The 144179-nt window shown below is 39.6% G+C and overlaps 4 protein-coding genes across 4 annotated transcripts in view; 2 read left to right on the top strand and 2 right to left on the bottom strand.

The window, feature by feature from the left end:
• Window positions 1-779: 779 nt before the first annotated feature.
• Window positions 780-8335, top strand: LOC135472762 (tRNA-uridine aminocarboxypropyltransferase 2-like). Its single transcript, XM_064752427.1, has 6 exons — window positions 780-917; window positions 1402-1492; window positions 2431-2525; window positions 3119-3311; window positions 3731-3859; window positions 7027-8335. Exons 1-6 carry the CDS (start codon window positions 841-843, stop codon window positions 7198-7200), a joined length of 759 nt encoding a protein of 252 aa, XP_064608497.1. The 5' UTR covers window positions 780-840; the 3' UTR covers window positions 7201-8335.
• A 3598-nt stretch (window positions 8336-11933) lies between these two features.
• On the top strand, window positions 11934-17016 carry LOC135472921 (allatostatin-A receptor-like). Its single transcript, XM_064752653.1, has 2 exons — window positions 11934-12359; window positions 14884-17016. The coding sequence occupies exon 2, from the start codon at window positions 14907-14909 to the stop codon at window positions 15915-15917; it is 1011 nt and encodes a 336-aa protein (XP_064608723.1). The 5' UTR covers window positions 11934-12359; window positions 14884-14906; the 3' UTR covers window positions 15918-17016.
• A 21296-nt stretch (window positions 17017-38312) lies between these two features.
• Window positions 38313-132347, bottom strand: LOC135473575 (mucin-2-like). Its single transcript, XM_064753432.1, has 6 exons — window positions 132225-132347; window positions 59581-59750; window positions 48662-48776; window positions 47450-47607; window positions 39964-46755; window positions 38313-38325 (listed from the first exon to the last, which is right to left on the bottom strand). Exons 1-6 carry the CDS (start codon window positions 132345-132347, stop codon window positions 38313-38315), a joined length of 7371 nt encoding a protein of 2456 aa, XP_064609502.1.
• Window positions 132348-138720: 6373 nt separating this feature from the next.
• Window positions 138721-144179, bottom strand: part of LOC135472919 (sodium/potassium/calcium exchanger 2-like) — a 35858-nt gene continuing 30399 nt past the window's right edge. Inside the window, exon 8 of the mRNA XM_064752651.1 lies at window positions 138721-143204. Within this exon, the coding sequence (XP_064608721.1) occupies window positions 142958-143204 (247 nt within the window). The 3' untranslated portion in view covers window positions 138721-142957. The remainder of the gene's footprint in view (window positions 143205-144179) is intronic.

Here is a 144179-nt window from a genome sequence, read left to right as displayed (position 1 = left end):
TTGATTTGTCGCGTGTCTACTGGTAATCCGGTGCCATATATTTCAGTACTTCGGCACACAGGATGTATAGGTGTCCATCTGGAGTAAAATAAAGTTTTCGCTAAAACTTTAAATTTTAAGTCATTAACTTTTATTATATAAGACTCTAGGTTTAACCCACAAAACTCTCACCACTGTCAGCCAATCATAATGGATCTTGTATAAACGCGATGTTTATGTAAGATGCTAACTAAAGTGAATCTGCTTTTAGTTTATTTCAAATCTCAGTATTTTAAGGTTTTATATCGCTGGAAATATCCCAGACAGCTGGCAAAATGTGTTGTTTATTCCCAAACTTTTCGATTTCATTCTTAAACGAGCGATTTGACCTTCTTCATTAAATAAAAAACACAATGGGCCCACAGGTATGAATTAATAATATATCCCAACAAAAGCAACCTAAATTTACACGTGCTATTGATAGTTCTTTTCATATCATTCTTTAAGTTGAATCAGGACTTCACAATCGCTAATCCAGACCATTTCATCACTACTACAATATTATTTCACAGTTATTCATAGTTTCGAGCACTCGGGTTGCTGGCAAGAAGCTGGAGGTGATAAATAACATGTACCTGATCTTTTAGGTGTTTATTGAAACCGGCATAGTTATGTCCCCTTTTCCGTTCATTATTTTAAAGGTCCCGTTCATGACTGGCCTTGCCACACATTTGGCGGCCGTTAACAGTTCGCTTTATTCGTTTAGAATTATCTTCTCTTGTAATGGCTTCGAGTGATGAACCACACCGTGAGCGTTATGAAAAGTCAACCAAACAAGAAAACTATGATGAAGAGGAACCCATGGCTGATTTTTTATCAGAGCTAGCTAATGTAGAGGCTACCCCTAGAGCTAAGAGGCCGTTTTGTAAACGTTGTAGGTGAGCATACAGTGAGGTCACAAGAACTCTCATAGAGTACTCTACCAACAACAACAAGGGGAATAAACTCTGCTGTACCGATATAACATGCATGCATTCATTATGTGTGCATAATGTCGCCTTGCTTGGGAACGTATTATAATCCGTACAGTCAATATAGCTGTTTTGTCGAGCTCATTTTGTAACAAGACAGGGTTGGTTTCCGGGTAATACCATATATTTTTTTATACTACATTGATTTTTGATTTCATGATGGACAAATAACACCCAGCTGGCATTTTTAATTTCATTGCCCAAAATATCAAGTCTACCCATGTTATGCTTACGTAAGTAGCCAGCAAACAGTATTCAAGAATAATAAAGCACTTCTTATCAAAAGATTTAAGATATCCATCATGATACTGTTCAGCAGACGTTTAAAATGGTATTTGATTTACATAACATTCAAGATTGAATTTAGCACTGAGGCTGGTGTATGTTTCAGTCGTCCCCTGACGGTGTGCTGGTGTCCATATCTTCCTCATGAGCCAATAGATGTGACAACGACTGTGTGGATTCTTCAGCACCCATTGGAGGTGCGTGTAGATTTTCATTATGCTACCACAATTCACAGTTCTAATTATACCACAGGCACTGTGGTTCTGTGTTACCTGTAAATAAAGTCATGGTGTTACATTCATTCCTTGATCTTTATAAACCTGTTCAAGAATTTTGTGCTTCATACATGGGAAACACTTCAACCTCTGACTGAAAACTACTGCTGGAACAGCAAGAAGTATATACTAGTTAGTGTTCAGTTACCGGTCAAGCATGGGATGTGATCAGAAGAACCCTTGAACTAGTTTAGCCAGTAAAACCGCATATTTGTATGTATAGAAATTGACATGTTTGTTGTTGATTTATGTTGACACAACAATGACAAGTTTGGGACATTATTAATAAAGAATAGGTAACATTATCATTTGTTATTGTCTTGTTGTCTTACATTATTGTCATTACATTAAAATTCCAAAGAATAATCCTGAGAGGGGAGTCTAAAAATTTACCTATCCAAGGCTAGGAGTCTAGACTAAACCAAGGCGTCTTGTGTATGTCGATTGATTGTAAGTCAGGCATCTTGCTGTCACCTGAATCTCAAGAGGTGTTTTAGTGCACTGTTGTCTCTTATTGGTTGTCCTGTGTTTCTATTGGTTGTCCTTTGTTTCCATTGGTTGTCCCATGTTTTTGTGTGTGTTGTCTTATGTTTCCATTGGTTGTCCTATGTTTCTGTGGGTGTCCTGTGTTTCCATTAGTTGTCCTATGTTTCTATGGGTGTCCTTTGTTTCTATTGCTTATCCTATGTTTCTGTTGGTTGTCCTGTGTTCCTATTGGTTGTCCTATGTTTCCATTGGTTATTATGACCTAATTGTGAATATATATGTTGTGTTCATGTTGATTTCATCATATGCAATTTTGGGTGGTATGCATCTTATGCTGCTAAATGTTGGTATTTCATTTTGTGTTTGTTTTACAGGAGAGTCGAGTTCTGCGTACTGCCCCAATACTCTACCACAGTCTGAAGCCAGGCCAGTGTAAAATCTTCAGGGGAAAGAGGTTTACCAAAGAAAGGTATAGTGCTGGTGAGTGGGTTCAAATGTGAACAGGTTCACCAGCTAATTGTTCTGTATTTACTTATTATTAAACAATAACTTACGTAAGACACAGAGCTATACAAGTAAACTTTTAGGCCCTATGCATCTGAAACTTATGTATTCTTTAGTGGGAATATAATTAGGAGTTAGCTTTTAAGCCAGGTGGGGGGCCAGCGCACTAGCGCAGTGTAATGATCCAGGAGCCTCTCACCACTTCCTCTCCGGTTGTACGTCGGAAGGTCTGCCAGTAACCTGCAGATGGTTGTGGGTTTCCTGCGGGCTATGCCCGGTTTCCTCCCATCATAGTACTGGCTGCCGTTGTATAAGTGAAAAATTCTTGAGTACAGCATAAAACACCAATCAAATAAATAAATAAATAAATAAATAAACAGGTGAAAGTTTCTTGAAATTCAGAAGACTAGAAAATGATTTCACCCATTGTGATATGATTTACTCTTACGAGCATCCTTTTTAAATTGCATATTTAAGTTAACAAATATGCGTTGTGAGTGTGACATGAATTACAAATCATATAAATAAATAAATATTGGACAATATATATGATTACAGACACTCTGAGGTATGGAGAACTCTGCACGACCCAGAAACGCTGCTTCTCTACCCAGGGCCAGATGCCTCTGACCTGAATTCTGTCCCTTCCCCTACACTCTCCTCCCCTCACAATCTGGTTATTTTAGATGGTACCTGGTCCCAGGCTAAAGGTCTGTACCATCAAAACCCATCCTTGTGGAACCTCAAGAAGGTAAAGCTGCTGTGGTCATTTTATTGTTTTATAGGCTTTTATTCACAGGTGAAAGAAAAGCTGCAGGATAAACTGAAGCATCTTGTATGATTTGTCTGTGCTGCTTACAGTGTATTTCTTCATGCTGTTGTAGTACTTTTCAGCTTACTATGATGGTATATTAATTTGTGTGAAAGATCTGTGTTAGCCGTCTTTAGTGCAGTGGTTGTGATCAAAATGAGAATTATTGGATGTGAAAAATCATTTAAAAATGAAATTGATTATGATGATGAATTATGGCACGTACAGTTGCCTGTGTATTTTTATTATATTTTGGTTTAGCCCTGGTACATGAAGTAAGCTGGAAAGGCTATTTGTGTACATTTCCCTTTTGTAGTTTTGAATCTAACTCTTCATTATCATTTTTCTTCCTGTTGTAGGTTCAAATCCGTCAGAGTGGTTGTAGCAAATATGTGATACGTTCTCAACCCACTGATGCATGTCTGTCTACCCTGGAGACTGCCGCCATTGCTCTCTCTGTCCTGGAAGACAAACCATGCATACAAGAGGTCAGATAGATGTTGTCGTTTAATCCATTACTGTTACATTACTGTTTATTTCCCTCCCACCATAATCAATATCATGTGAATGCAGCCGTCATGTAAGTGAAATATTGTTGAGAAATGTTGTCGCCTGTTACCATTCTGCATGCCCTGTGTTACCATTCTGCATACCCGGTGTTACCATTCTGGATGTCACCTGTTACCATTCTGCATGCCCTATGTTACCATTCTGCATGCCCATGGTACCATTCTGTATTCCCTGTTACCATTATGCATGCCCAACTTTACCATTGTGCATACCCAATGTTACCATTCTGCGTGCCCTATTTTTACCATTTTGCATTCCCTGTGTTACCTTTCTGGATGTCACCTGTTACCATTCTGCATGCCCTATGTTACCATTGTGCGTGCCCCCTGGTACCATTCTGTTTTCCCTGTACCATGCTGCATACCCTATGTTACCATTGTCCATACCCTTTGTTACCATTCTGTATACTCAGCTACCATTCTACATGCCCTATCTTAAAATTCTGCATGCCCTATGTTACCATTCTGTATACCCCCTGTTATCATTCTGCATGTCCCCTGTTACCATTTTTCATGTTGTCAGAGGTTCATAGAAGTCGTCTGGACGAGCAGGTATTCGTTCCATTGATGGAATAAAAAACTCAATAACTGGTTATATTTATTCAATTTGAACATATCCAAATCTTTGCGAAGCAGTTCGAGTTATTTCCCTTTAATGGAAATCTCCTAAATGACCCTAAATGTTGATCAGATTAAAGAAGGCAATTTTGAAAGTTGAGGGATGTATAAAATCAGACATGACACACAAGTAAGCTTCTTTGGTCTATAAGCCAAATTGGTCCTCACTAATAATTTGACCTACTTGGGCTTCTGATCGTTATGTTTTGGACATTATAGTAAACAGGTTTTCTTCGCTGATGTCAGGTGGAGCTAATATCCTTAGCTCCTTTTAAGGCTAGCATACAGTTTACATCCAGGTTTTGTTTTTCGGAGTTATAGTTCGATAAATGGCTTATAGCAGCAAAATTCAAACCTTCTTTGCTAGATATGAACATTTACCAGTGACATCAATTCGCTATGAAAGCATACATGTTTTTTGTTCAGAGACTGAACCATGGAGATTGTATGCCAGACAGGACTTCAGGCCATTGAGATCCAGCTGTATTCATTGTGGAAAAAGTGACAATTCATTGATTCAGTAGCAGTGTATTTTATCTCTCTAAATATGTAATGTCTCTATTTAAAGATCATTGTAGTTAATACTCCATGGGGTGATTCACTCTTTGTGCATCTTCTAATTTTCTCATTACAGGTGACAGATTTTCATGGTTAATTTCATGTGATTAGTACCCTGTCATTAAGTCAAATCAGACTTTGTTAAGAACTGCTTTTATTGATTGAAATCTTTGTTTATTTTGACAAGGATGATATTTGAAGAGAATTTAAATAGTGCTCAGAACACTCATCTGGATGCGAAATTCAAATTAGGTTCTGATATATATTTTAGGTGTTGCATGATTTTTGATTTTCTCAAATGTTTTTTTTTCTCTTCAAATCACTTTTGACATGTCTTATTACAGACTGAGAGTGACAACCACATATTCCAAAAGCCATTAATGCATGACCATTCTGTCTTGATTCATGATTGTGTAATATTTTTTAAAATTGATCTCAACACCAGTTGTTCATTTTGTGAGTTTCAGTCAGTCTAGTGTAGTTCTTTACACTTTGCTGGACTGGTATCCTGATATACAATAACTGCTATGTGTGCTGATTATCAGTTTGCAGTATCAGGTAGGGAGGCCAGCTTGAGTTCATATAGAGACTTTATTCAATGAAGGATAGTAAAGTACAGAAGTATTCAATTTCGATATCGCACAAGGTTGGTTGAAACAGAAGAAAACTCAATTTCAGTTGAAAGGAAAACTCAGTTTAACCCAAAAATGACTTCGATGAACCCATATATCCCCTGTTACCATTCTGCATGCCCTATGTTACCATTCTCTATGCCCTGTGCAGGGTGTTCAAAAAGGGCAAGTAACAGGCTGCAGACAGCTGTCTATTGTCGTCCTTGTAGCTGCCTACTTTGAATATTCTTACTATTTAAATCAATAGTAATTGTGGCATAATTACTTTCAATTCAGACGCCTACTTTTGAACTCTGACCTTCTTCTGCAATTCTAAATGAAAACCCAGCCAATGTTACCATTCTGTGTGTCCCTTGTTACTATTCTGCCTGCCCTATGTTACCATTCTGTATGCTCTATGTTACCATAATGTATGCCCCCTGTTACCATTCTGTATGCCCTATGTTACTATTCTGCATGCCCTATTTTACCATTCTGCATGCCCTATGTTACCATAATGTATGCCCCCTGTTACCATTCTGCATGCCCTATGTTACCATTCTATATGCCTCCTGTTACCATTCTGTATGTCCCCTGTTGCCATTCTATATGCCCCCTGTTATCGTTTGCACCTCCCTGGTTATCATTTGGCAATCCTCTTGTTCACCATTGTACATGTTATAGGTGTTCCCTGTTACCATCCTGCATCTTCTCTGTCACCATTCTGTACGTTCCAGGTTGCCATTCTGCATCTCCCCTGTTGCCATTCTGCATCTCCCCTGTTTCCACTCTGCATCTCCCCTGTTTCCACTCTGCATCTCCCCTGTCAACATTCTGGTTGCCCCATGCCACCATTCTGCATGCTCTGTGGTACCATTCAGCATGTTCCCTGGTACCATTTGGCATGTTCCCACTCACCAGTGTAAATGTTCCCTGTTTACCATTCTGCATGTTCCCTGTTACCATTCAGCAGGTTCCCTGTTACCATTCTATATCTCCCTTGTCAGCATTCTGGGTGTCCCTTGTCACCACTCTAAATGTTCCCTATTTGCCATTCTGTATGTTCCGTGGTACCATTTGGCATGTTCCCTGTCAACATTCTGGGTGTCCCATGTCACCACTCTAAATGTTCCCTGTTTACCATTCTGCATGTTCCGTGTCACCATTCTGCCTTCCCAAAATTTTCCGTATTACAATTTCCATTCCTCTTGTCCCTTCTTGCCATTCTCATTTTGTCTGTCCTTCTTCCCTGTTCTTACAGTGTGGTCATGAGGTTTACCATATCTGCTTACTTTCCAGGTGTTAACACGGCCTCTGGTTGCCCTGTGTGAGTTCCAGCTCCAGCATGGTGCTGTACCCCATCAGAGTAAGGCTTTCCAAATCCAGGCAGGAACTTACACCAAAGCTTTGTCTAAGAGTGTGAGGAAGAGAATGGCTAAACAACAACAACAACAGCAGCGCAAAGAGCTCTGACAAACGCTCAACTTAGCAACTGTTTAACCTGTAGTGGCTTTTCCAAAGCATGCCTCTATGCACGCCTTTTGTGAAGACACAGATTATTTTTGCTTTTGCTACTTCTGTGCTGGTGGTGAAAATGTGATAAGATCCTCAGAATCTACGAGTCTTTGATATAACCTTTCATACTTTGATATGTTGTCCTATGTTTGATAAATTACCATATTTATACTCATATTTTTATATCATTCAGCAAGATCTGTGTTGAAAACATTGGTGCGTTGTTTTCAAAAATGTTTTGGAATTCCTTATCTTGTGATAGAAAAATGTCCCAAACATTTATAGACAAGTTGTGGTATTGAAGAGAAGATAACCATAGGCTACAGGTGGATTATAGTTTTGTTGAAATTAACATTAAAAACATTAATTTAACAAAATGTCAAAGAAAGTAACAGATTCAGCGAGTAATTGATTTAATTGTTTATTTGATTATTTTTTTATTTTTTTTATCCCCCCTTGCCTATTCACTTTATTGAGCAGTGAAGTTGATACAGCATCTATCTGGTCTCTTGGTGTATCTGTAGGTTCGGTTATTTTTTGGGAGGACTCAATTAGTGTCAAACTTTGTGTACACAACACACAGCTTAGAAAGGAAATATTGTAGTCTGTTAATACAAAACTTAATGACAGATTTCATGCCCTTTTCGTAAAGGTTCACTTTTGCTCCAGTTGAATTACCCAGTCATCAGATTTAAGGTATATTAAACATAAGATCTAAAGAGAAAAATATTGTAAATTCCATAGATTTGGTTAGTGGAGGAAACAAGGCAGAGTGTAGGTAGAGAAAACTGACACCATTAGCCAGGTACCGAGAGGAAAGTTAAACAACAACAATGGACAATATTTTAGGAACTATGGGTGATAATTACTGGAAAATATAGTATATTTTGTCGCCATTAAGCGTTGCTTTGTATTAAATTCCATGTCATTTTGACATTATTTTCACCTCTGCGCGAGTAAAGTCTGCTGGTGCGTTTAAAGCGAGAAGAGCGCGGGTGCTCGTGTTTTCGATAAAGACAGAACTATAGTTATTATCAATGTCTTATAACAACAGCTGAATTCCCGAGACAGAAATAAAATTGCGTTCAAGTTCTCTGTGGCAAAAAAAAAAAAAAAAAAATGCTCTATCAACCTCACCCAAGTGGCAGTCCTGATTAGCCTGCAATAAAGAATTTTCATCAGTAGTAAAATTCAATTATTTACCTGATATAAATATATATAAATAATTTGGTTTTTATATGCAAAGCTTACTTCACACCTATCCTACCACATGAGGAACTCTTACCTTGACATATGATACTTCTTTCTGCTTCCAAGATTCCAACGCTTCCTGGCCTCTGTTGTATGCTCTATCAACCTCACCCAAGTCCCAGTCCTGATTAACCTGCAATAAAGAATTTTCATCAGTAGTAAAATTCAATTATTTACCTGATATAAATATATATAAATAATTTGGTTTTTATATGCAAAGCTTACTTCACACATACACGACAGATGAGTTTACAACGGTGAAAGAAAGCTGATGGTGGAAAAATGTGGACAGGTCCCGGTTTCCGACCAAATACCTTCCACAAACTCTCAATTTGAAAACATTTGAACTCTTCCAACTTAACACAGTTTACTTCACATACTATGTTACAGACAAACTTAACCTATGGGAGAGGATGATCGGTGGGCTGTCCTGAATTACACATTATTTATTTTATTTAAAACAGCAAAAATGAGAAACGCACAGTGAAAAGAAAAGAAAACCGGCATGCCCCTTTTATGGCTCTGTAGTTACCTGCTTTTTGGGAACCTTTGACATCTCAGCTGCCACGGATTATGTGTGTAGACCTGTACACACATAATCCGTACACACATGTCGTTTTAGGTTACTTCAAACAAATGCATCTATCTAGTTCTGATTCATATTTGCTTCAATGTCTTTCATCATGTTCAAATAACCATGTTTTAATTTGTTTTGAAAGTGTTCTCTAGGCGCTATGCATTTATCTGTTTAATATACAAGTTCTTATACGTTTTCAAACAAGTGAAGTAAAAAGACAGTACATTCAGTTGTTTGTGTTGATGTGTGTTTTAAGAATGTGATACAAATGTGTCAGCCAATCAGGTTTCCCGTGGAATTCTGTTCAAATATCTGGCAAGAATATATGTATACAGTACAGCTGGACAAAGAAACCTGGGAAACTGCTGTCTGAATGAATGAGTGATTGAATGCTTGGGGTTTAACGTCGTACTTAACAGTTTGTCAGTCCTATGATGAGGAGTCATTAGGTGTGTGTACATAGACTGTGTCTTCATGTGATAGAGTCCATGCTGCCAAAGTGCTGCCGCCACTGAAGTATCATGCCGAAGACACCAGACATGGCACCCCACCCAGTCACATTATACTAAAACAGTATTATTCATATAAGTTTATCAGTTACTTAGGTTAGAGGTTTACGCCCTATACCCCGGCTTCCTCCATCCATAAAACTGACCACCGACGTTAAATTCTGCCAGAGAGGCAGAGCTATAAACATTGCGTCGGCGTGACAGCCCCGAGGGGATGCATGGCACTGTCATACTTGGTGTTAGCGGCATTATCATTGTTCCAGTGATCATGTCATTTACGTCAGTGTGACAGCCAAGGCAGAGGAGGTGCGTGACATCACAGACCCAAGGTTTCACGGGCATTATCATTGTTCCAGTGATAATGTTTATTACGTCAGTGTGACAGCCAAAGCAGAGGAGGTGCATGACGTCACTGATCCATGGTGTCACTGGCATTATCATTGTTCCAGTGAGGCAGCGCTATAAACATTGCGTCGGCGTGATAGCACAGAGGGGATGCATGACACTGTCATACGTGGTGTCATTTACATTATCATTGTTCCAGTGGTTCAGCTCTTGAACCATAGCGTCGATATGACATACAAGATGTTATCCGAGACACCGTTATGCATGGCCTTTAGAATGTGATAGTTGCCTGAAATTTTTTCTACTTATAGTCCTAATTGAGGAGTTGCTCTCAATGTTGTTAAAAACGGGTATCCTGGAATCTGGGCAGTGTTCAATCCCCCTGGGGTGGGGCCTATACAAAACTATCACACTTGTAGAACGCCTATACACAATAATAAACGAACATTCAATCACGTGCAAGATTCGCAAGCCATGTGTTAGTATTACTAAAATAAACTGACATTACACTGAAATGCGGATATGTAACCACATGCGAGAGATTTTACTTAAGTGTTTGGTTACGCGATACAAGTGTTGATTGTTAACCCGTGGTTTATATTATTAACATCCTGCTTCCCGCATTGCTGATATATGTGGTACGCTATGAGGGCAATCGTCAAGATGATCTGGCCTCAGAAATTGATCTTCTGATTGGCTGGCTTGGGCCCAGGCTGCCTGGCTCTCGCCCAATGTTGCCCATACAACATGTAATATACCGATGTGTTCATCAACTGAAAAATTCAGACACCATTTCTGAGCAGTGCGTGTATGACCGATGCCGATGATAGAAATGTTGGACTCTTGTCGCCAATCCTCTTATCATTGTGAAATATTCCAATCATAAATGTTTTGCCTTAAACACTGATTGCTGAAACTCGAAACTGGCAATATTCAGTCGCCTAATTCATTGAAACTGTTCCAATAAATGATAACGCATAGGTCCATCATTCTCACTGATGTTTTCTCGAGACAGCTAAGGCGGGTGGCTTGGTCACGTAAGAATCGTGGCGAAGATTGATGGATTTATTTGTTTATAGCCGTTAGGGCCATATTTTGGTCAGTTTTATGGGTGGAGGAAACCGGAGTGCCCAGGGTAAACCATCAACCTGTGGACATTTCTTGACCTGGTGGAATTCAAGTGGTCTTCAACGAAGGTAATGATGTGCAAACCTGCACATGATGGCCATCGACCCCTTCTTGTAACTACAGTACAACAATATTGGACAAGTGGGGCATCAGAATATTGGGGACGTGTCGTATCGAGAAAATTAATTGGTGAATCATAGAGATGTCTACTCTTTGACAAGGACAACTAATTTGACTATCATAGTGGTGTCGATGAAGACAATTAATTGGTGGATCAAAGCGATGTCTAGTCGTTGAAGAAGACATTTAATTGATGAATCATCGCAACGTTTACTGGTTGACGAAGGCAATTAAGTAGTGAACCATAGCGATGTCTACTCGTTGATGAAAAGAGTCTCACGGGACACATTTCATCAATCTGTAAACGACAAGCTAGAAATAGAACAATTCATGCCATACAACAGTGCTGCTGTGAAATATACCACGTGCTCGTAAAGTAAACTTTTAACACCCGGAATTATGTTTTTTATTTTATTTTTGTTGGACGGTAATTAGAGCGATTTCTCGCGTGCCGATGACATGCGTGCCGATGACATTTTGAGTAATACTGCACTCACATCTCCGGCATATGTTCTTACTTAGTGACACACTCTGCTAGAATGGTTGGTTACGTGTACTTTTGGGTGAATGACTACGCCTTTGTAAGGCCTGCTGGAATGAATAAAGTGCTTAAATCTAGAAAAAATAACAACATATCTGAATGTGGCACGCCCACTGGCTACAGGAGAGATGAGGATAGAATTTCCTTCCTAGCCACCCAGTTCAGTGTTTTCTTGTCACCATACGGTAGACCAGGCAAGAAGTGGGGGCTAATATAGCGACGACAGAGGGACAAATCAGTGGTTGGCTTTCAGCTCGACTGAGGGCAGGGGAAAAATTGGTCTAAGTGTCACCCGCGGGCACAGAGTGATGTAAACACAGCTCCACCTGCCAGCGAGTTTTAGGGGTAAGCCCATGGGTTCAGACGGCAGTAAAGATACATACAACACATCGTTGGGAAATGGGACGGATCTCTAGCCGAGCTCTGTTAATTTATCTGGACAACCAGCACGCCTGGGAAAGTCGTCAATTAACCATTACGTGCCCGTAAATTCCCTTCAAATAGTCACGGGCAAATTTTATACGCCCTTCCAAGGGCTCGATGAACCACAAGGTTCACGGCAGTGAAGCGTACCGCCACTATATAGGTCTACTGACGTCGACATCAGAAGCATCGCCTTGAGTTGGAGGGTGAAAGAGGCCTTCATGTAAGTATGGTAATATACTGTAAAGGGCATATTCTTTCATGTCCGGACCATATTAATCACCGTGTGGTCACTACAGTTTGATTAGCATGGGTTGAACCGACATTTGATACTAGTGACGTATTTACTGATGCTGTATTGCTGGCGTTTGGAGTATAACAGTCACTTCTTTGTTTTTATTGAACGGAAAATGAAACTTGGTATGAAATCAGATAGGAAGGAATTTTGTTGCCCTTTAAAAGTTATGTTCACATTTCCATGTGATGCCTTGATATATTGTTTGATTTTCACCGCCTTTTGGCTGAATAAAGCTGATCTAGTTGAGAGGGGTATGCGGAAACAATGTTGGCATTAGTATAAGCCAATGTCTGAGGTCAATGCCAAGGCTTTTGGCGTCATTTTTGACCACCGGTATAGTGGTTTGGCTTCAGATGTGCATGTTGCATTTAACCTCTCTTGTGTCTCTGGGTGAAGAAGGTTCCAGTAAATTTAAAGCGCTTTCCTTCGTTCTTTTAATGTTTTCGATTTTTAATGTAATATATGCTGCCAATGATAATAAATAAATTACTGCACTGAAGTAAAAATCTTCTACAACTGATGAAAAGTGTTAAAGAGCAATGGACGCAAGAACATATGACTGATGGTTGTTAGTGTTCTGCTGACGGACGGATTGGTCCCTTTGCATGGTTTTAATGTTATTGTATGTTTAATGTGATGACAACACAGTGCTTTGAGTAAATCTAACCAGTGGCGCCTATTAAAATGCAATTAATACCTCTGCAATTTTTGTTGCAGGCCCCATGGTGCTAGGGGCGGTGAAATTTGCTACTATTTAAGCATTTACATGACCACTTAGAATAAAACCCTGTCTGAGATAAACTGACAAAGAGGCCGTATTTCACTGGTTACGTGTGACAATTTGCCAGCTATCACACTGTCTTCGCTGTTGTGGTTTAACTCTCTATGCTGTTCATCTTTCAGTAAATCGTAATAAATACTGCATTCCTAAAAAAAAATAAAAAAAAAACCAAAAAAAAAACCAAAAAACAAAAAACAAAAAACAAAAATACAACAAAAACGACGCTTTAGGCAATATGCCACGCACAGCTTGATGGTCTTCGTGAAATGATTCGCCCACCAAAACGAAACGTCCTACAAAGCATGTACTCAAGTCGACATATAAGGCACTTATACTCAGTGCAGTACGTGCTATTTTACACCTCTATAAGTGAGCATGCTTCTTCTGATAGTTTTTTGCATCAAATAGTCGCCAACATACAGATAGACGATGCCAAAAGTTCACTCACCACCACTCCTTTATGGCATGGGGAAGCTCAGACTCTAAGGGCGAGTTTACTGTAGGCCAGTGGAGAAAGATAGGACAGCGATTACTCACTGCATGCTGGTTGTATTAAAAGATCTCAGTATGTTCTACGAGTCCCGATTAAGAGATGAATTAATTCTCTGTCAGTGTCAGAATTCGTGCTTCACTGAGGGTGCAAGTTCTGCCTAATCTGGCATAACGGTATTCATTACGTGTGTCTGACCCGTGTGTCTCTTCGGTTGTAAGTCACCCCTGCCGAAATTACATTCGAATGTGAATGACAAGACACCTACTGTTTCTCTCACCATATTAGTGTTTTGATAGCTCAGCTGACTGGTGTAGAATATCCACAGCAATCCTTAAGGAAAAGTCTTATCTCTCCTATACAGTCTCTAGACAGAAATCTCTTACTGTAGCTCATTTAAACGAGACGGAACTAAACGCTATTTTCCGCGGAATAAAATCCTTAAGTAGAAGTAAGCTTCAGTGAAAAGACTATTGGCAGCTATATCCGAAACGGCCTTTATTTATTTTTTTATTTATAGATTTTTTGACAGGATAAAACACAATTATATACTTGACTTCTATGGTTGGCTTTCAGGATCAGCAAAGTGAAAATGATCTTCTTGTACGTTGTGATGTCAATGGCGCATATTTTGGTCCATAAAGGCATTAGATTTCACATGATACATTTGACTGAACAATCTAGCACAAAAAAGAGAACAAGGAAACCAATAAAAAATATAATAACCCCTCCTCCACTCCCACCAAAAAAAATCCAACAACGACAAATACAAAAAACCACGAAATATAAGTAAAGGTACTGTTGGATATAGTTTTCAGCACATTGATACTGCAGATTCAACAATACATTTGCATATGGTCGTATTTGAGTATGTGGAAGGAGTTTAGAACTTGGACAGCTGCTTATCTTGTGTGACACTACGTACACTTCCAACATTAGATCTTTCAATGTTAAAAATTATGTGGTTTCCTTCATGATGCCAATGTTTAGTTTATGATTCGCCTATTGGCTTATTACATCCAGAGGAAACAGAAGCAAACACTGAAAATGGCAAGATCAGAAACCCATATCGCTTATTATGGAAGGCAAAATAGAAATATGTTGTCCATAGCAATATGCTTTGACATTTCTGCTCTCTAATGTTTATTGTGAACTTCCTTTCATTTATATCCCCACAGGCCGACTATAGACCTTTGCCACCATGATTCCCAACTATACGGACTGGGTTGACTACAGCAATGGTTTGGAGACTGGAGAGGTGAACATTAAGCCGGACGTGTCCAGGGAAATTCAGCTGATCATTGCTGTTATCACGACTAGTCTGGGCAGCCTATGTAACGGTCTGGTACTCGCGCTGTTGTTGTGTCGGCGAGACACCAGAACTCTGCCTTTCCTCGCTGTGACCTTGCTCTCTCTCTGTGACTTTGTCAGGAATGGCAGTGCCATATTGCTAATCGTTGGAGAAGCTCTCCAGCAGTGGATATTTGGTGACGCGGTCTGTAAGGTGACGCGTTATCTTCATTTCTGCAGCACCATAACGAGCAGCTGGCATTTAGCGTTGGCCATTCTGGTCAGGTATCTTGCCACCTTCAAGAACACCTCGTGTTTGACCAATCTGCGCTTTGACCGGATGGTTCTCTTTAGCTTGCTGACGTGGCTGCTGGTTATCATCGCATCCATACCCGTCGTCATCACATACTCCGCCTGGGAAGTTCCGTATAGTTCTCCAAAAGTGGTCGTTTGCATTTTTCAGCCAGATCCGGAAAAAAGCAGAGCACTGATCATCAGCGATGCCATCGTCAGGTTTCTCTTGCCGTTCTGCGCTCTCTTCCTGATCACTATGGCGTCTCTGTGCAAAAGCTGCGGTCCGAATCCCTCAGGAGTCTGCTGTACGAAAACCGTGATCATATCCACTCCAATCGTCTTTGCCTGCCTACAGCTGCCTCTTCAGGCCTGTTCCATCTATATGACTCGTACAATGGCCGTGGATCAGAAAACCCTGTTACTCCACCAACTGGCCGACTCATTGTCTTATACCAGCACTGTGTTTGATCCCATCCTACAAGCATTCACAACGCCGGAGTTTCGGTCCGTGTTTGCTGGCTGGTGGTGTTGCGCTAAGCGATACGATGCCAGCAAAGCAGAGAAACGCGCCAGAAGAAGACAAAACAAGCGAGAAGAGACGGAGACCCGGAATCCTACTGATTCTTAGAAATCCCAAAAGTCTTGTCAACACAAAAGACTTAACAATGTTTCTTTGAATTAAAACCACAAGCCTGTTTTCATCACAAGGCATTCATTACGTCGAACTGTTCCTCTAATCAAACGCCATTGGCTTAACAACGATTCTTGGAATTAAAACCACAAGCCTGTTTTCATCACAAGGCAGTCATCACTTCGTAAAAGAACAGTTCTCCTGATCAAACGCCACTGACTTAACAACAATTCTTGGAATTAAATCCAAAAGCCTGTTGTTATGACAAGGCATTCATCCTGTCAACATTTCTTCTAATCAAATGCCACTCACTTAACAAAGGTTCTTGGAATTTGTACAACGAAAAAGCTCTTATTCAACGACATTCAACACATCGCAAAAGAACAGTTCTTCCAATCTGCAACTTTTGAATTTGGGCTTGTTAATTCTTGCCACAACATTCAGATCGATGGCTATGATCTCACACTGATTTTTGTTGTAATTTATCGTGAATGTTGAATTATTGACATGACAATGTTAGCAATTCATGTGACCAATGTACAGCACGAGTTATATATCGATGGTACAGCCAGAACGAGGATTTTATGTCATTTAAATCTGGCTCAGTTCACTAAAGCCTTCGTCTCGCTGCAGATAATTGACCCTCGACCAATGAGCTCGCAGACACTAGTCCAGCTATCACTAGTCCTGCAGGTCTGTTCGGACTTTATCCCGGTACCTGATGGAGGGAATTAGTTTACTCTGGACAATTTAAATTCTTTGGCCCTCAAACAACACCACCGTCGTACACAAAAGTAGAACAACTGAGCATGCTTTAAACAGCAATCAAATGATCTAGCTCTGATGCTTAAAGAGTTGGCTCGTAGAGATTATTAGGCCCTTGATCAAAGAGCCTTGTGTTCGAATCCTGCTGTTTCGGCTACGGCTAAAGGTCAAGATGTTTGTCAGGTTCCAGGTGGTTTACTCCGGACACTCCAGCTTCCTTCACACATATACCTGACAGCTGTGATATAAGTGAGAAATACTTGACGATGGCTTTAAGCACCAGTTAAATCAATCCATCAATAAAATAAATAAATACGATTAAATTCTAGAATATATGCATATGTATGTACGTATGTATGTTTGGACTTAAACGTCCTACTTAACAGTTTTTCAGTCATATGACGACGACGAGGCCTCAGGTGTTTGTACATATATTGTGTCTTCCTGTGACAGGACGAGTCCAAAGTGCTGCCGTCAATGAAGTATTATGCCAAAAACACCAGACTTGACACCCCATCAGAATTTCTCTGGCTCATTTATTGACGCCTGGTAAACCTGCCATGTTTCCTTGCTCTAACATCAGTGCTGAACACAAAGCGAGGCAGCAGCAAATGCCACTTTCAAGCCTTTGGTATGACTCGACTCGGGTTTGATCTTGGGTCTCCGATCTTCCTGTCAGCAAGGTTGACGTTTGCTATAGGCTTCGTAATCACCCTTGCTTTACTGTATATATTTCTACAGCATTTTCAACCAATCATTGATCGTCTCTTGTAAACGTGTGTTTCCTTGTTTCGAAGCAGATACATGTACGTTCGGATCCGATTTATTCCTTCACACAACATTATACAACAGCAATAAGCAGTGTTATGGACTGTGATCGATGTGCATTTATTAAAATAACCCCAGTGGAGAATTTTCTGGTCTAAGCAAGGTGGTGCATGGACACAACCGATCGCTTATGAGGTCAGATAGCACATACGACTGATCTGGAAAAACAAACGGTGGATTCGAGAATAGCCCCAGGTTGGGAAAAGAGTGGAAAAGTTGGAGGTTAAAGGCTTTATTTCTTGAATTTCGCAGACATTAGGTGATGTCGGCAGAAAGTCGTTTCATACCTTTTATGCAGCAGGCTGGTATATGGCATACATAGGGTTTACGGACTGCTTACGAGCGCCTGTCGGTGTTGTTGTTTCGCCAATAATTTCATATCAAGCATATTTTGCCTCAAAATGACCTAACCCCCGATAACCTTTAACACGACGATGTGCAGGGAGATATTTTTTGCACTACGTCTAACGTGAAATAATTTTATTCCCTACACCGCACACTTCTCACTGCAGCCCCATCTCATGTTGTTTTCAACTCCTGTCAGGTTTAATAACTACGGTGGAATCTGATTAACCTATGAGTTATGCATATTTATGAAGGACAATTCAGGGCTTTGAAAAGTTGATATGGCCCACTCATTCAAGGTACATAATGTTGGTCATCGCTAGAATCATGAAATGAAGGTGGGAGTCTCCCGACTTCGAGGCGGGCGCTCTAACCACTAGGCCACCGAAGCGGTGCTTACATTTTTGACAAGACAACATCACCAACCCTGGTGCCTATACACGTATTATAGGATCAAAATGAACTTATCATTATGATATTTAACATGTGTAAATGCGGAAACGACTGAATGTAAGACCAGTGTTTGATTGTTGGTAACCGGCTCTTTATGTGGGGAAATCTACATGCATCATAAGCATCACTACTCCTGTCTCGAATACGGATTGTTGTTGTCAGGAAAATAAACTGCTTACTTTATCGGCCATATTTGTCCACTGTTTCCTTTTTATGCTGAAGTAATTGCATGGTGACATGTATTCATTTGTCTTTAAGTACATCCCCTGTGTCTAGTGATCGATACAAATACTGCACAAGCTGCAGAAGAAAGTTTAATAACCGCTTTTTAGCGTACGATTATGTTACTTTGGCTTTAGTAAATATTCAGAAGGTAACAAATGAACACTCTAAGGCAATTCCTCCGGCTGAATCTAGAAATGAACGAAAAGCCGAAACGAAAGAAAAAATGAAACTTTTATCCATTGATAATTTTTTTTGTACTTCTGATTAAAAACTTAAGAAATAACTACATTATTTTGTCACATTGTTCAAAGCCTGTGTGCTCTATCTTCACACACTAACTCAGTTTATTGCTTCTTATATTCCTTCTTGTTGGTGCCTTCTAATGGCACTTTTTCATAAGTAGAGATTAGGGAAGACAATTTTTAAATATAAAAGCCCTTATCTCGAGCCCTTCTATGGAAGGCCATGACTTAATACGTTTTGCACGGAGTTTCAGATGTCAGTACTGCATTTATTTTCCTGAATGATGTGCAAAGAAAGTGGAGTATTATGGAGAAATCTGGATTTTTATCCCGCCATCATAGCTGTTACAGGCCCTGTTCGTGATCCATTCACTTGCCAAGCTGTCGTGATGAGAACCAGATGGGTCTGGTATTGATGTAAGACTATGTTTACAGCATTACGGACACAGCGGCGTAGACGACCCAGACTGGCTTATCAAACGTCATTCTATAGAACTGTTTATACCCAACTAATATGATATCAGTACCTCGTATTACTTCACAGCGACCCAGTAGTATATCAAAGAGTTAAATGTGTCCAATTTATTTACACTGGGCCCATATCATTTTAAGGTTTATTGGTCGTTAAAGGAGAAGCAAATTTAGTTTCACTAACAGACTTGAATGTAATTTGTTACCACAAAGTCAAGAAGCAGAAGGTACACTAGTTGGCTAATTAGTCTGTCGCAGCCGAGTGGCCCGTGACTAATTCGGTTACAGGTTCGAATCAAGCTCTCGCTCATTCAGCTGCGGCCTAAACTCAGGAGGTTTGTCACATACTTGTCCGCTGCACGATAGTTTATATTCAGCTTTGAATATTGCATTAATCTCAGTCAAATAAATAAAATAAAGTCACAAACAAACTACGTAATACACTATTTGATTTTTATGTACCTATGTATACTATGAACTTTTTCTTTATCTACACCTTGCATCTTGATAACTAAACTGATCCTCACTACTCAACAACACATTCTGGCCCGAGCCACTACGTGACTGAAATACTGTATATCGCAAAACACAGACGAAAAGAAAGGATGAAGTGATATAGCTCAAAGGTACCCGCGTAATACCAACAGGAGAAAGGACGATTAATGCTGAATTTCACAGCCTATTACCCCCGATAGAAAGGACAACATGTTAGCCCACCACCCATGGAACTTGAGGTCAGCGTATGACAGTTCTTCAGAATGCAGCGGGAGATCAATGTCACCGTCTGTCGTATTGAAATTTGAAGTTACCGTGTCACAGTCCATCGTAATGTAACATGGGGTCACCATGTCATAGGCTGCCGTAATGGAACATGAGGTCACCGTGTCACAGACCGCCGTAATGGAACGTGAGGCCACCGTGTCACAGACCATCGTACTGGAACGTAAGGTCACCGTTTGACAGACCACCGTAATGGAACGTGAGGTCATCGTGTCAAAGGCCGCCGTATGGAGCGTGAGGTTACCGTGTGACAGACCGTCGTAATGGAACATGACGTCACCGTGTCACAGATCGCCGAAATGGAACGTGAGGTCACAGTGTAACAGACCGCCATAATGGAACGTAAGGTCAACGTGCCACAATCTGAGGTAATGTATATTGAGGTCATCTGAGGTAATGCATATTGAGGTCACTGAATTAATCTCAAATAGAACTTGAGATCATCACGACAATTTGTACAATTTGTACTACTGGTGCATGGGCTTATGGGCCTGAACATTCCAGCACGTAAAAATAATCAAATCATTTATGTCTGCACACTACACACAGGAAATAGCCGACTGGCTGGGAATGCAGATTAGAAATTGGCTGTATCTAATTGGCCATAAAGGCTGTACACTAACTTATCTACATGTAGCTAGTCTACACTGGGCTGTTTTTTGCTTTTAAATTGGGTGATTACTTCCAAAGCATACTTGTAGATTTATGGTAGAACCATTTTAACAACAAACAACTAGTCATTTTTTCACTTTGTGCACAGGGGAATTTATTAAATGGTCCATGTGACGTTGTCGTAGACAGGTCTGACCTAATAGCCACGCTAACCGTATAATATTTTTTTATTTTTTAATGCACAAGAATTTTCACAAATACGATGGCAGGTAGTTTTACGGGTGGAAGAAACCTAGGAGCTCGAATTAAACCCCCGACCTCTTTTCCGCTTGTGGCGTACACCAATGTACTCCATATTGGTCGAAGACAAGTGGTTCTTAATTTATATTAAACGGCCTTACGAGCTTTCTTGATCGCTTATTGTCACCAAGACCCCAACAGCAGTGTCACAAGCATTCCTAAAGAAGTATAGGCTGATACGTGAGGTCGTCTTGGTGGTTGTCTGATGAGGCTGACTTGCTACATGAGCGACGGAATCAGTGATACTATATGGACAACATGACGAGCTGGGGTTTACTTCACTCGTTATAACATCATCAGCTTGCCACGACATGACTGAAGATTTGCTAATACAGCGTTAGACTCCATTCATTCATTCATTCATAACATCGATGACTGATTGAGGGACGACGTTTTGCTACTCTGTCTTTTTCATTACATATCATCTCATAAACTGACTTATAGAGAACAGATACCAAAAGTATTAAATTAAAAAAATTGACGACCAAATTCCTTGCGTTCTGCTATTAGCTCACAAGAAGTTCATGAATAATTGGTTCAGTAAAGTAAAAGACAGCACCTGACTAATGTTTATATCTACTGACGAACTCCCATTCAAAGTATCTTAAACCGGCATTAAATATTTATTTTGGATTTTCTTCAACTTCTAAAAGTTTAGTGAAACTTCGTCTTGTCACAGCTTCAGCGCGTCTCAATTATCGAGAGCAAGGTGACGTCACGTTTACTCCAGCTCTCTGAGGTCGAAGGTATTTCCCGTATAACAGTCTAAGTAATAGCCTATGGATGTAAAGTTGTAGATTTCACCGATGAAGAACCAAGTGATAAATAGCTTTATCGGAAATTGGACAGACTGGGAGGATATTTCTTCCACTGCTTGAACTCTTCATAGAGAAGGCCTACTACATCATTTATACACTTTACGAGTAGCCTGCAGATGCATAGCCGGGCAATTCCTGGTTCAGGTCGTGGCCGCCGGAGGGGTTGCGTAGGTACCAGTAATTCTGACTCCTGTTAAATGTTTACAAACTTGCAATAGGATTGTTGTGCAATTGGATTCATGCTCAATTCTGGTACAAATGGAAATAAATGTAAGCACAAATGAGGATGATCTAGGTATTCGACCGTCGCTATATTTTATTCTTCAGTTTTGTAGTGGTAGATTCTAAGATGAGAACAGTGCTGACCTAATCATCGCGGACGTCAGAGAAAGCACCTCGACTTAAAGGGGCGTTTCAATAATTTTGCTGTATTTAATAAAAGAAAACAAAAAACATCCCTTGTATGCTAGAAAGACAAAGGGCAAAATTTAAATTCGTCATTTTCAACCTTATTTTGGTCATAGGTGGAAACCAATGTCGACGTATTGTTCCTGCTGCTTGTCTTGAACGTCATTTGGATGACACCGTATAACACCCCAAGCACCTAAAGTATCCTGCTATCCAGCCGTCTGTAGTACTTAACATACATTGATATGAGTTGCCAGTGAATCTTCGTTATCAAATTTTAACGTCTTATTCCAGACACAAAGGAGCCACCGTCATAAATGTGACATTTTCTTGAGTATGGTGTATCTGTTTTTTTCTTTTTAAATTTTCAGCCTAGCACCAGGAATGCCCTGTTGAAAGAAACGTTTTAGTGAAGTAACGTCAATAATCACGCTGAAAATCCACAGACTATTTAAGTAAACTGGTAGTGTGAGCAAACTTCTTCATCTCCATTTGTGTGACGACCTACTTCCACGTATGTATGTATGAAGGCATCAAGACTGTTTAATGCATACCAGATCATAAATGTTTTACTCCAAGAAGTGAGGAAAGGTCACCATATGTTAAACATATACTTAATGAGAACGCCTATTTGTTTGAGTATTTTTTTCCACGTCAACCCTTTAACAGCCTGTTAACAAGTGCAAGTCATTTATTATGAGTGAATTCAAACCTTGAACACGAAAACATTCTTGGGCATATGGTGATAAGCAAGGATCACATAAATAAATAAATAATTTTATTTATTATGAACGTATATTTAGATGTGATTTGGGCTACTGCTTTATTAGAGCGATAACTGTAAAAGCTGTTTATCTATATTTATTGATTTACTTTTTGATCGTGCATGAAAAGCAATGCCAGGTAACTGACAAATCATCTCACTCAGAGCCGCAGCCTAAATGGTAAAAGCTGGATTCGAACTCGCGACTTCACTGGTGAGAGGTGAGACCGCTGCCTGGAAAGACACACTTGAGGCAAGTGAGGTAGCGAGTTCACTTCTGTGTTTATACAAGTAAGTACAGATTTTAAACAGCCAGGGCATGTTTCCTGAACAATATATTTACTCAGAGATCGTTGCTTAACTGAAATAGGGTCGGTTATTACTAACGCTATTATATATCTTATATTCCTGAATTACAAAATGAATAACGTATGGATATAAACTAAAATTTACAACAGACATAATCGCTACTGTATCTTAGATTGAAACTCCTGCATTTGTGTTAAGTTCTGAAAATCAACAAATGGGGTCAACAGTAAACTTTTAGTCAGAAAATAATTGAACCTATCTTCTGTGAAGGATGTTCGAGTCGTTTACGTTTAATTATTTGTTAATTTATTTGATCAGGGTGTAAGGCCGACATTATGAATTTTTAACTTAATCATATATGATGGCAGTAAAGTTTATAAGTGGAAGAATGCGAGGAAATCACCTCCATTGGCCAGGAACCTGACAAAAGTTGCAGTCGAACCACCGTGAGTGAAATCGAACAAGATTTTTGGCCGGGTATAATGGGCATGCCTTTGGCAAAAAGAAAAGGTCGCTCAAGTGGACCACTTTAGCCATTGAGGACGGATACATTCTGCGAGAGTTGTTCCCCTTACATTGACCGACATCGATTGCCCGCTTAAAGGTGAAGAAAACATAAAAATGACAATGTGCAAATTGAAAGAGTGCAAAAAGTTATTTCTAAATGTGGCCTTCAGTATTTGTTTCCGATTTTTCCTTAAGGAGAAAAAGACATTTCAAAAAATTTTTGTATGGTGGGTATTTGGGACCACTTTTTCGTATTTATAGTCTTTGTTTAATAATGTTATAAATGAGGATGTAACATAGGTTTAATAAATATTTTTGCACTAGAATTTGTTCTTTTCAGCTTACAGATGTATTTAACCTCAGTTTGGATCACATTTATACTTTTGATATGTTCATAAATATTATTATAATGTAGGTTAAATGGGTTAAATTTAATTTAGGTTCGATATAAGCAACAAATTTATATTCCAATAAATTCATTGGACTAGTATCACATCCTTATTTAGAACATTATTATGCCACAACGATAAATACCAAAAGTTGGTCCCAAATACCCACCATACAAAAATATTTCCAAATACCCATTTTTCTTGAAAAAAAAAATCCAAAAAACTACTAAAGATCATATTTGCAAATAAGTTTTGACGTTCTTTTATCTGATTTTGGCATCACTTTTATGTTTTCTTCTCCTTTAATTGACGTATTCCTCACGGAAATGTGGCTGCGGGTATGAAATAAAAACTAATGTGTTCTTTGTGAGGAAAATTTTAATATGAATAGTATATTGAGAATGCTCCGAAGGTCAAAAAGACTTTGAGTTCAGAGGTCAAATAGCTCAGCCAGTCAATGAGATGATCCCGTGCAAAATAGCCGGGTCACATGTTGATGTGTTTTTATCTGCTGTGAATGTGTGTACACGTCTCCGACCAGAACAATTCCCTACATAACTGGCCGTGTTGGGTACAGCATGAAAATCAACACCAGGTGTGACTGCGTGAAGGGTTGAAATCCGCATCTGAGAAAATATTGCGGCTATCATCATAACTACTGCCAACAGACTTCCGGCCATCATTCAATAAATTTTGTTTACAAAACAACAGGCAAACCCTCCGTTGCCATGGTGGCTTTCATTTTTATTCTCACGTGATTGGGAGTTTCTCCAAACGTCAGTATTTCGAAATGATAGTTTAGCAGCGTTTGACGGTTTGAATAAAAAATGCTTGACATTTTTAGCTTCGACAAGAAGATAAAGATGGAACAAAACTTGGTGACCTGTTGCTTGGTTGTGGTAATAGAGGCATTTTGCTTTGAGCCGAGACAATTTGTGTATGTCTTGTATTGGGAGTATCTCACGTTTGTAAACTGCCGCCACCTATATAGCCGGTATAACTTTTACGAAACAGTCGCAACATTCAATTTGCGTGACAGCCAGACATAACAACATACTGTTAAGACATGCGTCACAAAGAAGGTAATACATGCTTTCTGCATTAGCGTTGCGAAAGGTTTTTTAACGTGCAAAACGACAAACACAATTGTTGTCTGGCCAAATAATGCTAAACTATAAGAAGGTCAAATTTCATTGATCATTGATCAAAGATCATTTCATTGGTAATACAATGTACCATTCTACTTACCGTGATAATGTAATAGGAGACCCTACATGTAACAAACTAGTATACGTATATATCATCTTTTCTGTAGCATAAAGGCGTTTTCCCAGTCACGTTTTGCTAATTGTTTGATTGTTAACCATCTGTATATAAATATGAATGACGTTTAATATAACTTAGACCCACTAACGCATGGTAGTGACACCACGTGCTGGAATCAAACTGCCGCTGCATGACTTAATCCGTGCCTGCTTACCCTCATTCATCCGTCGATGAACCAAACTGCTTTCATACATGAGAATTTGTGTCGATTACGGCGTGAAACATCAATTTATTAAATGAACAATGAGTATATGCATCCTTGCTTCTTCTTTAAACATGTGGGTGTGCCGTTCATTACAATGTTAATTATATTCTTCTGGCTTCTCTGATCTTACCATGTACATTATAATTTACAGATGTACTTGTCATTACAATTATAATATTGAGGTTTATCTTTTTTGCGTACAAGTATATCTTTTGCAGATATTCCAGATCTTATAACATATAATCTACCCACTGACTATCAGCTGATTTATCAGGTCATTTTTTGTGAGATGGTGATGTACCATGTATACGTTCCTTATAATCAGATCGCAGATTCATTGCCAGCGTCCATGGTTGTCAATGCTTTTTTTCATGTAAATTCACCAGTCCTGACAACCTGCAAATCACGACAACAATTGCTGACAATATGCAGACAAAGTCAATATTTCCTATTCTTCTTGCAGATGGAAGTCAACATTTTTGTTTCAAGATGTTTATACACTAAATTCATGTCACTGCATCATGACGTTTTGACATTCCACAGTATCTTCAGACAAAACTTTAACAACGTTTAAATATCTTCAGGACCACTTTATATTTGTTCGATTCTAAAGGCTTCTGAACTATCTGGATAGGCAACAAGGCATTAATTGACTTATGAGGAAGGAAATAAAAAGCGGACGAGATAAAAGCCTTTCTAAATCTAACCCTAGCGTGAGGTAATATTTGATGGCACTCATATCTACCCTTATTTTACAGGGAAACACACATGCGCACAGGGCGGCGGCACAGTGAGAAGATATTCATGTGATGTAGAGCAATGCTCAGACAACTGCGTGATTAAATGACAACAAGGTCGCTCTCAGAGATTCGTTGACAAGTGGTTAGCATTGATTCGTTCAAATCCACTGTACCTCTGATAAAGGAAACGCCAAATTTTGCAATTTTTCAGATAGTTCTTCAGGAAACATGATTTATTTACTTATTTGTTTCATTTTTGTTTAGTACGATATACTCAGGAATATTCCACTTATACAATGCAGACGATGGTTTCCATGTGGTATATGTGAAAAGGGGCCTACGTGGCCTAGTGTTTAGCGTGCTAGAGGAGCACAATGACCCAGGAGCCCATGCAGGCTTCCTCTGCAGTCATACGTGAGAGGGTCTGTCAGCGACTTGCAGACCGTTGTGTTGGATCCTTTCGGGCTCTGTTCGGTTTTCTCCCACCATAATGCCAGCGGCACAAAACACCAATCAAATAAATAAATAAATAAATAAATAAATAAGTAAATATAAGTGAAACATTCTTGAATATGGCGTTAACAACAATAAAAAATATATAACTGTCAACAAGATATCGCCTCAACCTCAAAGTTGGCTGTTCGTTAAATAGAAAACTGACAGCAACATGCTGGGGTCAACAGACCTAAAGCCAAAAGACACAATAACGTTGGAGAATAGGTACGTGAAAATGTTGCACAGATCTCGAAGTACTTTAGTTTATGTGTTATACTTTAACACTGACGTGTGGATCCGTGTGGGTAAATTGCGTGCGTCATCATTTCATGTGCATGAAAAAAGCACCCCCCCCCCCGACACTGTTGTAGTGTTTGTTTTCTAGTTTCTCCATGCACGCACTCAAAAATGTCTAAACTCTAAACACGATTTCTGAACCGAAGTGTTTACATTCCAAGAGGTTTCTGTTTTCAAAAAGGCAAGATATATTCGGGTTTCATAAAGATCTTGTTGCTTTGATACTTCACAAGTATTATGCATTCTCACCAACGAGGTCAACAGTTCGAATCTTAATTAATTGCTTCCTGTCCAAACATATCAGTGCAAACTATGAAGACTCAGTAAGTACGTGGATTGTGAAAGATCAGTCTGCAGATTTCGGAAATATTCTTGAATACGGCTTAAAACACCAGTCAAATAGACAGATAAATAAATAAACAAATGGCGTTCATACCGAAGGTGGATGTTTTTCAAAGTGTAAGCTATTAATATATTATCAAGAATATCTCACTTATACGACGTTGACTAGTATTATGGTGGAAGGAACCTGGACAGAGACCGGGGAAAACCCACGACCATTCACAGTTTGTTGACATGCCTTCCCACGTACTAGTTATATTAACCCAAGACACTGCACAATTCAGTGGAGCAGTTTACCCTGTAAAGAAGACTTGAAAGACGAACGTTTTCTCTTCCGGAGCTTTGGTTGACAATAAGCGATCGATGATGCTCGTGTGGCGGTGTGGTCATGTGCACGTGTGCGTGGTCTAACTTTTATCGAAGATCACGTCAAATCTGGTGTGTTTGTAGGTGACATGCAGGAAAGATCGATTGTACTGCCAAAGGTGAAGGAAACGACTGACTGCATTGCAGAACATTCCTGACCTTTCCCCCTATGATACATGTCATATTGATGGAAGGCAGGTGTTCTAGTGAACTTCATGTAAGAAGGTGTGAGAGATCACCGTCGACCACTTTTTGTCAACCAAGTGTCATGAGAACAATGGACGAACGAAAATCTTGAAAATTGGGAATGGTACCGCCACTACACCCGGTCGTGGGTGTCTCTTGAGCCCTAGGCATTGAAAGACAAGCACTTTACCGCTCAGCCATGCGCGAATCGCTACGGGAATATATAAGTGACACGTCGGTAATGAATCAAGGCAGACTGGGCTTGTGATGTGGTGATTTACATGAACAGGCAGAATAAAACATTAACGGAAGTTAACTGACGAGAGGCCGTATCTCACAGGTTACGTGTGATCATTTGCCAATTATCACACCGTCGTCGCTGCTCTGGTTTTACTCTCTGTGCCTAAGTCTTTTATACTGACCTAATATTATTAACCGTGATAGCGTCATAAGAGACAGATACGGCTGGATACGCCACTGGACATGAAAGAGAGATTGTAATGTCTCTCCAGCATTTTAGATCATATCCAGGATCATTTGACTTACACAATGGCGACCTGTATTTTCAGATGAGACATTCGGGAAAATACCACAGGGAAAGCACAGCACGTCATAACAAACCAACTGATAAATGGATTCGAACGTTCCACACAACTAGACAAGGATGGTCTACTGCTTCACACGTCAGATATTACCGCCAGAGGATTTTTAATCATCATATGACAGAGAGAGAGAGAGAGAGAGAGAGAGAGAGAGACAGAGAGAGAGAAGTTAGTTTCTAATTGACGTAGTATAGCCCTTATGTACCTTACAAGTAACCAATAAAGTAGGGCATCGGGAATGTCGGGCATAATATAAAGTCTTGCCGAAGTACTGTCAATATTTATGACGTCCTCCACGGCCAGTGGTTTTCATGTCTTCTCTGTTTGCTGCTCCTATAGGTTAGAAAGACTATATACGGACTGGAAGACCTGTCACCTGTGTGGCAGGAGATTGCCGGATGCTTTCACCAGCATGGGACGCGTTCACTTCTCGGTTGTTTCACAACACCACATTCCACGTCATTAAGCAAGTATTTATCGAGGCTGGTTTGAATTTATAAAGCCAGATATTGTTATGCAAGTGGGCTGAGCAGTAGAAGTGCTAATATTTCCCAGTATCTGTTGATTTTTCCCTCTCTTGTTGTGGTTTATATAGCTTGCGGCATGCCCATTTGCAGGCGTATACTGCAGGCCACGACAGGATGATCCTGAATGAGAATTCCATTAAAATTTCTTTCTCCAAAATGGGTTGTAAAGTAAATACCTTTAATGAATATCTTTTTGGACATAAAACACCTAAACGTGTGAAGATGGGTAGAGAAAGACAAATTCGAGTGTTTTGACACTATGACTAGTCATTTACAACGGCCAGTTATTATAAATTATACGATGGCGATATTAAGCTGTGCATGAGCTGCAAGGGATATTTAACTACTGGTAATATAATCTATATTAACCCAATGTCATAATTACATATAGGTTAATACATCTTAGACCCAGACGGAGAAGGGATTTAATTTGACATCTAATTTTATGACAAAGTCGAATGAACTTTGAAATTCATAGAACAGAAAAGATAAACTCTCTGTTCATAGAATACAGGCCTGTACATACATAGGCCTCTACTTAACTAACCATACTGACTTATAAAAAACGCCTCTTAAAAAAATTCCAGGAATGTTTTCAGACTTTCAGTCTGAGCGTGACTTTTAAACTGCATTTAATCTGTGCTGCAAAACACAGTGCAACTATGCAATGACTGGTTTTACTTCCAGAGCGCCTTCCAAACTTTCTGTTTCCGTTTCTCTAAAAAAAAAAATGCTGATAATAATACTTCCGTATTGCGAGTTCGTGCTGCCTAGCGTATTGGTAAATGGAAAAGTTAGTTTTATCTGAGCCGATTAATCTGTTTGAAAAGAAGATAATTGTCATTGTCTCATGTCCTTGTCAACAAATTGATATCATGCGGTTGCCACTTCAGCAGGTCGTGTGTGTCTCAAGACGCTTTGTTTGCAGAGCTGTCTATGTGCCATCTCCTAGCGGGTCGGAAGTCATCGGAGAGGACAGAAGTAATGGTATTTGTGGACTCGACCCCGGCCCATCTCCCGTCAAGCCGACTGCAGACGGGGACAAGTCAGTGCGGTCAACCGAGCCATCGAACCTCATCTACACATATCAGTATATGGTAAGTCAAATAAACTCACGGTCGAATTTCAGTCTCGCAAACCAACAGCTGTATACAATTGTATATTTGCACCAGGCACTGTGTTTAGTATGGCGCACTGCCCAATCGTCAGAAATGTATAATAATCAATATTATATTTGATGAGAGGGACACCTAGAACGTTTCCTGTCAGACAACGATTAGCAGTTACACTCAACTCGCAAATGCAAACCGTTCCATGTAACGGCAAAAGCACTTGAACAATTTGAACGTTTGGCATGCCCATATGCTGCTGTATATTTCACAGCACGGGAACGTTGCCTTGCAGAAAAAAAATAAAAGGTTTGCACTGAACGAAGATGGGTGCTGTTTTGATTTAAGCACAACTAATGCAAGCAATTTTATCTGTGCAAACAGAAGCAGCAGTTTGTGAATTCTGATTTAATTACGTAATAACAAGAGAATACTTGCATGATATAGTCTAGTGCACTGAAGCTGCAATGGATGAAAAAGGTGGGAGCAGGTGGGTTGGTAGTGAATGGCCTATGGGACTGACTGCAGATGAATCGGTTGAACGCCACTCACATATATATGCATATCTGATTTGAAAATGTATTACATGTAGGCTTACATCCTTTCACTATTATTCTGAACCTTAGCAATTTTGTACGTCTGTAATTTTATCTCTTCGAGTAAACTGACGGTAAAACACAAAATATTAAGGCACCGGTGGAGACGACGGAAGAATAGTGTTACAGGCTAAAGCTTACCAAGCACTTGCACAGACAGCTATTTTCTTGATTGTACGAAGTTGAATCTGTCTTGATTTGATGCCAAGGTACAGCTATTTCCTTTTCTCACATATGCAACGCCTGTCGTTATTTATATGTTATTAGCCTTAATGATTATCCGTTTTCTTATAGATGAATATTTTTATCTATTGTTGATAATTACAGGCGTCAAATCCCATCAGTTATCGATAATTTCAGGTGTCAAATCCCATCGTTTTTCAATAATTATAGTTGTGAAATTCCATCGTTTGTCAGAATTCCCAAGCGTCAAATTTCAATTCTTCATTTTTCATAATGACGCAAAAATAGTCGGAGACCTATTCTTGGCCAAATCAATGGCATTTTTACAGTTTTCTCATGTCAGGGAAGGCTATAATTTTAAGTTAGGCATTATAGAGACATTTTTTGGCATCAAAAATAAAAACGTGTGAAATATTTGATTTAAACTTTGTTGTCTATCAAGAATCAAGGGGAATTCAAAACGCCAAGGCAATTTCTTGTTTGGAGGTGTGAGGAGGTGGATTTCATTCGACGGCATCACGATTTGCAGTATTTGCTGACTTGCCTGCCAAGGGCCATACCGTATAACCATGAGGACTCCACCCCAGCGAAAGCTCAGTCCAGTCTCTAACTTGTGAGGTCACGCATGTTAGGATAGCTCACAAGACTGTTTTCTATCAAAACACATCTGCAGGGCTATGAATGTAATTATGTAGTATTTAACAGCTTCGATGCAAAACATCACATTTCTGTGTCGAAATTTGACGTCATTCTTGAATAGATTTCTTTTGTATTTCATTTTAAATTCTCTTCAGCTTTTCTAATGCAGTATAACAGATGCAGTTGAAAGTGTGTATCAATCAAATACATTTTAAATTTTAGTCAACGTTGCAGGGGTCAAAATGTTTGGTCATTCACTCATTTTTAAGAGCTCAAATAAAAAAAAATGACTTCAAATTGAGCCCACAAGGAAAATCACAAATCTCATCACAAAGATGAGATTATACAATGTAAATATTCAAAGTTTTAGACACTTATTTTTTGTATTCAACAATAATATGAATGGAATCTAACACATTTTACAACTTAAAAAAGACATTACATGACCAGAGCTTTTGTTAATGTGATTTCTTTGAATAGCTGGAAATATCAAACATTTTGACCCCGGCCTTTAAAATGCACGGTATTAGTGAAAAGCTTAAACTGCAAAGGTGATGTTACAGGCACGACCTCGCCCTCCCCGAATAAAACTGCACTTATACAAAGGTCATGTTACATGCACGTTACATGCACGACCTCACCCTTCCCAAATAAAAAAGTATAAAGAAGGACAAAAGATATACGTAAGAAAAAATAAGCCGTTTATTTATCAGTGGCGACTTACATTATGGTAATGTTCAACTATTTATATAATATAAACATAGTTCCGTACGCCCAGTAGCGACTGAAGAAAAATTTACACAGTTTTTCATGCACATGGTTCTACAATGGTTATCTTCCTTGATCAGCGTTTTGCCTTCAGCTACCAAATAGAAACATTCAATAGATGTGGAGTGAGATGGCCTGTGGAACACTCAATAGGCCCGTTACGTTTCCTTAGTTTGGTTAAACATTGGCAAGATTTAAATCAGGTCTGTTCTGCTAACCGGAACTTGTACTTAAGAAAACTCGTACATTGTCAGTGTTTTCTGATCATCGTCACAGACGTTCTGGCCGCATTTGCTTACGAGAATAGCACACAGTTGTGCAGGTAACCCTAAATAACCAGTGCTTTAGATTGTTGCAACTTACCTTTAACTAGTAAATATTACTTGCCACAGCTGGTAAACGCGTTACTTTGACAGTGTACGAGTCAATGGGCCGACATTTGCACATCACTATACATAATTGTTATAGAAAGACTTCGCCAGGCACTTAATATATAAATAGCAAGAGTTCAAACCCATTCTAAGTATACAACATATTTACAACGAGAGAAATCGAGTTAGTTTGAGCCTTATACATCTTGATTTCCAACAGATACTACCGTGCTTGTAGACAGAAAATATCTGATTTCAAACAGTAATTATAACACCACTCAATATTATTCACACAAGTGTCGGTCATTTCGCTTGCATAAACTCTGCATACATTCTGAAAGCCCCCAAAAGGTTTGTATATGGTCACATATACACAGACAAGGACAATAGCAATTGCCGTCCCATTGGCGACCACCCTTCGGAAGGACAGTTACATAAGTTAGCTAAGTACCGTCAATGTTAGAGCGATGTCAAACCAGCAGAAAAATGTCAGTCGAGTACAAAACGTGCGCTATGTATGGTTGTAAGAGTGACTTACAAGCCGTTGCCAGACTGGGAACATTTGCAGGAGACATTTCGATGAAGACCACACGGTGACATTACCTCGCCATTTTTGTGTTTCGCACTTTAAATCCCCAATTACAAACGTTTTACGTCCAAAAAATCGATCTCTTATCCCAAACTTTCACCTTTTTCTTGTATACTATTTTGAAATTCACACGTTTGTTGTCCACATCATCACTAAAATACATCTTGGATTGTTTACCCTGTTGCCCTTTTACCCATTCACACCGACCTCACACCCATCTATCCCCGTCATACTTTACCCATGTCCCCAGACTTGTGTCTAGCGTACGTTATCTAAGACTGGTCACCCCTCAAACCCGAGACCCCAGGGGCCTGTTTTCAGTTGACTCGTTCTTAACTTTCAAACCAAGTCCTTCAGGCAAGTATTGCCCTAAACAATCACACTTACATCATTGAACCTAAGAACCATTCCACTGAATTCCATCGCGCCTTTGCTCTTCTATTCGCTAATCCAATTTATTTAAAATGTTTAATTGCAGAATTAAATTAAAGGACAATTTGTAGTGCAAATGCCACTGAGTCCTCAATGTACGATCACAAGTGCCATTTGAATCCATAGTTTTTATGCATAATCGTTACATCTCTCTCTTTCTGGCGATATTTCCTTACACCCCTTATATCTGGGCTAATCCTAATACAGTCTGCATGACAGATTGGAGTATGCTGAATCGACAAGATATTTAACTATTTACATAAATATGACCAATGGTGATGCTCCTCCACCGTCAGTGCGGGCCTGTGTCAGTGATCTCCGCATAGAGACGCTGATGAGGAACTCTCCGTCATTTCCGGTTGCTCCGAGGACGCCTGCTCGGAAGCCGGGCTCCGCCTTAGTTGTGGTCTTGAACGCGAACGGCGGAGGAATATTCTGAAAGTATATCAAAAAAAAAAAAAAAAAAAAGAAAAAAAAAACAATATTATAGATGCAATCAGTGAATGATAAGATTGTGAAAGCTGAAGACAAAGCAATTTATTAACAACTGCAGTTTATCAATTGACATGTTATATGCTTGGAACTTAAACTGGAATAACAAAACATGTACTATCTTAAAACAAGTATATAATTTAACTATCTTAAAACAAGTATATAATTTCATGTCGAATATACCCGTCATTAATTCGTGAAGAAAATTTTTCCCATTAATGAGCACAGTTTCATATACCGCGGGCCTGTTTCCTGCGGAAATGTGTTGGGAATTATCTCCCTTCCGTTTACTTAATATGACTAGTACACATATTGATTGTTTGAGCTTGAATTCAGCTTTCTCCACAGCTTTCTACAGGGACTGGCCGTTACGACGTAACGTTCTGGTAGGCACTTATCAGCCTCTAGGTGCATGTACTTTAGACGTTACTTAAATTTAATCAGTATTCTCTAAATATAATACCAATTCTTATTTTTATTTACTTGATTGGTGTTTCACGCCGTAATCAAGAATATTTCACTTATACGACGGCGGCCAGCATTATACTAAGAGGGAACCGGGATTTTCTTATGTGCAGTCCGCATATTTAATAACTGAATATACATGGATCGTTAAGTTTAATTCTTACGTATACAACATTTCACAGCTGAACTGAACACCTATATTGTCGTCGCCACAGTAAAGCATAAATACAAACTCAACGCCGAAATTTCAACAGGACTTCAAATTATTTATCGTTTTATTTTTCTTGTCTCCTAGTTGTCAGGTAGTGGAAGATGTATCGTTTTATTTGTATTGTCTCCTAGTTGTCAGGTAGTACACGATGTATCGTTTTATTTTTATTGTCTTCTCGTTGTCAGGTAGTACACCATGTATCGTTTTATTTTTCTTGTCTCCTAGTTGTCAGGTAGTACACCATGTATCGTTTTATTTTTCTTGTCACGTCGTTGTCAGGTAGTACACCATGTATCGTTTTATTTTTCTCGTCTCGTCGTTGTCAGGTAGTACACGATGTATCGTTTTATTTTTCTTGTCTCCTCGTTATCAGGTTTCGTAATAATCAAATATCAAACCTTACAACTTCTGTATTGCTTGAAATTAATGATTTTGCTTATAGCCAGGTGTTCAGTTTGGCTCATGTCTGAGATCAATGATGAACGTACAAGATTACAATAATTCGCATAAGCTAAAATACTGCACCGAACAAAGCTGGGAAAGTCCGCTCAGCCACCAGCTATGTTAGACAAATTCTTGGCTCTGCGCCATTTTAGTTTTAGCAAACAGAAGGCATGACGAGGGAACATGGCGGTCGGTATAGCCAGTGCATTATCGACCTGTCCATCGTCTGGGAGCGTGATCTTTCCTAACCAAAAACGCACCTCTCTATTCCCACAACGTACAAATTCTAAATAGCTATAAAATCTTTGAAAAAGTCTGAAAAATGGCTTAAATTTAACAGGCTTTTTAGTTGATGGTTTTTGAATTTCTGCCTAAAAGAACGGAATTTGGTCACCCCGTAAAGCATGTCAGTTGGAGTCAAAAATTATCACATTGAGTGTTTTTTCTAAAAGGTTAATCGTTGTGTTCTGTGGTTATTACACTATTGTACCCAACTAATAACAATTCTGCGCTATGGCGGGTTTACATATCACATTTCAGTTAAATGTGTTTACAGCGGCAGGTAAGCCTTTGTTTAAAAGAGTTCATCATAGCATAGAAACAAAGGTAAACAAAGAGTGTAGGTTATGGGTTCGGGTGCATGCTAACATGATTAGGGGCATACAAACCAGCCCTACAGGGTCAGAAGGACAGTGTGTTAACCAGACGGCAAAGCAATCCATTATTTGGCCCATTTTTATGGAAATACGGATTTGATAGTGATTTCTTCCAACCATTGTAGTTTATCTTTCATTCAGGTCACACAAATATAACACTTGTATGGGAGTGGAAAGATTTCTTGATGGGGTGGGGTGGAATCCAGCAGAGCCGTGGTATACCTTTGCACACCGTGAAGATGAGCTACACAGGGCGGATTCGAACTCTCTTTCACTGGTACACTTGATGTATTTATTTATTTGGTTGGTGTTTTACGGCATACTCAAGAATATTTCTTTTATACGGCCAGTATTATGGTGGGAGGAAACTGGGCAGAGCCAGGGGGAAAACAACGACCATGCGCAGGCTACTTGCAGACCTTCCCACCATAGTGGATGTGAGCGCATGCTTTCATGCCACTTCGGTAGAGAGGGTTCTTCCAGCTACTAACTTGTCCAGTTTGATGTAACAGAATGACCTGTCGTACTAAAGTGTAAGCCATAATCTTATTTTGCACACCAGACTACTGGTACCAGGTAATCGTAATCAGTGACGTGCCAGTACATTCTCACTGAACTGTCGACTTTGCCGTTTTATGGTGACATTCCTGTGGCCTAAAATATCGTTGACATGCATACAGCATGTAAATAATGGTGATGTACACGTCACATATTAGTAACACAGATGTAGTATATTATAACATACATGTATAGAACATTGGTGACATACATATAGCATATTGGTGACATACATGTAGCATACTGGTGACATACATGTAGCATACTAGTGACATACATGCAGCATACAGGTTACATATATGTGGATCGTACATGCTTTTAACATGTATGTAGCTCGTTGTTGACATACAAGTAGCACATTAATGACATATATATAGCACACTGGTGACATACATGTAGTATTTTTATGACATACATGAAGCACTCTGGTGACATACATGTAACATATTGGTGACGTACATGTAGCAAACTGGTGACATGCATGTAGCACACTGGTGACATACAAGTAGCAAACTGGTGAAATACATGTAGCTCACTGGTGACATACATGTAGCATATAGGTGACATGCATGTGTTATACTGGTGACATACATGCAGCACACTAGTGACATACATGTAGCATATTGGTGACATACATGTAACACACCAGTGATACACATGCAGCACACTGGTGACATACATGTAGCACACTGGTGACACACATGTAACATACCGGTGACATACATGTAGCAAACTGGTGACACACATGTAACACACTGGTGACATGCATGTAGCACACTAGTGACATACATATAGCACACTAGTGACATACATGTAGCACATTGGTGGCATGCATGTAGCACACTTGTGACATGTATGTAGCACACTGGTGACATACATGTAACACACTGGTGACATACATGTAACACACTGGTGACATACATGTAACATATTTATCAGAATATCATATAGGCGACATGCATGTATATGTTGCATATTGGTGACAGCATATATATGGCTCATATGTAGTTTACTGATTAGATACCACGTCGGTGACACAGCATATATATGGCTCACATGTAGCATACTGATTAGCTACCACGTCGGTGACCACAGCATATATATGGCGCACATGTAGCATACTGGCTAGATACCAAGTGGGTGACACAGCATATATATGGCGCACATGTAGCATACTGGCTAGATACCACGTGGGTGACACAGCATATATATGGCTCACATGTAGCATACTGATTAGCTACCACGTGGGTGACACAGCATATATATGGCGCACATGTAGCATATTGACTAGATACCACGTCGGTGACGAAACATGTTTTTGACATAGCATATTGGTGATATGACATATATGGTGACATACATATAGCATATTGATGACAAAGTATATATGTAACATATATGTACAAAAAGGGAAAATGATAAAATTTTAAACTTCTGGAATAATGAACAAAACACTATAATGAAGTTTAAAGTATGGCTTATGAAATGTCCATCGAGGAACTTTTAAAATTTACATTAAATAATATTTACCGTATTAGTCTGGATAATGAGCCAATCGAATATAAGTGAAGCAAAGCGCTAACCACCCTGTCTACAATCAGCGCTCACAAAACATGAGTCAGACAGTAATATCTGTATCTATTGATTGTCCAAAAGTGTTAACAGCTGGAAGGTTGAAAACAAACACCACGGAGTGGACTTTAGCTATCGAATCATGTCATTCCTACGACTCAAGAAGACTCATAAGCCAACGCATCTTCGAAATTGTTATTAACACAACTGTTTTACGATTTACTTTGGCAGGACCCTCTCTGACCTTGTGGCCTAATGGCTGCTGGCGTAACTCCATTAGTACTTGTCCTGTCAATGAGGTCGCAGGTTCAAGCCCAACACCTGCTTGTTCGATCGGGATGGCAGCAGATGTGTTACGTAAATATATATGATTTTCCACTACCCAGTTTCCCCCCAACAATAAGCTTGTCCAACGTGGTCAATATGGTCAATCAAATAAATAAATAACTTGCTAAAATACATATGAAGAGTCAAAAGTCTAAAGATTTGATTAGGTTGGAATGTTGGAATAAGTGAAAGATTGATAGACTCAGTAGGCATGGTATGTAATGACTGTGCAAAGTTTGATTGACATCATTTTGACTTTGTGGGAGGGTCATTGTTTTCGTCCTCCTATAAATGTAAGAGTGGTTCATGTCTGACGGACTGCATTCATGATGTGATTCCTTTATGCTCGTGAAACATCTTGACCATTTCTATTAGTATAATGTATGTTAGTACTTTAATTCAAACATGTGTGCAATAAAATGAAAAGTGTTATGGTTTCATTGCTCTACACATATATACTTTTGAATTTTCTCCATGGCGTGACAAGAATTCCGATCACTACGTCCTGAGAGCGTATATGGCCATTATTCAGTTTTCAGTGCATTCTTCATTTCAGTTTCACACATTGTTCTTTCTACAACAACACTTCATGGTAGAGAATGTTTCAAAAATATTGTCACTACAGAATTGCTTTCTGTGATTTAAAACAAATTAACAGTGATATAATACGTATTAAGGGATCAAAGTTTCCTTGATAATATTTTTCACATTTTAATGACTATACTTGGTATATGTAGGTATATTTGATTCCAGAGAAATAGTGGGTAATGTGATCAAACCACAAGCTTCTGACATTGAATGACATGCTTATGCCAAAACGAGATTTAAAAGTATAGGTAGTGTTCTAGAAAACTTATTTCCGTAACTCTTAGGTATTTTGCTTCTCACGTAGTATGTAGGCAAATGGCCAATGATAATCCCTCATTACGAGACTGGTGAAGTGAGAGTTGATAACGTGTTAAAACAAGAAAAATCACGAACATACTTTGATTTATTTATTTATTTATTTGATTGGTGTTTTATGCCCTACTCAAGAACATTTCACTTATACGACGGCGGACAGCCGTGGGAGAAAAACGCAGGTTGCTGCAGACCTTCCAATGTACGGCAGGAGAGCAAACGTGCTTTGCAAATGGTAACATTTAACCAATACATCAATACATCTACAAGGCGACATGCAAGCTTCAGAAGCATCAGTCGTTTAGGAGAAAACCAAAATAGTTACTTTTGATCAAGAATGATTTTGATCAAAACAGATCGACACAAAAGCCATTCAAGCACATAAAATCAATATCTGAAAGGAATGTTACTTATGATAAGAGTTACGTACCTTTGTTGTTTGCATAACACAGATGTCAAGATGGCTGCCGTCAGGAACACCGCTCCAATGAATGATCCTAGAATGGCAGGCCAGTATTTTTCTACCACAGTTTTAAAATCTAGAGACTTAGTCCTCTTATTGTGATCTGCATTTTGATACACAGGCGAGGCCGGAGACACTGGCTTCGACGAACTAATGGTTTTTCTACCTACAGCACGCGGGGTTGTCCGCACAGGTATTTTCACACTGACTAATGTTATTAAGTCCGGCAAAATCTCCCGCCATTTTGGCGTCGGAGGTGGCGTTGGCGGGTCCGTCGGCTTGGCCGTTGTTGTTGTTGGCCAACCACCCGCTGCAACTGCACTAATCTTTATGGGCGGTCGTTTTTTCTTCACAGGGTTAGCATTTAAAACAAAGTCTGGTTTTCCTCCATTTCTGACACTGCTCGTTGTGCCATTATGTAAACTAATTAAATCTGGCAGTGTCACTTTTATTGAGTTTGGGTCCCTGGTAGAATATGGCGTCCTTAAAGTCGATAACAAACCGGCATTAGAAATAGAGCTGTTCTTCTCTGGAATTATTTCTTTTCTGGTGATATTCAAAGTACCATTGCTGCTCTTCCCAAACGATGATGATGAAGTCGTGGAAGACATTGTAGAAAGGGAAGAAGGTTTTACAGTGGGATCATCAGTAAGAGGTGCTTCTGTTGAATCCATTTTTACAACTGAACTGTTTAATACAGGAGACAAAGTTGAGCTTGGTTTAGGAGAAGTGGATGACGTTTGTAACACAGTTGAAGCTTTGGTTGATGAAGTTTCTGAGACAATTGTAATTGGGGTAGAAGACGTGTGCAAAGCAGTTGCAATGTGGCTTAAGGAAGCTTGCAACACAGTTGTAGTTGGTGTGGAAGTGGATGGCAAAGGCGATGTTTCAAAATTGGATGAGGTCTCTGATACCCTTGTTATGGAAGTAAGGGAAGTTCCGGATGCTGTTACGATAGGAATTGATGCAGTAGAAGATGAAATCTTGGTAGATGACACCAGATCTCTATCCTTCATTGTTGTAGATTTCGCTTTTGGCAGAGTCTTTGAGGGTGTTATTAAAGTCGTTAATAATATCGTGCCATCAGCCAACTCCCCAATAGAGGGCTCTGAGTCGGTTATCAGCTTTGTGCTATTTGGCACTTCTGTCATGAATGGTAAGTCTGTGGGAATACTTTCGTCTTGTCCAATTCTGTTAGCTGCTGATGTTGCTTTGCTGGAGATTTCAACACTAGGCTGATCTTCGTTGGTAGGAGACACTCGCCTTATGTCTTTCGTCGTTTTTTCCACAGAGATATCTTTCCCAACTTTTGATTCGGACACTGTGGTCGTTCCAGTTACTTTGGATGTTTTAAAGTAGGTTGTACCTGATGTAGCCAGCAGGTCGAGGAGTTCACCCTTCCACTTGACTTCGTCTTTCAAGTTTTCTGTTATAAAAGCCAGCGGACTCGTTATGATCGATGTGTAATCTGGTGTTGGCTGTGTTGTGGTAAACCATTTCCTGCTCGGTTCTTGGCTATTCAGCATATCCTCAATCGAGGAATCTTTTTCAGCAGGCTTAGTATTACTAGCCACAGCTGGATATATTTGGGTGTCTAAACCTTCCCCTTCCTCGGTGCTAAAATCTCTGTACGTCCTTTTTGACGTTGGAAACAGTGAAGTTTCAAAGTAGTCATCCTCTTCCTTGGGTTCTAAAGTTGACTTTGTTTCGTAATCATCCTCATTCACCGGATCTAACTTCAAATCATCAAATATATTTTCTGTGGTTGGGATTTTCGTGGTTGTAGTCCTGATTTGTGTGTTTGGTGAACGAGAGTGGGCCTCCTTTGTGGTCCTATATAAGCTATCCTGTACTTTAGTCGTTTCAGGGGTGGTGCCAGTTGCAATAGGCGAGGTCCATATTGTGGACAAAGCGAATTCTTCTTCCATTGGATATTGTGAAGTAGGGATTGTAGTTGGTGAACTCTCTGGCGAGACGGGTTTGAACCGTTTCCATGTGTTTCGAGTCCATGGCGGTGATGTAGTGCGAATCTTTCGAGTTGTTGAGGGGAATTCAGTTGTATGAAATCTTGTGCGTGGTACATTGGCTTTACTAGTTGTCTTGGTCGGTGTTCGTCGAACCACAGTTGATGTAAACTGCGATTGGCGTATAGTAGATGTTGTGGATATTCTTTCCGTGGTAGGAACTGATTTCACTTGGACTTGACCTCTTTGTCGCGTCCTAGTGTTTTCTTTCCAAGGTGGGAATGTAGTTATGGGGTTCAGTTCAACGTCTCCCTGTGTAGATACTTCGGTGACAATGGCTCGTCCTTTAGTTGTTGGCATAGAAGTTGAGTTAGTTTTACTTCTGGTGACGATCTTCTGGGTTGTTTTCTTGTCCTTATTATTTCTAAATGACGGGATTGTTGTTGTCTGGATGCTGTGTGTCGGGGCTCCAGATGACGCTATCGAGTGTTGTGGGACATTAGTTTCTGTGGTATCTGAGGTTTCCATCCGCGTCGGTTGAAATCGTCTCCAGGTGTTCTGCGTCCATGGGGCCAAGGTGATCTCTTTAGAAGAATCAGCATCAGGAGCAAACTGTTTCCACCAATTCTCGATTGCGCCGAGGCTATCATCGTCGATCAGATTGAGAGAGGTGTATTTAGTTGTTGTTGCGGCAATAGTATCGACAGTGTCGCTCTCCTTAGTCACTAATGAGCTTTCAGTTGACATTGGGAATCCTTTTTTTGACATCGTGCCTGTAGCTGTTGTTGTTGGCCTGCGTGACTTCTCACTACTCTTAGGCATTACATTTATCCTTTTAATATTCCTCCACCTCGGTGTTTTGAATTTTGGAAATCTGGACGATCCGTACATTTCTGTTTTTGTAGGAATGTTTATCTTGGGGTTTAACAAGGGAGTGTTCCACCACCATGAGGTTACAGTCTCTACATTTGGGACGGATTCACTTGCATTCCACCCGGTTGAACTGGATTTGTCAAACCTAGTTGATGAAACCTCATTTTTTGAATCCACTGATACTTTTGAATCCGACTCTGTAGCAGTATCAACTCTTTTGATATCCTCTTTCGTGGCATAAGTTGATTTGAATCGTCTCTTGGGAAATATGGAGGTTTTTACTTGTGCGGTGGAAGTTCTTGGAAAATTATGGCTTATTTCAGTTCGTATTGTGTTAACTTTTTTACCAGTTTGCAAGGGCCTGTCATTATCCAGCATGGACGGTCTTGGCCAGGTTTTAGGCATGAGAGTGGTTGTCACCCCATGCTTGTCGGATATAGATTTTGCGGTTGATGTTGTCCGAGTCGTCGGTCTGGTCCATGGAGCTGTTCGCTGTGTATGTGTCCCGCGGGTGTAGTGCCCATTGCTAATGCTCCTCTTCGTCGTTAATTGTGATGATACTGTTCGAGTTAACGACGGGTTTGTTGATCTGGAAGTCGTCGTTTGAGGGTACATTGATGTGCCCATTGCATGCTTCCAGTAGTACTTTTTGTCTTCAGAAGATGGTGACGTTCGTGTTATTTCAGAAATAGAGTCATGCTTTGATACTGTAGGTCTTGTAAACATTCTTCGAGATCCTTTACTGTAATATGGAGATTTGACTGTAGTTTTTCTGCTAATTTGTCCCTTGGTAAACTTCGGAAAGAGAGTATGTCTTGTACTGCTAGTAGCGGTCTCTGAGGTGAAAACACGCGTTGTTTCTCGTGAACCCACTGTTTCGGGTAAACTCATCGATGGCAAAGGTGTTACTGTTGTCTCCTTGTTTGCCACATCGTGTCCTGTAAACAAAGGAGTTGGTGAATCAGGCCATGGCTCATTTGTTGGACTTGCGGAAACTTTTCTGTCTGCATCAGACTTCTTTGGCGTCAACTGAGGAGATGGGGCTCTGGTTGGTACATGCGGAAATGTGGGTCTTTTACGACGAGTTCCTGTACGCAGCCACGGATGGGTCGGCTTAACTTCTGAATCCAATGGAGATTTATCCGTGCGTCTGTTTTTATGATATGGTCCTGTGGCTGTAATATGTGAAGGCGAAACCCCAGTTCCATCCGTTGTCGTTCGTTTCGGAATAAACCTCTCTCTGAACTTTGGAACATTCTTGCGATTACTTCCTGGTATTATTTCTTTAGTAGCGGGTCTAGTGTTGCCTTGTATTTCCGTGAGCCAGGCGTCATCCTTAGAGTTTGTAGATGAAGGCTGAGTTGATATTTCTTCGGTGGCTATTGCTTGTGTTTGTTTAATAGTTTTCATGATGTCGTACAAATGATCGGTGTCCTTGGCACGGTACCAGGGCTTGAGATTCTTTGACTTTTGTCCAGTTGAAAACCGACTGGGACGCGTTGTTGTACCTTGAAAGAAATGTCCTGGTCTTTGTCCATTTTTCTTGGGACTAGCCATAGAAGCGCTTTCCTCGACGTTTTGTAGCGGATACACTCGCTTTGTGGTTTTTCTGAACCAGCCTATACTGTTTCTTCTGTCTGGCAGATCACGTGTCTCTCCTTTTAAGCCTGGCTTCCTGGTTGTAGCACTGCTGAAAATTCCATCGTGACCATTGGTCGTACGCTGTTTTAATTTTTTGTCCGTGTCTTTGGATGTAACGAACATGTGCAGGTCACGTTCGGTAAAGAACTGTTCATCATCTACTGTTGATCTGGAATCACCTTCACTGCTGACATAATTAAACGTATGAAAAGAATCGGACATATCGTTTGTGTCGTGCAGTGTCACACGAGTGTCCTTGCCGATGTTGGTGAACTCATTTGAAGATGCGAACCGAGTAGTCGTTGTCACAGTAGTGCTCTCTGGATTTGAAAACTGACGTTTGGTTGTAGCCTGGAACCTGGTAGAATCTTTAGCGTGCTGGTTAGTATTGCGCGTGACATCACCTAGTGTGTGTGTCCGTGTGGTTTTCATTTTTGAAGGCTCAGCTGTGTCCTCCCCTTGGGAAAGCTGATCTGTACTATGAACTCGACTATTAGACAAGGTAACGTCATGTACGTGCGTAGATACCTCCGATTGTGACAGTGAGGCGACTGTGGTTGCAGGTTGTATTATTGGTGCTGATGTTTTGAACACACGTCTATCATCCTCTCTGGGCCTGGGTGTTAGACGTTTAGTTCCTGATGTGACATGGAAATGTTTCCCTTTGGGGCTCGGCCGAGTGAAAGGGTTTCGCCTACTTCCACCTAACGATCCAGTGTGCTCCTTTGACTTCCTCCCATTTGCAGTGTCCACCGGTTTTTTTGATGGAACATGGAGGTTTTCACGCCTCTCCGCCGATTTATTGTTCAGTTTAGGAAATGCTTCTTGTGGGGGTTCCGTTATTGGTCTGGGTTCATCATGGCGAGATTTGGTGGTTGGTATTCGTCTCATAGCTGACACAGACTGGAAACCATTCCTTGACGACAGGTCATAATAGCTGTGACTAATGAAGTCTGGGCTACTGCTGGCTGCTGTAGTCATTGCAAGATTTTGTTCCTGTTCAGATTTTGAAAACGGACTGTCCTCTGTTTCGAAGGGAGGGGAGGCGTCTTCGTTTGTGCCATTTTCGGATGAATTTCTGTAACCTTTATGCTTGTCTTTCAGATGTGGTCTAAGACCTGGAATCTGGTGGTAGCCATGCCAATGCGACAAGTTCTTGCTGTTCTCGTTCTTTGGAACATCTGGTGAGGGTTGGCTGACATTTCCTCCCCAGGACTGTTCACTCTTCGATAGGCGACCATGCTGTCGAGGTTTTGGACGAGAGTTTTTCTTTCTGCCAGGCAATCTTGGTCTACCACGAGGTGGGTATTTTTTGCGCTTTGGAGGTTGTCTGATTTCTGGATTTCGGGAAAAGGATGGCATATGATCTCGAGGTACATCAAGATCTGGGGTAATATCTCGCGCTGCTCCGTTGAATCCTGGAAGAGGAGGGTGGCCGTTAAACGGATTTTTATTTTTTCGACCGCGATATGGACCCTTCGTAGTAGATGGCTTGGTCCAAGGTGATGAACCAGTTGTTGATGGTAAATTGCTATTAATAGTCGTTAGATTCAGAGGAACTGGTGTAGAAATTGTGGGAGACGATAATGGTGTGGTAGGAAAATAGTCTTGGGTTAATATAGGATCTTGCGTAATAACAGCTGTGCTCGTCTTTCTGGGCATAGTTCTAGTAGCCTTAACAGCAGCCTTACTTGGGATTTTCGTTGACCCACTCTTCGTTGCAGAACGAGTCGCCTCTGTAGACAAATGATGTGGAGAATTCATCTGTATTACTTTTGTCCGCTGATACTTTGTTGATGATTTATCAAATGGGTGCCTTGTTATCTCCCGAGTTGCCTTTGTCGATGCCGATACTAATGTTACTGGCGTTGTTGGCGTAGTTTCTGACGTTTTGGTATTCAGTGACTCTGGCGAGTTTGTCATCGTTTTAAACCTCGTGACACCGGTGACTGTTGGCCGAACCTCTGGCACGCCTGTAATAGGACGGCCGGTCACAGCTGCGGACGTGGTTCTTTTCCACCCCCATATTCCGTTGGTAGGCGCAGTTCGGGTAGGCATGGTCTTATTGGTCATGATTTTCACCTCCTCTCCTGTCGTTGTGCTTTCGGTATTTTTTGTGGACATGGACTTGGGAGGGTCTTCACCGGATGCAGCAGCAGCACTGGTAATGGGGTCCTTAGAGTGGAATTCCTGGTTGTCTATCCGATCAAGAAATTGCCTCACATCGTCCCGTATACAGTTCGACAACCCGGCACAGCTCACTGCCCAGTCAAACGTTAGTCTAAAACGAAATAAAAATAAAAAAGAAAAGGAAATTAATTTCTGTTACAAACGAAAATGTCAACGATGGACGTCCACACTATTCATTGCATTTCTTCAAACGTATTATGTACATTTGTTCTGTCGGGCTAAGAGACACAAATCGGATACATAATTTTCAAAATCTTCACAATCACGTCGAACCTTCAAATGAAACATGACGGCTTGACATATGACGTCAGATTCAGATCTTGCTAGTTCCACCACAGCATTATGTGATATGCGGACATGGCTACGTTCAGTTTGTTTGCTGACAATGTTCAGTTTTCATCAGTTATGAATGAGTTATCTACAATCAGATACGTAAAATGTAATTAATAGTGTAGAAGACCTAGAGCGGTAAAATAAATAAATATATTGAAATAAAACCTTTACCTTCCACTCTCCTGTATGGGCCTCATTAAGCTACGTGTACTCTAGTTGGTGAGTTGAGGGCAAGAACTTGAGGGCATGTTGATATTACTCTGATTAATTGAATTACCTTGTTTAGCTTTACAATAGTCTAGGATCCTTTTATTTTAAGTGAGCTTAGCGAATAATTTTCTAAGTTAAATAACCATGGGAAAAACTCAGATAGGACTATAGTCTTATGCGAGATAGAATTGTCTTAAGAGATGGTTAGGGATATTGGATTTATAACTTGCTGAAGTTAGTACCTGGTTTTGTAATTCCTCCGACTGCCAATGACGGCCATGTGGCGGAACTTAGTGGAGATGGACTCCTGGCGTAGCCGTGTATCAAACCAGTCCACCAGCAGCGTCGTGTCGTCATGATCATCATAGTCATAAAAATATGCGCTTAATTCTACCTGGCCCTGAAAAGAAGGCAAAAGAACAATGGGTAAAGATTGTAAACAAAATTCATTAGCTGCGCAGTGTATTTGTGTTCACGTAATAACTCTTACCCACCCAAGGTTAGCCGTAGAATTCCTTGACGGTGCTATACTAACTAAGCCCTACCACAGCCTCGTGCAAGCCATATTTCACAACCCCATCATTTGGAAACGTGTTTGCTTTCTCATATTTGTAAGCTTAGCTAAACAGGAGAAGATTACGGTAATCCTTATTAAGTGAAAAACAAACTCTGGGCTCTTGACAAAAATGCCAATGTCAACACGAAAACAATGATACTACAAAAGATCTGGAAGTAAATGTCAACAAAGAATTTCTTAAAATTATCTTGGCTGACTAGAACCCGCCAAAATGGAGATTTTGTAGACTACAGGGTAAACCTGAACTGAATACATATCTCCATATATGTGAATTTTGCCGAACACGCAAGGTAAGCCGAAATGATACATAGCAATCGCGTCGGCAGATCAAAGGATTGTCAAAGAGATGTCAAAAAGCTTGATCTGAGGCCCACGTTCACGTGGCTTTGACGTATATAACTGATGGGCACACAAACGACTGGCCGTATATCATTACAATAGTCCTTCAATCGATTCATGGCCAAGCACGATTCGTGAATACAACAAAGAGACCTGAATCTGATCAGATCTTTCGCAGTATTGCTCAACATTATTAGAGAAGGTGCCAAGGCCTCGATGTATGAGCTATATGAACTATGCTGGTGGGGCACAGGCAAAACGCCCGTGCCATGATGATCGTGCAAGGTTGGAAACACGTGATCTTTTGGCCAATCACCTGTTTAAAATTGTTTTGCATGTTCTCATTGTGAACCGTGAACATGGCCATCATCGCTTCCCCAGGACCCTGTGTTTATAGCATTTAGCACAACAGTCAGAACTGAGCAGAATGAGGTGTCCAAACATTGCCGGGGTCGGGCTTCGTGGGAGGAAGAAGGCCGCCCTTGTGAGACTCAGCTGCTGTTTTTAATTACCCTGTGAAAAGAGAAAGGTCACTCACCGGCCAAGTGTCGAAAGGAATACTGAGCTCGGTAGCCCAAGGACAGTCGTCAAAAATTATGTTGTTTTTGTTGTACATTAAAGGGCGATGGAATAAAAACACATGGTCGTTCGCCCTGAAAAAACAAATGAAAAGAATTGTCACGTTTGTGCCTCGTCAAAGAGAACATTTGGAGCTCCAGCTCCAACCCGAAACAACAACTACATTATCACCAGTCCCCTGGGAGCGCAAATCTTTGTGTTGTGTTGTAGTTTAACAAACATAAGGCATGGTTTAGATTCCCACATTCTACACCACAGCGGTTATTCTCTGAAAACACGGAAAAACCATACACTGGAAAATTTTAAAAAATTTTAAAATGATAACACAGATAAATTATTTAACAACAGAATTATTGATTGAAAACTCACGACGCTAAACCAACATGATGTCGGCCATACCTGTTCGCACTTCATAAGATAGTTCGAACAGGCCAAGGAGTCGGCGTACTACATGATATTGACTTTATGAGACTCTGTGTTATATCATGACTTCATAGTATCAACTTTAGATTACTACATAATATAAAATTTAGGAATAATACTTAATATTTGCTTAAAGTTTCACTCCAAGATATTGAGCTAGGAAGTCACTACATATTATTAACTACAGCGGTGATCGTGATTTCAGTATCATGTCAGACTACATATTATTGACTTCAGAAGTGACCACATAATAGGAATTTACTACATGATATCTGGTATTATAAAACAATGAAGTAGATAAAAATAATACACGATATTAACTTCAGAATGGGTAAAATGATACCTAGGGGGAGGGAGGGTGTGAACTGAACCTTGCCTGTCAATATCTCTTTATGATTTGAATGAATAAATGATAATGGCTTTACGATACTTTGGCAATATTTAAGCCGTATCGTGACCTTAATAAAAACAGTTGTTACGAGAAGTGGATGTGCAGCAAGGGCAAGGACGTATATGCATATTCTACTTTAAATTTTCATCTCGTAACGTTGGTATTTCAAAAACGTGTCAGCTAACGTAAGTTAACAAACGGAGGCTGATAAAAACAGCCACAAAAGGTGACGAAGTATATATATGTATGTTAATTATTTGTGTTTTTTTCAAGGTTTTTTCATTGTGGATTGTATATGGAGGTCGCAGATCAATAATTCCACCTGCTTCATCCAAAGCTAAATGCTACAAAATATGAAATCACCTTATGAACTTGTCTGATGTTATGTTTGTTCATTCCGGAATTGTTGAAAATAAACAAACATTTGGGTGTTGCAAAAACCAGTAAATCAAAAGTGTCAGAAATTATTGATTTTTACATATGAAATGTTTTGAGATCGCCAATCCTTACAACACACAGAGCATTTCCCACATTCTTTACACTTTAACAGAGCTGTAAGATAATCATGGCGACACTTTCATGCCTGTTACATGATGTGTGGATTCTAGTGTTGACCAAAATCCTACGCTGAGCTATGTATCCTTTTAGCATTTTGTTAAGGCTTTACGTTTTCCAATAGTTTAGTCGGACAACTGTTAGTGGGGAACATACACACGTAACTAATGTAACTATTGTAATACAGATAATAATATATAGCTGTAGAACTGACAAAACAAAGCTACCGAGAAGAACGCCTTGCCGATCGTTGCACTAATCAGAATGGAGGACAATAGAGGATCTCTCGCCCCCTCATTGCCTCGTTAACTCGCTGCTTAGATGTCTGGCTACTTTGTCCGCTGTAACGAGGTAGCCATGCACGGTATGGTAGCGTGGCCGCGATATGATTGCAGCTAATTTGAGTTAAGAGTTCATATTTTTTTATGTCTCGATTTGTATAAAATATCTTAGGCTTAACTGTGGTCCATTTTCTGTTTTCTGACGTGTGCTTGGGTCACAACAAAATCAACCTCTAATACAGTACACCACCTTAGCTGTACTCACCAGCCCAACCACTGACACACAGTCCACTGTTCTACTCACCAGCTTAAAGACTGACACAGGCCTATTGTTGTACTCAACAGCCTAACCACTGACACACAACCTTATGGTCTACTCAACAGCCTAACCACTGATACAGCCTGTTGTTGGTACTTTACATCCTAACCACTAATACAGCCTATTGCTCTACTCAACAGCCTAACGACTGACACAGCCTAATGCTCTACTCTACAGCTTTACCACTGGCACAGCCTATTGTTCTACTTACACACTTACGCATAGCCTATTATGTAGAACGGCACCTCTGCTCAACTTAACAGACTAACCACTGACACACAGCCTCTACTGACTACCAGTTTACTGTGTAACATGGTACAGTAGTCCTTGTGGAGGAGGGGGTATATAAAGCCACTTCATCGGAAATTGTCAATGTGTACGATGTTATAAGAATTCGGAATTTTAAGAAGTTGATGACCTGAGAGGAAATAGAGCAGGAGGTGCCCTTCCACTGAATGCCGGACAACATATATTTTTATGTGATTTCGCAGCTGTTCAGGACTTGCTTTTGTTGTATCGTTTTACTGAAGCCTTACACTCGATCAGGCTGTCCTGATGAACCATCCGTGGCACTTCAAGGCATCGTGACAGTTGTGATCCTATTACTGGAACTAGGCCATCGGGTATGGGGTGAGTAATACCGTGGTCAGCCATGCAGTTAACCCAACCACTCTAACCCTATGGTCCACTGAGCAATACAATGAATCAGGAAACCTGACGTTTTTGTCTTCTTCACTGAGTATACTTTCCGAACAAGCACCTCAAGTTGTAAGTTTGTCCTGGACTGTGCCTAAGGCGTTTATTATTTCTACATTTAATCTAAGCTGTCCAACATTTATATGTTCAATTCACGGATCGATCTATTCTATATCAACGCCCAAGCCAGAACAACAAAGCAATGTATTGGGCTTTTTGAAAAAAATTCAACCGAAGGCATTGCTTTTCTTCAATTTTACTTAAACAATAGCGCTATTTCACACAAATATATTCCATGATTGTGTTGGTTTAATTGATTGTCAACGAATTCACTGGAGGAGTATGCCACGCGGCCTGACAAGATGTTCCAGTCCCCGCCGCTATGCTACCTCTTGGGGAACCGTCAGGAATTGACAACCGCATGGCGTATCTGTCGTTACATCAAAGACCAGGATTGTCTGTTTTCCGGACAGGAGCATATTATCCATACTCATGTAGCTGCAAAGGTTGCATAATTTTGCCTTGAGAATGTTCTCTGAGTTGCCTGAAGAATTAGCGGGTGGAGATCAATACTGGCTGTCGGAGTCGTCGGCGACAAACAGCCTCAGGAAGCAAGCCCCTAACACGTGGTGTACCCCGAGGTCTTGAGTCAATTCGGACCCGAACTCTAATGGTTTCAGATACTGTTTATCCTCCGCTAATCCCAACCCTAATATCATAACTGTTGACCCAGCCACACATCGGGTTATACCAGCAGGGGATAGGCTCCAGCAGACACCAACCACTTGTTGGAATTCCGCTTCCGTTCGCGGTGACAACACAAGAAATACCGCTACCATCTTCCTTGACCGAACTGGACAGCCTGGTAGCCATTGAAAATAAACATGCTGTTATCACATCTGCAAACTCTACCCAGCAGTTAAGCAAAACTATTGTCTTGAATGCTTATTGGATACAGTCAACACTGCCAGTTGTTGCTACCTCCGGTCAAACTGGTGTGAAGATTTGGACGGATCGATAACTGAATTTGTTTTACAGATGATGTTTTTACGTCCTTTTTTTCTCTGTCCTAAAGATTCCTCCCAAATCTACTAAAGCCTTTGCTCCCGCTCGAGATCTCTTCACAGCATACGGCGTTACTTTAATCGTATAGCGGAGACCCATCGAACTCTAACCCACATTCGTCAACTGTTTTAATTTGCATTTGGCGGAATGATTAATTTGCTTGTACATATCCAATCGTGATTAAAAAGAGACTTTTCCTCCATCGCTTGTTTCTCCTACATTACGGGAAGTTGATTCATGTACACTGCAAACTTGTTAACTATGCAAACAGTAAGATATGTTTTATACCTGAAAGTAATATTCTATATGGACAACAGTTTGTGACTGGCCAGTCATAGGACGTAAACTCGGTGATCTAAGTCTCTTATATAACATAAGTTTACTTTTCTGAACTGAATGCGAACTTAGTCTTCGGTGTTGATTTTCACCTAAACGACAGTAGGATATGTAAAATATAACATCCCAACAAATCTGGGACAGTAAGTGACAAATTTAAAGATATTCAACCGTGATACTACAAGACTGAATGTTCTTGGGAACAGATGTTCATATTTGGATGCATTGTGACGTTCTAAAGTACTTGACGTTGGGCAAAGTCAATCATTTTGAAACAACGCCTAGTAATAACGACATAATTATCAATACTGAAGCTGAAGACAGCTGGGTTTTCAGAGAAACATATAGTTAAAAGAAAAGGCAACAAAAAATATAGCATGAGTTGTTTAGAGTTATGGATGAAAACAGACCTAAATGTTTATAGACATTTCTTCTGACTGCTTGGTAACTCTGTCAATCAGCTTCGAATAAGGAATTCTTACAAGGCCATGGGATCAACCAGAAACACGATGTCACGTCATTCATTCCCCACTTACATGTGGTGAAAAAACAAAAGAGGTTTCGGGTGAAATTTGCTGAAACATCTGCGTGCTCAGGTTACAGAAAAAACTCGCGTCTATTTGGAGAAAACTGCATGCGCTTTCGATTTCTCAATGAGTATGATTCGTCTAACTTTGACCTGTGATATTACGGTTGTGTAACATCACAAAAATAAAAATTATATTTTTTAAAACTTCTTGTGGAATGCTTTATTGATGCATCTATACATTCGGTCTAGTGTTGCATTTAATTTAAGAATTCCCAGTTGTCGTTATACAAGGATAAAGATGTGGCTTTATTGAAGTAGTTGTCCTGTGATAACTGTATTTTAGAAGTGCATGTCTTATTTGGAAAAGAAGTGATCGTTCCTTATATCATCAAATGAATTCAGAACTACTTTCAACATTAACACACTAAACCACGGAATATCACGTGACTAGTTCAATAATAATTGCAATATTGGGAAGATATACTACATATACTGTTTCCTTACAACAAAATCAACATTGCTCGGGTCAATTCTTTCAGCACAAGTTTCGCCAGTGTCAAACGGAAACTGAATGCATTCGCCATACACGCTTCCGCCGATGATGACGTCACTTTAGGAAAGGACAACACAAGTTAACGACAAATATTTAGCTTAGAAATATTTTCTGAAGATTTGTTCCGAATTGCACAACAATTACCAACATTACTATTTTCAAAGAAAGATATAATCTGCAGTAGTGCGATTTATGAATCATATGTCTTTGATATTGTATTCCTGATTGATATCATAACTGGGGAAAGAACCAAAGCAAAATTGGCAGTATATTAGTAAACAACGAGAGAGAGAAAAAAAAAGTAAAATTGGAAGTATAGTTTTAAACCAAAGGTAGCAATATAGTAGCAAAGGTGATACTGTGGCAGTAAACCAAAGCGAAGGTGACTATGTAGGAGTAAACATAAGCAATGGCAGAAGTATGATAGTAAACCAAAGCAAAATTTGCATTATATCTGTAAACCAAAAGAAACCTAGCAGTATAGTTGAATACCAAAGCAAAGGTCGACAATTTAGCGGTTAACTAAAAGAAAAGTTGCATTGTATCGAAGCAAAAATTACAGTGTAGCTCTGAACCAAAGCAAAGTTTACAGCGTAGTTCTGAACCAAAGCAAAGTTTACAGTGTAGTTTAAACAGATATAAAATTGAAGTAGTGGATGGATGCATAGTGATAGTATAGTATATGGAACTTTGTAGCACAACGAAAACTATAATTTTACTAACTAAGCGATGAAAAGCTTCAGAATTTAATCTCACAAAATAACTATTAATCTAAAAGTCTAGACTAAAAGTCAACCTGAGGTGAATTCAACAGAGTAAAAGAATGTCACTTCATGGCAAGCAGGGAGGTTTATCAATAATCTCCATGATGCTTTACTTTAAAGGAAAAATGAAACATTTTAGCAAGGTAAATTTGTTCCCAAGGGCAGCGTCACGCCAGAGTGTAAACACAATGCAGAAAAAATAACTAATCTAGGAGCTTAAATTTAGTTATCCTTTGGAAATCGAGGTGTATTTTGCTCACGTATTATCTACACAAATTTGACTTGACCTTCTGTGTAAAATAATGCTGCATTCATCTTTACTAAGGATGACAGCTCCAGCAAGCTTTGAAACTGGTCGATACGAAGGAATATATGAGTGAATGAGTCAATAACTAGTATATTTTTTAAATCAACGTTGGATACTACACAACACTTAATTTATTTATTTATTTATTTATCTAAATTGATTGATGTCTAACTCCCCACATTAGTATTTTTCATTTAGATCACGTCTGTACGGTTTAAAGATGGAGGACATGACAGTTAAGGTTGTAACTGCTATAAACAACCCGCGTGTGGAGAAAACATTCCAAATGAATGCTCTAAAGGTAAACATTTTTCGAGTAGGTGCAATTTGACCATAAATAATACTTACACGTCCTCGTATCGTATTTGGGTATTCATGATTGGATACCACACCTGGTGTTTGAGTATTTATGATTGGATTCCTCGCTTGGTATTTGAATATTTACGATTGGATACCTCACCTGGTGTTTGGGTATTTATGATTGGATACCTCGATTGGTGTTTGGGTATTCATGATTGGATTCCTCGCTTGGTATTTGTGTATTTTTGATTGGATATCTCGCCTGGTATTTGGGTATTTATGATAGGATTCCTTGCTTGGTATTTGGGTATTTATGATTGGATTTCTCGCCTGGTATTTGGGTATTCATGATTGGATTCCTCGCTTGGTATTTGAATATTTACGATTGGATACCTCGCCTGGCATTTGAGTATTTATGATTGGATTCCTCGCTTGGTGTTTGGGTATTCATGATTGGATTCCTCGCTTGGTATTTGAGTATATTTATGATTGGATTTCTCGCTTGGTGTTTGGGTATTCATGATTGGATTCCTCGCTTGGTATTTGAGTATTTATGATTGGATACCTCGCTTGGTGTTTGGGTATTTATGATTGGATTTCTCGCTTGGTGTTTGGGTATTCATGATTGGATTCCTCGCTTGGTATTTGAGTATATATGATTGGATACCTTGCCTTGTGTTTGTGTATTTTTGATTGGATACATCGTCTGGTATTTGTGTATTTTTGATTGGATACCTCGCTTGGTATTTGGGTATTTATGATTGGATTCCTCGCCTGGTATTTGAGTATTTATGATTGGATACCTCGCCTGGTGTTTGGGTATTTATGATTGGATACCTTGCCTTGTGTTTGTGTATTTTTGATTGGATACATCGTCTGGTATTTGTGTATTTTTGATTGGATATCTCGCCTGGTATTTGGGTATTTATGATAGGATTCCTTGCTTGGTATTTGGGTATTTATGATTGGATTTCTCGCCTGGTATTTATGTTTAGATACCGCGCCTGGTATTACAGTATTTATGATTGGATAACTCACCTGGATCGCTACAGCCCAAAATGTATAAAATAAGAGACGAAAATTTTTTTTTGTCAATGCATACATTTATCTTGTGGATCTGCCGGGGGAAAATTGGTATGGGAAAGACATGTCTTTGATGCTTTTCATTCCTTAAAATGCAACCCAAAACCATATGCCAAAGTACTTCAGGAAAAAATCATAAAACGTTCAGCCAAATGCCTCACAATTTATAACAGCAGCATTCGTCACGATGAGTAAGTCAGCCGAACAAGACTACCCCTACGGTGTGAAGGTGTCCTCTGGAACGAGATTTAGACAAGAAGTCACACGGAATTATCGATGACGAACACCGTGTGGTCTCGTCACACTGAACAGAACCATTGGCAGATCCGGCACAAGCGGTGCGTATTCAACCCATTGTCGAATGAGTCAGTTGTCGTTCGGTTTAATCCACCAATCAGCGGCAGTGTGTCAACAGGAGTTCCCAGCGTCTGACATTCATTAGGTCACTGTGATACAGCTAAGCGTCTTCTTCTCAAATACATGTGTCAAAACGAATACATTGAACATCAATTAGCTTCTCACGACCAGATTGTTTACGCACTGCCTTACAAGACCTGACAAGGATCGATTTGGTGAGGTGGTGACAAACTGGCCCAGCAGCAGGCATATGACGGGCCAAACCTTAAATTAAATACCTAAACTTGTCATCTGATAAGTGAGAGCTATTTGTTCAAACACAAAACACATCCTGTGTTAACACAGATACTGTCAATTCATTGCACACCGTTGATACAATCAAGTGAACATGTCACTGCACGCGGAAGTGTCTTTCGCATCAGTTCGTCAACAGGTCATTCTAAGACTCGTTGTATTTGGAAACTAGGCGGGTTGTACAATCTAGGGCAGTAGGGAATCGTGACTGGCTTCAGAGCCTTCAAGGTCGCCCCAGCGCCCAACCTGCATACCATTTCCACAGGAAGCCCCTCCGAAATGCCCACCGGTGTCAGCTAAGGTAAAGGGGTCGGTTGCTGTGAGTGGCACGTAAAGCACATTGTGTGAGGCTGGCAAAGTTTGCTCTCCTATCGGTGATTCGTGGAAAGGTGAGGATACCAACAAGGAGAGGACTGTGTAGCATGTCCAGACATAACTACAGTCGCAGCTAAATAGTCCTGTTGCACATGTACCCGTAACTATATATTGGTTTCCTGAAAACATTACCGACCTCTTCTATCATATTGGGCTTCGGGTCAACACCCACGTCTTTACACCACAACACGTCATATATACCCAGGGGAACTTCACAAGTCAACAAGGAGCATTCATTTCTGTTACAACCAGTCAGTATATATTGGTAACACGCGATAAGGGCAATATTTTCAAACTGTAATCAAGGATCTATGTACCTAGCTAATACTCTAATCGGCAAACACACTAGTTATACACATTTGCAGGCCTGGAAATGACCCTGCAGACACTGCTCAAGCAGAAGCTGGCCTTCCAGACAGGTTAAGCCACGGTCTTTCAGGTGCAAGTGACTAACAGACTTTTGTTATCTACAAGTGGGTCACAACAAGCGACGGTACGTCATCTTACGTGAAGCCACGAGACACAGGTACATTAATATTGGTTGTGAATATCAAACTATACACTGGCTAAGTTACTTTGGTTAAGTAACTATAAGCGGTCAAAGCCTTCGTGTGCACTAATATCGCGTGCAAACCTGCAGGTCACATTCTTGAATGTTCGTCAGTATCTTGCCACAGTTCGATAACTTTCCCCAGGCAATGTGGTTGCCTCCACTCGTAATACTGGATGCCAGTGTATAAATGAAAAATTCTTGAGTATGGCATTAAATAACAATCAAGTGAAAATATGAATTATGACTTTTTCTGACAAACCTGTTTCAGAGTATGAGAGCACTAGTACGGTACACCAGGTGTCCCACCCGATGTCCACATATCACAGTATCGACGCCTGGAGTACTCACAACTTTTAACCCTGTCATGTATTGTGCACTGTTAATAACTAATAACTAATGTTCATGGCCACTGACGAAAGGATTGTGACTTTATCATCGCACACAAGAACTGTGGAACGGAGGAATGAGAAGAAAACTATTGTATTACAGAACGCTAATGAGAAGTGTATATGAACATTTGAATTGGGTCTCGAGTCCAAATGCACGATGACACTGTTGTTACGGTTAAGTATTACCCTTACAAGTTCACTATGTATTCTGTATAAGCCTTTGATGAAGTGTAGCTTAACCTAGATGAAGCTGGCTTACGTTAGAGAGGCCAAAGCAAACACAAACATGTATTACGTAAGCTTTCGGGAGTACATGTAAAGGCAATGATTGGCACATGACGTAAGCACCCTAGAGGAACAGTTCTCCTTTGCGTGCCAAATATCTCATGCGCAAAAAAGCAAATGACACGTAATTAACAAAAACATTCACCCCTTGTCTAATCTTCTATAACATTTTTACACGGCTTAAAAAATTGGGAAAATTCAGAATTTTCTGAAAGGCTCTGATTTGTAGCCATATGAACACATTTACGAATTAATAACTCATGTGACAAATATTAAGGTACATACATTACATGAATAGGTGAAAAGATAGAAGCGTCTTGTGGAGAGTCACTGATAGGATATCTCTCTGCATAACGGGATTGCCCCAGTAGCTTTACTCAACACACAGGAGTTTATAAGATTTTCATCACTCAAAGGGTTAGACGTCTCTATGAATACTGCTCATGTCCAACATACATATATTAAAGAAAACATTCTAAAAATGTTCTATAAGCGTCTAAGTGGACATTTGTTAGTGAAGGGTCAACCGAAAAAAAACCTAGTATCAGTTTATATTTTGGACACCACTGAGAGAGTAATGGAATGATGTGATACTGTTCACTACACACAAAAGTAAATGGTATCGTCGTAGAGCTATTAAGACTGTTAGTTTCTTCAGAGTTAAATCGTGGGTGTATTGTGCTAATCTTGTGAGTGAAAGTCATTGGTGGTGGAAACACTGGGTGTCGGTCGTGTGCTTATTATTACCTGTGACTGGAAAAAAGATTTACTACCGCTTGCAAACACGTCTGCGTGTTTAGATGGACGCTAAATGAAAATCATTCCAGCTGGTAATCTACAATCACCAATGGCTTGTAATGTGTTACCAGTTTTAACTCAAAGGGTCCAAAAATCGCATGGAAATCAACTTGTTGACATAAGTCCAAAACCGCTTTTGTGCAATACGCCGTCATTTCTTCATTGTCCCATTTTGATGACAACTTACATGACAACATTCACCGCGAATGATGGAACGGAACCTACCTGCTGAGACCAGATATGACGACTCTCATGACGTAATCACATTTCTGCATACACCCCCATCCCCTGGCCTGCCAGTTATCACAGCATCCTCCGTCATAGGTCAGCCCATAGTCGTTATCAAACGACACAAGGCGGATCGTTAACTCGCCACGCCCTTCTAATCCCTGGAACTGAAAACAAGAATGCATTGATGACACGGTTAACACTACACTAAAGATGTGATTGTTTGATTCTGACATTCTAACCTTGTAAAAAAGAAAAGCCCGGTAATGACTCTTCGAACTTTGTTACCTGTAGGGCCTATAGACAACAGTCGAATAAATGGAAATCCGATTGTAATGACTGGAGATATACAATGAAGCCATCAGTGGTTACTCTTACTAAGTAACTGTGAATTTTTAATTTAATTCTTTATTTATTTAACGATAGCAAAATATAGCAAAAATTAAATATAGATAGGTGTGTTTTGGTAGATACCATTTGCAAAAAGGGAATCCCAGAAGAAAGCCCAAAAATAACAAACTAATAAATTTATTAACGACTGGAGAGGAAGCCAGCATGAGATGGACTTGAACTAACAGCGACCGCATTGGTGAGAGGCTTCTGGGTCATTACGCTGCGCTAGCGCGCTAACCAACTGAGCAAACTAATAAATTACGTGTTTCTTTATGTTGTTGTTATTGACTCCAATAGTACAGTCCTTGCCCTGGGTTTAAAGTTCTCCAGCAATACAGAGCAAGAAAACATTAGGAAATGGCACATGAGTTTCACAAGACATTCAAAGCGCATGCGCACCTGTAAATAACGTGCATTTGAGGGATTCCCACGATGTTCCAGGTTTGTTATCTCTGCCCTATGCTCTCAGGCAGCCATTGTTTAACTTTCAGTTTGATATTAAGTTTTCCCATTTGAAGGGCACATACTGGCATGCACATGAATTCCAATATATATCACGCACTGAATAAACATAAGTCGTCGTTTGTTTAAAAAAAATCAATCCATATCAATTTTCCAGATACTCCCTGGGTTCCCATCCACTGGAGTGTAAATGCCATTCATTTTTAGTTGCTCGCTGTAACTTCGTGGACATGACCTAACCGTTTTCATTGTCTAACCTCTTTTTTCTGACAAAGTACGAGTTCTCACTGTGTGAAACAAACACTAATGTATACTGTTTTACAAAAGATTACTGTGCTCGCATGAAAACTTCAACATACCAAAGTGAAAGTACTTTCACGTAAATCTATATAATGTGAACCTTTTGTCAATGGGATTGATTTATGACAAACTTTCCTCTTGGAGACATTTTCCGCTGTAAATGTTCAGTTCATAAAGCAGTCACTAGGAAGTCAAACAGTGTCGTATTGGCTTGCTTTGTGAACGATTCAAAGCAAATAAATAAAAAAGGATTTCATCAAAGCGAAATATGAAATAACTGATATGACTGTCATTTTTGTCTGCGGCGAATTTGGAAACACGTGATGTGAAGACAGTTAACTGTGAGGTATGCAAGTTAAAGCTCTAATGCACTTTCACCAAATGTAAAGAGAGGCCAAAAAGCTAACACATGATGATGTAACCCCACAGAGTCAACATATAGGAGTGCGAACTGTGCCAGAAGGCTTGCTGGAGTCAGGTCTGGGGCACATGCTTGTGTTGCGCGAATCACACAGTGTTACAGCTTTGGCCACTTCCACGTGTGTTACTGGGCAGAACACCCCCAAAAGGCAACTAGTTTTGTTAAACTTGACACATGGAATCAGGCTAACCTCTCGAAAAACCGCAACAATGTTTCTTTGACGCCGTTGACCATCCTCACCAGCACGGCCTACCTAGATAAATGTGACCGCCGTTACGTGCGTTTAAGGCTTTATACATTTGTCTAAACTGGAAGTAAAACAATGTATAGCTAAAAGAAGCATTTGACACGCTGGAACCGTTCCGGGTAAAGGTTCTGAGTTAAATTGCACAAGTAATATTTAATGGATAAAATAATTCAGAGTGCAAGAGTTCAGCCAATATGAAATAATTTATGCCATCCGTTATTTTTTTCGAGATTATTTCGAGAGGATCTTTTTCCAGAAAAAAGAGCATGTCCTTTGACAAAAAAACTGCGGATAAATACAAAAATCCTTGATATTAGTCCGTATTTGTGAAGGTCAAAAGGTCTTTTTTTAGGGAATGCGGCGAAAGGGTGACAAGAGGGAAATAAATCACCAATTGTGATACTTCAGGTGTTAGATTAATATCTGCGGCCTGTCTTCCAGTTCAGGAATGTTTCCTGAAGCTGTCGGACAGGTCAAGGCGGGAACTGCAAACAGTCCGGCGAGAATCTGGACAAAGCTGTGGTTGTTGTTAGACGCAATGGGATGTAACTCTCGGAAGTATCTTAGCTGGGAGCAAGGAATGCGTCAACAGGCGATCTCTTACGGAGAAACACTGCCTAAAGCCTCTCTACGATTGCAGAGATTATCGGAGATTTCACTTCTCAGTAGCTAAAGAACAGCTCATCTCATTTAATCACCCTGATTTGACACCCTCTCTGGTGGGAAGTCAAGGTTTTGTTTGAGCGACACTCAACAGCAAGTTCAAAGAGAAACCACAAATGTATCACCGTCATACTGTGAATCGTTATGATGAAGTCGGTTGCAGTCTGGGCCTAACACACGATAGTTTCTCATGGCATGTTACTTTTCTCACTGACGAATTATCTGAATTTTGTTTTCTCATATGCATCCCTTAACATCTAATATACATAATTAAAGGCACACAGCACAGAGAGTAAAACCAGAACAGCGAGGGCAATGTGAGAGGTCACAAATGGTCACATAACCTGTGAAATACAGCCTCTTGTCAGTTTACATCAGTGTTTTATTCTAATTGTTCATGTAAATAGAACTATGTCTTATGTAGAATTACATAAAAAAGATATTGCACTGATGTTAATTGCAATTACTGGACGGCACATGCCTAGAATTACTCAAAATGCTATGGTCTAGCAGAGATAAAATAAATTTTGTGTTAGCAGATGACCAGTGCCACCTCTACCTCTGTCTCATCAAAAGATTGTAGAATTATAGTCATTGTAAAATTAATAGGCTTGAGCACTGGACGTATTATGAGTCTTAACACAGCCACTGATTTGGTGCACATGTACTGTTAAAAAACGATGGAACAGAGATGCTATATTCACAAGACATGAAACATCTCTTATTAACCCTTCGTGAGATTTCATTTAGTCGAAAGAGTAACCTACTACAGCTATCTGAAATTAAAATATAACTTTCATATAATTACATATGCCTTATTAGATGATGTTAGCTTTCGTTTGGGAACACGGAGATTCAAAGAGTGATCGCTTTGTTTGAGGAGCCAATATTTTATACTATTTACAATAAAAGACAAATGATTTATTTGACATTCCTCAGAATCAGGTTATGATGTTTAAAGTTTTAGAAGATAATCATGTTCCGAAGCCACAGGCATTCACGTGTATTTGTTATTAAGACAAACCGGAGACCCGCATGTTTGACAGATGTATAAGTATATACATCTCAATGTTCAGCGTGGCACTATGTCCCAGATACAACGGTAGAGGTAGGAACATATGCCTTCTGAATGAACTAATATTGTGACCTGCACAGACGACAGTGTACTTAACATTCATAACGTGACCTTGGTGAATCAGTAGAAAAAATAATCATTTTGAAGAATGCGAAAGTTGAAATTGTAAACATTGATGTCTTCAAAAAAAAAACGCAAGATTATGCGTAGAATAAAGGCATCAGTCAAGGCTGAAATATAGAAAGTCAATTTCTGTATACTCAGAATGGATACTTTAGTCGGTGTTACAGCCATTCCTCCGCGAAAGAAAAAAAAAAAAAAGCAAAAACAAAAAAAAAACAGTTGCTGGGTTTGGCTGATGAGTGCTATAAGCTATGTGAATTGGAACCGACGGTGTACTGGAAAAGATGGTGACCGCGGTGTTAGTCAGAAGTCACATATCTGACTCGACTGTCAAAATATCAAGACGCTGTGAAATATGGCAGTTTGCAAACTGTATCGACCTTCGGCGGAGAATAAGAACAGCCATGTTGACTCTTACAGTTCGCAGACTCGGGAGGCTGGGGACTGGTCTTAGCGGCCAATCAACACCCAACGGTTATTGCCCTCGTGCCTCGGGGCGGTTAAACTTTTAATCTACAACTATGACTCAGTAGCTCCCAGCACTTAGTAGCCTCGTTCTCACAAAACAAAACTCTCTGTCAACAATGCATCTGAACTTTTTGACCACTTGGCCGTTCGTCTATAACATCGAGATAATGCTAAGACAACAAGTCTTAGCAGTGGAAGAGATTTTACACACAAAACCGCACGTTTATGAATACTGTCTTGGAATTTGTCGGTTAGGGGATGTGGGTGTGTCCATCCGAAGTTGTCAGGGTGGGTGGAAACTTTATACACGAACGACGTTCACAACAACCAAACAGAAAGTATAAAAAAATAAGAAATTTGGAAGTCGCTAGAGCAGGAAATTGGTGATGGAATCGATCAAACATGGCCGTCACTGCTCCGCCCTTCCTATCCTTGACCTGTCAATCATCCTTACGTCGTTCTTACATACCAAATCTATTGTTAATGGCAGGTGTAAACATTTTTATTTGCAATTACGGAGAAAATGTAAGCTTAATGGTTTATATATTAAATCCGTTTGCTTACCGGTACACCTTAAAAATTCTTTTCTATACGTATAGATATACGTTTCACCAATAAGAATGGGTGTATTTATTTGACTGGTGTTTAACGCCGCTCTTAAGAATGGGTGTAGATGGAAACAGTACTGTAAACAAAAGACAAAGACTATATGTATATGTAATATAAACAGAAACATTCACATGCATTCTAACATTATATAAATTAATACTAAGTTGTAAAGCCTCGTTAATAAAGAGGACTCCTGTGACCTATAAAGTTTAGCGTGCAAGCGCGTCATGGGCTTCCCACCGGCTCCGCCCGGTTTGCTCCCACCATAATGCTGGCCATCGTCGTATAAGTGAAACATTCTTGAGTAGGACGTAAAACACCATTCAAATAAATAAATCATAAACACAATGAGACCAAGTCTATCTATATAGTCGAACTCAAAATTATCTTCTTGGAAAAAGGCGTCTGTCGACGTGGATCATGACAAATAGATTAATGAACGTGGATGTCCCAATCCAGTCCACACTGGTTGTATATTTAGACCGTTAGTTAGTCAATGGCAAAATCACACAATCAAACCATGTTTATACCAGTTTTTGAACATGCGGTAATATTGTAAAGTTGATTTAATGTCATCACCCGCCTCCTCAACACCACACATTATTATATGAGTGATGTCCAGACGTGTGTTACTCGCTGTAAATTTGGTCAGGATTTGTTTTTGGAGTTTTCTCCTACCAGTTAACAATTTAACATGACATTCTCTCTCTAGTAATAAATTTGTATGAGATTAAGTTGAATATCTGGACATTAATTTCCATGTGTTGTGGATTTTGTCATTTCATGACGAATCTTAGCTCCCTTTTAGCTGGGCTCTGTTTGCATCTATGTGCATTTGTGCAGGAGTAGTCGGCGGTTAGAAAATCAGACAAAACAACATCTGTTATTTTATTGGGCTCTGTATTTGACGTATTCCCGTTATGGTGGCCTGGATGACTGGGATGCGCCGGGCAGGACGTCGGCGCGGTCTCTACAACTCGACGTCGTGACAGTCGTCAGGGAAAACCAGAGTTCAAAAGCACCAGAAATCAGCCCATCAAAGTCCATGTGTTTACAGTGGTTGTTTACAAGGTTTTATTGCATTGTCAATTCTCCTGACATTCGTGGCTGATACCCGAACCAATTCACAAGAGACGGACGAGCCACTTTGTTAATCGTTTACCTAACCCTTTTGGCAAAACTCTCGCTGGATGCTTTCCTATGCTTGTTATGTTGCGACATAGTTTGAAATCAGTGAGGGCAATCTATGGAATCCCGTTTGATTTTAGTGTGGGTCTGTTAGAGGGGATTTAGTGACACACTGACCCTTGTCCAGGTAAATCAACTCCGGGAGCCGGACTAACAGAACCCGACTCAATTAACTCAGCCAACTCTATATTCTGAGGTAAATTGCCAGGAAGCATGTCCCAGCACGTGTTGATTTAACAACCGCCTTCATAGGCAAAGTTAAACTGCGTCTTCAAATAATGTCCATGTAAATGGGTCGCTGGTTAAGTCAGGGAGAGGGAATGTGCTTTTACTCTTACATTACCGGACAACATACTCTGTAATCAGCTATCCTCTAAAACACAACATAAACACAGGCTGGAAGAGGGGACGGTTGGGGGCTTCTATGTTACAATGCATAACCGAAGGTAACCACTGCGTGGTTTTAAGGATTCAAGGTTTTGGTGGCAACTTTATCGACATGTTTCAAAAGAATTTTCTTAAAATGTACCAGACGGTGGCAACAGTATCAACATGTTTGAGAAAATACATTCTTAAAACTGTACCAGGCGGTGACAACTGCGTTGACATGTTTGAAAAGAATACATTCTTAGAACTGTACCAGGCGGTGACAACTATTTCGACATGTTTCAAAAAATACATTCTTAAAACTGTACCAGGAGGTGGCAACTGTATCAACATGTCTCAAAAATGCAATTTTAAAAGGATACCAGGCGGTGGTAACTGTATCAACATGTCACAAAAATGCAATTTTAAAAGGATACCAGACGATGGTAACTGTGTCGTGTTTCCTCCAGGGCTAAAAAACCCCTTACACAAACTATATCATACATACAAAGTTTTAGTCCGAATTTGATGATAACACAGAAATACTCAAGGGGTTTCCAAGACCGAAGGCCACTCAATATGTCTGACAGAAATAACAAGGCAGCTTTAGCAATGTAGACAATCAGATTAAATTCATTTTCGTGTAATGCGTCTGTTCGACCTTTACGGACAGGGGTAAAAACGGTGCTGTCAAACACTACCAGATCTTCCCAGTCAGCTTGTACGCACTGACAACGGTCCGTCTGCCAATATTGTCGCCAAACCCTAGGAGGACGGACAAACAGCCGTAAATAAAGGCCTGCTTCTATGACAAGACAAGAGATGAAAACCGCTTATCTTTATCTTGGGGCCAGAGCGGAAGTCAGCGGAACTGCAAACTGCTGATGATGTAAGGTTGTATTGATTATTAGGAACGTGGTTGGGCGAGCACTGTTCTGAGGCCCGATGAAAGAATCATTCAGTTACCATGATGAGTGGATGTTTAGTATAGGAGTCAGCTTGGGATGAGATGCCACCGAGTTCATCTCTTTACATGGGCAACAGGGTATTGAAAATGAACTGTCCCCGGGATGGGGAACGGAGTTTCAGAGGAGGGATGTATAAACAGTTAGCCTGGGCATACGCCAGGGAAAAAAGCCTGTATGTTTGATTATCACCTTTGCTTGCCTCCCCCAATGATGTCCTCAGCTTTCGAAGTTTGTCGTGATGTTGATAACGGAAGCTGACCAAGGATCATACTGTCACACGGAGTGAGGCAGGTATTGACTGACGTCTTAGAGATGACCAGTTCTCCGACCAATGGTCAATATCATCTCATGATCCGCCAATAAAATCTGAATTCCTGAGGCGCGTGATCATGATTTTCTCTTCACTGCAGGGTGTGAGAAACGAGTTATCAAAGTTCGGCTCAACTCCGGAAGAATTTGACTGGGCAACACCGGACTTGAGTAGTACGGGGCCATCTCAGGTAACACCACACCTGAAGTGTCCACGCGGGAAATCCTTAATGGTGTTAACAGAAGCGCTCCAACACGTGCAAAAATTTGGGGCAGAAGTCAGTCACAACACAGTTAAAAGTATCCACTCCGGAAAAACTCACCCATTGACTGGACACTTTAGGGGATTTGGGAACTCGTAATCCACATTGACAGGGATAGTTCCAAGATAAACTCTATATTTACGTGCCGGGTGAAGAAAAAAAAAACAAAAAAAAAAAAAACAAAAAAAAAACAAAACAAAAAACAACAACAACGAGCAAGATGTGATGGAAGGTGATGAGGTTTAATTTTTTAAACACTATGCAACTCTGCGTGATCAAATTGTTAGGTCGACTCCATCAAGGCATAGGTAAAGGTTATCAGTGCGGTCTCTGAATCGTCTATATCATCAATAATATTTGCAATATCCTTTGGATAAACATTTCCATGTAGACTACAAAGATGCTTATCTATCCTCTGGCCGCCATCACTGCTTGTGGGGCCATCACTGCTTGTGGGGTGATAACAAGCGATACATTTAGTTGGTGCGGCCGTTTGTGCAGTGCAACGTTTGTTGAAAAGCACATGTCTTCCACTAATATGGTGTGCATATCTGTACCGTACGTTATATGTGCGAAAATTCGTCAGCAAAAGTTCGTCGGGCATTCCGGTTTCTTCCATCCACACTATTCAACGCCATCACATAAGCGCAAAATTCTTGACTACGGCTAAAGCAACACTAATTATATAAATATAAAATATCACTGACTTTTTGTATCTAATTCTGCTTCAGCCTCGGTGTTTGTGTACTTCTGAGTTCCAACAATTTAAGCATACACATGAACAGAATAAAACGGGTTACGTATAACCATTTGCCAGCTATCCCACTGTCACCACTACTCTGGTTTGCTCTTCATGCACCGGACTTTTATATGGTATAAGTTTTGGTTAATCAGGACGATTTTATACAATCTAGCACATCTGACAAAGGTGTGCCATTGGTGTTCATACAGGCAGTCATCTTCCACCATGTAGCTTGATTGTTGTGTAGGAAGGTGGTTGGATAAAACGTGTCAAGTACGAATATATTACTATTTCAGTTGCTGTGTTTCCAGACTTTCACAATTATCAATAATTTGTTCTCTAACTAATATTAGAACACTTATATGTCTCACAGAGAAACCAGATCGTTACATTTAAAAATACCGATTTTACTATGATGGCTAAAATGACTTACTATGATGTCTAAAGTGTCAGCACCGCTTTTTGCAGACAGTTATCTTTAAACATGTTGCATATTTAAGAACGTTATTGTTCTGTAAATGTGAAATGACTTCTTGGTTTCAGAGCACTGTTATAACGTAAGTTTAATCGCACGCTTAAAAATACACACTCTTTAAAACAATATCAAAAAGGCTGTACCATTCTGATTGGGGGAAAACATTGAACGACATCTTTTTGTATGTTACTGAACACTTCTTTGCTCTGTTGTTCTACTTTTGTCTGATTTGATCTTTTTCTGTTTAGCGCGTTGGCGATAATCTCCCACAGTACAACACTACAAGGCGAAAGGATAAGATTAGGTGCATTACTTGTTGGTAATCCAACACTCGCATGCGCCTGGGCAGTCTTGCTATTTTCCCTCCCTGATTTATATTTACTCTGCAGCCACGTGGTCGTCGATGAACTGCAGAATGAAAAAACATCCCCTCTCGGCAAGTAAACTTAACAGCATCGAGCAATTAGTAGCAACCTTGAAATATCAAATGGCGGCCATCTTGACTACGCCTGGACTTTCCACGAACTACATTGTTTTGTCGGAACTCAGTTCACGAGTCTTTGAAACACATCGATCGGGTTATCACGTGTACTTGTGGTATCCTCACAGACAAATCACCAAATACATATTGTATCTGTCAACAAAATACAGCTTTTGGCACATATATAAGCCACTGTCATTAGGTAAAACGCAGCATGCTTGCTTTGGTAAAATTTATTTCTTTATTTTGATTGGTGTTTTACGCCGTACTCAAGAGTATTTCACTTATACGACGGCGGTCAGCATGGTGGGTGAAAACTGGGCAGAGCCGGGGGGAAAAACACAACCATCCGCAGGTCTCTGAAAGACCTTCCCACGCTTGGGTAAAATAGTATATAATAATAATGGCAATGGCCTAAAGTGAATGAATGTCATTTCTTTGAGAAAGCCAATCACTGATCTGTATTAACCAAATTTGACGAGGACAGGGTGGGAATATATTTTATGTTTTTCTTCGTGGATGCTGACAATGAGGTTTGGAGACAGTGTCCATGAGATGATACCGCTATAGTCTTTTTGTTTTAGCGAGTTGCCTATATTCAGCTGTCTGTAAAATCAGTCGTACTCGCTGCCAAAATTGTCTTTCCTTAGTGACACGCAACAACACAAGATCTACACATTGATATGTTGTCACCCGAGGCAATGACTTCTTGGTGTCGAAACCAGGCTTATGGAGTTTAAGATTATAAATTAGAAAAAAATGTTCCAACTTCATTTTCTTTGCAAGAATATGTACTTCCAACATATCCATGTGTAAAGCTTGTGTTGTTACGTGTCACCGACTAAAGTGAATTTTGGTTGCGAATATGACTGATTTTATAGACAGCCGAATATGTAGTTTACAAACAGGCTTCCCCCTTTAAAATATATTTTTTAAATTTTTTGTTTACGATATCGAATAACTAAGCTTAACAGCTTCAGGGTCATTTTCTTTGATCATTTTATTGGAGTTTATATGATATATTTAAGGCGTACAGCATAGCGAGTAAAACAAGAGCAGAAACAGCAGTGTAAGAGCTGACAAATAGTCCCACAATATCGGTGAAATACATCCTCTTGTCAATTTACCTCAGTCATGGTTTTATTCTAACTGTTTGTATAAATGCATAAGTCGTACCAATTTGCACGCCCCCTAGCACCATGGCTAAAGCCATGTTAATTGCAATTTATTAAGCGTCACTGGCCTAGAATTAATGAAAGTGCTATGTTTTCATCACATTCCACCAAGATTCTAGGAGAAGGAAGTTAATCTCTCCAGTCCAGTAGTTTGGATGTTATAGATATATGCTAATGGGTAGCTCTTTGGTGTCCATCGATCAGACCTTTAATTCACATTTTAGTAGTTATAAAAATTCCAAATCACCTTAAATATTTTTTCGCTAATTTTAGCTAGGATTGTTGAGGTTAAAAATATGTATAAAGCATAAATATAAAGTTTCTGGATATTTTAGATAATTCAAAATAATTTTATTGAAAGTAAATAAATTCTCCTAGGATATTGTAAGATTTAAATCTGTGATTAGTTTTTACGGAAGCTGGCTTTGTCTTTTTATGCTTTTCTTATTCCGTTCGCACCAAGACGGATTAATGGAGTGTGGATAAAGAGAGAGACAGGACAACAGCTCTGTTGACAGCGTTATGTGCTTTTAGACTTCTTCAATATTTAGAGCTTCATTAGTGACCAAAAGCGTGTTAGTCTTTCTCAGGCGTTGTGCAAAGATTCAGGATAATTGTTCAATACCGTTGATCCGATTAGATTGGTTTGCTGAGGTGAAGCTGAAACACACAGGCTGGAGTGCCAGGCTAGGGCGGGTATACCGAGGGATTGAGGGGAATGTCGGACCACCCTCTAACACTACTAAGTGTTAATGCCATCCCCTGAACACATCCTGTAGAACAGTGGCTGTAGCCACTGTCGCATGCTCTCAGCTCCTCCAAACACCAGCACACGGATTAACATGCGCTCCTATTCAATACCACATACATACATGTTTCAACGGGAAAATTCTTGCCGGTGGCTTACAGCCTGGACATTGCGAATGGCTTTAATTGTGATCGATTTAAATCAATATCACAGGTTCCTGTCGCCAGTCAACTTCAGAAAGTTGTTTGAAAGTCAGAGAAGCGTTGTTTGAAAGTCAGAGAAGCCAGTCTTGCCACTTAGAACCCAACCTTATTTTCATGGGTTATAGGCTGAAATTCCAACATATCTGACATTCTAACTGAATATCAAAGTTACATTTGGCAATCGGAAAACTGAATCCTAACCTTCTGGACTCAAATGTAGGTAACACTTATGAATTGGGCGCTTTAATTTAAAACTGTCACATGGATAATTTTGTGGTCACGGGGTGTATTGTGAGTTGACAGATGTATTATAACTGTAGCTTAGTATTTTAAAAAAGGGATTTCTGCTTAAACCCACACCGAATAACCCACTAATAAACCCACATCGAACAACCCACTAATAAACCCACACCGTGCAACCCACTAATAAACCCACACCGTACAACCCACTAATAAACCCACACCGTACAACCCACTAATAAACCCACATCGCACAACCCACTAATAAACTTACACCGTACAACCCACTAATAAACCCACACGAACAACCCACTAATAAACCCACACGAACAACCCACTAATAAACCCACACCGTACAACCCACTAATAAACCCACACCGTACATCCCACTAATAAACCCACACCGAACAACCCACTAATAAACCCACACCGTACAACCCACTAATAAACCCACACCGTACATCCCACTAATAAACCCACACCGCACAACCCACTAATAAATCCACACCGAACAACCCACTAATAAATCCACAAATAAACAAACCTAAATTCCAATTACAGACTAGGTTTAGCGCAGTGATCCTTTTCCGGAACCATATATTTGCCGAATAGGAATTCCGGATGTCATTAACATCCCTCCATACATATTGCGATAAATGAATTAAACTCGATGATTTTACATTTTATTCTAGAGCATTGTGGACATTAATATGTCAACGGTTTATTACAATTATAAATTATTGACAAATAAATTTGTAAAACTGTTCTGAAATACGCAAAAATTTAAAAAATTTTAAATGTCGAGTGAGGAGTTCAAACTGGTGAACACGACCAACATGTGCAAAAACTGTTGTGCCAATGGCTTTGTTTTTTTGTTGAGCAAATCTTATCTGGGGTACTTTAGCCGCTAATTCGGTCTTACACAGAGCACAAACTGGTTTTAAATATAGCAAGACCCTAGTTTGAGGCTGGATATTTGCTCCTAATTCATAACTTTGCGAACTCGGCTTATTGACCTCACGTTAAGTTGCCTTTTGCCTTGAAAAAAAAAATGGGCAATCCAGCAAAATTTGCAGAAATCCCAAATTTTCGTCAACAAAATGATGTAACTTCCTCATCGGCAAATTGATTGTCATTCAAGTGATTTGTTTGTCACGAACATTCACAGCTTGCAAAAAAATTGTGACATTTAAGATGCCATAATAATTAGTGTTTGTTTTTTCAGACAATGGGAACAGAAACCAAAAATCCATTTGTGTCATATTAAATAGTGTAAAAGTCAACGACAAGCTGAGTGTGATGAAGACCCTAGGGTTTTAGTGGTGCAGTCCGTCACCAAATGAAAAGACATACGTGCATGTACCTCTTAGGGTTACAGACCTATCAATTTATCACGTTCATGGTAAACCATATATGAGTGAATCAATAAGACTTTGAAATAAAATAATGCTTTTTTACATGAAAGCTCAGCATACCAGAATATGTTAGAACTCTAACCAGGCTTAATTTTTAGGCTATTTTGCAACCAAAAGTGAAACTTTCTTTATACCTTGCACAATAAAACTTTTATATTTTTGACATACTAACAGGTTTCTGACTTTAGGATTGCCTATGAGTATCAGATGAAACAGGTTATTCCTCATAATATTTGATAATACATATGAAGTCTTCGTGGTCATTAGATTGTTTGAGTTCACTTGTTTTAAGACACAGCAAAGAAATGTAGGTTACAAATGCTTACATCGTCACTGCAGCCATGGTGTGTTTTAGGAGCGATATCTTTGGTGTAGAAAAGATCTCAGGTATCTATTGTTTGTAACCGTGTATTAGTTGAAATCTCGAGGCTTCTTTTTTCTAGAATCATCCTGAAAGTTCTGAGGATAAATAAAAGGGTTAATGGTCATCTCTACAACTGATAAATAAAACCTAAAGAAATGACCAACATTTTATGTAGGGCTACGTGGTAGAGTTGGTAAGAGAACTGAAAGAAAAAAATCTGAAATTATTATAAACAAACAGTCCTGTGAAATCCCTATGACCAGAGATGTTGATCCAACACACACATCATCTGTTCGTCTTCTACATTTTTGTGTACACAATGACCTTAACGCCAACTTTCAGTTGAATGTGTTTCCGAATTTAAATGTGGACTTATGTCATGGGTATCCTAGTACGCTGAGTTTTGACCATTAGTGTGTGGACATGGTTGAAGATTAGGCCAACCAAAACACTGGTGCTGTCAGCCAACTGACTTGAACCAGTATAGCATGCAACAAAATTGGATCTATCAAATGGCTGGTAAGGTAGAATGACAGAAAATGAGCTCAGCTAACATAATGGCAACGGAAGATAAGGTCAACCAAAGCACTTGCACCCGTAACGGAATATAACTAGTAAACGAAATCTCTACTATAACACGACTGAAGATGAGGTCGAGCAAATCACTAGTACAATATCATAAAGGATTAGTACGATAACATAGCGGAAGATTAGGTCGACCAAATCATTATTACTATAACATAAAGGAACATGAGGTCGACAAAATCATTACTACTATAACATAACGAAAGATGAGGTCAACCAAATCATCATTACTATAACATAACGAAAGATGAGGTCGACAAAATCATTACTACTGTAACATAACGAAAGATGAGGTCGACCAATAGGATGGGGAAGTTACCTCGGGGATTTGACAGAATGCTGGAATGAGGCTGATAAGACGGAATCCGGCCTGTGATATCAACCCGGGAAAAAACCGATTAAGAAGAATTAACAGGACATCTTCATCTTCCTTGGAAATAGCACATATTTGCTGAGATTAGAACTAGTGACTTTCTCAACCCTGAGAAAGGACAAAGTTATTCGGCGAGAAGAGAAGAAGTTGATAGAATGTAACAAGTTTCTGTTAAGTGCGTTTAAGCTGTGCAAAAATAAAAGCTTGAAAAAGTGTGAAAATAAAGACAACTGTCATGTTGGGGTTGTAGTTTGCGCTAAGGTTTCGAACAAAAAGAACTGAGGAGCAGTTAAGCACGCCATGTTAGCTCGCTCTGCTCTTGGTACACACGTTAAAGTAAATAAGCAGCCTTTCATTGGGTCAACAGTTTTGTCTGCCATGGCGAAAACTTGAGCTGCATTCCTCCCATTGGAAGCATGTCAAAAAGCACAGCCAGTATCGCTACTCTGTCCTCAGCCCAGCTACAGATAAGAGATCGATTGCATATTGCCAACAAGTTGGAAATTCTTTCCCCATTGACCCAAATATTGTCATATCTGCGGAACGTTGCTGGGGTCAGAACATCTCCAGATTTGTTCAGTATGAGTTCTTTACGTAACCCGACTCGCATCTCCGCTCGTCTTGTCAGTCGCGAGACAAACAATGATTCATATACTACACTCAATTATCATTTCCATGTCGATAATATCGGTAAAAGCTGTCTACACTGGGTGTCAAACAAGAATGAAAATTACGATCTGGTGTCATCGGGTAAGGCTCAGAAGACAGCGTGATCCAAGTCTATCATGTATCATTCGGACAGGATAAACATCAAATAATGGTGTATGAGGGTAAACTATCGCAAGTTTGCAACCTGGCGCACACATAGGTGAAAATTTGTCTTGCGTCATAAGCTTGTATTTCTTCTGTTTAAGTTGAGAGGAGTGAGAGCATTACCTTTTCTATGCAGCACAGATGCATATATATATATATATATATATATATATATATATATATATATATATATATATATATATATATATATATATATATATATATATATATATATATATGTGCATGTTTGCATCATGCATAAGATCAATATTTAGGCATAAAAGAAAGAGTTTCGTCATAAAAGACGCTATATACTCGTGCACTAGGGAACTGGTAGAGAAACACTGGCAGTTTACGTTTGTATGAAAACATACAGTATTGTCAACAGGGCTGGAGAAGTCTCTCTATCGCCGTCTTGCCACAAGGCAAACAGATAGGCAAGCCTGGAGCACGTCTTAGACCGCGAGCAGAGTGACACTGTTCTTATTCAGAGTAGGTGACAATACCTGCCTTAGCTTCCTAATTACACCTGTTGTTGTGTTTATCACACAGCCATGTTAAATAGGCGTGCTCCCCAGCATAGCCACACATCTCTCTCATTCCTCACTGGATGTTAGCTGAGCCAATAGCCACATTTGTTGCCAAATCACCACTGCTGCGGCTGGTTGATCGTGTACAACGTATGTAGCTCAAACATATGTTAATTATACGATATACATGTCATTACATGCCAAAAAATTTGGCTTGTACCAATGATGCGCGGTATGGAATTTTACAATTAAATTTTATTCCTGAGCCTCTCAACTAATTTTGCGCCCAAAGGTAGTGAAAAGACAAAAGTAATGCGTAATCTAGATAAACAAAAACAGCTAAAGGTGATTTATGATTCGAAATTATAAGTATTCCAGCACAATATGTGAGTTGAGATTTTGCCTTGACAGAAGCAAACATTTGGACATATATATGCAAAATGTGAGTTGAACTTTCTCCATACAGTTCTCCAGACAATATATTTTGGCCTTGACACTTCATCAGCTTTGTCGCTCTTCTGCCTACCTCGATTAGAAATTCAGAATACTATGATCTATTCTTACATCTGAGAAATCGTCGTGTTTGATTTCTTTCTCGCTCAACTTAAGATGTATCTAGAGTAACAGAAGCAAAGTGTACCTGAGACAATTGTAATCAGAAGAACAGAACCCAAGGTGAAGACAATGGCCTCCGAGTAAAGATTTTCCTCTACATCCCATGCAAGTGTCCCGTGTATTTACCTGCCTACCGCCCAGACAAAGGTGCGCTCTGAGACGTAAAAGTTAAGCGGTGATAAGGTCATTACGAACAATATGAAAAGCTGGAGTGGAATCAAATTTGGTGTGCGAGCACCTCTCCGATTTGCCCGGCTTGTGTAATAGCCATTGGAATTGCCCACGATTTGGTGCAACTCTATTGACACTAATTTAAAGACATAAATCATATGGTAAATATATTCTGGAATAATGTAAAGATTTTCTTGATCTTTGGATAACAGTGTTTAAGATGGAATCGCAGGAGCTTGGAAGCTGCGTTTTGAACCCTATTAAACCCTGCATAAGCTAACTGATGAAGCTTGGCAAGGGGTCTGGATGGATTTACTACAGGCATGTTGAAGAGCTATTGCAAGCCCATTTTGGCACTTTAAAGCATGTAATTTTTTTTTCAGAATGACACTGCAAAGTCATGACGTTACTGGATGTTTCGGAGCATAGCTTGATTTGGACAGACAATGCTTAGTGTGATAGCAACAGGCCGAATAACTCACGGCATTTGCCTGAGATTTTACCCACTGGTTTGAAATTAAGCCAGATAGCATGGCCACGAGTTTGAGACAAGCTTAACACCATGGATCAGTAATCCAACACCTCAAGGTCCTCCGATTTAGGACAAATTGTAAGGATTTCACCAGCACCGTGACATGCACTTGTCGGCAAACTGTGTCCAGTGCAGAAGGACAGCAAACATGCCTGGAGAGTAGACTTAAGCACAACTTCATCAGTCAGACTATTGTGTGTAACCAATTTTACCCGCCAACCATCTTTCTTCATTGTTGCGTATACAAGTTATCCAACACAACAGAGGGACAATAGGAAAAGAAACGGCGAAATAGAACAAACGCCTGGCGTTAGCTACACGGATACTCGTGTTATTTTTACCTTGCTTTAATCAAACAGCCAAAATCCGACATTCTAACAATCGACAACCGGCGGATATGGAAACGAAACTCCGCCACATGGCTTTGTCTAAGTAAGCTAAACATCGCTTTTCTGTTTTGCGGGGAAAAGGCACAGCGCTTTTTAATTAAAAGACAATACTAGATTTAAGGTCTTCGGCGCTTTTACTTGATTGCCCGAACGTACACTAAATTACATTACATAAGTACATTCGTTCAACAATTCTCAGTTAAAACTTGATAAAATGTAATGTTGTTAATAATGTTAATAAAATGATTACAACATTTCTGAAAACACAGTATGACTGTTGAAAGTCTTTTCAAAGTGTAGACAAGAAGTGCTCCGATAAAATTGTCCGCCAGAAAGTCAGCAAGAATCGCTGGTGTAGGAACAGACCCTGATGCCAGAATATGCCTCGTTGATATCGCTCCTATATCAGTTGTGTCTTCAATTAATTTGTAATCACTCTGGCCCAGAACAATCAAGAACACAGCTTATTGTGTTTCGTAGACAAGAAAGAGTCAAAGCTATGCTGTTTATAGGATTGATTTGGCCTGCACTTAAATCAATACAGTGCTGATTAATCTCACTGTTTCACAGATGTTGTTGATCATATGGTTAGTAAGCCAGCCTCTAGGTTAGCACGGCTTGTGCAAAAGGCAAAGTCGGTAAAGGTAAATGTTAGCTCCTAGGCGTAGAATTATAAACATGGCGAATAAAATTAACGGCCGACCAGCCAGGTCGAGTCTGTTATCGGGCGTACCTGGATTGTGATTGTGTTTGTACCACGGCCACCCCAAAGACTGACCAATGTACCTGTCACGATCGCCCGTGACTCATCCCTTGTCTGTCCGTGTGAGCCAGGACAACCACTATGTTAAAGAGTTCTCATCATCAGGTGTAATCTGTTAACACTTGATTAACACTTGATTAACACATTTTTGTGTGACATAAAGTGTGATGTTGATAAGTCAGTTTGATGAATTCTTTCGTGAGTTACTAGCTCCATGTCCGATATTTTGGTAAACCAAACTTCTTTTGTATGTTTAGTATATGGTGCCAGTCGTTTCCATCTTATCGTGCCATCCTCATTGTTAAACCGAATGTCGCTTAAAATAAAACATCGTTAATATATGTTTTACTACGCCTTATTAATTAAAATCTCACCTGTATATATTTTCATCGAGTCCTATTAATTTAAATTAATTAATTTAATACTTGTATGTAAGTTTGTCATGTGTTGTTCGTTAAATTTCATATAAATTTACTATGCCTTATTAGTCTAAATCGCATTTTTGTATACTTCTGTCCTAATTTAATGAAAATTTTGAACCCAACAGAAACCTATGAAAGGAAACGAAACTTTATTTTCTTTAAAGAATGTATTAATTCAGTTCAACAGTCTAAAATTTGAATAAACAAAAGCTGAGTGTGTCTCATGTGACAAACGGGACGATTGAAATGAAGACTTGTACAGGCCAAGGCGTTTGTAGATCTTACTGATATTAAACTGAGACAAAGTCTACCAAATTTATAACGAACGCCTCTGAAATTTAACACTAGTTCAGAAGGACTTGATGCATTGGTTTACGATGTTTTGCGATGGAGCCTACTGATATGATACCAAAATCTCAAAGTTTGATTGTCATGAAAATAAGAGATGGACATGTCTACGAAGAAAACGGACTCTTTCAGTCTTTGTACACAAAGTGACCTTTACAAGAGTGAATATTAAAACAGAGAAATAATAGTACATTTCCTTGGTCAAGAAACCTAAAATCAAGACAGTTCAGTTGAAAAGTGTCTATTATAGTAATTACTGAGGCAATTCTGATAACAAGGACAGGTTCTGCAAAAAATGATCCGCCACATAGTAACAGTAACTAACCATTCACGTGAAAATGTGTAAAGAAAAGTATATAAAGTTACAATGGTCATACAAATGTAAGTTTTCCGCCATTAGAAGATGGAGGTAAAATGCTTACGATACGAAAAAGTCTGATTCAATCAGCAGAATGGTGAACTTACCTGTATGTAGAGAATAATTAGGAAAAGCACTAAAGTCCTGTTAGGTATCATCACCTTCGGCAGGTTCCAACGGCTTGGGAATAAGGCCGTTCACATGTCCACGAACAGACTGATACCTTTCTAGACATCAACGTGAAATCCAGCCTTAGAAATCACAACACACAAGTCTTATCCAAGAAGAAGCAAGGTGGTCACCGACCCGGCAGGACAGTCAGACCGCATAGGGCCGGCAAGACGGGGCAGGGAAGCTCCAAACCACAGGTAAATGACCGATAGCAACAGCCCCAACGGCACCTGCTTGCCGTATGATAATGCTGTTAAAAGATCCTTAATGTTAACGTGTTCTTTTAGCAAATACCGGCTCGTAAGAGCCGCGAGGACATTATCCCGTACTGAGCTCGTCTGTCACTCAGTTGCCGTACTATTGGTCTTCCTCGGGCAATTGCTCAGAGCCATGTGAACGCTGCTCTCATTCGCTCTCTATACTGGCTGCGCTGCGTCGAAATCCCGCCGCTCAACACTCAATGCGCAGGCGCGCTCTGACGAAGCACTGGATTCTGTAGGCCGCGTGCGCGAAAACATGTTTGATGGCAAACTGTCAAAGTGGAAAGAGGGGCATGCCTGTTGAGTGCGTAACAGCAGACGAGTTTAAGACGAAGACTGCAACAGACCACCTCAGAGTAAACGGTGGATTTTTGGGAGTTTCTGAGCTGAGAGTGAGAATTTACTGATCCAAAGACGCGTAGAAGACCGATTCGCGTTGGATTTGAAGGAGAATATGGCCCAAATGGTAAATAATTCTCACAAGCCCTACTGTCAAAACCTGTGAACAGAATGAGATCGACAACGTCTCACGGTATAATTCCTAATTATTCTGGAGTTTGTTAGCTATTGTTCTGTGATCGGAAGGATGTTCAGCGTTCGGTATCTAATAAATGGCTTATCAATAAAACTCGGGTACGTGAATGTTTTAGCATCTCATCATCAACGAAGGATAGTCAATCTTTGTTTCATCTCGGCGTGAGATAATTTGGTGTTAATAGTTTGAGATAAACACTGACAGAGGTCGGAATGGGTAGGACTTCCGCTGTCTTGTCCTGAGTTGAGAGGAAGCGGGTTCTTCGTGAGAGCGGTACTTGGGATGCGGAGAGTAAACAGCGCCCTGTAGACGCTGATTGCTGATCACACCGCTAAAGCACCGGCCAAACTCAGCCCAACTCAAAAACAAGCTCAAAAACACGTCCAAATAAAAATTCATAATTCACAACGCCTGAGGGTTGTGACGATAGCAGCACGCGCGTAACAGGAAGTAGCATGGAGCCAGAGTTTTCAAGAAAAGCGCGAAAACTGGTTAATAAACAACACATTCACAACACCTCGGCGGGTATAAAATGATCTCAGATTTTTTTTTGGTTATTAAAGTGTTGATTACTACAGTTTAATAAATCTAAGGGTCGTACATTCACATCCCAATCTTCAACCATAATCAGCTTCCTAGGCGAAAAATCTCAAGATCGTTTTCCAAAACAGTGCTCAACACTTATAACAAATAACTGAGAAATTATATCAAATAATTAATAAGTACAGATTGTTTTAAAGGGAAGCAGTCAACAGTCGTTAATCAAAATTATGCATCTTAGTTGCGCTTCGATTACAACGGTTTATGTGTCCAACGTGGCGGTTTTTTTTAAAGAAAATGCGTACTTCTTCTGGGGTTAAACGGTAGGCCGGGATCAACGGTAGGTGGGGATCCTTTCGGTTTCCCGAACCACAGAATAATCGGAATTAAACACAGATCTGAATCAGAGAGGCAGATATCCTGGCTATTTACTCACAATTCCTTTAAAATACAAGTTATATCTCATTCTTGTCATAACGCACATTTTAAATCATTGTAATTGCAGGTTCTGTAAATACTCTACAGTCATAAAGACAGAAAACATTGATTTCACATTTTTAACACAAGCTGTGTCCCGGTAACCTACATTTTATGACTTGTACTTCTGTGTAATTTTAGTATCAACAGACAAAAGGAAGCCTCACGTATGGAGAATACCCAGATGATGTCATATCACACAGTCTATCCATCGGTTTTCAGTGGGTCCACAGGTCAAGCATGAGTGCAGGCCGACTGGATGTGAGTGGTCAGTGACTGGTCAGTTACTGGTCATCGTGCCTTCAGACAAGTGACTTTGCTTTGGGTACACACTGTCTATCTTATCGGCCAACGAACAACGGCCGTTTTAGAAAGACCTTGTTTATTGACATGTATCCACTCCAACAGACATTCTCTCTTCTCTACTACGACTAAGGTACGACGATATTGTGACTGCAGACTTTGCCATTATACAACTGGCAGTAGCATAAGCTTACGAACAAAGAAATCGGCGGGTTAATGGAATATCAAGAATCCGAGTTGTTGGTACAATCCCTCATTAGAATGGTATACATCAAACAATAAAACATCGTCCAGCGAACTGGAAGTTTCATATTGCTCTTTGATTACTCCGACTCTTAACAGTTCCTGTATAAGATCTTCTCTGGCGTAGATCAGACAGATACCAATCTGAATGACAAACACGTTGCACCATATATGCAGTGTAATTCAGTTATAAACCCGTCTGACTTACAACTATGTTACATTCGTTTTGCAGTAGTTCAGACAGAAACTGGATTGACTTACAAGCATGTTGCACCGTTTTGCAGTGAACTTTCTAGACAGAAACCAGTCTGACCAATTAAATACGTCTAAATGTATTTTAAAATGTAAAAGGTTAAAACGCAGAGCAGCCTAGACAAACCAGTCTGACCTGTTAAATCTGTTAAAATACTGGCTCCAAAAAGTAGAAGGTTGATAATAATTTTATCAGAATAACAATAAAGTTAAAAAAGGGCTGGCAACAATGATGTTTACATCATTAGTATAATGCACCTAGAAATAGTAACAACTGTTGATACAGATTACTAGCCAGGATTAACGACTTTAAATACAAGTGGCTGACAATATCAAGAAACCAGTGCTTATATGTAACAGCAGTGGTCAATCATTCAGTCAAATGGTCACTGTTATATTCCTACGGTGTTTAGTCGTGTGATCAAATCAAGCCGCACACTGATTTTTGCCTGAAGGTTTTGCAGGTAGAGGTAGTAAACGAAAACCATTGGTTTCTGAGCTTTGTCCATTTCCCCTCTCAACTCACCTGCTCGTTTTGATATAGTGCAATAGTAAACAAAGAATCTAAAAATTCAGGCCGTCCGCCGGTAAAACAGGTTCCATCAACACCGTCAAGGAAGCAGCAATGGCCTCAATAACTAAATGAGCAAGCCCTTTACAATGAAGCCTTACACGTCAAAATTAATATCGATAAGTTATCAAATTAGTGTTTTTTGAATCAGTCAATCTGTCAATCAGTTAATCAGCGAGTGATTTGTCTCGCTTGTGTTCTTTGATCGCCGTGTATGGCTTCCATGATACTTTTTATACAGGTTTAAATCACATGTGACGTAAACGAGAAACTGATGTCATGAGAGAGTACTGAGGTGGCCAAGAGGTCAGAGTGTCCGACTCCTAAGCAGGAGACTTGGGTTCCGACTGGATCGTGGCAAGTCTCAGTCTTTTAACTTATCAATCTAGGCATTTGGCATAAATCATTTAGGTGATAGAAAAAGTGCAAGTCGATCTGAAAACAAGATAGGTCCTGTCACGTGTCTTCCACCTGACGTTTCAGTGAGGCAGCACTACAAATATGTGCATATTAATACTGGCCTGCTACACGGTGAGACAGAGTCATATGACTGAAATAATGTTCAAAGCAATGTTAAACGCATAAAGAAACCAATCATGTATCGATTATATTATGTATGTGTAGGATAAAAAATAAAATATACATTATAAATCCAAGGAATACGGTCTAAATCAGACAATTTCTATATTCCATTATAGCTACTGCCACCAACTGAATATTAATCAACGCACTGGTGCCATCCATACAAAGCAAAATTTGGGGAGGTCTCTAAAGAAATGTGCTTTCTGTGCAAATATAATTGTCATACAACGTAAATAAAAAGGCATTCAGGATCATCATTTGTGCTACAAAATAATGGCTTATCCAAGAATAGTGACGGACACGTACTTATTTCATACACGATTTGCTGAAAAATGACCTTTTAAGGAATGACGTGCAGCGTTTGAGGGAAATTTGAACAGCGATGGGTTGAAAAAAAAAGTCACTTCCTTTTGGAAAGTTTGATGTGTAAATTAAGATAAAAATGAGGGTCTAATTGAGGGAAGGGGTTGTGTTTCTCCGGAAATGTGCCCTGGGAGACGATGCTATCATCACATAGTTCAAACACGACACTGCACTTGACTGTCAGAGACAGAAGATAGAGAGAGTTAAAAAAGACAGAGATATTTTGGGTGCGATGAAGGGGCAGCTGGCGAGATGTCCAGTTTATGTCTATATCTATCTGGTGCTAAGGTTGAAAGGACACTGACGCATAATGCTCTTATCTTTTTACCGAAGACATAACTGTCTGTCTCAGAGAGTTGGAATCTGGCAGGATCATATACCATCCGTGCCTCACAGAGCACTATCAATATATTATGCATTCCTCGGGATAAGCTTCAGAAGGGCTTCTGAATCCAGAATACGAAGCCGCAGCTAGCCTTTTTCATCTTCGCCATTGTCAATATTGTGATGTTTGGATACCGCCATTATTATTCGTCTGTGCTTTTTGATACAAATATGGATTTGGGCGACTTTAGAGATGTCATCTTGTCCCCTACCAACTGTTGTAGTCGATGATCAGCTTGATTCTCGACCATATCGACCATCTCACTAACTTTTCCCCACCGGCCGGGCCACGTGACTCAGTACATGTTAATCTCACAAAAATACGCAACTTTTATTGGATCATCCTCAATCGAAACTTTGCAGCTGGCAACAAAAAGATTTTGTGCTCTTGCAAGAGCAATTACTGGATTGTTACGGAAGATTTCGCTCTGGGCCCTCAAACTGGCACATTGAAGGGCACCGAAAGGTGTGATCTGTTGACTAGCACACACAAGTCCAAATGCCTCTACAGTTGATAGAAGCAACGTGCATAGTATAACTTCAACGGACAGGATGAAAAACTGCATACAAACGTCAGATGTTGTGTCTTATCCACAAGGTGCCTGCTTTTTACCTCTATCACACGTTCGTCGTATTGGAGAGGAGAAGATATTTTCATGTGTAAAAAATCGCTGCCAGAATTGGGTTTCTAACAGGTTCGACCGAGACGTTGATTTTAGCAGCCTGAGCGTTTACCTAGTGATTAACATGGGACAAGATAGATATTTACCTCCACGAGTTTTTGAGGGGATGTGGAGAGGTTAGCGATTATGTAATGTTGACAACAAGTTTTTGCCCAGTTCTTCTTCTTGAAATTAGTTTTTAATGAGACAGCTAATTTAACAAGGCCAAGATGTAACACGTGGACTGGTGGATTTTAAATGTCGTTTGTCAATGTTCCAATAACGGACGACAGGGAATTCATTTGCACTAAAAGTTTTAGACATCACCATCCTCAGAGCATTATCAACATCTTAATTATGCCTTTTGTCAGGAATGTTTGACAAATTTGTAGGCGTTTTTATGAAACTGCATTATGTTACAAACTACTGGGTTATAAAGCAGGCATCCTCTAATCATTCAGTTAAACTAAACCCAACCTGTAATACACGGAAAGCTTATGTGACGCTGATGAAGGGTAAATATAGTGGAGGGCCTTCGGGGCAGAGGGGGATGGCACGCCAGCGTGGCGCAATTGGCCTCTCACCAGTGCGGTCGCAGTGAGTTCAAGTGCATCTCATGCTGCCTTCCGCTCCGGTCGTACTTGGTAAGGTCTAACAGCAAGCTGCGTTTGGTCGTGGGTTTCCCCCGAGGCCTGCCCGTTTTTCTCTCACCATAAATGCTGACCGTCGTCGTATACGTGAAATATTCTTAAGTACGGCTTAAGGCACCAATCATAAATAAAAATAAAATTTTAGTGTACATTATTTCTAATGTATACAAACCGTATACAAATATTAAGGTATAATACAAAACAAAGCATTTATGGATACAATATCGTGCATTTGTAAAGGAACGTCTTGTCGTACTAGAAATCTAAAATATCGTTAAGGTTCCGACTAAACAGGATCCAGTTTTATCGGTTACTTATAACAATGTGGAGAGAAAATGTCATGTCCAGTACCAGAAAAACTTCTTTCAGTTTTTTAACATTTAGAAAGAAACCCTTGTCTAGAGTTTGCTTTTACTGGTTTACAGTCGAGATCCATTTAGAAATTTTGCTAACAAGTCCTGTATGCCAAGGTAGGCATGTTATCCTTGAGTCTAAATTGATGTAATGTTTATTGTCTTATGATCTAGTTGATTTACGTACAGGACTCTCAGTCTCATTAGGCATTCCCCATTCCCGGCCAGCCCCCGGTCCGTAATGGACAAACAGTAAGTTTGCTGGAAAGCGATATTGCAAATGTCAGTGACACTGAACAGGCGCTTGCTGGAGGTCTGGTATGTATTTGTCAAGCCCGTGTGTAGATATACACAGACAACTGGCCACCTCAGGTATGGAAGACAACAACTTACAGAACAGTTGCGCAACGGCGAATCGGCAATTGAATGTACGTGATAACATCCCGAACTCGCCAGTGTCCCATGGACGACGGTGAGACGCGGTGAACCCGACGGACACGTCAGGAATGAAAACAATACATCTATATGAATATATCCGTGTTTTTGCACGCCACATGCTTTCAGGTGGACACATAGGGCAGGGGGTAAATCTCCGAAGAGATCATATAAACCCTGACACATGCCTCAAATGCCGCGTTCACTTGAAAGCATTATTTTACTGCGGACAATGTCCAAGATGGAGTTTTTGACACAGAAATGTGGCATCGTTTACATGTGTACACGGACAACGGTTTCAGAATCCAGAACAGTTGACCTCATGTTGTCTGCAAAATACTGACATGAACTTGAGTGGAATATGTTTCTAGACTGTACCTTTGAAATTCATATAGCAATCATTAGCATTGATCACAGACATTTGTCTTAATTTTTAATTTATTACTAGTATTGCAGAACTCATTTCTAAAACTGTTACGTAACAAAGAAGATATTGAAGGTCATGATTTCCTTCAGCTTTCGTAAAATATAATCCAAAACTCTATAACGGCTATACATTCTTTAGAATTCTGGCCCTGGTACCTTTTTTGGTGAAATACAAACCTACATGGGGTAACATCAGATTGTCAAAAGTTCGACATCCTCATGATTGTGATAAATCGCCATCAACTACTTCCCCAGTATGCTTATTATTGTACTTGTTAAATGATTGGGTTAGATTGAGACTATTCTGTTAGATTGTCTGTATGTGAAAGATATTTGATAAAATTCTTAACACTGTTTTTGTCTTATCATGTCGTCTTTTCTAAGTACTTTAGATTATGTGTAATCATGAATGCTTTCTTTGCTACTGAAGCTCATACAGAAAGGCAAAACTATGGTGGTTATATTTTCCAACGTTGTTCAGTTTTAATACCATTGATACACAACAGCAGAAATCAAAATTCATAAATGGTAAACATTAGTAAATAACCCTTCCTGAGCCTATTCGTGGTGTGCCTACTCTTTTCGAGGCACCTCACGCGAGGTCTTTCACGACATTGAACGATACTTATTCCACACGTGATTGTGACATCCCGAAAATTGACCCGCCCAGTTTCGCCCCGTGACCTATTCAGACTTCATAAACAGCTGAAAAATAAATATGTCCTGTCATAGCTTCCATTATTGGTGACCGTTCTCCTTGCTGACATGTGATATTCGAACCAATTACATAACACCAATTTGAGCTGCGTTTCTTTGCTTTTGATCCTTTGTTTTTAAAGTTTATGTTAGATAGATGTTTACCATCCCTACCCCGCTTGCGATTTTGGATGGAACACTACTCCCCCCACATCCCCAGTCTTTGCCTGAGTTCTTCTGGGTTGGTGATCATTCTGCACAAACAGAAATTGTGGCAGACACGGACCATAAATATGTATAACCTATCAATCATGTCAGTTGCTAATGTGCTCGTGAGTACCATGACAAGACATAGTGAAAACAGTGTTGGTATTTGGAGTCATCCCTGACTAGTGATGTCTAGTGAATTACTATTGACATCACTGCGTTTTTGCCTAATTGTGCTAAAGCCAGTATATTAGAGCGTGCTAAGTCGCCACTATTTAAGCATCTGCAGTTAGATTAGAACCCTAAATAAGATAAATTGGCAAGACTTACCTTGACTGAAAAAATGGCAAGTAAATTGACAATATCATCGCTGTTCTGTTTATACTCAGTGTAGTGTTATATTTTATGATAATGTCATAACATTGGTTACATTTGCTTTGTGATATCCGACCGAGATATACTTATTAAAGCCTGAAGAATAAATGAAACTGGAATGATCCTACATAAACAACATAACGTTCCTAACGCGATGAATTTAATAAAAAAAGTTTTGATTTGATTATTGTTGATAGGAGACGTAAGGAAATGTCCTTATTTCATTGTTTCATCAAAGATGTTTAACTGAAAATTTGACACACGCATAGAAGAGATAGGAGAATTTGTTATTGCTGTGGAGAGCTGTTCCTCCAAGCATATATCTACTATAGGTAAACTATATCTCCACATATTCAGTTAGTAGTTCTTCACGGATTATGAGCATTATTAAAATGTCTCATGTCTCAATCAGGATACAACTCGTTCACTCGAATGAGGTCAGGGGATGGAATCATCGGTATTACCCGAATGTGCACTGGACTGCGTGATAAAATGGCGAAGGCGTAATGGTTGTGCAGTTAGCCAATTTTTTTTTCTGACTTTTTCAGCCAAAATAAAATTGTCATTATACAGACAAATCTGAGTAAACGACTCTGGTAACTCCAACTACTCTATTCGTCTGAAGATGCCAAGAAAGTTTTTTTCCCCCCAAAACACATTCTAGAAAAAAGAAGCACTAAGTACACTATTTTTAATGCTCGTTATTGACCTTTTTCATTCTATGTCGTTTTGCTGTCACTTCTGTGTTTAGCTGAAATGTTACAATGGTGACACACTTTTTTTGCCAGGTCTGTGCAAGTTGTGCAATCAAGTCGATTTTTGGCATTGGAAAATTCCTTCAATATCACGCGAGATTGTGGTAGGACGATTTTTCAACGTTAGCAAGTAGAAGTGACAGAGCGTGGGGATTAAATATGTACATGTTGTGCATTGACTGAACATATTACTCAAGTTGGAATCCGTACAAGTGTATCCCTAATCACACAGCGCTGCAAACGTGCTAAGACTCGCGCAAATAAAAAGCCGGCACAGCAGATAAAGAAGTCACCGTGTTTCAAGTATAGACCTCGCAAAACAAACAATCTTGGCGGACTAAGGTGGAAGTCTTGTCGACTGTGATAATACCGACAGATGTGGTCATCTGTATCTATTGCTGCATCGGCAACAGCCAGGAAACTCACCGGACAGGAAAGCATAAGAAAGAAAAAGAGAAAAAAACAGTCTTACTTTTTCGACTGTCTTGCAGGACTTCTGCAAAGGACTTTTCCTTTAAAAGTTCGTTACTATGCTGATACCGTTTGAATCGTATAACAATACAGGACTTGTGGACTAGAGGAACTGCTTAATGCGAAAATGGCCAGGTTGCACACATGACCGTAGCATGCAGTATGCATGTTAGCTAAATACTTTCTATATTTGTGTACTCCTTTTGCTGCTTCTACGGAAACGTACCAAGAGAAATAATAATCTACATCTGTCTAGAACTGCCTTGTCTTATTGTATCATAACGAACATATGCAGTACAACGCTATGCAGATTAGCGGAACTTCACTTGTCCATCTGTTTTACAGGCCAATGTCAACAATTCTTAAGAAACTGCAAGCAAAGCATGTTGAATGCTCCTTTACATACACCATATTCAGGCATGGAATGACAGTTGATTAGCATGAAAGATATGATAACATGTGCTCACTCGGCAAATTGAGCGAAGGTGTTAAAGAGTTCTGACTGGTTTGAAAACTGTCTCAACTTAATTGTCGGTTTGCTGCGTGTCCTGTCCGGTTTATTCTTGTCATTAAACCGTTCAACAAATATATTTTGGACGACATTTTCATCAAGTAAATGACAGATACGCGGATTATTTGTGATATCTCACTCTCTGTACTACTGTTCACAACGCAGATTTAATTTAAAATAATTTCATCATTAATTCTTTCGTTGTGTGCTAAAACAGGTCGCACGTCACAAGTAACAGTCTTCTCTAGTTACCATTAAGGTTTACCATCCACGGGATGTCTCGTTCCTCATGGATTTGCTTGCAGTTCACATCAAGCAGTAACACGCATGTAGAATTTCCGCAAACCATATATCAACAGTAGATAGGTATTCTAATCGATGCAAAATGTTCCGCTCTTTCATCAAATCTGTTCAGCTTACTCTTTAATAAATTCTGCTTATGAATACGACTGTGGCAGCAAGTTATTAATGAGTAATCTTTATTAATCTCGATCCTTGTCATTTAGCAAATGGTATATTGATGATCTGCTAACTAAAACTAGCCCGTACGAAGAGTGAAAGAAATGCATTCTGCTTAATTGGATTTAAAGGGAACTACATAGACTGCTCATCTTATTAAGTCTTGTATCTGTGAAAACACGACAACGGTTTCCTGTCACACCACCTTCACAAGTTTCAGTTTTGACATTGATGATTAGTCTGACTTGGATAACAATGTACCGAAGAAAACATTCCTTTACTACAAAATCTAGTGATTCAAGTGTATTCCATCGAACCACTGTGTTTCACAAATAGTCCAGTGAGTATAATTCTCTCGAGCATAAACTTGGGTAACACACTGCTTCATAACTGTTTATGGATTGATTTATTGAATGATTTCTTGATTTATTTATTTGACTTTTGTTCAACACCACACCGTAGAATTTTTCACTAGTTCGGTTTTGTAAATGTCGGTGAAGCCGGAATTGTCTATAACTATAATCTCTCGGCTAAGAGGGTATATATACATCATATACAAAATAATTGCCATACTGAATCTTTGCCATAAATTGCCGTATTAGATTTTTGAACGATCTTGAAAACTTGTAAACTAGCAAAGTACACGATTTAGATAATTATGCTGACTAAATGTATACGGGCCTAAGATCCCTTGTAACTTTATGGCGTTATTAAAACCTGTTGAGTGCTTCAGTGCATTTTTTTCATTTTTGCCTCTCTTGTATGTGTATTGTTTGTAGAACGCATCATTTAGGTAAATGTAATAATAACTTGAAAAGCCAATCAATCATCCATTTGATCCACGTTAACGCTTGGCAGATGTGGTCAGTTTTATCAGTCGGAAACAGGATTAGCATACAGCAGCTTAATCATTGTGAAATGAATGACGTCTTCAACATGTAAATACATATACATACTAGTCGCGCGTGCATAATTTCTCAACGTAAAACGCCATTTGTTTTTTCGTCTGAACCATGAAATATTCACGCGATTGACCTTGACAGATCACGGTTTGCGTGTGAACGGGAAGAATTTTGTTACTTTCATTTGGCATAAAGAGACTATTTATCCTTTCTTGTGGAGTGTGTTTTTATTAAGAATGAAATTGTCAGCCAGCTACCTTAACTCTCGTCATTCAAGTAACGACCTGTTTATTCAATTGTATCGCTACACAGAGGAATGTATATATCTGGAGGTGTTGATGAGAATAACAGTGTCTTGTATGAGTAGTGATCTCCAATATCCGCTCGAGGGATCGCACTACACCAACAACCCCACATCTCATCGATACGTTAATTAGAAGTTAACCCGACATCCCCAGGTAAACTGGGTCGTGTGAGGTTACCCCGGCGCCGAGACATCCGTCCCCTTTTGCCCCCGGAATGTCCCAGATGGGCAAGGTACCTCGGCGGCTAATTCAATCTATTTAAGTATTTAACTTCTTCAGAAAACAAACTCCTAGAATATAAACTGGTTAATTGGTTCACCGTTTGCTGGAGTCCGAGAGACAGCACTTCCGCGTATAGGGGGATGGTCCAGGAGAACCGGGCAAAGTCAAATTCAATATCATATAGAAAGACGGACAATAACTATGGCACCAGTCGTGTGGGGTCCGGCCTGGTTGCTGCATGGGCGGGACACAAACACTGGACCGTCTCAAACGACGATCACCACGAGCGGACCGGTAGGGCTATTTACCTGCTCTGTAAATTAACACAATATGAACCGTGTTTGATCAATGAAAACTATTGACCGTGTTATTGGGGCCAAATTTTCACCTGTAAAATATCCACCTTTTATCAACATAAGCCCCCAAGATATCTACATATAAAGCCAGAAATTGTTTAATACATAGGTTATTGTGATTATTATGATTCTTAAATTATAAACTTCTCTTGAACAAAAAGGTAAGTGAAAAATGTTTATTTTCTGTATAAATTACAGTATAACTATTTGTGGGCTCTATATGTGTTTTAGTTTTCCCGTGAATAGTGAATACTTGAAGTATGTTCGGATGCCCTCCCTTCCGGGCCATAGATCTGTAACTATCGATGAAAATCAGCACTCCCGCAGATCAATAAAACGCTCCTTCGAATACTCCCATGGGGTTCTTGTGCATCAATATATATTCCAGAGCTTTTACTTGCGTAACAGCTTTACCTTTTGTTCGAACAGCTTGATATTCCAGTAAGATGATATAGGTAAGCTCCTTCTGTAAATCTAACATCCGATTCCTTATAATCAAGAATTACATCTGCAGAGCTAATGTGTATTCACCGGCCATGTACACCTCGATATGTAAACAAACCTCATTCGCTTGGCTGAATTTGTTTTATTCCGATACGCATTTATCATGTCTAACATGCATAACATTTAATTTCCACTTTTATATTTATCACAAGTAACAAATACCCAACTGCTCCACAATAAACAGCTTGAGTAAACCTGTGTATAAGTTATAAACATTAATTTCCTGTAAACATATGAATGGAGGCAATACCTTATTACTGTGTACCATCAGCCCCACTTTGCATACAAGCACCAACATCCATATTCTCTAGATCTAGCTCAGGTGTTCTTAAACATATTCTGACAGGATAACTGTTACACTGTGTTCAACATTCAAAAAGTGCATCTCTACGTCTCTGGAGCCAATGCCAACTACACACTCGTTGTTCAGTTCTATAGTTTAGTGCTGTATTACTTGAATATTCCAGAAGTGAAGCCAATCCATGCATCACGAAGCTCATATATATAAAAAGACTTATTTCTTGAACTGAATGAGATGCTTATCGATATTGTTGTTTAAATTTGTTTATATCTTTGCAGTTTGTTGTTGGCTCGCGTAAATGATGTACTAAGAACTTGTACTTTTTGCTGAATTAAATGTTTATTGTTAATTTCTTGTTAATATTATTGTGTACAAGGAATCGTTTGAAAGTAGTGGCATGTTACAGTCATTTGTTGTTGGCCCCTGTAAATGATATATAAATAGCTTGTATTTTGTGCTGAATGAGATGTTGATCTTGTCGTTGTTTACAGGGTGTTGCCTGATGGTAACTGCTCATATTATTGTCCGTTGTTGGTTCCTGTATTGTATTTGGACGTGCGCGATGAAAGTGGGTCAAAATTTCGGCACCAATCCAATGCTATCTTCCAGCCAAATTTGACCTTTGCATCTATGTTAACAACTCCCTTGTGTTGTCCGATCTCACATAACTATCGACGCACCCAGCCCAGTTGATATGTCCATTCCGTTCACAGGAAACATATAACATGTCAAAAATGCCCTTGGAGTGATGCTTAACTTCATAGTTTTATTCAAACTATGGAAACGTTGGTATTCTTAAGAACCACGATTACGAACGTCCACAAACCGTCGGCATTCAGTTTAGCAAACATCCATGAAGCTAATTTTACGACGAACTAATAGTGAACCCATTTCAGAACTACAAAATTCAAATGTTTAAGTTTTAAATGTAAAAAGTATATAATTTAATCCAAAGAAACGCCACGGGCGACGTGGCCTTGTCATTTTGCCAAATTGTACTTGACAAGGATGAGTTGTACTAATAGGTGACACCTTTACGGTTTATTGAAATGACCAAAATCAACCAAAATATTGAAAGCATTTAGCAACTAAGCCAATTCAAGAGCTAGGCCTGAGTGGTGGACACCTGGCAATAAAAAGGGAAAGTTCACAAAACAGGAGCGCCTTAACTAATACTCTTCTCCTAGTTTCTTAATGCCACTCAAAGGACTCACATGGAAGATTTTTTTTCTGAATTTTAGTTCTGTAAAGCCGTTTATAGCGTACTGCTTATTTGTCCAAGTATAAGGATGATCATGTCTTGGTGACATCTCCAGGTGTTTTCTATCCGTGCAGGAATCCTTAATTCCTGACATTTTCAAAAATGAATCTAGTATTTATATGTTTGTCTGAATTTCTTTCTGGAAATGAAGACTTTGGTGATAAAACACTGTTCAGAAGTAAGATAATGGAAATGAATGTGAAGAATTCTGATCGCTAGAACAGACCTTTTTGAACTTGTCTGGATGGTACAGGGTAAACAATGATTTGATTCTGAGCTCTCTGTTGCGTATCGAATATGTCATAAAACATAGGTAGTATTTCTCTTGCGCCATATATTGTTTTATTTGGGATAAGTTATCGTTTACTTAACATGTATATAAATGAAACGTAAGGGCAGATCCTTGAACCACTATGTCCACGTAGAAGTTTCTCTGCTCGGAATGTCCTCTAGTGTTGTTTTGCACGGAATGATCTGCGTCTATGACGTTATCTATTTATTGTCAATGTTCATACAATTTCGTCCATCTCACAAACTTTCCTCTTATCTACTTCCGTGTTTATTAGCACTGCGTCAAACAGGAGGCTCAAAGACAGACTTGGGCAACTGCATCCAAAGTCAACTGAACAAAAGGCTCCAATCAATGTATGGAAATAACAAAATCTATGGTTGAACGTCCCCGTCTGTGTTTTATACCCGGCTATTGAGTAATTTCAGTATGCTGCTCATTTGTTAACTTCATCAATAGCCCTTAACAACATCTGGGATTTTTGTGTAGAAATACAAGGCAGGAAGCCAGAAGAATTATTTCTATTGTGGGTGGAATGAAAATATAGAATTGTAGAAATGTGATCAATAATATAACAGAGAAATCAAAGCAGTGATTGTATTTAAATGTGTAAAATTCTAGACAAGTCACACTAAAAGCTTTTATTAAATGTCCAAAACAATTCATAAACAATCTATCACTAAATACCAGTAATGATCATGACTATGTCGCTTCAGTTTTCCAGTAATAATTTTCGTTTTCATACAGTGGAGTCATGTCAATAACAACAACGGTGTATTTACATTCGCTTTTTACATTGTCAATAATAATAGTTACCGAAGCTGGCATGATCAAGGTCCACGGTTTACGGTCTAAATTAAGCTAATGAAACAACTTCCACCAAATGAAAGATTTTTTGAATACTTGGAACAGCTATAGGCCTACTTTAGCTTTGGACTTTAAGCTTGTTTATTCATAATAGTGTTTATGAATATTAACTAAAGGTAGTGTCTATTGCGTGTAGACAGCTGATAAAAATCACTGTTGACATAAACGTTACCTGAAGCATTTGCTGAACTTAAAATTTTCCTTCCATAAATTTTGTCGGCAGAATACTAATCTCGCCCTGCTTCATGTGGCCCTATAGTGTATGCCAAATCAAACGAGATGCAAGTGGAACCGTCTTTTTAGTCTGTTTAGACCAAAGTCGTGGATTTATGTCTCTAAAAATTTTTATTATTTTAACAATTTGAGAATGAAAATTTAAATAGTACAATCAATATTTCCTAAGTACTTGAGCATAAGACGGCTTACGTTGTGTGCGTTTTCTATCCAGTGTTCGGTGTGCGCTCGGCAAATACGATTTAACATAGGTGTTCTAAAGAAAAAGAATGAACTAGCAGGGATGGCAAGGGAATTATATGTGATTCTTTTTATTGTTGTTTAAACATGTCTGGATGTCCGGTTAAGCGTGGTATTGGGCTGGCTACCTGACATCATCCCAATTATAACACGTATCTTACGTAGTTGTACAGTACGGTCTTTGCCTGTGAGCCGGAGTGGAGAGTGGGGCTAAAGGTCTAAACTCTGCAACTCCTCAAGTGATCACCCTGTACTGGTTTAAGTACGGCACAAGTGTATGTCAGCAGCATTCACAAAAACAATTAGTCTATGAAGGACCAGTGTCAACACACGTGAGACGATCTTTGCTACCCGATATAGATGCACATCAGCCACAAAAGAGAGGTTGGAAAACATGAGCATTACAAATAAATGGATCCACTAAGAAAAATTTTTGGGGAGGGTTTTCAAAGTAGGCAGAGTGCTGTTCCAGTTTGTCTTTTGTTTATATAGCTATACGCAGTGTAGAGAGTTTCATATCCTCGGATAATTCCCAAATACGGTGTAACAAGCAGACTGGCATCCGGCCACCCAGATCAAGTTCACTGCTAAACCCCATGTACGGACGTCGGTATTTGACCGAGCTTTCGGTCAGTGTCTGGCGACTCTGTCCAGCAGGAATGGACAAACGTCTGATAGGTTTGCTTCTTGGGCATGTGAACCAAAGATGATCCAGAAGGGACATACATAGGTTTGAAAACATTTTAAATTATTTAATTCGTTTCACAGAATAGGATTCCATGTGCATGTATAAACCAAGGGAATACAAGTAATTCGAAATCATTTTTATAAAACATACTGGCGATTTTTCTATAATTTTCATGGTGATAATTCTATAACTACCATCCAAATAAAATATCAGTATGTTCAGAATCGTGGGAAAAAACTGGACCACAAACGGTTGTTCCGGTAATGTACGACAGGACAGGTTTGACGACCCTTAAATGTGGAAATCCAACAACGGAAGTTCAAAACCTTTTATCATCGCCGAACCTATGTACCAATCTTTTGTCCAGCGTATACAAATGGCAATGTGTCGCTGTTTCTGATTAGTTGCCCTCACATCTCGTATAATCATACGCCAGTGCTCCTGTGGACTGTGACCTTTTTGCCCTAAGGACGTATCAGATTCTCGTGTAGTAAATAGGCCGACCAGTAACATCAAAACAGCACTATTGTTATACACGGAAGACGCTTATGAAATCCATGACCGGTTCTGCCCACAGTGACATCTTTGCACAAAGATGTGAATGTCTAATTCTGAAATCCTTTAAACTTTATATTTCTACCTCGGAAATATTTCCTGGTGCACGTTTTCAGCACGCCATCACAAAGAGTAATACATTATGTCATTAATTATCAGCTGATTAATGTTTCCCCTGTGCATGATACACATTATTCCGATACTTCACTGCAGTGGTTATTGTTGCACTGCGTCTTTTACACCAGCTTTGTCGATCCACCTGATTTTTTGACCTGCTCTGTAAAGGTTTACCATTTAATCTTCACACTGATATACGAGAATTTTTGGTGCCATGCTAAGGGTTTCACACATGATTACAGCTAAAGCTCGGGTATGGGGGCAGAAGAGAACGGGATGTAAAGGGGGTGGGGAATTCATTAGATTGGCCCCACATAAGTTAACACTCGGCATGGATTCTTATTTCGGAAGACGATAGAATTCCTGTGTAAATAACGATTTGTGAAACGCAAACATTCTCTGGTGATTTTTGCCTCTCTTCACAACAGCAACCTGTCTGGAAATGCTTATCTATCTAGATGTAGGCATTGGGCAGCAGCTATAATGGAGTATTGTTCCTAGGGACTTTTCTCAAACAAAATTTTCCTGCTTATATGTTAGTTTACAAATCTATTGGAGTTTAAAGAATAAGAAGGAGATTAAATCTCATAGACAGAAAATATCATTAAGGCTTCCCCAGTAATTAATGGGAACTTTGTGTACAATGTTCGGTTATGCCGACCGGTATGATTCGTGCTGCATGGTCAACTTGGACTTGCAATATGTATAATTTTCGGATTCTATTTCACAAAAAGAAAGACATGAATAAGGTGTTCGGATATTCTCATGTGTCACTATTATAGATTTTCGTTTTGAAAGATTAATTAGGTATCACCTTTATTAATTTCTCCACATCAAGTGATCGTCTCTCATTTGCAGAGGATAAATTGCTTCCTTAGTTTTTAATGGTGTAAGTTTTTTCAGTCATATTACAGCGCTGTCTCCTTTAAGTAACCCACTGGTTCAACTCTGTAGTATCCTGAAGCCCAAATCACAGTATACTGACATGGTGTCATCCCCCTATTGCTTGATCGCCAAGAGAAAAAGCCTTAAGAGTGCCTTAAACGTTATAAAGTCTTAAATCTATCTCAGTTAGGAACTGATGTTTGTTGTATATTACGATACTCAAGAGTTTTACTCGATGGCCTCCAGTCTCATGGTGGAGGAAACTGGAGTGCTCGGAGTAAATCATCAACGCTTGGCAAGTAAAACTTTTTCACGTGGATCATGTCGTATTTACTGGTGAAAGGCTAGTGCTTTTCCGCGAATTGCATATAAGACCATATTTCCGAGAGCCGTCGACCAAGACCCCCACGGAAAACAGAAGATGTCGAAAACTTCCTGCCTCAACATGGGGTTTACTCACGGTTCATGTGACCTCGTGAATGAAACGTAAGCATCTTAACGACTCGACCACGACACCCGCTCGAGTAAGTGCTGAAACTAAATAACGGATTATTGCAAACGTGATGCTAGGTGGTGTTTACGTCACAATTTATTTATTTATTTACTTATTTGATTCGTGTTTTACGCCGTACTCAAGAATATTTCACTTATACGACTGAGGCCAGCATTATGGCGAGAGGAAGCCGGACAGCACCCGGGGGAAAGCCACGATCGTCCGCAGGTTGCTTTACGTCACAATTTTTTAACTACATCACTATTACTTCACGAAACGCCTTCACTTTAAGTTTCATAAATTCTATAATGGGTTTAACACTTTGCTTCATAGTTGCCACAGTTGTCATTAATTCCGCTAATGGATCAACAAAATGCATTTATACATGAGCAGACGCAATCAAAGACTCACTGAGACATCTATATTTATACTCGAATTGGAAATGCTTTACAGACGACGAGTTTGAAATTTCAATTGGATTCCACGCCTAAAATATCGACTGCTTCCCTGCATCATTGGAAACAGCTTCTCTCCTGCATGCTTCCAAGTTTATTTACTATTTATGTATTATTTGGTATTTATATTCCTTTAGGATCTGGTGTTATATAATGTTTTGAAATGGGTCTGTTGATTTTCGACAAGGAGCACCCCTTTTTGGTTTACGAGTGGTATAGGAATGACGAAGTTATATTCGGATAATATTAATGACGACGCCGATATTCGGACAATTTCGGCTAATCATTAACCCAAATCCTCTACGCAAAACCTTCGACACCAAAGTTCATCGTCTGTGCATAAACGGTGTTGTAGTGAGAAATCGTTATACTTATATGCCCACATGCGCCTCTCCAGAGAAAGGAAACTATAGGACGGCATGCGGGCCTAAGTACGCTTCTGGGGGTCAATATAGAGCTGTTTTCAAGTCAATTTTGACAGGTAGTTCGTTTGTCCAGACGCTGACTTCCGCTTGGCACCTGAGAGAAGAGCAACAAAATGTCCGGCATGACAATGCACATTTCCATGCCAAATGTGATCTACTCTCATGTTTTGCACGTGATGACTGTTAAATCAACACGACTGCCTCCCTCCCTTCGGTTCCCTACCCAGTGGCCAGAGGCTTTAATCCCAGTTAAGACTCCAGAAAACAAGACCAATATGATGTTTACCTCTTCAAACACACTCTCACTTCGAAGGTATTCACCATGTAGGATTCTCTGGATATCAAGCCGCTGTTTTGTTGTCATTAACTCTCGCCACTACAGGAGTGTCCTGAGAGCCATACTTAATCTGTTTGCTGGACACTGTCCGTTACGACGTGACGTAAACAAGGCCAGCAGAACCATACGGGCTCTGAGAGTGCTGTTAACAAAAGTTAGTGCATGTGGATCACGCGGTTAGAGCAACGGTTAGCACTGATGCATCTGTTGGTATTCCGGAAAAATATCTCGACAATGAGATTTTTACAAGGGGTTAACCTCAGCAGCCTTCTCCACTCATTTTGACTTAAAATGTGAAAATGTGAAATTTAATTAATTTATCTTTTATTTATCTGACTATTTAACTTATACCACCACGGGGGCCAGCATTATGGTGAGAGGATATCGGACAGGCCCCGGAGGAAACCCACGGCCATACGCGTGTTATATTAGGATGAATATATCATAACTAGAAATCAAATTTGGTTGAATGGGCCCCAGTTTGTTAAAATCGATAACACTTTGGGTAAGTGGGAATGGTGAAGTATTGGTGCATCTCGTCCTGTCGAATTCAAGTCAAGAATTGTCAGAAATATGAATAGGGTTCATCTCAAGGTGAAATGCAGATAAAGTCAGGTCATATCAGGGTATTGGACTGGGGAAATTTGAACGTCGGCGGGGTCGGGGGTGGTGGGGGGGGGGGAGAGTGGAGCTAAGGTATAGTGACCTGAAGACATCTTTCGACAGGTAGAAATTACGAGTATGCGTTTACCGAACTTATTTTTCATATGCATATGAAGACAGTTTTGTTAAATTGGCATGAAGGGAAATTATTACAGTGCTGCTAAGAGAATCTCTTACAACGTTCATGGTCATTTATGAAGAAATGTGTCAAGTTGCTGGCCAGATTGTCCGGTTCACACGATGACAGAAACATATCAAATAAACGCGTTCTCCTAAATAGCCAAAGCTCCTGTCTTCACAAGATATGGCCGATCCACAAGGTTTCCATGAAGGAGTCATGTGATCTCACTGTTGTCTCTCGAAGGAACATAGAGAAGGTCAATACATCCAAAGCTGGCCTGTGGTCGACTGTTATTTGTGACAACACGGTTAGTTGGCGTGTATCTGAAATATATCAAGACCAATCACAATGTGTGTTTGACCAGTTCGGCTGTGTGTGGGTCAGCCTAGTGCTCCCGACTCGGACACAGTGTCCGGCAACACCTCAAAAAAAAGGAAGACAGTCGGAGGTGTTTTATTGAATTTTCATTTCGATATCAATATTGATTTTCATTGCAAAATTCATGGAACCGGGACGTGGTATTTTTCAATAGGACGTGTGATATTCAAGCCTGTGAAGAGATCTCACGAAACGGGAACAACCACGTGTAGAGACGCCATATTTCAGCGACATCAGAAAAAGTCTGAAATGAAAGATTTACATGGAAATTATCAAAACTTCATTTTAATACATATTTTTAGAAATAGTCTTTATCATGGTACTTTAATGAACCTGAGCAGCAGCTATAATCGTTGATACATCGTTATATTTGTGCGGTTTGTAAAATTCCTATTAAATTTGACTTAAGAGTAATGAGGCCTTTCAGGCTGACAGGAAGATGAAGTAATATCACTTCATGGGCAATCAGCAGTTTCAAAGTGCAATTATTTTGCGGAATTTCGAAACTTTGTGGTCAGAATGACGAGGGAAATTTGGCTAGCTTTGTGAGGCTTAATTCCAAATCTACACATACTTTAGTATATCCGTGAAAAGTCAACCAGTCTACAACTGATCCACCTGTTGTTTAAGTCTCACAGGGCTATAAGCTATGAGAATCTGCTCCCTTTAATGGCTCTTCAACAATTCTGTTCATAACACCTCGCCGTTAATACTTGAATAAACGATGGCTAATTTTTTTTTTAAAAACAGTTCTTTGGTAAGATCTCTGACGAATGCAGCATTTCTTAAGGAAAGATCTTCATAAGATCATATACTGATTGCCATTAATGGCACTAAATGAAGAAATTAATTTATTATTTAGAAAACGTTTTGCATATTTATAAAACTTTTCGCACATTCATAAAGCTTTTAGCACAAAAATGGCTACTGAAGGAACAGTTTCTCTTATAAAATAGCCTGAGGATATTGTGCGGTTGTATAAAAGCAGCACGTTGCCGAAAAAAACCCCACAAAACTACTCCGGTTTTGGTCTCTTCATTACAATTTGTGCAGGGTTGACATATTACAGGTGGTCTTCTTCTACACACCTCACACGACCAAGTCTGACAGCCAACAAACAATGAATTTACTTTTATAAAGAGTACACCTTAGATTTCTTGAAAACATCCATTGACGATTGCGAGACCCAAATTTGAAATCAAGCCCTCATGATAAATGGAGCTTAATCTAAAATAGGCATAACTCTTCAACATATCGCCATAAGATAAACTGAGCTCATAGAGCACTTAACCTAAAATAAGCATAGTTCGTTATCATATCTGGAGGTTAGGAATAGCTCCTCTTGTCCAGTTTACGGGTAATATCGAAACTGGGATTTATTTGAAATATGCACATAAAAACGTTATGACAGACGACAGTGCAAGTGTTATGTGTAGTGGCCTTTTGGCGATCAGACCGTCTCGACAGGTCACAGGGTCTCAAGTAAAGATAGAAATGCTGCGAGAGTCAGCCAAGTTGGATCTAATCTAAGCCGGGAATATACATGTAGATCAAAAAAGCCGGATAAATCTCGCGAGATCCCGCAGTTAGGCGTTGGCATCGACACGGAATCACAACGAGAAGTGGCGCGGACCCAAACTCCCAGACCAAGGGACTGACGGGGATTTCTGCTGATGTAGCAGATATTTTAATTCAGTCTGCCATCAATAACTAGAGCAAACAAAGAGCATGCGTGCTACCCACAGGTGCGGATATGTACAAACGCAACCCCGTCAGTAGTCACTGTTTACTAGATTTATACATTGATACTTAACTAAACATAACGCCATTGGATTGTTGGATATTTTGCAAAGACAAAATTGGAACCTGTGATGAAAAATTCAGACGGTTTATCATTGTGTCTATGCTGTCACATCTTCTGACACATACACACACACAAACATATATAGTAGTATACATTCGAATCAATTTCGCTAAAAGACTTCAGTACAGGTATTAAGATTGAACTCGAAGTCTTTTGTTCTGCTGAAAAATTCAGTCAAAAGCCTAATGAAATGTTTGATGTTTTGATACGAAAATTTAGAGATAATTTTTTTAATGTGTTAGGTTAAGTGAGGACGGGAAGGGTGATATTTTTATAGATAATCGAACGAAAGCAATCAGATATTCTTAAAATGCTATCAGTTTCAAAGCAATATATCAAACACCGAATGGAACTGGCTGACGTGTTATTATCCTCAAACCAATCTGAGGTAGCAAACCAACATATCAAACACCTGATCTCAGGTAACGAAAGGCTGTTCCTCTATTCCTCTGAGGAGTATACTTGACCAGGGCCTCTCTGACTTGACTGGGTCCCGGTAATCTTCACTACAGACCACAAAGTCTCCTTACAGAGCCAATCAATGCTAGCCCGTCATCTCAATGTCACCACTCACAGCTTCTTTCTACGTCCCCACGGATTCAACAACAACCTTCAAACGTGTTTGGAGCATTCGTTTGTTTCGGAACCTCTGGCCAAAACTTAGTGTCTGTGAGACATATTTGACATAATTCTGAACCTGGTGAGGAATGCCTGTCGACACTGTGTGTATTAACTATAGTCAACGTATCTGTTGCCAAGAGAGCACAATCAAATAAGCATATATGATTCTATGAGAAAAATTAAGAAATTTTTTAGAACATTTGAATAGCAGTCTAATACGGGATAAAAAGCTGGATACTAAAATGCCAAGGGTTGCTTTCTGATAGGTTTTCAGTGAAAAATAAAAAACCGCGAAAGTTATATCTATATCGGTAAATACTTTCATAAACATCAGTGTGCACGAACGTCATCTAACAGAACCTTTGATGACAGGACCTTTTCTGCGTTAATTAATAACAACGTCTGTTTAACAGCATAAGTCATGTCGTTTTGATATTATCTAATCTGCATAACATTGTGATTTTAGAGCAAAGATTGATTATGGGCTCAAGCTATATTGGCAATATTACAGTCCTATCCTGGTGACCCAAGAGTTTTATCATTGACATTTAAAAATCGTCTTTGACGATTGTACAGAATGTTACAAAAAGTATAAAAAGTTCAGAAAAATAAAAACGGACGAAATAAAAAAAAACAGGTTATTAATCAAGCCTTCAAGTTTAAAAAATGTGTAGACAGTGTATGTGTATTTAAAAATAGCATGGCAATTTTTCTTAGTCCCGGGCGTGACACTGGCGTATGATTGCACGGCTACTGTCATATTAGCTGAGGATCGGGCCTCTATTACCGACATTTTTATCTCCCTTTTGCACCGGATATGCTCTTTTTGTTGATATTCTGTTGTTTTAGTAAGGGCGATTTCGTGTTGTTTTTGACAACACATCCAGGTTCAAGTTTGTGGTTTTGCAGAGAGTCTAGAGCGGGATAAACAACATGATGCTACTGACCATATTTATATTGCTCTGTGGCTAGGCTCGATGTGCAGCAAAATTAAGAAAAAAATGTATGTTCAACCCCAACGACAAATTTTCACCTTAAAAACATGTGTGCATGGCTTATTTACTCATAATGCCATAAAATAATGACCTAGTTGTATGGGAATCTCAGGAAAAACGTCTGTGTGCGGGATTTGACGAGATAATACGATCAAACCAGCGTCTGAGAGCGAACAGTTGCGCTAGCCCACAGAAATGGGCTCCGCGTTGACAGGCAGTGATCTGTAGGTTCAACCCAAAACCACAACTCTAAGACTAAGCTTACACTAAATATGCACAGACTCCCAGACTGGGGTTTTATCGGCTAGGTGAAAAACATCGTGTTAAATAACAGGTGCACTCCAACACGGAGGAGAGTATGCGATTAATCAAGTGCGTAACCTGAACTATAAGTATACGATGCACTGTTGTCTTGAGGATTTTGTAGTTTGTGTCTGTATATTTGCATAAAACATAACTGATTGTGTGGATTTGCATACAACAAGAGACATAACTGAGTTTGCGTGTGTCTGTGTGTATCAGTGTATAAAACATAACTGGACAATGTCCCAGTGCACAACATGGATGTGACTGCGTTCAGTGAGTCTAGGACTGTCCTAACATCTACAGCCTTTCGGAAGAACCGTGGCCAGGATTGTGGTAGGATGGTGTTGGGTGGGGTGGGAAATTTTTCCAGTATTGAACCACAAGGAACCTAAGGTTTGAGGTTTTATATCCAGTAGAGCTAATGATTTATTTATTTGATTGGGGTTTTACTCGTACTCAAGAGTATTTTATTTAGACGACAAGGGCCAGCAATGTGGTGGGAGGAAATCGGGCAGGGCCCTGGGGAAACCCACAACCATCCGCAAGCTGTGTCAGACCTTCCCACGTACCGCCGAACTGTAAGCCTGCATGGGCTGGTAGAGCTGAAGAAGTTCTGTTTGAATATGTAGCAATGAGCACTTGAGGTACTGAACAGTTTCAGTTTAATTATAAATCGACATGAGAATACACAGAAAAAGACGTTAAGAATTGATGTTAAGTTATGTCACATGTATATTCCGACACAATGTTTCTTTCGAAAAACGATTTTCGAAAAAAAAGTTATTAAACCTTTGTCAACGTCCCGAAAAGTAGTGTGGCGTTACATGGTCTATGGATAATATTTAGAGGAGTTTATGACGTCACCTCCAGATCTGACGGCAAATCCGACTTTAACGTTGGAGATGACTAAAATGCTCTTTGCATAATTCTCGATCAAATTCACAAAAACTTCAGAAATTAAATCTCCGCAAACACTATATAAAACAAAAACCGTTTTGTGTATATTTTGTCTCTTTTTATTGAGTTTTTCTATAAACATTATCTTATGCCAGGTCGGACACCATACAGTTCATGTCCAGTTCATGCTGGCTTTTTCTCCAGCCATACGTGGGAATTTCTCCCAGGAATATTGCGGATGGTCGTGGGTTCCCCCTGGGCTGGGTCTGGCTTCCTCCCTGGCCGTCGTCGAATAAACTAAATGTTATTGAGTACAGCGTAAAAGACCAATCAAATGAATAAATAAATTACACCATATATAAGTGAGTGAGTGAATGCTTGGAGTTTAACGTTGTACTTAACAATTTTTCAGTCATATGACGACGAAGAAATCCTTAGAGTGAATGTAATGCGTCTCCTTGTTCCAGGACGGATTTCCACCGCTCTTTTATCTAGTGCCGCTTCACCGAAGGCAAGTAAGTCATCCCGCCCGAGTAATTATACTGATACGGGTCAACCAGTCGTTGCACTATCCCCATCATGCTGAACGCCAAGCGAGGAAGTTATATCTTCCTCTTTTAAGGTCTTAGATGTGACTCAACCCAGGATTGACTCTGGGTCTACCGCTCCAGAAGCGGACGCTGTATCAACTGATCTATCGGGGCCACACCATGTGTAATGTTTGGTGCCGAAGAATGTGGTTTTGATATGGAATACACATTGGAAAGTTTTTAGTTCTGATTTGGGATCGTCCATATGGTCTTATTTTTCACAAAATCCAACGTGAGGTTGAAAAACTAGACCAACGTAAGCAAACCGCGTATTGAGCACAACAATGACGTTCGCTGCTATATATTGGCTTATGAATGGACGAATGAATGAATGAAAGAATGTATGAATGAATAAATAAATGAGTCGGAAATGGTTTCGCCATATCGTGGCGAGAATACCGTTTAGAATCAGCCAGCATCCAATATGTCTGTTGTTATCTCATCGCCTCTTCTCAAGTCGTCTGTGCGGTATGTGTCCAGTGACTTTCCATCTGACCAGTTGGCAGGTAAACCCTACACCTGTGCTGACCACTCAGCACACGTGAGGTCAATATTGCCACATTGCTTGATGTAGCTCGACCATTGATTTTATCCCGGGGTTTCTCCGTGATGTTGATCTTGCTCAAAGTTTATTGCATTAATATCAAAGATTATGTTAACCTAGCATAGTCTCAAGCATAGCGGCATTTTGCTTGCATAGGAAACTATGCCTTGTACTGGAAGTTCCCCAGCCTTTTGTGAGACGTACAAGAGTTCGATTCCAGCTCTGGTAAATACGAAACAGGATTAAAGGGAACCACATATATTATTTATTTATTTGGTTTTGGTCATCTAATGCATTATTAATATCCTTTGATGTATTTTATACACCACAAATCACGTAAGGCCGCAGCGATAAAGAGCTCTACCTGTTTTTTTATAGTACACCACAACGTTTAGGTCACAATGGAAGATAATAATAACATAAATTTTACACTGAACACCGATCTCCAAAATCCTAAAGGAAAAACAACAACTGTGATGTGACTATACAGCATTGACAAAGGAACAATTCCAACAGAAAATTACTACGACTATGATTATGACTATTCTGATTATAAACGCTGTAGTCACTTCACTATAATTACTACTGCTAGTATGACTACAGTGACGATATTAGTAGTATTTGTAATTTGGAAACGGTATTAGTAAAACCAGCCCTTGTCTGAAATGCCCAATGCTTCGGCTGAGATAGACGTTGTCTTTGTATACAGCCCGTTAGCGGAAGAATTGAGCGTAAACCGTGTTACATCACATCAGAAGGTTCATTGCAATCGAGAGAAGCTCATGGACAAGCGCTGGTTTATAAAGATAAAGGCTTTCGAGCATCTGAAATATCTGGCTACTGTTGATCCGTGCTATAAGAATAGATGTAAATGTAGTGGGACGACGAATTCTTGGCTTAAGTTTGTGTACCATCAACAGGAGCTCCGCCCCCAGCCCATACAGAAGTAAAGTGATCTGTCTGGCTTAAGCTCCCGGAAACTAGTGTCTCATAAATACCTGACATACACTCTTGTACTTGGATTAATTTACTTAACTTTGCAGTGAACACTTTGTTGTGTGGCCTTTCTGTCACGGTGATATGTCTTGTTCTTAATAGGCCAGCAATTTTGTTGGTGTGCAAGCTAATCGACGCTTCAACACTCTCTGGAATAATAAAACTCCTAAAAACGGCCCCTTCCTGTACGTAAAGCAAATTTACAATCTTCACACTCTAAGTGATGATATCTCTTAAGCGCTTAGCTAAGTAGGAAATAAAGATTTGGCTAGATTTTCCGTAGAAAAAAAAGTTTACTCGTATCGCGTGTGTTTGCCCATTCGGCTTTGATTCTGCTCCCAACTGGAACGATGCTCGGGAGACAGCCAAGAGCTCAAACCTCCGCTAACCACCACGGGCTAGCAACGAGCCCATCCACAAAGCTATTACATCATTATTATACATCTAATTCTGGCTGTATACGAATCCATTTTTTGTCACAGTACATTTGAAGTTTACATAAACGACTTCTGTCACAAAAGATGAACACAATAACATATCAGCGATGCCTTTTCAATGAGTTTCCAAGAGCGACAACTGATGATGTGTGTTTCATGGATATATTCGACAATAAACCCTATTTATTAACGTGATCTTCTACATTCGTATTTTCGCACGCTAATTATTTCAGTTAAGTAGACATCCCTTGATAATGATTGAGGGACACCTTTTTGGACAGACACGGATTGTTCGTAAAAACATTAATTATCACACAACTTAGTTAAAATTTCTCAGTACTAAATGACAATAACAATGAATACCCTTTGGTAAAACAGCTAGCCGATGTATCATTGGCAATCAAATATCCAATATCTGAATTTATTTCGTAATAAATTTTAGCTTTTGTGATTCACTTTGAGTGCGGAACACCATTTCTGCCAATCACGATGATGTTGTCTGACATGCGCTGAGCAGTTGAACGTACTCTCGAATTGAACATTCTATTGAGGTGGATAAAAAATTACCGGCCTGATAAGTTTACATTATGAATGAAAGTGTTTGCATTGTCTCATTAAGGGATCGTCATTCATGGTTGTCGTGCATGGAAATAAGCCAGTAGACATGTTCTATGATGATATCATACCTCTCATCCGTGCAAGGCGTGTGACACAGCCCTTTCTGTAATAACTTGAATGTCTAACCAATTGCGTGTATGTAGGGATGCTGAAGAGTGCAGGTGGGGTGGGATGGGGCTTTCTTAGTCTCTGGCATACCTGTCACGTCGGTCCAAAACACGTGGACGACTTACCTGGATTGTTATATCATAGCCCGTGTTAAAGAGATAAATTACATAATGTGTCTGTGAACATGATGAGGATTCCCTTCCCAAACATCCGACACGGCTATTCCGAAAAAGCCAAACATTTAACCATTATATCTAGAAACAAATCTATGTGCGTGCCCGAGGATTTTATTTGAGAGTATTTCCATTATTTGTCCTGGAATGCGCCTTTAGGAAATCTTGATAACTGGCGGATTGTCAAAAATTCTTTATGCAATGGAAACTTTAAATGGATGTCGTCATCTCCGTCCAGTATGGAGGGTCGAAGTAATGGCTCCATCAAACAATGTCCTAACCGGGAAATTCACTTGACATTCACCTACGAATGACGCCGCAATGCTTCAGATTTCTTGCCAAAAGAGTTACGTAATCATTGCACGTTAAATGTATCATAATTCAAATGTGACAATTCAATACAGTTATTTTTTCGTGTAAATATGAAAAGTGTTAAAAAACCTTTTTAGTATTTATTTATGGGCTATTTGTCATTTATATAGAGATGAACAGATCAATATTAATGAATGCCGTTAGAATAAAGTCTTAATTTAAGTCAATTATATGAATTACATGTAAACTCTTAATATTAATACCATATCCGTAATAACTGAGAGTCTAATATATTCATAGCTACAGCTGACATGCCCAATCAGCCAGCACGTGGTGTTTGTAAACGTACGCCAAAATGCTGTTCCTATACATTCCTTTTGCCATCAGTAACGAATTGCGTTTAATTCGTACATTGAATACCAATGTCCTTAACAACGCATTCCAAAGTGATTCAATTGAGCAGGGTGTAACCAGGTTATTTGGACATGTTTGGATGCATAGAGGGTTTGCCCCGGTAAAGTCGTTATATACATATAGATGGGTTGATCAATTAAGCAAATTTGGAAAAATAGGTGAGTAACTGCATCTTGCAATATAAAGAAAAATTACCGAATATGATTCTGCTTCCTAATTTTTTCGGATGGCGTCTTCACAATATACTCAAACAAGTTTCATTCATATAAAATAAGAAACTTCCGTAACACGTCAAACTCTAGACTGATCCCTCATCGACTATACCAGGGATCGTGTCTCACCTGTTTTTGGCGGACATAGTTACGGATTTACACCTGCATGGTTACCTGGTCGGGAAGGTGAGATAGTAATCTAATAATACGGCTTAAGACACCACCGGTCAGTGTGAGGCCGTTAGAGTCCGATCGTAATCTCGTTAGGGGCAGCAGGAAAACAAATCAACTGCAACCATGTTTCCTTTTTTCGCGAAGACAAGCCTTTCAAGGTGAAGACATGTCAACAAACAAAGCCAGCTATTAATGTCCTTATCCGAGCTGCTTTATCGGTTTACATACACCTCACTGCTCCATCTGCCACAGTGAGGCCAGCCGCTGACGGGCCTCGTCAGACTTGTCACTGATTGAAGGAGCTTTGGTTACTGCTATAGGTGGATAAACCCTGATTTATCACGGCGGTGGGAGGCCAAAGGCCGGGCTGGACCTTAACGATGTCAACGCAGTAATCACCAAGTCCGGCAACTACCTGTGCGACCAAATATATCTGGTTTAACACGTTGGTGTGACTACAACAGGAAGTTTCCTCACAATCAACAATCCTTGAATCCTGAGAAATCACAATCAATGATGGAAAATACATGTATCACACTCAACGTAGGAGCCATATTTACAACTCTTACAAAACTTTGTAGCTTCGTGGTATTGTTGTCGTACGTTACTTCGGGTTAAATAGGTTAAAGCATCATAAGGTGACGTCATTTACAACAACTGTTATGAAAAAGTGACTTACGAAGTAAGCGTCAAGTCCGTCAACTACAGGGAGAATTCATCAAAACATCTCGTTTGGCACGTTGGTGTAGCGAATTCCGGAGTTTAATTCATTCTTTACGGTCAACAATCATTCCTGAGAAGTCCCAAACACTGAAGGGAAATACCACACTCGACACACTAGTTGCCACACTAACATATCAATTCTTTCAATACTGATTATCACAGAACGTTAAATCGAGGAGGTTTCTCCTTTGATGGACCTACTCAGAAATGCCTCTGAAATTTGAACTGGATGTCATGCCTAGAAAATCGTGTGTTTTCCTTGCGTCATGCCTAGAATTTCGTGTGTCTTCCCTGCATCATGCCTAGAATATCGTGTGTCTTCCCTTCATCATGCCTAGAATATCGTGTGTCTTCCCTGCATCATGCCTAGAATATAGTATGCCTTCCCCTCATCATGCCTAGAATATAGTGTGTCTTCCCTTCATCATGCCTAGAATATAGTGTGTCTTCCCTGCATCATGCCTAGAATATCGTGTGTCTTCCCCTCATCATGCCTAGAATATAGTGTGTCTTCCCTGCATCATGCCTATAATATAGTATGTCTTCCCCTGCATCATGCCTAGAATACCGTGTGTTTTCCCTGCATCATGCCTATAATATAGTATGTCTTCCCCTCATCATGCCTAGAATATAGTGTGTCTTCCCCTCATCATGCCTATAATATAGTGTGTCTTCCCCTCATCATGCCTAGAATATCGTGTGTCTTCCCTGCATCATGCCTATAATATAGTATGTCTTCCCCTCATCATGCCTAGAATATAGTGTGTCTTCCCTGCATCATGCCTATAATATAGTATGTCTTCCCCTGCATCATGCCTAGAATACCGTGTGTTTTCCCTGCATCATGCCTATAATATAGTATGTCTTCCCCTCATCATGCCTAGAATATAGTGTGTCTTCCCCTCATCATGCCTATAATATAGTGTGTCTTCCCCTCATCATGCCTAGAATATCGTGTGTCTTCCCTGCATCATGCCTATAATATAGTATGTCTTCCCCTCATCATGCCTAGAATATAGTGTGTCTTCCCCTCATCATGCCTATAATATAGTGTATCTTCCCCTCATCATGCCTAGAATATAGTGTGTCTTCGCATCACTGAATTCTGTTAACACATTTACTTTACTATTTACAAATTATTTCTTCCATATTCCTTTGGTAACTGGTATGTTGGGGGTGGGTGAGTTGGAGGAGGGGGAGTGGAAATAAGTAAAGCGATTATCGACTTGAACACCCTTTCATTATCCATGAGTTATGTATACAAATAATAAGACATTTTCATCATATCGAGCTTCCGTTGTAATTCGGCCTTAAAAAAGACGTGACCCACGCCTTTAAACCGTGTAGGATTTACACATGTCATACTTCAGAAATATTTCACTTATCCGACGGTGGTCAGCATTGTAGACGGCGATAACTCGAGGGAAATCCGCGAATACCCACAGGTTGCTGGCAGACCTTTGCACGTACAGCCCTAGAGAAAGTCAGCATAAACTGGAGAAACCAGTAAGAATTATTCAGTGAATTTTGTGTGTAACTGATGTTTCCTCATTTTTCAAGATCATTAGCCCCGAACAATGCGGTTTCCTAAAGAAATTTCCAAATCAACGTCATTCCTTATAAGTGAATATGTCGCTTTTTTCCGTGATATTGTAAAACTAATTCACATTGCGTGGGCAATAATTTCGCAAGAAGCAAGGATAAACTCTTGTCTTTGGCCGAAACAATTTCTTGACCCAAATATGGAAGCCGGTAGAAGACCTGTCGCTACCTCGATCTTCCTAATATAAAAACATAGAAATAAAAAAAAAATATTTCACCAAGGATGCACAGTACCCGCCTAGGCGATCAATAACGTTTTGGGTACGGTATCTTCTTGTCGCTCAGTCTAATCGGCTACATTGCTGCAGAAGTATTTGCTGTTTCCAACTGCTTGTTTCCAAGTTAACTATGTTTAAAGCCAGTCAGTAATAACCTTTGAATAATAGTAAAAAAAAAAACAAACAAACACAAACAATATTTATTTAAAATATCTTTGAAAAATAATGAAAACAAGAAGTCAAGGGAAACCAGTGTAGGACTATTCAGATATTTCTAAGTCCAAACTGTTATAAAGCGATTTTAATATCAGTTAACAATTGACTGTTAGAAATAAAAATATTATTTTCAAATGGCTGGCAGGGTATTTCAGTAGTTAAATATGTTTATTCAGAGCCATGTATCGTGTCAACACGAATCTGCCAAACGCGATATCAGGGAAATTCTGGGAATTCGGTCTTGGAAAACAACTGTGGGAAGAGTGGCTTTATACGGTCAAAGATTTAGGAGTGAGCAGATCCAAATCTGTATTGAGCCGCTGGTGTGGGGGATTTTTGATAAGTGACTGTGCACACTAATATGCACAATAACGTGATATGAAATGACATCGTCAGCGAGGGAGAGATGTGCCACCGACTTTAGTGAGCCGTGCTTGCTCCGAAAAAAATTCTTGTCAGCGACAAATGTTTTCTCGCTTAAGGCCAAGCCTAACAGTTACATGCCGCATCAAACACTACATACGTACATCAATATATACACACCAGAAAACAAGGGGGTAAAGCCGTGACATTGATTGGCTATTGTTTGGTCATCGGCTGTGTAGACGGACGTGCGAGGCGCTTCCTCTGCCTGCCCGGGGGTTGGGGAAGAGATCTGTGGGCAGGAGTAGGCTAGGATATCCGGTAGATTAGCACCGTCCAAGATTTGGCCGAGCTAAAAGCTGTGTGCCAGTTCCAGTCTGGAAAAGCTCAACAACTTAGCTTTGAATTGCAACAAGTGTTAAATAAAGCAACCTGACGTAGTCAATATAGGGCTGTAAGGTGTCGGGGTGTCGATTGCCAGCCTGTGGGGCCAGATGACAGCAGCCCCACACAGGTGATCTGTATACAGAGATTTACGTCCAGATTACCTGTCCGTGTGGCGGCAATGATCCCTAGTACTCACATATTGGCCGTGTCCAAGCTGGCCACTGATGGCGAGCCAGGAAGACGGATTAGTAGCTCTGACACAACCAGCCAAACAAACTATAGGAAATGTGTTTTGTCATCTTCCTTTTCATCGCATGATGTTAATACTTCTAAATGGCTCTGAACCATAACTAAGGGGAAATTTACAGCCCTTCTGACAATTCGGCGAATATTCATATACAGGAATTCTCATTAAATGGCACATATTTGTGTGTTTACGTAAAAAACACATAAATCTTACTTTAAGCAATTTTTCTTCCTATTAATTTCTTATATTGCTCTCACGAATGGTAAATCCATGGTGCCATTATTTTTTGTTCATACGTAGTTTCCATTTATATGTTCCATGTATATTCAAGGCTTTTGGCACGGCCAGACAACATCGCACTGTGATCATGTCAATGGACAGGTATGTTGGAACCTCTAGACCAATCTTGACATGACTGAAAATATAGGGCTTCAAGACCGTAATGGTGATCATCTGTTTTAACATACATCATTGTTACTTAATAAAGCGTAGGTAATAGCAAGTTTTCTTATCCTACTCTACTGTCACTACATGCCGGGACATATACATTGTGTTCGGCTGTATACTTCGACTATAAAACCCTACACTTTACACAATGTTACACAAGTCCCGTCAGAGGGAGACAGCATTTTACCATTGTCTTATTCCTACAGGTTTGAATATTTTCAATAATGCTTCACACATATTGATACCTGACTGATGCCGCTTTGTTTATTTATTTGATTTGATTTGTTTTTTAAGCCATACTCAAGAATATTTCACTTTTACGACGGCAGCCAGCATTTGGTGCCGCTTTAAAAACGTGGGATAATAACATCACATTTTAAGACTGGCATAAAGATACCTGGTTGGTATCGCTTCAAGCGTATAGCACAATGACACCGCGTTATTTAACTACTTATTCATTTGATTGTTGTTTAAGGCCATACTCAAGAATTTCCCTGTGTAAAATGGCGATAAAATGGATGAAAACAAGGGACAAAACCACCGACCTTTGACAAGTTACTGACGTACTTTCCCACATGTGACGAACAGGTATACACACCATATTGGTGGTGTCAACGAACGTTGGACGATGCTGACGGCCACACTAGGGTCGTCAACCGCTTATTGTCACCGAAAGCCCAAGAAAGAGTGAGAGAGTGGAAATCTACAAGCCCCTTTCTAAGGGCGGTTTTGAACCTGCCCCTCGTGTGTCCCAGCAATCGTGAGACAAGCGCTATACCATGTCCCGTTGTCAAAATCGATATATGTAGGAGCATGCAATGTTGACAGCTTATTCTTCTTAATATCCACTAAGGTTCTGAAAACAATGTACCTTATGGAAATCTTGAATGTCCCTATCCGAGAGTGGCATTGAATCCACGTCTACCCATGTAGCCCAGTGCAAGACAGGACTGCTGCGTATTTAATTTATCCACCAGATCTGTAACCATAGTTTTCTATAGCCGGGTGGGGCCTCCGTGGCCTAGTAGTTAGCGTGTTAACGCGGAGGGATGACCAGAGTTTCTTAAAGCTAAGTGGGGCCTTCGTGGCATAGTGGTTAGGCTGCCAGCGCGGCGCAATGACCCACGAGCCTCTCGCCAAAGCGATCACTGTGAGTTCAAGTCCAGCCCAAGCTGGTTTCCTCTCCGGAAGGCCTGCCAGTATTTCGCAAAAGATCGCACTGTGCCCGGTTTACTCCCACCATAATGCTGTCCGCCGTCGAATAAGAGAGATATTCTAGAGTACGACGTTAAACACCATTAAAATAAATAAATATAAAGCCAGGTTACACGTTTAATATTCACTAATATTTCAAGTGAATATTAAATATAGACGTACAGTACTATCCATCTTAATTGTAATATGTTGATTTCCTAACTTAGTTACCGATGGATCACTGTCTTGAATGATCATTGACACTCACTGACCACATCGCTTGTCTGCTCGTATGTGTCACGAGCATTTATAATTCATATACTCACGTCACGGTTACTGGAGTCACTTACATTCAGGACAGGTTATATATTAATCCATTCTTCGCTGATTTACAGTCACTTTAATTATCACGGTTGTAAAATACAATTATCGCAAATCAGCACCAAAATAAATACGCACTACCCTATTATGCGACGAAAAAAGATTTATTTATTTATTTATTTGATTGGTGTTTTAAGCCGTACTCAAGAATATGTCACTTATACGACCGCGGTCAGCATTATCATTGTGAGAGGGAACCGGACATAGATGGGGGAAACCTCCGATCATCCGCAGCTTGCAACAAAGCGGCAACATAGCGCAAATGACTGGTGAAAAGAGTGACGTTTTGTGATTATAAGCCAAATGAGCTGAATAAATATCACTCCCTACGTAACTTCACAGATTGTAGATGAACAATGGTTTATCTGCACAAACCATATATGCCAGATTTGTAACGCATAGTCTCCATCTGTACTATTAACTTCTACCATATCTTTTAAAGCACGACAAAACCTATTTATAAACACGTACTGATTACCCGGTGGCTAGAGCATTTTGACCTCACGCCCTTGTCACTCACATTACCACATCAACTAATCACAAACTTGATGCCTTGGTAACCCCGTCGTTTGCACGTCAGATTAGACCAGAATGGCGTGGGGGCGGACGTGCTCATCAGAGCCTAAATGACCCCGACAGACTTTATTATGTGTGTTTTGTCCTTCGGTCTTGAGTTCGAAAGTAGATAGTTGTGTTCAGGAAAGCTAAGTGATTGACGCCATTCGCGAACTGAAAGGACCGAGAGCTTTATTATAATCCTATGGCAATTGCTTAGTCAAATACTGTTCATGCTATTGCTCATTACATACATTCATACTTCATTAGCAGGGAAATGTTTCAAAGTTACAATAAACAGTCATAATACAGAAGCTTTGAGCTTTATTTTCCGAATATCCGTTCCATACTATGACTTGTTATTAATATTTTAGGGTAGGGCTGTATGACATCTAACGTTTGCTGGCTGAATTCAAGCGCTTATGTTTCACTAAGCAATACCTTGAGTGATCACCAATTTATTCCAGCTTAAAATTGACATACATGACTGACATGAGTTGGTTTCCTCGCCTGGTTTCATCGGCATTATATGATTAAAATATAGGTATCATAAAATATTTGCATATGTTCGAAGCATAATTCAAATGAATAAATAAATAAATAAATAAAGATTTTACATAGACTCAGTGCATGTCATGAAAGATCATGGAACTGAATAGGTCACCTATGCAACATGATAACAAGAAGCTGCAATAACTGTTTCGAAAAAACTTTATGGCGAGTATAACGAAAGATAAAAATTATAAACAGTTTGTCCATGTACTTAATAGATAATGAACAATCTAACAAGATGGTAGTCATGTACCTGACGGGAAGAGGAAGTGTCACCTCTGTAAGTAAATTACGCAGAAGTCGTGTTTTTGTTCTCTGTCGTCTGATTTAAGTAAGACTTCCATGCATCGCTTTTGTGCCAGCTTCACTGTGATTTCCAATCGCCATCACATTGCCAAATCATCTATTCCATTGATGCACTTGGAGCCTTGGTAGCAATAAGAGGTCGACGGTGTTGATTTTTTTTTGTATAGTCTTTCAGGTAATTCCGTGAAGACCACTTGTTTTTTTATGTCACACGTAGAAAAATTCACCAGTATGATTTACCAAAGGTCGGTGGTATATTCCGGCCTCTACGATTCCTCCATCCTATTGTTCTGACCGACATCGTATAAGGAAACAATTCTTCAGTATGACGAATCAATCAAGTTTAATCGAATCCGATCATCAACAGTTTGACACTGTGCGAAGCAGTCAAGCCAAATTCTTACAGAAACATATAAGGGTAACAATGATTCAAGACATTGCAACATTGATTCAAAACATAGCAAAGATGATTAAACCATGGTTTCTACAAATCAAACCATGCCAGAGAAGAGTAAAACGATGGCAATGACAAGTCAGACCATAAGGTCTACACTGAAGTGATGGTCAAACCGTACCTAACAGTAATCTTGTCAAACCATGGTAATATCATATCAATCCAAAGTGATATCTTTCCATTCCACGGAGGAGGTCCTATATCAAACCATAACAATGTCATAACAAAGTTTTGTTTGAAAGCCGACATTTGAAACACCGTTATTCATGTTCATGTTGATGATTTACGACACAATCAGCGATGTTTACATAAATGATGTGGACACCATCAGCCATGTTTACATAGATGATCTGGAGAAGATGAGTCATGTTCACATTGATGATCTGGGACACCATCAGCCATGTTCACATTGATGATCTGGGACACGTCTGCCATTGATGATCTGGAGTAGATGAGTCAGGTTCACATTGATGATCTGGGACACCATCAGCTATGTTTAGACTGACAATCTGGGACACAGTCAGACATGTTCACATTGATGATCTGGGGGCACGAGCCATGTTAACAGTGATGACCTGGGATATGAGTCATGTTCACATTGATGATCTGGGACACCATCAGCCATGTTTAGGCTGATGACCTGGGACACCATCAGGTATGGTCACATTGATGATCTGGGACACATGAGCCATGTTCACATTGATGATCTGGGACACGAGCCATGTTAACAGTGATGACCTGGGACATAATCAGCAATGTTCAAACTGATGATCTGTGACACCATCAGCCATGTTCACACTGATGATCTGTGACACCATCAGCCATGTTCACATTGAAGATCTGGAACACATGTTCCATGTTCACATTGATGACCTAAGGAACATTGCTGATAATCTGGAACAACATCAACCATGTTCACATTGGTGATCTGGGACACCGTCTGCCATGCCATTAGATATGTTCACATTGATGATCTAGGAAATCATCAGCCATTTTCATATTGTAAAACACTCGAACATTTTGGTAATCAGTGTTTCCATAGAATTATTATTAATCTCTTTTAACAGAAGAAAAATAATATGTCGTGTTGCCAAAATATCATCAGAATACAACAGTTAAAGATACGTGCGTAACACACGCAGCAAGTCGATAATCATGGAGACAAATTAGCGATGATCGGTGGAAGTGGAGACAACTCTTGCCGTCATTGTCTCCACCCGGTAGATCATAACGTACCTTTTGCGCATGAACTGAAGCGCGGAGGAATTCTAAGCAGTTTGAAGTTGATTGTCAACAAATCAAACTGAACATTGTTTCGGGCTCTATGGCAACGCTCGAACCAAAGAACTTTGATTATTGACAGTTTCATTTATTTCACGATAACGACATTGAGAACAACGCGTGAATGGGGGCCGTCGATATCTTCGCATCCTGGCAGATTGAATGCAGCAAATATTGGACAAGTAGAGCACAGTTAATACCCAACCTCGTAAGTCGCAATTTTACAGCCATTTGTTCAACAATCAATCTAATCGAAGACTAACCGCCACTAAATTCACTCGGCTCTATGCTTCTCAGCTAGTCATCGCTCGATTTTTATCTCTGTAGCTCTCTCTCTCAAAGCAAGGTAATTAACAGCTCCTTGGAGAGTTAAGCAAGCAATAAAAACAAACATGTTTTTCGTAGTTGATAATTTTTTGGGTATATAAAATCTGCCTTTATTTGACGGTTTCATTATCACTAAAAGAGAGACACTTGAGAAAAAATCTTTAGTGAAAGAGATAGTTAAAAGAACTTGTTCCAAGCCTCATTGTTCAACACAACAAAACATGTTCAGTTCGAAATATCTTCACAGCTCTCACGTACTACATGTGTTTACACCTTTGTTATACGTCATTTTGTTGTACCGTTGAGCTAGTAAAGGGTGCCTCTTTTTGTGAGAAAACAATTTTTTGGGCCATAGATTCTGTATGGGTTTGACAGCACCAATCAGCCAGTATAATAGTGGTAAAAAGTGCCATCAAGCATAGAGGACAGAAGTATGTAGTTGTTTCATTTGTTGGTCACTAATGGTGTAATAAATAAACGGTTTCCAAACACACACTAAACTCTCCCAATATCTCCCTTACGCCACACGTCTGATGACACTAAATATCCCAATTTCCAGAATTCCATAGAACCGATCGCGCTTAATACTCCATTTTCCCTTGTGCCAAAGAACAAGTTTTAATGTAGTTTATCATAAAAATCATATTTGCAAATTTTTGCTTTCATTTTTCCATACATAATTTTCAGTGTTGAATGGTGTGGAGAAACCTTAACCTTATGTGTACACAATAAAGTTATTACATACCTCAGCTAGTTGTGTTGTACTGTTTACGGACCTTGATGTCTACCACTTCATGAAAATGCATGGTGAAACGGATATTGGTCTATAATTTTCGACCAGTTTTGCCAGTTTTGTAAATTGGAGAAACTTTATCGGCTTTAAAGCAGTGAGGGAACGTTCCACACGTGAAAGAAAGATTAATTATGTGTCTTAATGGTAAAAATATGAAAGGAGAAACTTGTTTCGTATAGACGCCCGGATGCCATCTAATCCAGTAGCTAAGGGGGATTTCGGGTGGTTAGACAGGGTCGTCCCAATACGTTAATTTGTTGAATGTATTGTTTAAAGGTTTCCTGTTCGGTATCAGCAAACCTCTTAATACTTATAGTGTCCATTGATGCTTTGAGTGGGTACGAAATTTTAGGAATGTGGAATATTGGAGAATGGTCAGTGATGTCAGATTTTTAGGCAAAAGATGATCATGGTGAAAGTTAATAAAGATAGTGTCAGTTAAGGTGGTAGAGCGAGGCAGAACTGTTGATTTTGAGATTTGGTGGAAGAAATAATAAGAAACCATGGTTTCATTGAAAGTCTTCGTGAGGCAATTTGATAAGAAACTATGCTGAAAACTAAATATTTAGCAGGAGGGAATATTTTCTATCATGACCCAGGTATTTACAATGATAAACAACACAGAAACAACTTTGTTTATGTGAAATTTGATCCATCTTGTGTATATAATGATATATTTCCCACTGTTTCTTCTTTTTTTTTTGCACCAACGTTTACGGCCACTTTATTTAGATATATAAAAAATGTATGTATGGCACCGAAAGCTCGTGACATTGATTTAAACACACAGTGGAAACAATTATTCCGTTGGTTTTTTGGGGCATTTATTGACATAAATCATTTCATTTCTTCAAAGGACATATGTCATTTTATGCAACGGAGTAATCTATCAGAAAAAATGAGGTTGTTGTCAGACGATGACTGAATCTATTCCAGCGAGTACCATATTAGGAAATGTAACGAAAGTGAAATCAGTTAACAATGCCCATTTACTTTTATTTTTCTTCCAGCATGGGCTATTTTGTAACTTGGATCACACTGTATAAAGCTGTAAGTTAACGAGAGGGAAGATTAAGGGGTGTTCAAAAGACACTTGTTTCCCCAGATTTCTCCTTGGAAGTTTTGGCTGCAATGAGCATCTCTATAAGAGGACGGTCATGACGACGTTGGTGCTGTTGTTGAGAGGGTGTTCTTCAAAATGGCCTTGATCGAGGGGTTCATTTTTGCACCATGCGTGAGTCGCAGCTTGTAGCCGAACTATAATGCTGGCCGTCGTGGTATAAGTGAAATGCTCTTGAGTACGACGTAAAACACCAATCAAATAAATAAATAAATAAATAAAAGATAGGATGTTAAAAACTGCACAAATGACCAACGAACCAAAACATGGAGAGGGATTTACAGAACTGCATGTCTGGAATAAAAAGCATAAAACTGGTATTCAATAAACACAATACTTTCAAGGATAGACATTCTACAGTTTTGCTGAGACAACACGGAAGAACATTTATGCACGACTGTTCCATCAGTTGATCACCCTTAATTACACGGTGGTCTTCCATCTGGGCGTATATCAGGTCTGACATGTGTAATCTCCATCTTTAATCCGGCAAGTATTATGCTGCTTTCCTGTGTCCTCTATATAGCAAACTGTTTCTCGTTGCCTCATCCCCTACAAACACCCAACATCACCAACACCCCCACCCCCGACACACCGTACACGCACATTCAGGATGATACAAAGGTCATGGCGGTCTGCGCGTAAATACACCCAGAGGGTAACGAGCAGAACCTTAGTCTATCTGTCTAGAGGAGGTTTGAGAGGTTGCAGCGAATCGATTAAACATTGAGTATATCAGCCCCGCGCTTCGCCATTAAGTCGGCATTGGACAGCAGATGTCTACCGTGTACTAAATTGACCTTATAATCGCAAATAATCCATAGCAACGCTTCATTCATGCGTGCCGATTCTCTTTGTCTTTTCATTGTGCGCTATTACTGAGTACCCCTCCTTGTGATTTATAGCAACTCAATTTTAATTTTCTTTATAAAGACTTTTTATATTCCTGGTCTATTCTAGTCTTATTTTCGGAAATATATAACACATATACTGGGTGTAATATTATATGCCATTCTAACTTACCATGGCAACCAGACACCAGAGGGCATACATATTAACCAAGTAAACGTCTCGTCAGCATTACGTGCTCGCACAACGATATAGTGTAACTGCTGATTAACCACAAGCATGCATTCATTCATTTAGAACTGAAGCTGGGCATTATGACATGTGACGAGCTACCAATACTGAAGTACCATGAACCATGTAACAGAATTAAAGAGACGTCATAGGCCTGTTTGCATAGAGACATCGTTGATCTTGTCCTTGATTGTGCATGGAGTAGCACGTGATACACACAGGTACATTGCTGGTTTTTATTATTATTATTACTATCATTATAATTATCATCATTGTTATCAGAATTAACATTATTATTTACAGCAAGTCCGACAAAGTCTATATCAGATGGATCCAGCTGCAAGTCTCTACAGGTCTACAAATACACATGAAACCAGACATCAGAAAAGAAACCTACACCTTCAATAAAAGACATCGATTGCAGATGGAATTTCATTGATTCAATCATTTATTGGTGTTTAACGCCATATGATTTTCACTTCTATGTCTTCCAACGCGAGACTATGTCGTCAAAGTCCTGCCGCCACTGAAACAACATGCCGAAGTCATCAGGCATCACACTCCACCCAATCACATTATACTGACACTGGGCCAACCAGTCTTGTGTCCTCCCTCTAACCTGTCAGTGGTGAGCGCCAACACATATACTGGGGGTAATATTATATGCCATGTCAGTGGTGAGCCAAGCGAGGCAGCAACAGGTAACATTTCTAAAGTATTTGGTGTGACCCGAACCAGGTTTTATCCCGAGTCGAAAGTAGAGGTGGACTCTCTAAAGACTAGGCCACCAAAGTGATCGTACATGCAATGCCAATTGGAATAAACATAAGCGTCCAAAACTAGCTGCATACTCTTCACACAGATACCTCAGGGAGAGCATTATTTACTGAAGTATCAGCGGATAGTAGAAAGAGTTCAAACTTCTCAATCATGATACAAATGAGCCGCTCTGGCAGCACTTTGGCTGTAATCAATAATCCAGCAGCAGACGTAACAGGAAGTATAGAAGGATAATCTACACCTGTGTCACTAAATATGGAAATTACTTAGTTTAAAGGGTCTTGTTTGTTAGACAAACAGTGTATGAGGTATCTGTACTGCTGAAATACGGTATCTGTAATCTAGATTTGCTGCTCATCTCTGTTGAGATAGCCATAAGGCAAATACACGGGCTCTTCTAAATGTACAATCAGTCTACAGTCTACCAATACGTCGATGAGAACAGGTAACGGAGTATTTCTACCACACCCCATTACACAAGCTCTACACCAATCAATCCACCTTGGTTACCATGTGTTTTGCGCTACCTATAACAACTTTCCACGCCGTGCTTTGTTTTCATGCTGTGAAAAACAAATAGCAGCTGAAAAGGTTCTTCAATACGCACACAATTACTGCTACTGTTGACGTGGTTTTCAACGGTCGGCAGATGTGCATGGACTATGGTAACAAATGCTTTTGTTTGCACGGTGTCTTTGTCACCTACATCCCCATTTTATCTCCATATATGGCATCCCTACAGAACTGCTTTAACTATTACAGACGCGAAGACTAGAGCAAAATTCGCGCGGGTACAAAACTGACCGTACAAGAAGATCATCGCTAAAAACTCTGTTATTTATTTAACTGCTGATTAGGAAAGTAATTTAGAGCTGACGGATGAACATAGATCACCGCGACAGATAGCTTTGATTTTATGCTTTCATTTTGATTTATGGTTTGTCTGCGCCGTCCCTTGTGTCTCGTCTAACAGAGCAGTCTTCAGTGTTATCAAACGTGGGTTTTGTGTTACTGCTGATGATAAACAGTAAGGCTGGTGTGCCAGTGGCGTACGTTGTCAAGCCTGCTTCAAAATCTGATGTTCTATGTACCGGTACGTATATTCAACACGAAGACAAAATGAGTGCTCTGGATTCGTGCATGCACATTTCAAAGCTGTTCCCACGATCAAGTACACCATCCCTCAAAATAAAACCAACAACTTTGAGCAGCTCCGTCGAAGCGTAAGAAGGCATGTCCACAAAAATCGTGCGGCATAAATAAACATTAAGTTTTACTTCAGGAGCCAGAGCGGGTTGAACAGGGCTAAAACAATACAGATTATACAGTAAAATATAGTTTGGTACGGATTACCAACATCGTCGTTTGTTCTCATATGTTTTAAATTTCTGGTGCGTAGTTACGGTCATAAGGCTTAAGTATCTGATTTTGTACAGATTCCACGTTGACAAGCCTTCCAATATTGTTGCTAATTTGTCATGCCGTTAACCATGAATATTGTCATGTCGCTATAGTTATTCATTTATTTATTTATATCTGATTGTTCTTTAATGCCATACACGGCCACTCACTAGATCAGATGGTTTAAGGGATGGCTCACTGTAACATCCAGGCCCTTAGTTAGAGCGTCCATCTCGAAGTCGGGAGACCCAGGGATTATACCCGGGCCCCGTTATACCAAAGACTTTAAAAATGGTACTTGCTACTGCCTCGCTTAACGCTCAGCACTAAGAGGTTAGAGCAAGGAAACATGACTGGTTGGCCTGATGTCAGTATCATGTGATTGGGTGGGGTCTCATGTCTGGTCTCTTCGGCATTATACTTCATTAGAGGCAGCACTTTGGTAGCATGGACTCGTCCTGATAAAAGAAAACAAAATCTGTGCACACCTAATGATTCTCGTTGTCATATGACTGAAAAAAGTACGACGTTAAATCCCAAGCATTTAGTCATTCATTCCAGGTCCTTGGCCAGTGAGGTCGAGTGCTCGAATCCAGCTCTCGCCGGTTCGACTGCGGTATAAGTCAAGAGGTTTGTCAGGTATCAAAAAGAAGGCGGTAGATAAATTCGAGGACTAAAGCATCCTCAACCCATAAGCCTGACCATTGAAAATGCTTAATTTTAACCACTCCTCAAATAACACAACGCCATGCTTATCACTACACTGAGAGAAAAGCTTGGGTCAACTGACTGAGTCCTATGACCAGATCAGCTAAGTTATGAAACTCATCTGGTTATACTGTTGACTCACTTGGTTAGTCGGAAAACTCACAGTAGTCTTTCAAGACTCATCTGATCTGGTCATATGAGTTGAATTAGTTTAGCTGTATAACCCAGGTGTTTGAGTCAGTTGACCAAAACTTTTCTCGCGGTGTAGATGAAACCGGTGTAAAACACTGACCACTGAGCAAGTTACTAACGAACTCTCGAACGTACAGACTTGCACACCATAATTGTGGAACAAGTCACTCCGGACGCTATAACCAGACCAGCCAGAGTGGATCAACGCCCATAGTTAAGTTCGTGGAATTGCAACGAACTGGCGTGGGAGACTTTTCAACCTCTATGTTGTAGCGTAGGTAGGCTATATAGTGGTTATATAAAGCAAGCTTCCTTCGATTTTTGTTTAAATTTTGTTTTATCATTAAGAAATTGATTGTGGATATATAGGTAAGTTTGAATAGGGAAGTGGGCAGCAAAATCAATATATGAATGGCGATTGGATTCTTTCGGTGTAGTTAGAACTGTTTTACGTCGTCTTTGTGCGGTATACCGGTCGCTTTGTTTGTTTTAAAAATCCCGTGTTGTAAGCCCCACTATGTATTAGTTATTTATTTGCCGAGAACTCATCGATCGATTAATTATACATGTAATGACGCAAGTAAGTGAACAAGTAAATATGCTATAAGCTACTTGCACAATCATGGAATTTCAAAACACGGGAATTTTGTAAAGGCTCCACTTCCGCTCTATTGGCCTCATTAGAATTTCACAGCGTGCAATGCATGTTACATCAATGGTTTACATTTCCAACGTGGTAAATATAAGTAAATAAGTATTTATATAAGTAAGTATATCACGCAATAATATGAAATATTTCTGGTATTTGCAACAAAAGTCCTCCCCAAAAAGTGTGTTTTAGAGGCAAACAGAGGTAATAAAATATTAATTATGCTGCTGAGAGTCCCAGTAGTATGATCCTACCATCCAAGAAAAACTCAAAACACGTTTCTGTAATCTATACAACTCCTAAAATCTGTCAAAATCAGTTACTTAGACTCACTGAAGATTACAGACCATAAATAAGACAAACATAAATCTTCCTCTTATTACTTTTGTACGCACTCTAATTTATGACCATGTTCCTTTGTACCAAAATCCAGCACGCCAACTCTTCCATTTGTTATTTCTTTCGGATCGAAGTCAAGCTAAATTTAACATCTCATTCTCATTTCCTGTTTCACTTTCTGACGTAAATGTGATCTAATTTAATTGTCATATATCTTGTAAACAGTAGATGCTTTTGTGGTCACAGACGTCTGCTTCGCAAAGCCTGGTTGCCATGCTCACCCGCGACAAACAATGCCTCCTTGGCGAGGTGACACAGCGGGCGTCGGTGAATCGGTTCCCAGCAAAATATCGCCGAAGGCCAACACTAAATCTAGAGCATGGGATAGAAGAGGAAAATCACCTCGGGATTCGCTCCGGTGCACGTAGGCCCCTTCCCTTTTTTATTCTTAAATGGTCAGTTTACGATATCAAGAGACGTCCGCTTTGCCCGCCTATCGAGTTCACCTCGGGACGGTGTGAATAAATCCTAAACGATCATTCCCCTTTATTAACCAGCTATACGTATAACTTCCGCTGCAAGGTAGTTGATCCCAGCTTAGAATCGATACCACGTGGTCATTGGATAATAAGAACTCGCACCACGGCATCTACCGGGAAGTCGTAGCTTAATGGTGGAGGTGGGGGATAACACGTATCCATTTTAACACGTCTGCAATAAAAGCTGAACCTTCGGTATACGCGTTCTCAGTACTATACCTACTGGACCGGGAATATTCTGGGAACCTATAAACCGTTTTTAAAGGGAAGCCAGGGGTACAGTATATATGCCAATGATGTAAGATCTGAAAGCTTATGAAGCTTGTCACAATGTAGTTCTCAAATTCAATGTGGCACCGATATAAATGGTGTGTCTATGGGTATACAGCCTGGTGAAGCGTATTGGTCTGGTAAAGAGAGGCATACAGGGCCTGCTCACGGTACACGGACTGGCAACATCAAACATACACGGTCTGATCACGGCACGCGGACTGGCAACATTAGACCTACGCTGTCTGTTAATGGAACCAAGACTGGCAACATTAACCCGGCGCTGTCTGTTAATGGAACACAGATTAGCAACATTAAACTTACGCTGTTTGTTAATGGAACACGAACTGGCAACATGAAGCCTACGCGGCCTGTTAATGGCCCAGGGACTGGTAATATTAAACCTATACAGGAAGTACATGCATCGGATTTCAGTTTTGATTTTTAGTAAATTCAGTTTTACTAATCAAACCAGAAGCAATGGTATGAAAATATTTTCGTTACAATTCATGTCAAAATAAAGTAGAACTACATGTATTTTAAAATATATTTATATACTCTTAGTATGCAACTTTTTATATCATGCGAGTTCAAATCCAGCTTGTGCTGGCTTCCTCTCCGGTCGTACGTGGGAAGGTCTAGCTGCAACCTGCGGATGGTCGTGGGTTTCCCCCGGGTTCTGCCCGGTTCCTTCCACCCTAATGCTGGCCGCCGGCGTATAAGTGAAATATTCTTGAGTAAGGTGTAAAACACCAATCAAATAAATAAATAAATAAATAAATAAGTCCATATCATGCTGACTCTCTCTTGGGGATTCATCTTTCAAAGACCTTCTTACTTAGGTCATTACGCAACCGAGTAAACATTCATAAACATTTTCTACGGAACCTTCCATGATTCTGATATCGCATGTTTTTCACTGGATATAAAAGGTCCACTGAATGGAATAAGTTACTAAAGTCACTAAAAGAGTGTCCCTTTCGACCTCTCTTGAAATCACAACTAAAATCTCATCTTTTAGCCATCATACGGTGATTGCCGTTAACTTAATACCCATACTGTGTGCAATGTGAAAATGTTGGTTGTCTTTTAATAATATTTCACTATGTTTATAAGTTAAGCTTTCACCTATACTATCTTGGGATAGAGCAGCTGGGTTCTATATAAGCCCAGCTGTATGTACATATGTGTCAACATTTCAACTGCCAGTAACAAAACCTGAGCTCTGTGACAAGGATTTGAATTTTCACCTATATCAAAAATGGTATTGTGGCATGGGATCGGGCCCAGGTGGCTGTCTTGTGGCTTAAATAAAGGTCACAACATCAAAAAATCAATAAAGAAGAAAATGCTTCCACTTTAGCCTGGAGGGTCTTGAACAGGGCGATTGGAAGTTCATGTGACAAGCCAAGCTGCGCGTATATCCCACAGACCGACAGCCTATATAAGCCCAGGTGTGTGTACATTCCATTAAGGTGAAGGTGGATCCTATATAAGCTCAAGTGTGTGTACGTTGCACTTACAAGCAGGTGGGTCCTGTAAGCCCAGGTGTGCGTACATCCTACGTATCGACAAATAGGTCCAATATAAGCCCAAGTGTGTGTACATTCCACTTATGGTGGGGTGGGTCCTATATAGCCCAGGTGTATGTACATTCCACTTAAGGTGGGGTGAGTCCTATATAAGCCCAGGTGTGTGTACATTTCACTTAAGCCGGAGTGGGTCCCGTAAGACCAGATACACGTACATCCCATGCATTCCACCGACACCGACAGGTGGTTCCTATATAAACCCAGGTACGTGTACATTCCACTTAAGGGCAGGTGGGTCATATATAAGCCCAGCTGCACGTACATCCCATATACCGACAGGTGGGCCCTACATTTCTACAAGCTCAGGTGTGTGTACATTCCACTTAATTGCAGGTGGGTCCTGGAAACTCAAGTGTGTGTGCATTCCATTCACGCGAAAGTTGGTCCTGAAACCCAGGTGTGTACATTTCACTTAACGGCAGGTGGGCCCTGGAAGCCGAGGTGTATGTACATTTCGCTTAAGGGCTGGTGGGTTCTGGAAACCCAGCGGTGTGTATATTCCACTCAAAGGCGTGTGAGACATGGAGGTGGGTCCTGTGAACTCAGTTGTGTGTACATTCCCCTTAAGCCAGGTGGGTCATGGAAACTCATGTGTCTGTACATTCCACTTAAGGACGGGTGGGACCTGGAAGCCCACTTAAGAGCAGGTGAGTCCTGGAAACCCAGGTGTGTGTACATTACATATCTGAATCCTATATAGGCCCAGGTGCTCGTACATGTGTGTCCAAACTGGCAGTACCAAAACCTGTTGCTGTGGCGAGGTTTTGAATTTTCCCTTGTGTCAGAAATCGACCTTATGTGTAATAGACCTGAGGTGGCTGTTTAGTGGCTTAAACAAAGATCACTGCAACAAACAATTAAAATAGTCAACAATAAAATAAATTAAAAAGAAAGAAAAAGAACGAAACAATTTATCCGACTTGGAGGCTTGAACAGGTCGTTTAACAGTTCATGGAACGCAGCCTACAAACGACAAGGTCTCTGTAAATGTCAAGTGGTCAGGATGCCTTTGTGTACAATGCTCTGAAATTAAGCGATATCAAACATGTCAAATCAAGCAAGCCCAAGGGAAACTTGACAGGTTGTCTGACACTTCACAGTGCAGTAAAAGCAAGACAAATCGGCAATGCCTTCTGTGAAAGTCGGGCGAGGATCTTTTGGATCCAACATGTCTACCGAGATACATACCAACCCGGTACCCTAATCAGTCTACGACTTTTGAGGAGAAAACCGCAAGTAATAGGGGCTTTTGTTGTTCTGCTGCGTCTCAATATTGGTATTTTACGTTGATTTTCCTTCTTTTAACTTCAACGGAACAAAGATCACAGGAGGGAAAATATGAATACTGTAGTGTCTACATTTGGTTAGAATATGTGTTAATGTCGTGTTAACGCGTGTAAAAGTGTGGGACGACTCCTTCATACAGAATAAAACTGTTGGCGTCATTCGCACTTGTATGCGGCATGTCTAACGGAAATTCTTTGGGAGTCTTTTTAGTACAGGTGTACACAATCACAACTTCAACAGTATCACTTTCATGAACCAGTCCTGGCTGCTGCTTTCTCCCTAGTGATTTTACTTTGATTAATCATGAGACCGTACGCCTGTGTGAGTATGATATGGCAGTGACAAGGGTGAGGCCTATGTAATAACGTCTTCAAAGCCCAATCATTTTTTGCAGTGCCGATTCAGCCCTGGATACCATCCCATCCTACCCTGAATATTACCTTAGCTTCGTTTATCTTAGGGTCCCTTCAACACCAGTTGTCGACCTCTGACTCAGATTAGCTTGTCTCACAGCTAACCTAATCATTTTTCTTTACGCTGTCATTTAGCCCTGCGTATCCCACATCCTACCCGATCCTGGCTGCAAGAGCCCTGACACAGCTCTGCCTATCTTACAGTTCACACAACTCTTAAGCTCTTAAGTAGATCTCCCAAGAGGCCGATTTATCTCAGGACTGGAGGCCAACTTAGTCTTGACAAAAATCGGGATAACTCATGTTGTTGTCGTGTATAGACCTACTGCAGTCCTGTTTAACCGGGCATTAGTCTCGGTTGGTCGAGAACGAAAGAGAACCTAGGTACAAGCAAATCAGGACCGTAGTAGGGCTACAGGAAGATACTGCCACGATTTGTTCTCGACCAACCCCGACCTTTCTACGACCAGACCAGAGCTAAGTAAGAGTGTAGTAGAACAGAGGCACGACCTGTTCGACCGTTTCAACGATATTAGATAATAATCTTGTGATCATATTTGTTCAAAATGGCTACTGTTAACATGTTGAAAGAATCAGGTGAGGAAGATATTGTTTTGTATGGTGCCCTAGCTGCAATGATAATATGCAGGAAACAGAAGAGACAGACACATGCGTATTGTACGACAACAGTAGGACTAATACGACTAATCCACGAGTGTTCAACAAGTACTCTGGAGTGGTACGCCTTTACTACGACAATGTCACGACTATTCTAGGAAATACGTACGAGTCTAACACGAGCTTCCCCCGACTGAGAAAAGATATGCCGATTGTTCTGATGGGATATGTTGGCTGGTGTGTTGAGATATGTTGATTGTTCTGCTGGGATATGTTGGCTGGTGTGTTGAGATATGTTGATTGTTCTGCTGGGATATGTTGGCTGGTGTGTTGAGATATGTTGATTGTTCTGCCGGGATATGTTGACAGGTGTGTTGAGATATGTTGATTGTTCTGCTGGGATATGTTGGTTGCTGATTTGGGATATGTTCATTATTTTCCAGTGTCATGTGAGCTGCTGTTTTGAGATATGTCGATTATTCTGCTGGGATATATTGACTGTTGTGTTTATATATGCCCAATGACCTGCTAGGACGTGGTGAGTCTTTTCTATGGATTTGTTGATCTGTTTTTATGTACGCTTATTGAGTCTTCTGGAACGGTTTCAGCTTCGCATAAATTAGTTATTCGGACAAAATGGAAATGTATTATTTTGGTCATGTGGCAACAGGATATTCTAGGAGAAGATGTCTTTTTTCAATTGAGATGATCGTTTGGATGCCTGGTTTATTAAAAGATAAATCCATTGGATACTGTGGGTGCGTAAGTTTTTCTTTCAAGATCGATAAATAGCGGATTTGATCCAAAAGCTTATTGCAGGCTTCAGTACCCTGAAAAACGAAGCCGAATACATGACCAATGTTGCCTTTAAGGCTACTTAGCGAATACTTAACCTCTCAGCACAGGTAAATGGAGAATTGCGCATTATTAACATAAGGACGTCCTAAGGTGGTTTACGATTGACTGGTGACGGATTTATTGGGTAAATACCTGGCCATCAGCACTGGATAGCAACAGGCCATCCTTTTGAAGTCGGCTTTCCCTGCTTGGCAGATTGATTGGACCAGGTGTATACATGTCAACCCATGACTGCTGCATTAAAGCGTGTTTACCGATCTACCTGGACGTCATACTAATGCTGCGTGGTGCTATTGATTTCCCACGCTTCCTTCGAGCACCCCCCTGGGTCATTGCCGTATTAGTCCATGCACACCTTAACCATTAAAGCCAGACGAGCTAATTCCAAGGTATATTTACATTTGAATCATAGTATTTTTTATTATGCCAGCCACTGACGAGGAGAGCTGAGATACTATTCCCATATATAGGCGACGGCCAAACCCTTTTCACTGCGACATTCGTTAAACACCCAAAAGCCATGCACGTCCACACCGAAAGCATTTAGCAATGTTGCAATTCTCCATACTTTTCAGGACCTATCCACATGAGATTCAAAACGCAAGTTCTTGCCTGTGATGGTGTTGGAGGTGGCGGTTGGGGTGGCGGAGTGGGTACGGATTTAGGGCGCACAGAGAGCCATTCGGCAGTGTCTAGGATATTGATAATCGTTTTATCTACCAAACACCAACGCATATTGAGATAAATTTGAACCTTCGACCAGCGTTATTTCACTGATGTCAAACCATTCTACCGTTACATTTTTGTCTATCATTCCGATCTGACGGTATATTTCACGGGCATGGCATGCCAAGATTCCATCATACAGCAACCGAGTGAGAGCACAGAACGTGACAAATGTTATCCTCATCTGTGAGGCTGATCCGAACAAAGCCAATTTCTGCTGAGTAAATAACATTATACTGCAGGTCAAGTGTTGCCAGCATGGCTACGTTAACGTAGAATTCATGCCATATTTAATTCTTTTTATAAACAAAAATTCCATCATTCCAAAACAACGAAGACCAAAATCACACGCCTTTACAGAATAAATACGACAAAAGTCGTCCGGAAAGTCGAAAGACATCTCGTTTCTTTTCCATATGCTTAAAATGAGGTCCGAACGTCTACGGGAATTTTAGGATTGCCATATTTTTTTTAATTTGGTCACAAGTAAATTTCCTGCAATCGTACGATATTTGAAATATAATAAAACATTATGTCATTCATTTTAGGTGTTTACGTCAAGCCTAAATACACAAAAAGATTATAAAAACGATCAAAATAATAAACTTGTGTTTCACCTTAACATAGTTTTACAGAATGTATTGTTACGGAAGCACCTCTCGCCTTACTTAGTACATGTGATATTATAAAATAGTTTATTGGTATGTAAAGAAACACTAACAAAAACAAATTATTGGTGTCTTCAGATGTGAAATATGGCCTCAGGGAAACTCTGTTATATAGGTCCTAGGCACACTCGAAAGATTAATCTGTTCAATTTAACAGAAAGTCTGTTTTCGGAATGATGGTGGAATGTATTGTGTGCTATTGCACCAGACTGTTCTGTTAAATATAACACACTTTTGGGATTAATTCAACGTAAAGATTCTGTTAGACTCACAGCAGGAACTCTGTTCAAATCCAGACAACCCTAGCTTTCTCCACATGGCATCGACCTTAGTATCAAGCTTCCTGAAAGTTAATCCTGTCTGAGAGCCAGTAACGAAGGCTATGCTTCAACGGGTGTTCTTAAGGCCTATATATAAGGTATATATCTGTCCAGTATCTTCAAACAGATAAATGTCACATTGTTAGAGTGCATATTCATCTAGTTAATTTTCTAGTAAATGCCTTGCGTCAGGCATGTTCAGCCACGTTCGGATGTTTCATGCCGCGCAAAGACATTGTTTTCATTCCAGATTGGGTGTATATTCGTTATGTAATACGAAATCACGCTTTAGAGTGACATTTGCAGGTTATCGTAACACTTTGAATTAGATTCACGTTGAGAAGCGGGGTGTCGTGTTACATGAACTATATCCCAAGTTGCAATTCTTAAAATTTTCCGTTTGTTCACGTATCTACTGAAATGGAACTATCATTGGATTTCATGAAAACATAATATGGATGTTGTGTTAACGGACACGTCTGAGATCAATGGTAAATGAAACAGGGGTGTAAAATCGCCTGCACGTCCTCTGACCAATCGGATTGCACGACGTAGAGTGATGTCTGATTCGGCAGACAAGAAGGACTTGGTCACTGGTATAATGGCAACTTGCATATTGTCCTACATTTAATTTGTTTGACAGCAAAAATATCAGATATGGATGAAGCTATACACCCGTACTGGTGGCATAGGATCTATTACACCTATAATGAAAGGCGACTGACGACTCGGTTTTTCTTTCACATGAAGCGTAATTGTCAACAACAAAATAGGCTGTCCATTCTGAAGATGTGCTTTAACTTTTTTGACAGAACCACCCACAGGTGGGTAGGTGGGTTTTCAACAAGCAATGATTGATTGATCAGATAAGAGATGTTTTCTTATCAACGGACTATTTGAAGAAAAACAACACATACTCAAGTTACAGAAAAGGTTGTCTAAAGATAGATCCACGCTGGTATAAAAGAAAATCTAACTATATAACAATACCAAGGTCGCTCACAAGTCTGTTAGAACATCAGGCTATACTGATTGCAAATTGCATACGTTGTGCATAAACGACCGTCAGGATATGCGGAAGCCTATGTCTATAGTCCTTATGACCGCGTACATAATCTGCTAACTATTCTACAAGCTGAGGCTGTAGAACTAACTCTTCATGTTCAAAAATGGAGAATCACCAAGTTTTTCTTAAAAAAAAAGGTTGACATTTCAACGGATTTTGAAAGGTGGAAAATGTGAAGGAATATATTAGCTTACATATTTAGCTGATTATGTTGACTAAAGACCAGAAAATTAACAAGCCATCAGCCGAAGAGACATTGCTGAATTTAGCTTCACTGCATAAAAGACAGACTTATAGCTCTAGACTGAGTATGCATTGCCAGCGTTGGTATGACTTTTCTAATGAATGTTCCCCACGCTAACGAATATGATCAGGGCTAGTGACTAATTTTGCATGACTGCACTTTTCCTTTCACACAGAACTGATTTTTTGCGTAACGATATTTAACATGCAGCTACTCTCACAGCCGAGTGACACATGTCGCTCTGCTCTAGCCCTATGATACATTCCTTATGACAAGTAACTGACAATTTATTAGCATTAAGACAGCATAAACTGCGCATTTGATACAATGGTTGTCGTGACAACTCTTATTGAACCAGCTGATATATGTGCATGCCGTCCACTTGGAGATCAAATGGTAGATTTACGAGATAAAAACCGATCTAAGCCATCAATATTAATGCATTTTCGATTACTGAATCAGTTTTCCGCCAGGGGCGATGTCTTTCCTATCAGACGTAAGCTTTTAATACAACTGAGACAAGCACCAATTATTAACCATTTTTACCATGGGTTTATCAGTGAAAGTGCTCGGATAAAGCTGAGGCGTCATGCTATATCTTCTGGCAATCATTTACACGACATATATAAATGGTGCATACAAAATACGCGATATGCCTACAAAGGCATCGCCAAAGAAGTACCTTACAAAACACGCGGAACAGAAGGAGATCGCTAAGACAGATGGAAGTACTTTACAAAAACACGAAGTAAGCGTGGAAGGGCATAATAACAGGACACAGTTACGACAGAAAGAGTTACCTTACAATAACACCCAGTAAACCTACAAAGACATGCATGGTTCATGGTATAAAACCCCCCAAAACACAGGGTTGGCGTACACCATCGTGACGATATTTAGAAGTGTTACAATATACACGGTACACGGTAGATTTACATGGAAATATTTAGTAATACGATGGGAATAAGAACCTTCCAAAAACAAATGGGCATTCAAAACGATAAAAAGAACTCCCATAAAAGCAAGCATTTGCAAATGCTTACAGTACAAAAAATCTTCGGAGGTCTAGAAAGATATTCTAGCGACAGAAAGAAGCACCGTACCAAAGCACGTGAAAAGCGTATACGAAGACATTATAGCAGTATAATGAACAGGTTTACAAGAAATCGTAATAACTGAAACGTTTGCATGAAATCAAACAATTGAAACAAGGACTGTCGTTATAACCAGGGCCCAGTTTCACAAAGATGTCGTATATGTACAGCAATCGTACATATATAACGATGGCAAGGTAATAGTGACATACCAAATATCGTACGACAAATGCACGATAATGTGATCATTATCGATCATTATCGAGCAAAAGGGAACCGACAAAAAATATGTGGATATGGGATCCAGAGAAAAACAATCGACCGGAAACAGTGTCTTATAGATTCGGGTTCAAACAAATGTCAGCACCTTATACATGGCCTAAAACGATGGGGCCAGAATAAGTGGTATTAAAAGAATGCATTACATTATATTCTAATGGTGACAAAAGAAAGACTTACGAACGAAATCAATGCCTTACTATATAGTCTAAAACAACCGGTTGCAAAGTTGTAAAGAAAAACAGTATTGCCTAAAAACCTAATTTAATGGGAGCCAAAAGAAATGGGGCAAGTGATTTAAATAAATTATTGCCTTACAGTTTACAGTATAACAATGGACAAACAAATGGTATTGAAAGAAAACAATGTCTTAACGTATAAAACAATGGGGAGCGAAAAGTAGTATATTTAAAGGAAGAATTGCTTTACATTCTAAAACAATGGGCACCAAAGAACTGGTATTGAAAGATAGCATTGCCTTGTTTTCTAATAAATAGGACACAAAGAAATAGTAACGAAAGAAATCAGCGGGTCACACAGGAAGTGTATCCAGAGAAAACACTGCAACATGAAAGCTCGATGTGCCTGAAATACTACTCGATGTGGTTGAAATACGATCCGACTGAAATACTAATCTATATAGTATTGGAAAACACGGTCGATGTGACTACGTGCATGAACACACTAACCCATATGACTGAATTAGCGACGATGTGACATTACTATTTGTTCTACAAACATTTTTTTACAACCTTTACGAGGAAAACCTTGTATAATAAAGCTCATGCAGCATGACGTCCAGTCTATACCTTTCGTAACAAGTCTGCCCTCGTTAGGAAATAGGTCGACATGTAATTCTGGAACCAGTCCCATCTGGAATTGCCGCAGCTTACGATACGGCTTTATCATCTTGTCTTTGCTTTGGTGTGTGCTTTATACGAAGCAAAATTGCTAGGTTATTTGTTTGTGTCTATATATTCTCGCGGAAGCGAAGCTTTCAAATGATTTCGGTCATTCTTTGTAATTCTTTGGTCATACCACTTTGTAGCAGACCGCTTCTATCCGGCCCAAATATAGGCCTAATTCAGAAGAATCGGTGTCTTAATACAAACACTTGTTGGCCTTCTGTGATAGTCAGCTATTGTGGAATATCTCTTTTCTTAAGTAATTCATACCAAACTCTGTACAGTCTATTGTTCCTTCCTTCCTTCCTTTGCGATAAAAAACATGTCTGCAAACTAGCAACGAATCACTCATATATTACATGCTTTGACCCTGAGAGTGGGAAAAAGTACCCTATGCATCTGCGGCTACAGTCTTATAAATACCCGTGAACTCAGCAGTGCTGGTACAAGCTCGTTGGCACCTATTTGTGCATATTGTGAGAAAACCTTTTAGCCCCGTGGATGACGGTGGACTTATTATACATTCATACAGGCTGTAAGAGAGCCGTTACTATCTATGTTTAACGAAGGCTAGCAATATACCATATGTGCCACGTTAACTGGAAAGAAATATATAATTCACACCGGTAAATTCAGAACATTATTGTATTGTTATCCAAGTATATATCTGGTGCCCTTGTCATTGATGGTGCTGATGACTCCTGTAACGTGTTTACCTATGGAAAGTGTGTTAACAAAGCCCAATCCATGCAGGGCATATAGAGGAATCCCACTGTGGACAGTAAACAGGCCAATTATTTACTCATAGCCTTTACTATAAGGTTCTTGTGAATGGTCCTGGATATTGGTACAGAACGATTAACGAGCACACTGCTTTGTATTCTGATATATGTACCAGATATTACACCGCTAGGTGTCACAGGTGTCTTTCAAAAAGTACCACTCTAAAAATCCTGTGACCGAGATAAAGTCAGTGCCAGGTTTAGACACCAAAAAGAGGTTCTGTATAGAACCAACACTGTGCTATGCACCAACACTATCTTCCCATGGTAACCTGACGTGAAAACGAAGTAGGTATCTTGGACAAAGATAGAAGGCTAGTATTATAGTACACTGTTATTTATTATGACACTAATCCAGAACATCTGTATGACTTAGTCGTCATTAGGGATTTTGCAAGCTTTTGAAGGTAATACAACGATACATGGTCGTGAAACATCATTTCTGTCCATAGTATCCAGAATTCCCGGCGATTTTTATCATTAGGTATTTGATATTTTCAATTTCCAGAATTATGTTTTCTCTTGTCTAAGCCCGCCATCTGATGAATTTGTTCCTACACATTCACTTTGGACGAAATCAAAATTTTTCGCGCGAACAAAATTTCAGCCGGGTTCGCAGCCTGTACAGACGAATTCCCTCAATATGCTGTTGATCAGCTAATCAAATGCCACAGACGGAATGGTCGAATGCAATTCAATATATATTAACTGATCTTTCATTACTGGAAGGGGGTGGAAGACATTTCTTAGCAAACACCAGTGGAAGCCATTCGCCTAATCTACAGCGCTACCATTGCTTTATATAACTCAGCCACCAAGGGCTCACCGATCATCAGACACAAACCAACGACCAAGAAAACAAGATATAAATCTACACGTTTTAAAATAGGCAAAGGTTTTCCAAGAGGACTATGACTTGATCTCCAAACAGTCAAGAAGGAAAGCACCCACACGCAAACCTTATGTTGTATTCTCTTTCATGTATAGAGAAAACGAACCAACACCACAACATAGTTAAGGCAGATTTAAAACCGCATTTATTTCAAAAATTAACAAGACATTCAACAAATACATATATACCAAGAAATTTCTATCATCAATCAAAACATCATTGTAGAATTTATCTTTCTTTACAAGACACCAACGTGAAATGGTTTCGGCAGATACATAATGTTCTGACAGATCACTCTCCGACGGAAGGAATAAAGATTGTAAATACATGTATAATCATATATAACGGTTTTAGAACTGGACATATACAAGGCGCCGTGGCCAATGTAACTTTCGTCAAGAAGCTGTTAGGACGGAGAAGACAATTCAGATCATCTACAATTGACTCCTGAATATGCCACAGGGGGCACCGGTCACCCCCTCACACAAATATCACAGTAACTATATCATACACCTTTCACCATGTATGCCACATCTAAAGAAGCCAATCTTAAAATATGTGTTAGTTTTGAAAAAAAATTCTTTTGAAATAAAACTAGACCAGTTTTGAAATAATCTTCACTTCCAAATGAAAGATCGAGAAGTTTTCAAGTAATCCTGCTAACCACTTTTGAAAAAAAAATTTAACACTTTTGAAATAAAACAAATACACTCGTGTCATAAAAGGTTTTTTTCTTTGCAAAAATGGAAATTATTTTAAAACTGGTTAATTTTTACTTCAAAAGTGGTTTTATTTCAAAACTGATATCTTGTCTCAAAATGGTTCATACACACGTCATTAAGGACAGTATTAGAAACGCCGCATCATTAAAACGTGGTAGGAGTATATCGTCCGCAAAGGGCTGTACACGCAACGCTGCTGTACTAGAAACAATATTCTGCAACTCGCTAATTTTAAATCTTCTTCAAATACACTGGAACACAACAGATACTTTTATAGCCGCATATATCATGCGCCCGGAACCTAGCGCACTAAGACTCTTGTAGACAATCTGTTGACCGACTATTTATCAAAACATGAATGGCCCTTGAAAAACGTGATTTCACCCCATGTATAAACTATTTACACGTATTTAAACTGATTAAATTTAGTGAAGAATGTGTAATAGGTTGTGTCCTGACATGTTAAAGGCATACGGTGTGGGAGATAAAATTCATAACAGGAAGGAAAAAAAAACACTGGAGAACATGGGCGATCATATTTAGAGTCGTACGGATAGGGATGACATCTCGGGATACAAAAAGCAAGGTTCTTGAGTGGAAGTATGGTCAATTCATTATATATATGTATAGCCATCACCTTGGTTTAAAAATAAGCCATATAGAAAACTAAAAGTGCGGACGCTAACCACAGTCGTTAGGACACTTAAATACGTTATGCTCGTGTTGCGGTCATGGACGGCGATTACTTGAGGCATACACGGCAAGTTTATACAGTCAATGGCAAAGAAAACCTTTTATCGTATCAATAACAAAAAAGGACTATTCCACTAAGGATTTATAACACAACGCAAAATTATCATCACGGTTTTGAACAAATGTGACCACTTATCAAGTTCGTTTCACAATTTACATCACAGACATTAATAAATAAGCAATCATATAGCTCTGGATCGGAACTACCAATTAGGTCAAGTTATCAAAAGATCACCAGGGTAAAAACAGTCAAGGCTAAACTGTTAACTGCAAAACACCGCATAAATAAATATCCATCACAATAAAATCAGTTTTATGAGACTACTTTAAAAATCTGTATGTAGAAAAGTCCATGACGTCCCTCAAGGATGATGCCTATGAATGTTCAGGGATGCTCTTGGCCTGTTCTTATGTACATTGGCAATGTCTTGGACTAGACAATACTAGTTCAGTTTTCAAAATTACCCTATGTAGTGTACATACTACATGTGTATCTAGTTGTAAACTGATGTTATACAATACAATATAGACATCAATGTGGATTGCAAAACGTACCCTGTTGTAACCTGAACGAAAATCTCATACGCTACCAGACTAGTGAGGGTAGATCTTCGCATAGACCAGTGAGTTACCCTTGGACATAATAATCTTAAGTGGCAATCTGGTAAATAATTATCAGTACTCGAGATCAAATGCATCCACATGTACGAAAATTGAAGAACATAAAAAATGCACAATTATAGCAAACAAAAATATGAAAAAATAATTCTAACCACTATAAAGGTAATGGTTCTAATGACCAACGATTGAGGTAACAGAAAAATGAAATGTTGATAGTACTAGTATCAAATGTCTACCTTAGTGCGCACAAACACAATCAATACATCTCCCAATATGATACATCACACTATGCCAAACAGACATATGTAAAAAACAAAAACGTAGTGTTCGGACTTAAAGGTTCTATTCCAGTCTAGAGGATCCTTTTTTTTTCTTTCATTTCTCATTAAATGTTTTTTAAACTGATTCATTTTTTATTCAGAAAGCTTTAAATCATAAAATTCATTTATTTATGTTTTCCAGTGATCAACTTTGATTGATTGGTGTTCTACTTTGAAAATACAAGGATATTAATAATGCACGTGATAAAAGCAATGGGAAGTGAATACCAAAATGTTTTTTTATAAAAGAAGGGAGCTAAGACAAACGCATGATATTCCACATTACACACTAGACTCGGCCATACAGACTGTGCTTGGGAGGTTTTGATGCTTCTAAACTATACAAATGTTGGCATATAACAAGCACATTGTCCACTCTAAACTTACAACCCTTTATATCAAGCTGATGTCAGCTCTGACTGAATCCAACATTCACTACTTCACGTGTGAGTAATTCTTGCAGAACAGAGATAATATATGGGAATATCACAACTTTTCAGTCAAACGCATGTGATGTCCATGTTATGAAACAAAGGCAACATACATGTAACATGTGAGCAGTAAGAACTGAAAGGATAATACTACTTAAAAATTTATCCAATTAGAAAATCCATCTAATCTAAAGAAAGGGTCAGTATCTAATGTGAGATTCTGATAAAAATTGCCCACACTTACTTCAAGCAATGACAAGGTTATGTAACATGATAGAAAAGAAATAAAAATGTCATGGTTCTACATCAGTGATTCCAATGAATTTAGGATCATCTATGTTTTTAAGGATAAACGAAAGTAATATGTGTGGATAAACACGAGCCAATTACAGATAACTGATAATGAGTCCACCATCTAATCAGAAATTCAAATATGACTGTTAATATTTATACATAAGTACAGAGTAATCCAAACGTTTATGGACCTTGACATTTAAAAATGCTTATAAAATGTAGTCAACATAAAACAATAGCAACTGGGACATAGCAGAACTGAGTACGAAGCTGAAGAATAGGTTGTCTAGATTAGTGAAGCAAAGTTTGAGGTACAAGTACCCAGTTAGCCTGTAACCAGTATGACTGTACATGCTACTATCAGTAGCTTGACAGATCAAGTTCTAAAACTAGTTAACAGAAACATGTCATGACAAGGGCTATCCTTAAACAATCTACAAAATCAAATATTTCATCACCTTTATATATTTATATAATCTGATTAATATAGATAACAGCAGCAATAATATGGTCAACAACAAAACATTAATGATCTGCTCAAAGGCCAAGCTGAGGTATCCTTTTCATGGAAAACAATGTAACAGAAAATTTAAATATTTTTGATAGAGCTTTTCGGCTCTATATACACATGAATGTAGACAAAAAAAGAAAAATACAAAAACAAAACAAAAACACAATGAAACACATAAAACATATAGAATGAGCAACAAGGCAGTGTACCAACAAAAAAAAAAACTGAGCAAACCACAAATATATGTACATAACTCATAAATAGATGCATTACAGTATTTAGAATTAAAGCACTTTAAAACAAAACAAAAGAAACAGTTACTCCTCACAAACTGCCAAAGAGATACTACTTTCATTGGTATATCAGTTCAGTAATTTGGTGTATTACTTGTACGATTCATAAATACATTGTCCATTATTACTAAATGCAGAAATGTGAGAGTGCCAATGGAAAAAGATCAGTCTGCACCATAGGCAATGGAACATACTTATTCACATGTCAATTTGAACTGTAAGTTCACAGGCTGCAGGTCAATGACCAGATATGTCATAGCCTTTGTCAGAGAAAACCTGGCTTAGAAAATTTGTCCGCACATTTTTTCTATGATCTACTTGTATTTATTTCCTAGGCCTTCATAAATTGGTTAGTTAACAGTCTATCACATTGTTGGAAATCTGACACAGTCTTATAAAGCAGAAATATTTCCTCTCTTCAAGGTTATACTATTACAGGACATATAATATACGTTAACTCTAATAAAACGCTTAAAGTGATGAAGATAAGATACAGAAGGAACATGGAGAGACCTAACAGTTTTGACATCCTCCACTTGAAGGCAGCTATAGAGCCAATCACTGCCATCAACATGAGAAAGAGTAGAACAATGGAGCAAACCAAACCCTTACTGTCAACATTTACAGATGTGCCGTAGATGATATTAGACAACAGCCATGGAAACGGTAACCTGAAACAAAGATAACAGACAGCATTAGCACTGGAATCAGCTTTGAACTATACTTCATTGATTCAAGTTTTAAATCAGCCATAATTGATCTGAAGCAGTCTGATTTGGGTTGTGTCTAGGCAAGAAAGCCTCACTGGCACCGCTGGGATCAATCTGCCATTGCCATAACAGGCCTTTCATGCCTATTATATTTCAGACTAAATCTACACAAGAAGGACATTTTGCTTGCTTCACACAACCAAGAGGTTGGCAATAAATAAAACATGAAACAAAAAAAAAAAGAGTGAAAGAAAAAATCTGAATTCGTATACATAAACACAAGCCAATATAAACAATTTCATTCAAATGAATAATCCATGATAAATATTACAGCAGACAAAATGATCCCGTTTCCTTTAGTAGAGCACATCATGTGTACAGTATACACTGGTCTTTGCAACACTGTCCAGTGAAAACACATGTGTTCATGGGTTCCGATTTCCCTGAAGAGATATTCTCTGTCAAGGTTTCTACTTAATTATCAAAATGCACAAACAGATCAAGAATGGAAATCACATTACCATACAGTCTAATTTATCAATGGATCTACACGAAGTACTGCACATGTTCAGCAACCATGGACATCGCACACATCAATACGCAACATAAACACATTGAATTGACACCTGAATATTTCTACATCCATTCAAAACATGGACACGTACCACTTTTAACACTAACAGTCCTTTATGATACTAGGCTTGTGTTACATAATATGTTAAAGCTATCACAAATGGCACCATGATACACCTGAAGAGCGAAATGAGGTAAAATGATACAGAAGTGCTTGAGCATGCCCACTGTAACTATGTATACATAACCGTTGTTAAGCAAATTCCAGTTTGAACAACCAGACATGTGATTCTGTTGGCACCAGAAGAGTTTTTTAATAGTACAGACAAAAGTGTTCAAATAAACTCCCTGATGATATGATCA

This window comes from Liolophura sinensis, chromosome 8 (assembly GCF_032854445.1).
Source record: "Liolophura sinensis isolate JHLJ2023 chromosome 8, CUHK_Ljap_v2, whole genome shotgun sequence".
NCBI classification, from domain to species: domain Eukaryota; kingdom Metazoa; phylum Mollusca; class Polyplacophora; order Chitonida; family Chitonidae; genus Liolophura; species Liolophura sinensis.
The sequence above is the reverse complement of the archived record's forward strand: the minus strand, read 5'-3'. Positions and strand labels throughout refer to the sequence as shown.

Coding starts and splice junctions, on each gene's coding strand:
- LOC135472762 (XM_064752427.1), top strand. CDS start 841: ATGGCTGATTTTTTATCAGAGCTAGCTAATGTAGAGGCTACCCCTAGA. Junction 1,493..2,430: donor TTCTTCAGCACCCATTGGAG/GTGCGTGTAGAT, acceptor TTTGTTTTACAG/GAGAGTCGAGTTCTGCGTAC. Junction 3,860..7,026: donor ACAAACCATGCATACAAGAG/GTCAGATAGATG, acceptor CTTACTTTCCAG/GTGTTAACACGGCCTCTGGT.
- LOC135472921 (XM_064752653.1), top strand. CDS start 14,907: ATGATTCCCAACTATACGGACTGGGTTGACTACAGCAATGGTTTGGAG.
- LOC135473575 (XM_064753432.1), bottom strand. CDS start 132,347: ATGCGTTGGTGTTTGGTAGATAAAACGATTATCAATATCCTAGACACT. Junction 47,608..48,661: donor TTCCTTTCGACACTTGGCCG/GTGAGTGACCTT, acceptor CCTTCTTTTCAG/GGCCAGGTAGAATTAAGCGC. Junction 46,756..47,449: donor CGGAGGAATTACAAAACCAG/GTACTAACTTCA, acceptor ATTTCGTTTTAG/ACTAACGTTTGACTGGGCAG.